The following is a 121,896-nucleotide window of genomic DNA, read 5'->3' on the forward strand; positions in this document are numbered from 1 at the left end:
AGCAGTAAGAGAAACAAATTAAGCCACATAATTGAACTTGTATAAGGATGGGTCCCCTTGAAATCAGTTCATTAGCTGATACTTGTGTGAAAAACCCAGAACCTTCTCACTGAAAGCACCACTGTGCAGCCTGCAGTGGCACAGTTGGAAAAACCTCTGTAGTAAATGATATCAGGTCTTGAAATTAATAGATGTTAATGCAATGTTCTACAGTTATTGTGCTTTCTTTAACTTTATTTGATATTGTGAAATGTATTTTATTTTTGTGGTAAGTAGGAAGATAGGCATAATTGGATTTTTTTTTCTATAAAAAATAAATAAATAAAATTGTATCCACTGCACTGGTTGCACTGCTGACAAGCCCCAGTAGATGGCAGCAAACACATTTCTAAGTTTCAACTTCGAGCTTCAAATAACTGGGGACATTCGGGGGAAAATGAATGTAATATTTCAACTTGAGAGTTAAAGTGAATCCTCCAAATATTCATGATAAAGTTCTTGCAACATTTCTCTTGCCAGAAGTCTTCTGATAAGGATGATCCCCGGATGATTCTCTATCGACGTTATCCAAGCAAAGTGGGTAGAACCAGGGTAGATCCAGAACCCGGAGCTGAAGGGATGACATACATCATCCTTAGGGATATATTTTACTATTTGGGAGCTTTTTTTCCTGGAGCTTTTTCTCCTGAGCCCCAGTCTTAACCTTACAGAATACAATAAATGGCTTCAGCAACAAGGAAAAACCCTGCTTCTTCTCCACGTGTCCTCAGTCCTTTTGATGATGAAGTACAATTTTCTAGATTACATCCTCAGCGAATCCTTCAGTGAACCTGAAGCCACAATCACATTAGTAGCAAAACAAATATGCCGTATCCTCCGTGAATGACGATCAGCTTGTCACACTTTTGTTTAGAAGATAAAACACAATTTTAAACAGCCTGTTAACCCACATATGCATCACTAGATCCTCAATGCATCACTAGATCCAGACCAGTTTTCCCAGCAGCCCAGCAGCAGGATGCAGCATCCACCATCTTGACCCGAACAGTTTTTGATCTTTTATTCTAAACTTTCTAGTGAAGCAAGTAGAATTTGTTCTCTTTGGAAAAAAATAATAATAATTAAATAAAACTTAGCAATGGGTTTCCACCAGGCTGTGCGTTCAGTCCACAACAAAACATCCCGTTTTGGATCTTATTAACTAGCTGCAAAACAGAAATTGAAATTTCTATAACTTATTTAACAGATTTTTCATTGTGCCCTTGACGTTTCTGTTCAGCAGTTAAATCAGTGTTTTGTCAACTATCTATTTTGAGCAGCAAAAGTAGGATTACGTCCCTGATAGAGTCGATGGAAAAAAGTAGATCAGTAGTCTTGGCTGACTTCTCTGTTCTCTTCCTCTCTGAGGAGAGCCTTTACTGTCATAGTCAGTCTACATGACTGACCTTTTCTGTCTGCACACAGACAGCTGCATAACAACTTATTAAATGCCAGCAATTACACAATATACTGGACTGATGGTGATTAGGGATAAACCAGGGAATGAGAGCCAGTGTCTGTTTAAAGAGATAAACAAATGTCTACTTTCTCCCTCTATGTGGATTGAGTTAGCAACGTTTCATACTTTCAATAATTAGAGATTGAGAAATTATTTAATTGACAAAGCGAGTTTGGTTGATAGCAGCATCCGCAGTTAAGTAACTTTTATTCTTCTAATTATCTGACTGTGTTATTTGGGCTTGTTTACAGACTACCTCTTGACAGATTAAACCTTGGTTGCTCAACACAATGACAGTGTTGGCAGACAGACCTATTCTATTTATTCTGTCTACTGAGAGTGAGGTGAAACTAAACTCTGCCATCTGTCCAAAGTGCCAAATATACTTGTGTGTATTTCTGGATCTACCCTGACCTTTTCATGGCTTCTTCACCCAAAGTGTCTCAGAATACCTCTCATTAAAAGTAATAAGTTGTTTTCCTTTATCAGGATCAGATAGTGGCTGATGTTTAAGAGCGATTGGCATCACTAATTTTAAAACGGTTAAGTTTGAGACATTCACATGGGAATTTTTAGATGTGATCTGTTGATTAGTTTTTTTTTTTTGTTTTATTGTTTTTAGATGTACTTTTATTAAACCCGCTGCAGCTTTTCTAGAACCATTCAAATATTATTTTCTTCAGCTTATTTACCACTTAATATGAAAACTCTGATGTGGGTTGTGGAACAACGTGTGCCAAGTTTTCAGGTACCACTCAGAAATCAAACTGAACTAAAATTGATAACTGATAATATATTTTTTCCTAAAAACCTTCAAACATGTTCCTGTTTGTTCCAGTGGAATTACCAAAATTATTTCTATTGCGTAAATACCATAATGCATCGTCGATAAATGTTGAATTAATATCATTTTATCTGTATTTTAGAGCATATATTGGGTATCGTATTCTGTTGTACGCCATTGGCAAACATAATTCAGCTGTTTGTAAAAGACCAAACAAGAATCCTGTGTTTTTATTCTAACCCACGGAAGCAATTAATTAAAAGCTTGTGTTTAAATACAACTAATTTGCCAGCCAGTGTTACGCATGTGCCTGTTCTACTGTGTTTCCAGTCAGTTACATAATGGCCTAATTGTTTTTATCGTAAGTCTTGGACATAGAAGCCAGATTACGACAAGGATTTCAACCCAAAGAGATTACCTCTAGATTTAAGCACCTTATTTAGTTCCAAGCAATGAAAATCAGCCATAAGCTTGTCTGTTGGGCACGTATATAAAGGCAGCCACCAGCCCGAGACCCGATCTGCTGCAGAGTGAACACATCCACACCCAGAACTTTGATTTTTAATCTCGACTGCTACTCTTAACCCAAACAGGTAAGACGCTGGATTTGGATTTTAACATTAGTTGCCTCTTTACTAGTTAAATTGTTGCCTTTGAGCTGCATCTGTGCCTTCTGCACTCTAGCGAGAAACTGTGGGAAAGTTGCAGACCAAAGACAGTCCTCACTGAATGTTGAACCTTATTTGATATTAGAACAGAGAGTTCAGACTGGATTTAAATGTTGCATTAGAGGTTTTGTGTATTTTGTTTAAAATTACTCCAAATGGTAAAAAAAAAAAAAAAAAAGTAATTTTTTTCATAAACACATGTTTCATTACAGAATGGGATCGTTTAAGCTGGCCCTGCTGCTGGTCTTTGTGTCCTGCGTTGAACGCAGTTTGTCTGCCTCCTGCATTGTAGATAGTTTCTCAGTCAAAGAAGACTTTGATCCAAAGAGAGTGAGTACAAAAAACAAAACCTGCATTGAGACGTGAATGTCAGGAGAAAAGAAAAAAAAAAAGATTAAATATTTCTGACTTCCCTTTTATGACAGTATGCTGGGAAGTGGTATGCACTGCAGAAGAAAGACCCAGAGGGGCTGTTCCTGCAGGACAACATCTCCGCCGAGTACACCATTGACGATGATGGCTCCATGACTGCCTCTTCCAGGGGACGGGTCACCCTGTTTGGGTAAGGAACCGAGTATTCATAAGAGGTTCTGCATCAGATACTGCTCTTTAACATGTTTTTCCCCTTCTTTAAGAACAGATGATGACCTGACCAGTGCAGGAAAAGATGTTCTTTTTCTTAGCCAGGTTTTAAAAAAACGTGTTCAGGACAGAAAGATTTAGGAGCAAAAACGTGCTAAGCGTTAGTTATAAGCAGAGTTTTCACTCAATAATAAAGGATTAGGAAGAGATGTGATGAGAGGTTTTTTTTTTTTTTTTTGCATGTTTTGAAGATTTGTAGTAAATAGTTGTAAGCATTCAGAAAAGAGAAGCTAAAGAACTTTTCTTGCGTCATTGATCTGATTTTTGGTCTTGCAGCTTCTGGGTTGTCTGCGCCGACATGGCTGCTCAGTACTCTGTACCTGACCCTACCACCCCCGGCAAGATGTTCATGAACTACCAGGGCCTGGCCAGCTACCTCTCAAGCGGAGGTACGTTCAACGCCACTTCCCATCACGCATTTGTGTTTTTACACTTCATTCCTACAAACATCGTACTTTTCTGTCAAACTAGGCGACAACTACTGGGTGATCGACACCGACTATGACAACTACGCCATCACCTACGCCTGCCGCTCCCTGAAAGACGACGGCAGCTGCGAGGACGGCTACGCCCTGGTGTTCTCCAGGAACCCCCGGGGCCTGCCTCCAGCGATTCAGCGCGTCGTCCGTCAGAAACAGGAGGAAATCTGCATGGTGGGACAGTTCCAGCCCGTCCTGCAGTCTGGGGCCTGCTGAGCAGAATCAAAGAAACGGGGAAGGAGAAGCAAGTGCCAGTCAGATGCTGACTTTGTGGATAGAGAGCAAGCAGAGGGAAAATCCTGAGAGCATGTGTGCGTGTGTGTGTGTGTGTGTGTGTTTGTGTGTGTGTGGTTAATCTATGACAGTGATGGAGTTGGAAAATGCAAAGAGATTGACAGAAGAAGAATATTTCTCTTCTTCTGCCTTTTATGAAATTTTCTTCGATCTCATCCTCCTCCTCACATATCCATGTATTATTAGTATGATGATTAGTATTTTGGCCAGATTTCTCTTGAAACAGAGATTTAATCTCAACGAGACATTCCTGGTTAAATAAAGGCTACATACACACATACACACATACATACATACATACATGCAAAAGAAAAATGTTACTTTGCAGTAATGTTTGTGAGTGAATGTGACAAAAAAATAAAGATTTTTTTTTACACAAAAATGCTTCAAGATTTCATTTATTAATTAGAAATTTAAATGAATAAATAAAAAATAGTTTTAGAACAACTTTTGGATATGTCCAAATCTGTTTCATAGAACTTGACCTTTGGTTTTGGTTGTTATTCATAATTAACCACATACATTTTGCTGTCAGATGTAGATGTTTATTTTTGACAAGAAATGAGATGGGCATCTCCAAAAAGATAATAAAACAATGTAAAAGAAGAGTTATTATTGATAAAAAAAATAAAGGAAAATGTATTTTCATTTCACTGAAAAAAAGAATAAAAACAATATTGATTCCCTTCTCAATCATCAGAGGAAAAATGTTGGCAGTACAGCACTTTGGGTTTGATAAATGCTGACTAGTTTTTTTTTTTTTTCTGCATATTTTCATTAGAGTTCTAAATATTCATCTCCTGTGTTGAACTCCAAGTCCATTAAGATGAAAAAACTCTTTGCAATCCCCCTAATTTTTTGCTCCTTCCACATATCGATGTATCAAAACTGTTTTGGTCCCTGCAAAAAATTGGCATTGCCTTCAGTAAGAAGTAAGTAAAATATTACTTTAATCTGACATCGGATAAGAATATGAACAATGTTCGGGTTAAAAGTTCTTAGTGAGATTTAGTCTTGCATCAAATAATGTGCTTACATTTTTATTCCTTTTTCTGTTCACCTGGACACTGAAGCTCATCTTTGTTTACACAACGACACCCAAAAACTTTCATTTTAAACAAGATTCTCTCACAATACATTCTTTAAAATATGCTTTTCTTCTACAGCTTTTGATTTCTGAGACATTATAATCCAAAATTTGATGAGGAAGTAGACTACAATAAAAGAAGCTGTAGTGTTTTAAACCAGCATCGGTTGCTTTGCTTTAGGTTTTCTTTCATTCACAACCTGCCATTCCACATTTCACACACAGCCAGATTATGGCGCAGATAATCGGCGTGGTTCCTGAATTTACTTTCCACCTTGCTCACGTTGCAGCGAACTTCGTTTATCCACTCTGTACGTGTTGGGTCCACTTGTAAGAGGCTTTTTTGTTCATGTTTAGAGATTTTTTTTTTCTGTCCTGGCTCTGTGTGAAGCCAAAGCTTAACCATCAGGCTGGGAATAGTGTGGGGGTGGAGGGTAGGGATTTGGCTGGGAGTAGAGTTACTGTTACTCTGCGTCAAAGAGTAAAAATGTGGTGATTCAAATATCTGACAATTATCCCATATGAGTTTTATCCCTGTAAGTGTTGCATGGGCCCCAATCAACCCCAAGTAGACCTTATATTTCCTATAGACGGGTAACACACTGGATTTCACAAAGTGAGCTGGAAAGTGTTGCTGCACAGAAGGATGGCTAGGATGTACTGAACAAAAAAAGACAAATTTTTTGAAGCACTAACTCCCCAATTTACAGATTAATGCTGGTTCTGAAGATAGTCAAGACAAGCTGGTGAAGATCATCAGCTGTCCATGGCATGAAAAGCAAAAGTGCTTGGTTAGAAATCAAATCGACTTATTTTCTTGTTTCTTTAAAAGCCTTCACCTTTCATCCAAAGACTTCTCCAGCTTTGAAACACTGCTGAAAATTGGAAGAAGAACCCAAATGGGCCACTTGGAAAATTAAGGACACATGGCCCAGGTCTCCATTCAGTTCAACATCTCAATCATTGTGATTGACAATCCAAATATAACATGGATAATGCCAAATGAGTATTTTGTCACATGTTCAAAGGTATGAATTGCTGTAAAACCGCCTGGGAAGGCAAAGGAAAGCTTTAGTGTAAGTGTTAAAAAAGATTAAACATATAATGCTGAAATTCACTGACATCCTAGTGACCCAGTCTTTCACAGATGTTTGTAAAATCAATCTGTGGGCCTTTTGGTGTCAGATTTATGCTATTTAAAAAAAAATTACCCAAATTAGGCATGCTAAGAAATGTGCTAAATTTTAAAATATAAAATTCATGTTCACAGTTTTGTTTTAAGTGCTTCATCGCAATCACACAGGACCACAAACACAAACAACAGCAGCAATTAAAGTTTGAAAGCACGATAAGAAGCTGCACTTTGGTCATTCAAGTGTTTAATCCCTTATTAGTCCTAGGAAATGAAGCCAAACCCAACACAACATGCCTCGGGCAGTAATGGGCTTAATGGTGTTCAGAGGTTTAGGAGTATTTGGTCAAACTGTACAAACTCAGCATTTGGGTCATGGAGGGCTCTTCAGGGTTAAAGATCAAGCATATACAAGTATTTTTATTTTTATTAATTTCATTATAAAATCTGTATGGCTACATAGGATTGGTAAAATAAAGTCTATATTAATTAATGTTTCTAAAAAGAGATTTGTCACACTAAGTTCAGTCCACCAGAGGGCAGCGCAGTTATATCCAACAGCACTTTATCCCTATTTCTCTCAGTACAAGTGAAACAATCGTCTCTGTAACAATAAGGTTGTGCTTAATAATAAAAATATTTTACTATCCTAAACAACGCAATGAGTATTTTCAGTATCTTTTTTAAGGTTAATTAAAAACAATAGGATGCCTTAGTACTTTGGTCGCTGCGTTGTGTTCAAACAGCTGCTGTGTCAATAATTGAAGCAAAGCAAACAGGAGGATTCTCAGATAGACCACTGGATGTCGTCAAACTACTTTTGCTTTTTTTAAGACATTCAAGTGATGATCAACATTTAGTCTGTGCAAACAAAAAGAGAAAAGAAAGGAAACCTGATGAAAAAAGTAATGGAGGGATGATATTCATTCACCAAGAGGTCAGTAAGCCATAAAGAGATCAGTTGTAGTTTTCTAACCTTTCACTTAAGTATTTTGATTTTTACAATATCTTTTCAAATGTCTTCTGAACACAAAGTCTGCGCTTTGAGTCTGCTTGTTTTCAAAACATCGCCTTATCCAAAGATCACTGTCTCATCTCTGCTTTCATTGAGTCTCTATTTCTGTTTATGGCAAAAGGAGAAAAGAGACTAAAAAGACATTGACGTCACTTGAATTGATGTGTCTGGTAAAAGTTTTCTATATTTTATGGTGTGGGCTATTTATTCTGAAATGAACACATAATTAATTGTAGAGCAGTCCAACTAATTAGTAATCAGAAAGATGATTTGATTGAAAAAAAAAAAAACTTTTAGAGTTGATATTATTTATACATACAGTTCCAACCGGAAGTTTGCCAAAACGAAACACAAGCTTTACTTCACTGTCTGACATTAAATCAGACTAAATAATTCATGTTTAGGGTCAGTTAGAATTACTAACATAATTTCTTCAGCAATGCTAGATATATATTTTTAAATTTCTTTTTAACTATGTTTTTTTTTAAATCAAAGTCAGACATTTACTTATATATTACTATTCTTTTATATTAGATTAGATGACAATGATGCAAGGCTTAATTGTATCCTTTGCAAATTATCACATTAATCAGAGATAGACTTGCACTGGTACACAGGTACTTCTTTATTTCAAGTACAGTCAAAAACCACCAAAGATATGTAAATGTAAAGGTAAATCCATGCATCACATTTTCTAAAGTCAGCTTTACAACACAAGGAAATAAATATCTAATTCCACAGATTTTTCCAAGTATAACATAACATTTTTGTTAATCAACTCTCACTCAAAGATTTGACTAAAAATGAAAATACATGTTTAGATGCAGTTATCTATTGTTATTAAGATAACAAAAATCAAAGAATCTCAGATTAGCCAATGTATGGAAGCATTGCTCTAAAACAAAAGAACATATATAAGGCAATACTCCAAAAATGTCTCATTCAAAATACTTTTTTCTTGTAAAACTGAACATCGGTGCACTATTAAATGTAGGCTAACATGGTGATATTGTTTTCTGTCGTTCCTCTGTGTTTTTTTGCAAGCAATACCTTAACCTTTCAATAAACTCTCTTTTTCCTTTTTCCTATTTCTTTGTTTCTTCAATCTGCTCCACCTCGCTGGACTCATCCACCACTTTGCCATTGATCATCGTTTGAGTCACCACCTTCACAATCTTTCTGGTGCGAACATCTGGCTCCTCTGCACAGAAAGGAGATTATATTCGATCCAGTGAATTTTGCTTTGTTTTTGTTGTTGTTTTGTTTTTTTTAAAAGAAATTCACTAAAAAGATTTAAATGACAACTAAACAAAAAGAAAAACATTCCTGGCAGAGAGGAACAGAATTTCCAAGCTGAAATGAATGAGATGGAGGGAATGATGGTGTGAGCTTATGTCAGCTTCTGAGATATATTTCTAGTGGGACTTTTGATATGAAACTTACAACGGATGTTGGGAAAAGTAATAATTCACAGAACAAAATGTAAAACATAAAGAAAAAACACGTAAAAAGTCAAAAGAAGCCATTTAACAAGCTGATATCTATGATTACCTGTTGTCAAAGTGCAGAGCTTATCAGCTGGTTAAGTTTTGATTTATGGCTTATTAAAAAATTCCCCTTACATGATAAGATAAGCAAAAGTAAATAGTTCCTTCAAACTCTTTGCAAACCTTACGGCGAAACATACCGATGGCATACGCGTTATCAAACTTCTAAAAGTTGCAGTGATCACAGACATAATCGAGAATTGGACGTGTATTCAGGATTTGTAGCCACAATCAGTTTTTCATACCAGATTTTCTGATATGAATAATCACAATAGCTGTCTATAGCAAATAGCATATAGTTCAAGGTGGAGAAATGTACTGCGATAGGCGAAATGAGGGTCAATCACCCAACTTGCATTGAAAATCTATGGTAAGAACTGAAGATCACAGCTTTCCATAACCTTCTAGATTTGGAGACAGTTTGTTTGGAGGACTGGATCCAAATCCCACCTGAGTGACACATGGGGCAAATTTCCTGATACAGGAGATGTATCAGGCTTTTCCAAAAGGCTTTTCTAAAGCGTATTGAATGCTTTTACAATGTATTTCCCTTGTCATTCCACTTATGAAGAGAGTTTAATGTCAACTGTTTCATTAGACACATATGTGTTGCATATATTTATTGATACAACCTAAATGAGAATATTGACGATAAAAAAAAAGCAATATGACGCAAGGAGAACAGTATGCCGAACAATAAATCAAACATTTTGACTACTTAATATTACCTCTCTTAAGTATTCGTAATCCCTTCTAATCCTCTGTATTTCAGTAGCATTTTGACTATTCAGCTAACCCCCAAAGACACCTCTGTGTTTGCCCTGTGTTTTTGTTTTGCTTCTCAGTCAAATGATTTTTGAAGCAGCCTCCTATTTGCTAACCCATCAGCATGAGTAAGTCAAATTAAAACAGGGTTACAACAACGGGATAAATCCTGTCCCACCCACACTTGTTGCTTCAGGAGCTGAGCTGTTCTCAGTGTTTACTTGTTCGCAGTTTCATAGAACTGTAATTGTTCCTGGGCCTCTTGGGTGTGTTATCTGTTCTGCCCCAGGTACAATATCTATCTATCCATCCATCCATGTGGATGTCTTTGTTACTGAATCTTCCCAAGGGAGTTTCCTTTTTACTTCTCTCCATTCTCCACTTGTGATAAATTTGCTGAATCAGTTTTATGAGCTATCACCAGAAACTCGTTGTCTTAAGTCCACAAGCCAATGATTACTCTACTGCCTTTACTAGTTTAAATTTGCAACATATCAAACATAAAATCACTGTAAATATATACACTTTAGCCAAGATCCTCTCTTTAGCTAAGCTTTTGGACTCTTTATGTCAAACTCTTTTTCTTTTTGGTAACATTTGCCAGTAATTTGTGTCCATGCTGATCTGATCTCGAATTTCTTACCTCATTCTCTTCAAATTGATCTGATTTGGTCTGCAAGAAAATAAATCTAGCAAACATGCAAAAAAAAAAAAAAAGGAAGAAACCAAGGACTCACTTTTTGGTTGAACAATAACTTCTTTGACTCTGAGGGGGAGAAATAAAACTAGTTAGGATCATACAAAATAACGTAAAGAAGACATTTGTGGGTATTTATAGTTATTTTTGGTTATTTCCATTTGAAGAGAAAAACGTTCAACTATTTAAATCTTAAAGATAAAGCTTCCATGCATCTAACATCAACAAGCACTGATTTACACTGAAGAAAGCAAATTTACATGCTAAAATTCATACTTTAAAAATAATTCTTTAGGTTTTAAGGACTAACTCTTTTCGAAATATTTTCATTCCACCCACTCAGCAAACTGCAGTTTTTCAGTTTTCCTTATTTCATGCCTGAGTTTTTAGAAATGAAAAGGTGCCGTCTCATTTAGTACATTGTAAAATGGCAACCATGTGTAAAATCAGTCTCAATTTGACAATCAATAATTTGGAAATTATTTTCTAAATAAAAATGCTTGTTGACTTCAATGAATAATGACCACAAAAAAAGAGGCTGCTCAGTGCTATTTTGGTGAGATGCATTATAATCTGTTAAGCCATATTTCAAACAGGGATCAGAATGACATTAGGACTAATTAGAAAATAATATCAAATTTACTTGTAACTAATTGTGATTTTAGCTTTTAAAATGTTATTTATCTCCATAATTTATCAAAAATATTTAACTATGAGATTTAAAAAAGTAATGGGCATGAACTCTTGGAAGACACAGTTCATCCCCATGAACAACAATGGCAATACATGTGGAATACAAAACAGGGTTACAAATAGATAAGGAGCAATTTGACTCAAAGGCAGAATATGTTATTTGAAATAACATAGATTGGTGCCATTTGAGCAACAGGTCAATTTTGATAACAATATTTTTATCTGAAGGACGTGATAATAAATGAAGAAGTATAGATGTACTGTGAATCATCGCTACTTTACATTTAAATTACACCAAAGAATTCTGTTTTCTTGATCTGTCATGATGACGGCTGACCTTCCCATGTTATTAATGTAAACTCTATTTAAAGCCACACTGTTTTCAAATGTGCAGGTGGGGTGGGTTCTTGCATGAATGAGTGTTTGCTCTAAGGCTGAATGCACAGACAGTTAGTAAGGAGCGGTGTCGTGCCTTTACATAAAATGGCAAACATGGGAATATGTCTCCAAAGGAATCCCTGCAGCTTAAACATGGAGTCTGTACATCGTAAAATGATTTACTGGTCCACGCATCATTAAGGAACCTATACAACTTTAAGGTATTATTTCAGCACCGGCACCAGACAAAGCAAAACAAGAAATACCCAGCCTAAGACGTAATCCATGAGAAAACAATGTGTGCAACCATGCAACTCAACTGCAAGGTGGGTCACAGCTGAGCCAGAAAAGGAGACAACAAAATTAACATCTTTTCCTGCCTGAGTTTGTGACTTGATTAATTAGCAAAAGAAAAAAAAAAAACAATCTAAGCAATAATATAACTTTTCTCGAAGGCTGAATAGCTTTGCTAGTATCATTACTCACGTTTCCTCTCCCTCCAGCAGGCGCCTATAAGTGGCAATCTCCATTTCCAGGTTCTGCTTGATGCGGAGAAGCTGCTCGTAGTCGGTCTTGGTGCGCTGCATGTCCAGCCTGAGCTGGGACAGGTCGTCCTCCATCTGGCTCAGGGTGACCTGCAGCCGCTCCATCTCAGAGGAATACTTCTGACCCGTCTCAGCCAGGTTACCCTCCAGAGCTGCTATCTGGGGGGAGAAAAGCGAAAATAACAGATTGCACCCTGGGTGTCAGTTTAAACAGATTGTAGATTTAGCAAGCTCTTCAAATAGAATGTAAAAATGCAGAAATCATTTATATGATGTTGTTATTCTTCGAGCTTAGAAGGGTTCCTCTGACGCACAAAGGGAACACATGTAGGTAAAACTACAGTCATATTTTCCACATTTTCCCAAAGTCCACTTCTAAATGGTCTCATGAGTCCACCCAGGAAGGGAAATCTTCTAAGAATGGACCCAAGAAACCATTGACCCAGCAAGTTTGCACATCGAATCCAGGAGGATTTTGGTTGATTGCTGATTCTCTAATTCTGTTGTGTTAAACAATCTGTTGGTTCACATTGAGTTTCATCTGTTTCTGTACAGTTTGTGCTAAGTTTAAGACTATGTTCTCAGTTTAATTCTATGAATGACTTAAGTGGTGTTAGTCTTTGCATTAGCATCTGTTTCCAAAGTGTTTGAGAGCTACATTGTTTAGGTTTGTTTTTCTTTTGTTTCTTTTAGTGTCAGTTTATCTGCTGAGGGTTAGCATCTATACTATTAAATGTATCTAAACAAGAGGAAATTAAGTTTCAGGAATCTGTCTCACTACCGATGCACTTTCAATGCAAATAGTGCATGTGTCTCGGAATCAAGGTGTGGAATAAACAGAACCCTGCTGCGTCAGAAAAAGGTTATGTTTTTTTTTGTTTTTTTTTTATAATGTCATCCTCATTGACTCATTTTCAAATTTACAAATCAGCTAACTGCCTGATAATTAAATTTTAATGCTATGAGTGATACCAAGTACAAGTAGTCAGGCGAATGTCGTCTGAAATGATCAGAAAGTAGGCCAAGCCATCACTTTCTCTTTCAGACATGCTGAGGTGAGTCAACTTTGATCATCTCAGCATGCTTAGATAGATCGTTTTCATGCGGCTAAATGTTTTTCAAGCATTCTGGCTTAGCTGGGGATCAAATTATGTATGCTACAGTGTGTCAAAAGCGTGGGGTTGGAGTGTTTTTTTTTACTGGATTATACTGGCTGATTACAAATTTGACTCGCAATTTTAGCGATTTGTGGATCTCATTATTAAGTTTTACATTTTTACTGATGCTGATATTAAATAGTTTTTATATACTGAGGAATATTCAGAGATCTCAATGTGTTTTTTTTTAGTTTAATAAAGATAATTCATTCAAAGAACTGCCCTATCTAAAATTTAATGCAGTTTAACTTCACCAAATATCAAAAGTATTAATTAACTGAAACATAATGTTGTGGTAATGGAGTGTATTTAAAATACCACATACATAAAAAGCTTTAGTATCATTACCATGGTACAGTGTTTTGCAGTTGGATACTTTAGAGTGCCTGATGAAAGCTAAGGATCTCTCGTCGGCTCCAGTTGCATCAGAAGGTGTTTTGCTGTGGTAATTTAGCCACAAGAATGTCTCCTACACCTAAAATAGCTTCTCTGACAACAATCAGCAGATTCCTGTGAACTGATAACACTTTGATACCCAAAGCAAACAGGCCCACCTCAAAAACAATTAGCCGTCTCAGCGTTGTACGTAACCCCGTACCATTCAACAACTGAATCCCACATGCTGTTGCGTGTCTTATCAACGTGGGAGAACATGTTCACTGTCAACATGGGATTGCAAGGGGGAAAAAAAAAAAAAGTACAGTTCCCCGACTGTCGAGCGCTACAGCTTGGAAAGGTACGAAAGACGCAACAAAGAAAAAACTTGTCTGGTTGAGACTGAAGGTTAATTCCTTTAAAGATTTTCTTTGTAATTGCTCTCGCTCATGAAACCAGCCTCTCTTTCACGCTGTTAAATAACCCAGTGTGGTTTTGTTCAAGGTTAATACATATAACCGTCGTCTTAGAGTCCAGGCTGCGGTGTTTGCACTGCTTTATTTACATAAGTTGATGTTTGTACAGCTCCAGAAGAGGAGATTTGACTCCGATTATCATTTTCAACTTACTTGCTCCTTTTTTTTCTCTCTTTTATCTGCATCTCCTCAAGACTTCTGAGGAGATGCAGGCTGCTAACTAAACACTCCACGTCATGTTGGATTCTGTCTGACCTCTTCATTCCAGCAGCAGCAGCAGCAGCAGCAGCTCACCTGTTTGTGCAGACTGTCCAGCTCCACCTCCAGTGTCTGCAGGAAGCGCTGTCTCTCAGTCAGCTCTCCCTGGGCTCCTCTCAAGGCCTCGTTGCTCTCCTTCACCTCATTCTGCACCGTCTCCAGCTGCACAAGTGACGTGTTTTGATTGTGTGACTTTTGCCCTTTTTAAATCTATATATTGTGGATATAAACTGAAGAGTGCTTTGAATTTTCCCACACCTTCTTGCGGTACCACTGCTCTGCTTGCTCCTTGTTTTTTTTAACGATACCCTCATACTGGGAGCGCAGCTCGGACAGAATGGTACCAAGCTCCGGTCCGCGGGCAGAGTCCACCTCGACGTTCACTTCGTCCCTGGCGATGCGAGACCTCACCTGCTCCAGTTCCTTCAGGGGCATAAATATTAGCACACTTTGTGTTTGCACTGTCACACTGTGAGCATGTGTTTCAAACATGTTTAACATCTGTGCAAACATGTTTAGTAAAACTGAGAGCAGTTCCTGTGAAACAAAAACTCCAAGCTGCAGAGTAGATTTTCATTATTTAGATGTCCCTCATTAATACTTGATGGGACCGAGCTCATCTTACCACCGGCTTTTCTTCTGATCCTCTTTTATTCCTGCTCAGTGAATCCACTCCATCACATACATGTAGGCGTACCATGCCTCAAAAACGTATTCAACTCTTCACATTATGTGACGTTACAATCATAAAAGATGTTCTCTCAGGATTTTATGTGACAGAACAACAATAAATGGAGGATAATTGTAAAGTGCAAGTTTGATGATACCTGTTTGAAAAAAAAAAATCAGAATAGAATGGTGCATGTGTGCATTGAAGGGGTATAAATATTTTTAAGATATTGTGGGCTAAAAGGTTTTACAGCTGATGAAATTGTCCCTTAAACTGGTAAACAACTGCACACGGCATGAAATGCAATAATTTGTCATTATTAATTTAAAAATGGTCAAAATGTAGAAACAATGACTGTAATCCAAGTACACCCATCTGGTTTTAGCAAAATTAAGAAGCTAATTTGAAGCTGACGACTGTACAGTTAAAATGAATTCTAGTAAGTGTTGAAGGTTTGCCAGGACAAAAGTCAATCCTCTCTAAAAAAAAAATAACCTGGCGTTTAATCTCAGCTTTGCAAAGTGGAAACTTATTTAAATAGTTCTGAAACATTCTCCTAAGGTAAAATGGCACTAAAGGAAATATGTTCTGGCCAAAACGCACAAATCCATTGTTAGAGAAACCGAAAAGTGGCACAAACACCTTTCTGTGTCAAGCATGGAGTGAAAAATTTAGACTTGCTTTGTCGCGTATGTTACCCATATCCTACTGCATATTATATTATATTTAAACTTGAGGGAAAAGGAAGTGGAGAACGTTCAATTGAAAGTTCTTCACACTCTTTAAAAACAAAGTAAAATGAAGTAGAGATTACAAACAGGGTCTGGGTTGTAGATCAGTGTATCGTTTAGTGGGAGCAGGGTAAGCTTATCTTCTTTTGAGGCCACTTTGCATCAGCTGATTTCATCCAAAGTGCGTTTTTGGAGCAATCAGATCTGCTTGCCTTTTGTCCACAGTAACCAGAGTTCCACCTCAGTTTGGGCTCCACAGAAACTACTTAGACCACTAAATTGGGTCAGGCTTGTATCAAACAATGTGCTGCCTGTGGGTTCAGGTGCCACAATAAAAGAGATAGCAAGGGAAAAACAGGATGGCACAAATGTGGGGTAAATGCTGCCAAACAGGTGGCTGAAATAACTGCAGTTCACGTGAATCTGGAGAACAGGCGAAGACGTCTTATTTACCTCCTCGTGGTTTTTCTTGAGGAAATAAAGCTCCTCTTTGAGGCTGTCCAAGTCTCCTCTCAGAGAAGCAATGATCTGCTCGTGGTCGGTCTTAGCCTTCTTCAGGGCAACGCAGTCTCTCTCCACAGACTGACACATCACCAATTCGGTTTCCCATCTTCCAGAATTTGGGAAAGTGGACAAAAATGGTCAGCAGAACATCAATTTTGAATAATCAAAAAAGAAACCGCTACTGTTTGAAACAGAAGGATATTGCAAAAGCTGCACAAAGTCGGATAAATGATTCTCCTGACAACCAGAGATTGTGTCTAATATTCTGGAAATTAATATTACAGAACTGACAAAACTAATATCTATAACTTGCAGCTAGAGCTCTTGCATGTAGTTTCCTTGGTTATGTTGTGTGTTATTGTTGCAACAGAAACCTGAATTACCAGAAAGCTCTTTACACAGTGAGGTCAAGATCTTCAAATGGAAAAAAAACAAAGTGCATGAAATTGTATTTTTCATAGAAGCGCTTTGCTAATAACACTACAGGTTCCTCACATATTTTCTCTCTGTTGTCAGAGAACATCAGGTCGCTCAAGGTGACATAATTACATATTATTACAACATATCTGCAACAAATTGTGTGTTGAAGGATTGTGAGTCTCCTACTTTCTTTAGACATGCCCTGACCTAAGTAATCATTGCAAATATCTACCTTGGTGTCAGTTTTCTGCAGGTACCGAGATGTACACTATAAAAAAAATATATTTCCCCCATTTCTGCTTTTTACTTTCTTTGATATTTGAAATCCTCCAACAAAATTTAATATTAATGATAACCTAAGTAGAAACACAATTCAACCCATTTTTTAATCACAAATGAACTGTTAACCACATTTTTTGGTCAGTGTCATTAGTCGCATTCAGGGCTGATCATTGACAGACCGGTAGCATCAAGAAAGCACGTAAATATTACCATGATTGATCTCAAAATCAACACATCATGTCCTAAACTAAAGAAATTCAAAGATTACATGGGACAATTGTGAGTCTGTGTGAGAGTAGTTGTCCAGTTAAAATGAATCCAAAATGAATCCTGCTCATCCAGGAAGCCACAAACAAATACAGAAGAGGAACAGCTTCAGTATAGCAGACCTCACTCGTCTCAGTCAAGGTAAACATCTTCAGTCACACATGGTGTTACTATGAGATCAGAAACCTAACCAACGACTTCGGAGCGAGAAGTCAGTCTTTATACCGATCGAGATGTTTTGACCATAAACAAGCAATTCAAGTGTGGAAAACAAACAGCCATGTGAGGGACATATTTTCCACTTGTTCATTGCCAGTTATTGTAAATGCTTGATGATACTTTTTCACTAAGCACTAAGCACAAACTGGGTCTGTTTTAAGCTGATCACAGCATTTATCTTCCGCCTTTTATTAGGTTATCAAGATGTGATGCTGATATTTTCCAGACCAATTCTCCGTTGAGGATTGGAAATCTAAGAAAAAGGCTCTGATAGAATAAGACCTGGGTTCTATTTGACAATCTTTATCACATGAAAGGCAAACAATTTGCTTATCGTGATGTAATCTCTAACCACTCACTTGATTCTGAAGTCATCGGCGGCCAGCTTAGCGTTATCAATCTCTAACATGAGACGAGCATTTTCCAGGGTCTTCTTCCGCACCTGATTAATATTAACAGAGGTTAAACACAGCTCATCCAATCTCAGAGTGAAGGCTAAATCCCTTCATTCGTCTGGTTTCTGTTCATGTTTTACGACCTTGTAAAGACGCATGCACAGCAGGCTAGCTTAGTAACACTCAGCAGTCTGATTCAGTTGCACAGCTTACAGTAAAATAAAGCTGTTAAATGATGAAATTTAAAAAATATGTGACAGTGCACAGACTACTTAAAAACAAACATATTTTTTAAGGGTTTTATTTATTTAAGGGTGTTTCCACATGTTTACCAGTAGTGTCTACTGCTTATTCCTTTTGGTTTCAAGCACATCACAGCTGCTATCATGAATGTTTTGTTTCTATAAAACTATGCAATAAAATGAATCATTTTGACCCGTGTAGAATGACACATGTTGGTTAAAGGCGGCTGCAGATCCCTTCATGCCCACCTCTTGCTCAACTGCATGCGCCTGGGCCATCATTGAATCAAGGTCATGACCTTTGGGGATGCGCTCGATCATCAGCTGTTTGATCTTCATCTCCAGGTCGGCGTTGGAGCGCTCCAGTGAGCGCACCTTAAAGAAACAAAGAGAAAGGAAGTGTTTCGGGTTGTGCCGAGCTGGATCCTTTCCCATTTCCTGTGACCTGACAATGCGGCTCTCTTATTACACCTCATACCTTATCCAGGTAGTTGGCCAGGCGGCTGTTGAGGCTCTGCATGGCCTCCTTCTCGTTGGTGCTGTTGCCGTGCAGTCCGTTCAGCTGGAGGCTCATTGGTCCGTTGAGATCCTGGCTGATGGAGGCTGAACGGGTCAGCGGGCTGGCTGCAGCGAAAGAGACGGACGCCCTGGACCGTGCGCGGCCAGTGTCCATCAGAGAGCGACTGGAGAACGAGGGGCGGTTCATGGAGAAGCTTCTCACAGAGATGCTAGAGGCCATGATGGTCAGCTGTGAGAGCAGAGGAAATGAGGTCAAGCTCTAGTTGCACTGATAACATGTTTTCTATGTATTTGGATGTTCACTAAGTGGTAGGCAGGCGAACCCTGTGCAGTGCACGGTAAGCACTGTAAGAAAAAGTGGCTATCAGACGGCTAGATGCTTCTGATTCTGTTACATTAAGAGGATGTTTTGCCTTTTTAAATGGATTAAGACTGCATTGGTAAAAAAAAAGAAAATCTAAAAGGAATCAGGTTGAGGATTTGTTTCCGTCTCAGATGGCTTTAACAGGTTCACATTTAAAAAGTATAATCTTTACGAAAACAGACAAGTTTAAATGTCAGTCTGAAGGACCTTTTTAAGACATTTAAGTTGTTTAAAGCTACCCTTATGCTATATCCAGTTTCAGAAAAAGCCCTTAAGCAAATGGGCTGCACTGGCCGGCCTTTTTTTTTTTTTTTTTTAAATGGAAACACAAGTAGAGCCTAATAGTCAATTCAACTGATCGCCCACTGGAGATGATGAAAGAAGCTTTTCAGTAAGTGGATTTACAGGCGGCCAGTGGCCATTCAGACTAACCATCTGCATCGGAGAGACGTACGACTTCATGGTCAGAGCCACTTCAGCGTGCTGTTGTCAGCTGTGTGCAAATTCAGCTTCGACTCCAGCCATCATGAAATCAAAATGTAAATGAGCACAGCTCGGCTCTGAGTCAAAGGAGAGCCTCTCGGCACAAGCTGAGGACACTTTTGCAGCCTTTCACTGCGATAATAAGATTTGTGCTGAATTTAAAAGAAGAGAGAATCTAACTGGGGTTAATGTTTTGTTTTTTAATGCTTAATCCTCAGGTTTTATCTTCTCTTAAACAGGTGTTCACATTACTTCCTGTACACCAAGCATGACTAACAATTGTTTGGATGTGAAACAGTGTGCAAGGCAGCATATCTTCGTCCCCGTGTACGTGTGTGTGTGTGGGGGTGTGTGTGCGTGTGTGTGTGTGTGTGTGTGTGTGTGCGTGTGTGTGTGTGTGTGTAGGTGTGTGTGTGTGTGTGTGTGTGTGTGCGTGTGTGTGTGTGTGTATGTGTGTGTGTGTGTGTGTTGTGCAGGGCTTCGGTGGCTGATTACTGGTCAAGTGAACCTCTCTGTGTGTGTCTCTGTCACTTGATCCTCGCAACACCGTTCCCACAACACCACAAAGGACCCACAGCGGGAGACAGGCAGCCCTTGTTCAGATAAAAGATTGAACTCGGGGAAAATGATCTAGAAAATATTCAGAGGGAATTCCACCTGCACAAGGAGACACTTTGTTCTGCAGGAAATGAACTGTCATTTCAGTTTTTCGTATCAGCTCCCTAGCAGCTGACAAGTAGCTGGGATGATAGCTCTGAATGGAACTGAACAGGGGGAAAAAATCATAATTAATCTGCACAAAGAAGGTTTTTTACGATATTTTCCTTTGAATTCTACATAAAATGTGCTTTTAAACCATTTCTTTATTCACTACCAACATTAAAAACATACTTTTATATAATTGTTTTCTATAATATGACTTGATAAGCTACCACAACAACAGCAGAAGGTTTTCTTACCAGGTTTTTACTTCAGATGGAGTGAAGATGTGATCCAGAAGGATGCAGGAGGCTCTGTGTAGCTGCATCCCACCACAGGTGTGCCTATATGCAGGTGTGCAGGAAGTGGGAGGAGCTATTCTTTCAGGAGGTGTGTTGCTTATACTCCACCTGAATCATGGCTCTATGCTTTTTGAATAGAAAAATGTCTAAAATTACAGTTGCACTACAGCGCTGCACAATGGAGGATGTGGAAATAGTGTCAAGAATTTTACTACCTCTTAATATGCACAGATTATCTCCTCAAAAGGATGATGCAAAATGAACTAGGAAAATTAACAAAAGGATCAGCATCACAGTAGTTGTTAGCAGGTGAGCACTAATGTTGACTGTTTGGGGCTTTGTGCTAATTTGTACTAAGGTTCTGTTTGATATACATGAAACGAAATGTTTTCCGCATTTCCATTAATAGCAGAATCTTATCAAGTTTTAAAAAGGACATAATCCCAACCAGTTTCAACGGACACTCAAAACTATAGTCTGTGATGAACAAATGTTTATCACGATTGCTGTTAATTGCTCGGATTTATGGAAAATTTTCACTAGACATCAGATTATAAAAAAAAACGATGTGTTCTGAAATTGCTTTAAACTCTTCCTTTTCTAACTTCCAGCAGCTGATGTGCAAACATCGCTGTGCAGAAATCTAGAGTTTGATTTCTCTTTCCTCTTCCACAGCGCTAACATTTTCATCAGCTGCTGTTTTTAAGTTGTAGCTGAGTTATGATGTCGTGTCCTTCAACCACCACAAAGACTTGCTTTCAGGACTCCCATCCCCCCCGCCCCATCCACCTTCTGCCTCTTGTTAATGCAAGTTGGCTATATCTGCATTTAGCTTTCAGGTTTCTAAACTTTAAAGAGAGTGATGGGTAAATGCAAACTTGCTGGCGCCAAAACAGTAAATCATTAACCAATCATTAGGCACACGCCACTTACTGTAAGTGACGTAAGTGCTATATAGCAGGTGGTGGAGAAACAGAGGAGGTTGGTTTCTTGCCTGATTGGATAGAATGTTAACCATCTATTTAGGTCTATGTTACTATCCATATGCATTGATCTGTTTTGAATTAAACAGTATCACTGTTTAGAAGTGTCATTTTGATGAGCTGCAATTTTGTAATTTTGCAACGTAGCAAACCTCACAGGAGAAAAATACACTTTAGTGTCCATCGACTTTGAATTCTTGCCATAGATTGGAACAGCAGATATGTTTTCTCTGAAGAAACATTTCCTGTGCTTGGCTCAAACATGTTTTCCGTAATTTGACCTGTTTTTCTGCCTGCTGGTGATTAAATATTTAACCTGCTCCTACGGCGCAGACAACCTGCTTTTGTGCTGCTTTGGTTATATAGTCACAACTATATTTGAACTGCAAAAATGTAGGCATCGTTTTAAAAGTGTTGATGTATAAATTTGATATATTCCAATGAAATACCAATCAATCTCTTTAGATCAGGAGGAAGTTTTAGATGTTTGCTGTAGCCTCATCACTTTAGTTGTGCGTGCGTGCGTGCGTGCGTGCGTGCGTGCGTGCGTGCGTGTGTGTGTTTTTCAATCTTTCGTAAGGCACGTTCCTGCTCCTGTCCAATCAAGTGATACTCTCATCGCACCTCTGGTGAACTTTGTCCATGCGAAGTCCCTCGAAAACACAGAAGAACTTGTGACATTAAAAATGTGCGAGTAAAGCTTTTAATTCTCACATGCAGTCATATTCAAATTGCAGTGAGAGGAGTCGTGCAAAAATAATGCAAATGTCCTTTTTGCATTATCACACATCCTGCCTTGAATACCTGCAAACTCCAGTTAACTGAGAGGTGAAGAGCTGATGTTGGTGTCCTTTTTTAACTTGTTCTATTTTAGTTCCGAATAATTTGGAGTGTTCAGAGGGCAAGCAGGTCTTTTTGTGCAGCGTTCGGTTGGAAAAACAAACATTTTAAATAGAGTGGCTGCAGTTCACTACACTTTTTCTCATTACAAGACATGGCACCATTTTATTTTGGCAATAATTTCATATTTGTGACAAATTGATGAAAATAAGGGAAAGAAAAGTTATTTGCACAAAGTCAAGAAACTCTTTTTGCAGCTTTAATTATATCTGAGAGACAACGTATTTCTTTTATTTATATTTATTTGTCTGACTATTTTAACTACTTTACATGCTGAAAAACAACTTGATCATCATGAACAACTTATAACATTTAAGATGAGTAAAAGACCTTTACAATACTTTTTTGAACTGGGTGAACAATGTGCATCATCATGACTGAAATCTAATCCATTTCCCTCTTTTAATTTTCAGCCTATATGGCACAGATTCTTCTCCTTTTAAATAACCTCTTGAGCAAAAAATATATAAAATAATGCCAGGACATGAAATTGTGCAAAACATTAAATATTAACTACTGTGATGCAGTAATACCAGGAGACACAGTTTTCTGTCTCGCTTCCTGACGTTAAACCAGACAAAACATTTTCCAGTTTTGTCAGCAAAGGCAGCAACTCAAAGAAAATCAGGTAGAAGAAATGTGGACAAAACTGTGATTCATCACACAAATACCAAACGTCTGAAAGTACCATGTTCATCCATTCATATTGAGCTATAAAGACCGTAGGAATTTCAAGCAATTTGGAGGAGAAAATATTCTGAGTCATAATGAAGAACATTTCCTGCTGTGAAATGTGTGTATCAATCCCAGAACAAATAAAAAAAAAGACTTTGTGTAGGTGCTGCCTGGTAAGAATGTCGTTATGGACAGTGACAAAAAGCCTATATCAACGTGGGCCGAAAGACTACTCAGTGGCAAAATAAGTACCATAAAAGCCATGTTAAAGTTTCTGAAGACACATCCCAAGTTCAGATTGATCTAAAATTAAATTGCTTGGTCAGTGTGATCTAGTTTGAGCTCCTTGCCAACTGTGAAATACAGAGGTGGCATCATGATGCTTTTGGGGAGATTTGTTGCAGGAGGAAATGATTCACTTCACAAAACAGTGGATCATTTCCTCATAAGGAAACAATGTTATGAGGAAATACATTGAAGCGACATGTTAAAACATCAGCCAGGAAGTTTAACCACCCAGATATGCAGCCAAATTCGTTGCAAAGTGATTCATGCAAGAAATGTCTTAGAGTGACCACCACAAATGTTTCTTCTCCTCATCTCAGTGACATAGATTAATTGTTTGCAGAACTGAAAAGGTGTGTGTGAGGGTAAGATGGCCTACAAGCCTGACTGTTAAGCTTGAGAAAGCTGCATACCAACAATGATTCACCTAAGTCAGACAATTTAAACATTAAATACTGAGAATATGTAACATCTGGCTTAGAATAAAGTGATAAAAACAATCTCTCATTATGCTTAGCATTTAGCAAATAGGAAAAAAAATATATATAATAGCTAAATCTAACTGACACATAACTGAAAAGATTTAGTTATTACGCTGAAACAAAAATACAAGAGCAAATGAATTTTTATACAGTGCCTGTAAACTTCTGGCTTTAATCTAAGTAAAGAATCTAAGCACCTCAAATTAAAAATATTTGCCTCAAAGCAACAACTTTGACCTGAGGACTTGACTTCAAAATCATCTTTTCGCGTCAGTTTCAGATGTAGTGTTACTATTGTCATCTGCCTCCACCAAGTGGTAAGAAGTTGTAAATACAAGCAAAAATAAATCCAAATTGAGCACCTTAAATCCACTAGGGGGCAGCAACAAGCTACATCATCTTCCATCACTCACTTTATCGCTTTTCTACCAAATAAGAATAAAATGTTATTTCAAAAGGGTTTCCATGTAACTCAAGAGAATTTAAAAATATATAAACTCATTGTTCTCTAAACTTGTTTGTTACTTATGTATTTTTAAGTTTGTTTTGTTTGTTTGTTTTTATGGCCTGAGCTGCACGGTGGAGTAACTTTAATGACTTCCCTGGGAGGTCACTGCAGTGGTCGTTGTTATTGGTGCAAACAAACAGCATGATCCACAATATGATAAGACATGGAGAAAAAAAAAACACAGAGCAAATTATTAGAGTATGGAAATGTAAATATGGGTTTCGATGTGTGATATATACATGTATGATGAAGCAGGAAGGGGTGCAGAAATATTGCAAGACATTTATAGTAGCACAAGGAGGAAAAAGCAAGTACGTATAATACACGCCTCTGAAGCAGGACAATATAAGTAATAACAATGATTGTTAAAAAAAATAATAATCTGTATGATGTGTCCAAATGAATATTGACTGAATGCATAAGACTGTAAACTTCAATGTGATTGAGAAGCAACGTGTGCTGACCACAGATAGTAGGCATGAGATCCTCATCCCAACATGAGATCAGTCATATCAGACGTTTAATTAATCCGCCCTAACTCTCACTGTCACTTTCTGCCTCCTTCAGTCAGTGCAGAGCAGAGTTTGGTCATTAAATAAATAAACAGGTGATTAGACTGGCAGGATGTCAGGATGCTACTCATGACCCCACTTGACCCCTTGTGACCCCTGTCACATGTGATCATGTGACCACAGAGGGCTAGACCCTGTAGCACTCCAGGAACGGTGATGCTGTGGGTCTGCCAATGTCCAGGTGAGGTTCTCACAAAAACTGATACAAAACATTTACTCATTCTTTTATAATACCTAAATGTTTCAGACAAAAATAACCCAAATAAAAACAAAATGTAATTTTTGGGAGGATTTACTTAGCAGAAAAAAAACAACAACATCCAAACCAACCAGGCCTCGACTAAGATTTTTATCCAATCTCTTTTTTGTTGTAGTTTCACTAGCCACACCCAGGCCTGATTTGGGTGAAACCCAAATAACAAAAAAAAAATCAAAATCTATTAATTCAACTCTGTCTGACAACAAGATGTGAGTCACACAATTTCAAAAGTAGGTTTTACTTGCATTAGCTAAAATTAATGTTTTGATTAAACAATGAGAAATATGCTAGGATCCACTGGAGTTTCAATACAAAAACCTCTCCTGGCTGAAAAGAATGAAAAAGGTCCAAAGTGTCCCAAAACATACAATGTGAACTGACAACACTTGATAGAAAAATACAACTTGTAGTTGAAAATATTATATTTCATTGCAATCTAATTTAGATTGAACAATACCTGAGTACTACATATTTATCTAGTTCTCTTTTATTATTTGTACCCAACACCAAGCAACCCAATGCAGAAGTTATCTTTTGATGGATCAGTGTGGTATTCGGCTATTTTACTAAGTTTGTGACATGTTTTTATTCAGATCATTGCAGTTTGAGTACATTCTGGCATCTAAAGAACCACTTCAGTTTTAAACACTAATTTAAGAGGATTTAGGGGTCAACAAAGTGCAGGAAAGGGTGATTTCATTTTCTAATGACTCTCGCATTGAATGATTTCCAACACAGATAATTTTTCAGGTAAAATAAGAATTCAAAAGTAAGCTTACAAAACAACTTAAACAAAGATAAGAATCCAAAAATATATGAATGTTGAGTCAGTTCATTCATTTTAGCAGCTTATGCCTCATTTGGTGTCTCTGTAACTGCAATATCACTTTTATTTACACATTTTGGATGGAGATGTTGAGGAGTTTTTCAGAGGCTCGAGATGCCATTAATCAGGTAGATCTCAATGAACAGTGAGCATTTAGCTTTCATCTTACGATCTCATTTCACTGTCACAGGACAGAATTGGCCTTCACAATCAGTTTGCCAAAACATCTGTTGTTCCGATCCTTCCAACAGAGAAAGTCAAAATGTTACACATCCTCAGATTTGCCCTCTGCAACCAAAAAGACCTGAACTGAACTCTCTAGCATCTTGTTGGACAGAAAGGTTTTGCAGGACAAACATTCAGTTTTTCTTGCAGTCTAACTGAATATAACTAAGTTTAAACTACAAGCTGGACCCGACAAACTTAGATTCATGATGTCAAACTCACCAGATTCAAGGTTTGGTGTAAATAGATGGAGTCTGGGTAGTTTATTTATTTATTTTTTTTTTTGGTACTATTTAAGTTCTGAGAAGACTTTGTCTGCATTGATAAGTGGATCCCTTATAGCAGGTCCCACTACTGAAAAGGCTCAGTTTTCAGTATTTTTTATGTTCTTATGAGGGGCATTCAAGAGTCTGTCTCCAGCAGTCAACGGGCGAGAGGCGGAGCTCACCCTGGACATGTCGCCAGTCCGTCTCAAGGCATTTTGAAGCGTAATTTTTAGAAAATATGAATTTTACAGGAGTAAAAAATGTTGTGTTTTTGTTATTCACTCCTTGATTCGGTCTCTTAGCAGTTCAAAAAAGCAGAAGTAAATCTTTACATCTGATTAATTCATTAATTTTGTGGTTGCTGCAACAGAGATAAGAACAAAACCCAGTTTGAGCTTTACACTGCCACTACATGCAAAGCTACTCAATTTTGTGCTGTATGGGAAAAACAAAGAGAACCCAAACCTGTAAGTGACAGATGTGATTCTTTTATTTAATGTTGTAATACTAATGGTGAGCTACAGTTTAAAACAGAATAGTCACTAATTCAATTAAAGGCCTCTGGAGTCTAAAAATGTTTTTTTTTTATACTCATTCAGTTTGGACTGAGAAGAGAAAACAGGAAGCTTCTCATTTGATTTCTTAAATAGAAACACACTTCAGAAATTGACCTCACTTTTAATTAATTAAACACAAAGTTGTAGGCTTTCTACTTTCACACGAGTCCCAAAAATAAGCGGGTATGATAAACTAAAAGAACAATATTCCGAATTCTGTGCAGCAATAAAAACAAAGGCTGTTTCCTTTGGCACAGATTTGTTCTGCTTCTGCCTTGTTTCTCACCGTTCCCCATCAAAGCCTTAAATCTAAAGCAACCCTATATGGAAGTGCATTTGTTATTCCACCAATTTGAAGCACCGCTTCCCCTTACATGTAATTTAGCCCCCAAGTTGCTGTTTGATGAGTTGGACTTCAGTCCACCAGCCGCACTGCGATAAGGAGATAAGTATCTGCGGTGGAGAAATTACACACAGATAACAACATATGTGAGCAACTCTGGAGGTCAGCACCTGCACATGCTTTTTCCTCCTGCTCTTTCGCTTCAGTATCTGTTGTTCTTTTTTTTTTTCTTTTTTTTTTCCTTCTTCTTCGTTTGGGTTTTCCTCCCCCCCTGACTAAGTGCAGGTTGCTTTTGTGTGACGGAAACATGTCAGACCACTCAGTGTGTACTTTTAGATTACTATCGGCGAGGTTGGTAATATTTTAGATACAGATCTATATGCATAGCTGGTGACTGTATAAAAGTTGAAAGGAGAATAAAGCCTGCTTGTGTGCGTGTGTGTGTGTGTGTGTGTGTGTGCGCGCGCGTGTGTGGGTGTGTGTGTGTGTGTGTTAACCCTTATTTAAGAGAGGAAACTTGACTAAGAGTTATTCTGCACATGACCTATAAGAGCAACAAAAGGACACACAGGGCAGGGCTTGTAAAAGCTGCAAAACAACATCGTGCATTTTTGGCTTGTGAGCAACTGTGCAAGTTATACAAAATAAACTTATTACTTTTTCCAATGTCTGCACCTCTTACGCAACGAAAGTTAGTTTTTATTTTCAGCTCTCACTTTCCTTGCCTTGAATGTTCTCTCACGGTTGATCTTCACTATTTTTGACACTGTCTGATGATTTATACAGTGTTGGCTACAAAAACAAGCTTAGTTAAAACAAGACTGTTTTTTTAATGTAATAAGTTAGTACACGTCATCCATTATTAGGTAATTTGCGGTTCTTTCATGCCATCAGATTAGGTTCTACACACCAGCAATAAAAACCTTGAAAAAGTGCCTGTTTCTGTTAATTTCCTTTTATGAGTGATGGGATTAGAACATAAAATTTCCTTCCAAACTGGAAGCACTTTTTAGTTATTTCGCGATGACAGCTTATTGTTTTTCTGCTTATGTTATTTTTCTCCAGGGATAGGAGCTGGACAAAGGTGATGTGTGATGACAGTGGCGGAGCAGGTTTGGAAATACAGCCAAGAATAAATGCAGTCATATCACAGGATTCGCAGCCACAGCAAGAGAAGCAAATTTGTTCGTCTTTGACATCTAATTTCATTAAACACGTTGCATGATTATAATGCGTAATGGAGTTGGATATTGTTGTGGAGAGATTTTTAACAGTTTTAAATGCTTTTCTTATTAGAGGCGCCTGGGGTTTCATCACAAACATTAAAAAAAATCGACATTTTTCTGTTCACAGTAACAACTCAAAAAAAAAAAAAAATAAGAATAATGCAACAGAGACCAGAAGGAGACAGATAAATCACAGAAGCACTGAGGCAGGTGTACTTTCTATGGGAAAGAAAGAAAGAGTGAACATATTTAATGGCAGCACCAATAACTCCATGCAGGAAAGAGAGAGCTTAAAATGGAATCAGGCAGCGAAGTGTACTAATTTAACTTATGGTTAAATGCAGCAATGGTTTGTCTCTGTCATGAAAAGGTGCAAGGTCAACAAAGAATCTCCTTGGCAAAAATTCTGTCTATGGAAAGGACAGACAACGAGAGCACACAAAGTGTCGAATCGAGCCAATAGCTCAGTGGCTCCATTCAGGAAAGAGACGCAGTTAAACACAAAATCAGTGAGCAAGAACTATTTTCTATCAACAAGATCATATGGCCAGCAGTTTTATCCGCTATGGAAAAACAAGCACAATTTCTCTGTTGTTAGTTTTATCTGGGATAAAAACACGGAAACACTCAGCTGGTTCATTTGATGAAACAGAACAACAAAAACATCACAGAAGATTCATTTCAACAAAACTTCCATTAATGGTGGAGAAAATGAACGCAGAAGTACAGAAGGTATTCCCTCTGTAGCCAGGTAAATCTCCCGTTTACATCAACAATAAAATGTACTGCTCTTACTTTATCTTCCGATGTGTTTCATTAAAATCAAACAGCAAAGAATGCAAGAGGTAACAAGAAAAAAGAAACATCTTATCGGTATTTGCTGTGAGACAATCCATTTAAGATGGATTTTCTCCAGCAGCTTACCTGTCTAATTAAAATAAAAATGTGTTTGAACGTGAAATTGGATTTCCCAAGAGTTAGTCTGAGCTTGATTTGCTTCGTGTCGCTAACTGTCAAGGCGGTTACTTTGGAGTCTAATCAAGGGTTGGGATAAACTACTGAGAGTTTCACTATGCTTTCTAAAATGAGCTGCAATGAAAATAGCTTTGAACAGAGGCTGAGTAAGAGGGCTTTGGTGCTTTAATTTACTCCTTGAATGAAGCATTTAGAAACTTTAAGAAAGCATATCAACCCATGAAAAAGGGGCATTATATGTTACTATTGCGAGCACTTCTATAAAAATTTAAAGCCCCAAATCTTCCCTAATTGGCCAGCTAATTGGAAAAAATAACTCTTTATTCTTTCACTGAGGCATGTCAAACCTGCTATCTGTTCAGTTTTACACAAACACATTACAAACTATGATTTATGTAAGTGCAAGAAGAAAAGTTTAAAATAAAAACAAAGAAGGCATTTCAAGCTGCTCGTAAGCAACGTTGTGCTGAATTTCTGCCTGTGGTGTTGACTAAACATGGCCGAAATCCCTCCAAAGATTACTGAGTTTGTATCTCAGTAAACACCCGAGGCCGTCTGGATATTACACTTATTACACAGATGTAGAGGTCAGTGAGCATTTTTCTAGTTTATTTGAAACAAATTGAAGCGTTACTATGCTGTATGCTGTAGTGTGCAGCAGTAAAGGGAAATGTTTACAACTTTTCCTGCCATTCTGAGCCCATCTAGAGTCGGTGATCACAGATTGGTGGTGGGCTTGGTCTAATAGTTTTGTCACCATGCATCTAATGCTGAACACTAATTCCTGCTCGTTATGTTTTGTGATTTCAGCTCATACTTAACTTTAAAATATGAAAGATTCTATTGTTTCAACTATTTGTTCTTGAAGCACTGATGGCTAACGCACAAGGCTCTGACTCCAACACTGACCTTAGGGCAACAGTGGCATCTTTTCTGTCTGTGATCCGTCGCTCGTCTGATCGTAACATGTTTGTTTTTGTTTCGAGGGAAACGGCTCAGAATCCAGCGTTGCTCAGCTTTCCTTCATTTGGTCCAATTTGCTGCTGGCAGCGCTCTTGTTTTTCCGTTGTCAAGAGAGAGAGAAGTCCCTTTCATATTCATATGAAACGCTCTGAAGTCTGCAGAGAATGCATGTGTATTCCCTTAGAAATTATTTAGAGAAAAATATGTATGCTCCAGAGAGACGTTGATGGCAAAATATTAAGTCAAAACAATCAAAGCAAAGTGGAAATTTGATGAAGAAACGAGCTCAGTCCTAACAAACACCTAAAAGAGAATAATTAAACAAAGGCGGTGCAGAAAAACTCACTTCATTAATACCCCTGTATGTCGAATAATAAATCATCTTGCACACAATTAATTGTCTAAATATTTGTTATTTTCCCGTGTGGGGATGGAAGCAGAAAAACTGGACCTGGATAACATCAAGGAGGGTAAAGAACATTAATCACAGTTAATAAGGTAAACTAAAAGCAGAAATTAATATCTGAGTTAGATCTCAATGACTGTTGTATTTCGCCACAGTTTTTTTTTTTTTTTTTGCGACACAACGCATTAGCAATTAGCACACACGCCTTAAGCCCAATTAAAATAAGTGCTAGTTCATTTTTAAACGGTTTGTCCCACTACATATTACTGTCAAATCTGACAGCGGGACAGGAAAGGGGTATTTCTTCCGAAGCTGACAGAGCGACATGATATATTTCACTGATTCTCGCCTGAAGTAAGTTGTTGATCAATATGCCCAGCGGGTGCGATGAATATGCACGAGGCGTCCGCCGCCGCGGCCCGGTAATTGCTGGTCGTCAGGGGTGGCAGGCGCGGTAATTTGCATCTCGGGGATCCTGCAATCAGTGTCCTATTCATTACCGCGCCAGCCGCTTCATCTGCTGGCCACTCAAAGCTGCCAATCTCCTCTCAGCAGCCAAAGCATTTGAAAAAAAGGAAGAAGAAGAAGAAGAAGGGGGGTAGGGGAGGGAGGGAAGCAGAATAGAAAAGTTTCAATTATAAGCCAAGGCTGCGTGTAGTGGTGTAACAAGTCTTAAACCCTATATTTATGCTGCTTTATGCAGGTGATTGACTGTTATTGCATTGTGAAAGAGAACTGGAGGAAGAGCTCGACGCAACGACCATAATCTCTTGTATTTTATATCACCTTTATCTCTGGGTGACGGTCTGCATTCACAGCGGGAGAGGGCAGCGGCCAAGACTTCTCTGCCTGTCTCAAGTAGGCCTTCCATCAAAGTAGAGGGGGGGGATGAGTTACATGAAAGGAAGCTTGTAATAAGTGAACACTGAGCCTTAAGGCCATTGTCTCATGACAAAACACATAATGGGGACACTTTGGGCCTCCATTCGGGAATATCTATCATTTTCTCTGCAACAAAAGGAAGTGATTGCAATATTTCTGCATCCGATGCATTAATAAAACAGAGTTGGCTGATGTAAAGCAATACTGAAGCATTGTTTTTCTTCTTAAAGCCATAATTTCATAAATAAATATGATACCTCTCGTGTATGGACTCTCATTTTTTTTCTATATATTGTGTCTTACCTTGCATTGTTCTGAAAAAAAGTGTTCTTAACAGTTCAACTTTTTCTCAATTACAAACCTGAATGTGTTTTATCACATTTGGATGGACAAACAAAAATTAGTACATATAGTAGTTGTAAAGCAGAAGGAAAATAACACATGAATGATAAAACAGCTTATTGTTCAGATCTGTGTTTGATAGCTATGGCTGCATGCTTACTGTCATTTGACTCTATTTAAAGTTGTTTTTTTTTCCCCAACATTGCCCTTTATCTAACTCCATCCATCCTCCAGGCATCTCTGACTATCTTTCCTGTGAGTGGTAAAGACGAGCATCCCCACATCTAATGCTGCCACCACCAGGGTCATGTGCAGACTCAGCTCTGCACAAAAAGCTTCAGCTTCAGTCCTCAAGGGCCGTGTCCAACACAGCTGATTCAAATGATCCAACTTTCTCCTCGGCATGCCGAGCATCCGCAGAGTTCTGCTGATCCAACCATCATTTTATTTAGGTGTGTTAGCTATAAATCTCTGCAGCTCCCCCAGAGTCATCATGGAGCTTTTTCCCCCTGTGAACCCTGTCAGGTAAGGTAGACAAGTCATCAGACTTATTCATGCTGCAATTACTCTGGGTTTTATCTATTAGTATCAGAGTAAAGGGGAGTAAATGCAAATCTGTCACAAATGTCAGATTTTTATTTGCAAGACCATCTATATTATTCCTTTAACGCCACAATCATGACTTTGTACAAGTAGGGGGACAAGACTAAATGCAAAAAAAAAGAGGACATATAAGTACTTTTGTAAGGATATTTATTTGTTCTACACTGTAAAAAAAAAAGAAAAAAAAGTCCTTAATTTACCGTAACATGCTGGCAGCTGTGTTTACCGTATATGGTAAAATACTGGCAACCACAGCTGCAGGTATTTTACGGTAAATTATAGACGTTTTTTTTTTTCCAGTGTACTATTAAGAGGAGGATGCATGACATTAGTCACTTCAAGCTGATGTCAAACAGGGGTGTGTGTGTGTGTTTCTTAGAGCACTTTCAGCAGGAAGGGAGTTTCTCACAGGAGGCACAAGGGCTTTGCTAGACAAGTGAGAGCGAAAACTTTTAATGTGTGTGTCGTTGTGAATCCTCTGCCTATTGTTTTTTCAGTGACACCACTGCTGCTTCCTGCATCATAATTCTAAATACACACATAGTTATAAGCTAGCAGCAGCGCCACCACTCTTATTGTACATTAAAATCTACTTCCACAGAAACACAGCTGACCAACATATGAAATAATAGGACGCACTGATACATTTGCTTGCAAACATTGCAAACACAACTCTGTACACAGCTGCTCTGCCAGGCCATTGTCTTGCAGAGGAAGCCAGTGAGTCTAAGAGGTAGATCCTTGTCTTAATTTGAGGATGAACACATGATGAAGAGGGTTGTTTGGAGCACACACCAGGATGGAATGATGAAGGTGAAGAAGGAAGAGGAAAGGAACAAATTGTTACTAGAAAAAACAGGTCAAGTTTTGAACTAAAGTGACTTGACACATTATTGATGTAAGTGCAGCTTAATGCCAAATTTTAGTCCATCCTTTCCTCCTGCAGCTTTGCCAGACAAATTACAGCCGTTTGACTCCTCAAGGGAAATGTTTTAGGCTTAATAAAGAGCAACAAACTCTCCATGTTCAGATGCTCGCAGATAGTTTCTCAGTTAAAATGTTTTATTTAATCATTTAAGTGAAACTCACAGGTGAAGGAGAACACAACAGAAATGTAGCTTGTGTCTATCACATCTATTATCATCAGCTTGGCAGGTTTTTTTTAAGTAAAACAAAAACAATAATAATAATAATTAATTGTGGCTAAATGAATTTGTCAGAGTGTCAGATTTTTGGAGAAAATGGGGGAGCAAGAACCTCAGATTGCTCCGCCATTTTAAAAAACATAGAAGTTGCTCCACTTCCTCCATTCCTTATGATATCACTAAAAGTTAATTGCCAAGGAAGTTTCTTGGTGCCATGTTGGAACTTATTCTTTTACAGATGTGAAGCAGTATGTGTACGTATACACCTGAGGCCGTGGAGGTGAAGGGAACGCCTGGAGAATTTTCTTCTTTTTTTTTTTTTTTAATCAAGGAAAGTTGATAAATTTTTAAGTAGGGATTATTACTTTGAATTCTCAATGACGGAATGGGGTTTGTATAGCGACATATGGGTGACGTTAGGACATGTGAGTCTGCCTTTGGTAACCAAAGACAATGAGCCGTAAGGACCTCTCGATCTAAAGGTATCCATCTGGGTCTTTGCTTAAATTACATTTGAAATCTTGTATCAATCAAATATCAAATGGGTTCGATCTGTTTATTTAGAGATAGCATTAAGAAGAAACTCCTTGAGCGTCAATATATATTTAACAGAGCTCAGTAATTTGTCCTAATGTATGTAAAAAGGCACGCAGATGATGCGTGTCAGGGTCTGATGACTTTATAATAGTGTCTGCCTACCGGATTGAGCTGCCTGGCAATGAGCCACTTAACTGATTAAAGCCACCACATCAATCTATGTGTGTATAAACATGGGAGTGATTGATACATTACTTATGTTGCCATAAAGAGTTAACAGCTACCATATTGATGTGAGCAGCATGAAACAAAGGATTTGTCCGATTTAAGGATGTCATATTTTTGTAAGAAGTGTTACTGCGTTATTAGGAAGGGAAACAACACTCCTTTTATCTCAGCTGAAGCGCAATTTATCTTGTGACCACAACATCTGCATACAAAGTCTTCCTGTGTAAGCAACAAACTACTGCGCAGCTTCTGATTTTTGTTTTTTCACTCATTAAACTGTTTATTTTTAAGGGCAAATATGCTTTGCTTCTAAAAATGATTCACGTGGAAAAAGGGGGGGAAAAAGCAAAATAATAGCGATCCAACATCACCAATCAGATTATTCACGGGTTTTGATAGAAACTATATTTCAATATGGCAAGTAATTTACTTGTAGATGTAGTAAAGTAGTAGAAAACCAACAGAACCAGAACAGTCATCATACGCAGGTACCACACAGGCTGTACTTATTTAAGGACAAAGGCAGCAAACGTACATGCAGGCTTTAGTGCATTCTTTCTAAAATCTGATTAAAATGGGTTATTCGGGATGTGAGAAGAAATTTTCTCAAAAGTGGAAACCAAAATTTGTCTATCTGCGTGTTTAAACAGGTGGTTAGCAGCCCAGGCGGACCTCAGGGGCCTGTACTCTCACCATTTCTTTTTACTCTACGCCCCCTCAGAGAGCCGAGACAAGTATTTTAGAAACAGTCAAGAAGAGTACAGAGTGACTACAAAAAATGTTTTAAGTATTGAAATTGATCATACTTAATATAAAAATATAATCAAGCAGCATTCTCAATAGTTACATTTATTGGTCCATCAGTCTTTTTTATCCTACCTCAATAATTGTGTTTGATCCAGTTTAAGGAAACTCCATCGTTGTATCTGTGAAACAAACAATGCAGCTTCAACCTGTGAGAACTGAGACAGCCTTTGTGAGGGTGATCTTGCACGAGACACTCGTAGGTTTTTCTGAAACCAATGTTGTACACCTTTGTTGTAGTTTATCGCTAAAACCACAAATGCAGGCAATTCCTCTTTTCTGCTTTCACTAAACCGACATAATTGATTTGACATGTCTGTGTCAAATTATCGCGTAGCACCTCTCCCATTTCTGCTTCGATGCATATCTCTGCAGTGCTTGTTCAACTGGACTCCACACGCGCGGCGACTCCCTGTCTCCAAATGATTGGAATAACACCATTACTCCTGCCATCACCACGTCAAAACTTTCCTCAGTGTCAGTCTGTCTCACGCAGTGCCGATGACCAGACCCACAGCTGTCAAAATTGTGCAAATAAAAGAAAATAATAAATTTTGCCATGAAAAGACTCTCCGGGATGCATAAAGGGGAAGGGAGGAGCCTCCGCAAAGGAAGGTGAATTCCAGGCAAGTCAAACACTGGGAATTTTCGCCGGGGAGCCTCCTTTCCCAGTTTAAAACAACAAATCTTTTTTGTTATTGCTCTTAAGAGGTGTGAGCGGTATGCCAACGCCGATGCGCCTCTCTGGGCTTGAATGGTAAGAAAGTCTCGGTGCGGCTCTGCGCAACCACGGCAAGCTGAACGCCCTTGCTCATGCAGACACCTTGACACGCACCTGCCAGCTCCGCCAATGCAGCCTCTGCACATGTGCGCGAGACGCAGAGGGAGCAGCCGAGAATGCTCTGCAGCTCTGTGGGTGGCAGAGGAGAGGGATCACTGGATCTGACAGGAGCTATTTGACTAATCCAAAACAACAGCTGTAAGGTAGGGGTGAGGAGGAGACAGGGGGCAGGAGAGGGTGGAGGTGTAGGTGGAAATGGAGGTGGGCTGTCAGTTGAGGGGGGGAGGGGGGGTTTGGGGAAAGGGGAAGCGCAATATTAAAATTAATTCCTCATGTAAGCCCTGGGGTGGAAGAAAACCTAAACTGCGAAAAAGAAAAAAAAAAGGAAAAAAAAAAAGGTAAAAGTTGGACATCACAAAATAAGCATGTAGGGTGAGTTCATGTGAAATCTGCTCCATAAATGACACGTCTGAACCCCACAATACCTTGGGGTTGCATCCATTAACCTCTCTACAGGGGGCTGGACCAGCACACACACACTATGACCCAGGTGAGAATGATTACACACACACACACACACACACACGCACACACACACACACACACACACACACACACACACACACACACACACACACACACACCATCCTCATGTATGCACTGGCCTTCATTACACATCTGGTTGAATTTTGTGGGAGGAAGCTACAATTGGGTGGTCCTCGCGCCTCTAACATGTCTGCCTGTTAACAGGCCGGGCCGCTTCCCTGTGCCATCTTTATATCTTTACTTTTCAACATTTCAGCCCGGCGCAGTCCAATGAACTTCACCGCTCAAGGTTGGATTAGCAGAAGATACTCAGAAGTGTAGAGGGTTTTTTTTTTTGTGCACTTTTTTTTTTTTTTACTGTCAAACACAACTCCGACTAGAAGTAAAAACTGATATACGTTAAAAATGCCATAAACATAAAAAAATTAACAAAACCTGCAACCACGAGTCACTGAAAATGAAGGTCTACATGGTTAAAGGAAAGCACGTAGATACTGATGTTTTTGTAAAGACAGCCCTGTTAATTACCAACAAAGGAAGCTAAATTCAAATTAACATGCCAACTCCAGAATTTTCCATTTGGAAAGCCTTTCTGTGCCCAAGTGTTTTCATCGTTTCCTCGTGATGCCCTTTATTTTAAAATGCACCAGTCCCTCCAGCAGCATATCACCACTCTATCTCACTGTACTTTGGGATGTGTTCTGAAAACAATGAGAAAAAAGCAGGTTTGATTTATCGGCGTGACAGTTTGCTCACCTGGCTGCCGAAATGTTACTGATTTTAGACAAAATCGTAAACGGCAGCAATAGAGCAGCAAACACCATTCTGTTCCCTACCTCCGGTAAATGTGTATGGAGTTATTTTTAATAGATAAACTGCACGTTGTGTGTAAAATGAATGCTTACTTACCTGGCAGATACTAGACATCAGGCAAAGAGCAGAGCGCAGTTTGACGTAGAAAAGGACACATAAAATTCCTACCTAAAATATTCTGAACTTGACTCCACATATAAGTGCATACAAAGTTAGGTGATTTGTGATGATCAATCTTATGAGAAATACATACATTTTAACGTCATCCCTGAGGATGTGTGGAAACATGCAGTGTGTTTTTTCTGTGCTGGTTTGATTTCTGTGGCATTTTTCCTTCTGGTTGAAAGTCATCCATTAGTTTGTCTCCAAATCTACTGGATTTAAGCAACTGGCATTGCCAAAAAGGGAGCAGAGGAGTCAGTAATGAATCATGTTTCAGTTAAACATTATGTTTAACTGCAACTTACATTTCTGCCTGCACTGTAGAGAGCTCTGTGACACGGAAGCATTACACTTCATTGTCAACAATTTCTACTCAGTTTCTCTTGCCACTTGTTGTTTATTAGATGTCATGCCGCTTTTCATAAGAGCAAAGACATTTGTTGTTTAGTTCCAACAGAAATCCTGAATCCCAGTTCCTGAGCAAGAATGTGGTTTTGGGAAAAGAAACGTTGGTTATAGTCTTAAAGATGGTGAGTTATGCCGTGGTTATCGTCAATCAGACCAAAGCTAGTAATTTACTGTTTTCTCAGTTTTCTGATACATGAACAGGAAACACAAATATACAATGAAAGAGACACTACAACGAAGCCATAGACCAGTTTTAATTGTAAACACTATTTTTGGAATTAAAACAATGTATTGACATAACTATAATAGATATAATGCTAAAAACTCCCACACACTCAACGATTTACATTACCTGTGGAGGAAAGGACATGAATCGCTCTTTAAAGTCACTTTTGAAACTTTAAACATGCCTTCATGTCTGATTGGGTCTAAGCTCTTTTGTAACCTTTACTGATGCGCTCTGTGTGTGTGTGTGTGTGTGTGTGTGCGTGTGTGTGTAGGTGTGTGTGTGTGCACGCGACTCATGACTTTATTGTGGACATAAGTAGCAACAGATGCTGCTGTGACCTCAGAGACTTCCTGGAAACACAAATTTGTCAAAATGAAGCAGCAGAAAGAGAGAATAGCAATTCAGGTAAGTGCAACATGTAGGGGGCAGACGTACGCTCACGCACACACACACACACACACACACTCACACACACGCATAAAGGACACACTCATCCCTCGCACTAACTGAACAAATTAGGACAGCGGTCTGCAGCTTTGACAACATTTCTGCCCTCAGTCCAGCAAAATAAAACCCGTGCAGAGCCTTTGAAAGAGACAACTTTAATTTTTGGTACATATCTAATACAGGAAATTTGTGGCCATTTTTAAAATACCAGTAAATACTTCTTTTTTTCTTTATGATTTTAAAGAGAGAAAAACACAAACCTTTTGCAAGAAGAGAAAGGGCACATTTTCTTGAGGTGTTTGTGCAAAATGATGTTGAAAAAGTTCTCATTTTCAAACTAATAAAAAGAAAGGCTGATCTAAAATTATTGCTCAGAGCCCTAGTCATTTAAAAAAAACTGAAAAACTGTGCAAATTGGTATCTACATTTAAAACATTATTTGCTTTTCTTTTTTTTATGATCTTTTGCCAAAATTATTGCGACTGGTCCGAAGAGAAACATGTAGGACCCCTTTTGGAAGCCCCTGAACAATATTTAAGCTTGCATAATATTGCACATATTGATACAAAATAAAAATAAATATTTCCTGAACAACTTTGGATTTACTGTTAGAATTCACATAGAATGAGTCCAAAGTGCAAAATATTTGACTTTCTCAATGAAACAGATTAAGCAACTTCAGTGTGTTGCCACAAAAATCTAGAAACAGCAAAAACAAATTTTGCACAAAATGAACTCGGCTGTAGCCAGACCAAAAATCCTCACAGCTGGTCTTTCCTCTTGAATCATTGAAATCATAGGCTACAGCAAATTATTTTCGTTTTTGATAAAGAGCAATTTCCTCCTGACGTAATCCCAGAACATTTAAAATACCAGCTTGTAGGAAAGGTCCTGCTCTGACTGTGGCTTGGCATATTCTCCGTCTATTTTAGCGATAAGTGCGCATGATTTGAAGTGTGATTTACCGACCCAGTACCTCACAGAGAATTATGCTGCCCTCTCATCCATCTTTACTCGCTTTTTTTTTTTTTTTTTCCTTCGACACCGGAAACAATCACACTATCTTGGTGACGAACAAGCAGCCTGAGCGCATGATATCACCTCTTTTAGGAAAACAAGAAGGAAACGCGTGCCAGTTGCTCTCACATGCGATCAATTATTTGACGCTGAACTCAGGCGGGGGGGAGAATTTTCAGCCATTAGCCCTTTAGTGCAGGGATCACACTGAGGGTAATAGTGACTAAACACTGAACAAACACATTTGGCTAATAGGTCATTCAAACCTGAAGTGGGCCTGTTGATTGGCTGCAAAGTTGCTGTAAGTACACGCATTAGCAGCACTTTCAGTCTGAAGAGCTCAAATGCTTTGAAAAATATATTTTATTCTGAGATAGAACAGGTAAGAAGGATATTTAGCCGAAAGTATCAATGATTTAGTGTAATAATTCCCAGGATAACGTGCAAATCTCTCGCCTTTCTTGGAAAAGGGGTAAGAAAGGTCTTCAGATTAACGAGTATTTTACTGTCGTACAATAATCTAAGAAAATCTGAATCAATATAAATAATTTAAATACATCTATTCTGTGAAAATGAATAAATTGTGAATGACTTAAAAATATGTTAGTTTTTTTGCCACCATTTAACTTGTTTTATTTTTAATATATTGATGTTTAACTTTGTAAATATAATGTGATAAATGGCATTTTGATAAGCAACTCTTCTAAAACAGGTGATTTAAAAAGTCAGGAAATTAGGTCAAAGAAGCCATGTCTATCTTGGCACCCTGCTGCAAGAAAGTGAGGTGAACTGATTGTTATGCATGTGAGAGATTATGCTTCTGCAATAAATGCTAAAAGCCACAAAAGAAATTTTGGTATTTTTAATGTGTGTTAATATACACACCCACACAGCTTGAGGCAACGCAAGGGAACAGTGAAAAACAACTACTTCCGTAATTACCAAGGACTGAAAGTTCACCCTCTAATTCCAGAACCTTTAACCTCAAAGAGCAATCGAGCCACTCACCAGAAAACCATGACCTCAAGTTCACTGCGGCTCTACGGCAACGGTTGTTCTCATTTTTGATACATTTGCAGTGTAATTCACAATTAGGAGGTTTGGAGTTATTGACAGCAGCAGCTTCGCTATGCGACTCGGCTTGTTTGTTTTCACTGTAGAAATACATTAACAGAGCGGGAACCAAAATGGACGCTTCCTCACTCTTCCCATTGCTCGGCGTGTTTTGGACCCCGCCCTCTGTCCTCTCCGTCTTCTGTTTATCCTTCTGGTGGTGCAGACCGGGCCCCAGAGCCCAGAGGCCAGTCATGTTCTCAGGGAAACAGCAACTCTCCACAGAGCTGATATCAAAATAGTTTAAAATGTGAATTGTCTGATAGTTCCCAGTGTGTGCAGAGGGAGCCAAACACTTCCAGCTTCCCCCTGCCAGTAGAATGTAAACATAGACGGGCAGAAAGAGAGAGAGAGAGAGAGAGAGAGAGAGAGAGAGAGAGAGAGAGAGAGAGTTTGTGAACCTGTTGGGTTCTGGAAACACAAAACAGCCTTGCCCGGTCTGCTTGCCTCAATTGGTTTGTGCCAAGGTTCCCAAATTTTGTTTCTTTTTTCCTGTTGCTGTTGTTTTTTGCACAATAATCCGAGAGAGTTCGAGGGGAAAAACTGTCAAGGTTACAGTAGTGAGACTTTAGCAGTCTGTTATTTCCACATTTAAAAGCTGAACAGAGCGGTGAATCTAAAGTTTCACATTCCGCATTGAGACATCATTAAATAATAGTTTTACAGTCAAGTTGCCTTAAGGGGTATCAGATGCTTTTTATTAAAGCCAATAAACTTTCCTTCATTTCCGTTGGGTGGCCTTCAGTGTATATTTTAATGGAAGAAAAATATGTGACAGTCCCTATGAGGGTCATGTCCATGATGCATTATAAGCACATTTGTAGGCCATTAAAATGTGTTTAAGTATTCTTAGAAAGTCTTCACAAATGTTCCTAATGGTACTTTATGGAATGAAAAGAACGGGAAAATTTTGTTTTGGAAGTATAAATTATAAATATGAGAATATAGCCAATCCGCATCCCTGAGCATTTCATTATAAGTTCAACATACAGCTCAGTGTGAGCTCCAGTATAAATATTATAAATTGGTTGCACATGGAAAAATCTCAAAACTTTGCGACAAAATTAATGAAAATTTCAGCAACATACACAATCGTGGACCTGGGCTCACGAAAGAAGTATTGAAAATTAATAATAGTAATAATAATAATGTTGATTGCATTGGTCCTAAATATCAATAATGTTATACAGAGTAGCATAATCTAGCTCTATAGTCATGCAGAAAAAATAATTTTATATATATATATATATATATATATATATATATATATATATATATATATATATATATATATATATATATATATACATATAGACATATTATCTGCTTCATACCTTTATGTCATATTTGCATTGTGTTAAGTTCAGCAAATAGTTACTTTATTAAGGGTTATGAAAAGCATTGGAGTATGTTATAGATACAGCCCCCTGTAAAACATCTGAAAGGTTTTTGTTATTAGCTATACTTTACCAAAGAAACAATTCTTTACTACAGTTTTCCAACAGAGATCTTTAGATATTTTGCTTGTCATCCTCACTATTTTGTTGGCAACTCAAACTTGTATTCAGTCGTTGGAAACTACTTAGTTTTTGCTCTGAGCGTAGATGTGGGACATCGAGGTGAGCAACCATGTTCTGTTGGCCTTTCTTTACTAATGAAGAGTAGCGCAGCTCTGCCTTCCTGGCATGTTGTTCTGTTTCCTATTTTGCAGAATAAGTGAGCGATTGTCCCTTCAAAGTTTGACTCTGGGGAAGCAGAAAATTAAAGAATGCATTTCAAAAAATATTCATATGCAATACCTCACATTTCAATTAGTTAGTAGCTTTTTCCCCCTTTATGAAAGAGTTAAAAGGTTTGAATTTTGAAAACGTTTTTAATATGCTTGTACAAAGAATTTCTTCACATATCATTACCAGACATGCCAAAAATTGTGGCGCCTGATTGCAAACACAAATGTTAATAGTTTTTCATTAAAATTCAGCCGGACATCTGTCTCTCTACCATCAAAGCTTCACGTAGCTTTGTAAAAACCGAACGATCAAGCACACATGAAATGTCTGCGGCTTTGTTCGGGTAATATCTGTATCGGTACTTGCCAAAAGTTAATTGCAGGAATCTAGAGATTTCTCCTAACATTTGCATGGCCACTCGGAGCATATTAAAGTTATTAGAAATGATTACTTCCTATAGGTCACGAAGGGTCAACTGAAAACCTTAAGAAACAGACTGAAAATATAAGAAAACGCCTCAGTTTCCGTTTGAGCAGGAAAACCACGGGAGGAAAATGAAATGAAGTCAGCTGAGTAAAATCTCATTGTCATTTTTTCAAACCTTTGATGATAATAGCGCTGGACTTTTAATCTTTAACCTCTATTAAATGTGGAAAGTTAAATTCTGCTCTTAACCTATTAGCTTAAATGTGCCTGGAAGAATATATTTCTCACCTTCTCCCAATCTAAAATAAAGATAATTTTAAAGTATAGCAGGCTACGACTGCTTCATCTCTGCTAACTTCTTCAGACCTCACACACACAATAGTTCTTTATTAGTGTTTTCATTATCCTTCCAAAATCTTGCAAGGTACTTAGAAATGCATAAAATCTTGTGTGCAAGGTGCCATTAATAATATGTATTTGTATAAGATTAATTGCAAATAAAAGAAAACACTGAAAATAAAAGAAGAAAGTTTTCCACGAGTGTGTTTTCATATGAAGCATTTGTGGGCTCTGCCTGAATGCGCACTGGAACTTTCCAACCTTTCTTTTCCTTCTTATTTATTTTTTTGTCTCTGTTGTTTTCTCAGGATTGCAATGCATCACTTGACATTACCCAAGCAGGTTTGAGCAGCAGCGCATCAGCTGAAAGCAATTTTGTCCAGAGCGCAGCTGCCAGGCGGATAAGACTTTCCTTCTTTCGTTTACTTTGAAATGCTCCTTTTTTTCTTCAACATCCAAAATACACAAGGCAGCCAAATTGCTGACATGTGTGCGCGAGGGGCAGCGAGACTTCTGCATTCTTTCATGCCCCACTATGCAAAACTCCACATTGTTTATTTAAAGAACACTGAACACTTTAGCACTATTAAGAAACATGTCATATGGTAAACTAAAGGTTTCCTCTCAGGAAAAATCCCTGTCAGTTTATTTTTCTGTAGTATAAAGTTATTTTAGTTTTGACTCACAAACTGACTACATTCACAATTAAGAATCAGCGTAGTAACCAGGTGTAGCAAAAGACGCCAACAGCCTGTAGGTACACCTGAAAATGCTGTGTGCTCATTATGGTGGCAAAAACAAATTCTAACACATATGACCATATTTACTTAAAGAACAAAAAATAGCTACATAGCAATTGCAAAGAGAAAGTATTTGCCTCTTTATCCCAGCTTATGTTTTTTTGTCACAATTTAATATTTTGGATTGTCAAACAAGTTGGAACAGCAGACTAAGAAAGCAACAATTAATTTTAAAAAAGAGCTGTTTTAAGTAATATAATTATTTACCTAACAATGGAATCGTCTTTCCAAAGCAACCTGACTCTCTGCGAAAACAGAAATTGTCTCAAATTAGGTGCAACAATGAGTCTTTTCCATCGCTGCTCACCTGTCTGCAGAGTTATCTTCTATCAGCTGTGTCGGAGGGTTTTTGAGCAGAACTGAGCCACTGCATATCAATTAGATTTAAGTCAGGACTTTTACTAGGCCAGGACTTTTACTCTCAATTTTTTAATTTCTGATTTGAATCTTTGATCTGCTGCATAATGCAAACACATTTGAGCCTAAGGTTGAAAAACTTAAAAGATATTCACTTTTGGGGATGTTTTGATGAAAATGAGATTTCATGGTTCTGCCAATAAGGTCCACTTTCGTCTTGTCAGTCCACACAATATTTTTCCTATTATCTTGGGGGTCGTCAAGATCATTTTAGGGGTACTGCTAACTGGACATTTGCCTTTGTTTCGTCTGCAGCGTCTTCTGACTTAGAACTCTCAGTTGTCTTAATATTGAATTATGAACACAATCTTAACAAAGGTAACAGAGTCCAGCAACACTTTAGATGTTGTGCTGGAGTTCTTCTTTGATCTCCTGCTCATCGATTAATATCAAATATTGGTTGGTTCACCGTTGTGAGTGTTGGCTCTCACTGCAGTTTGCTGGAGCACGAATCCTTAAATATGTAACTCTTCCAAACTGATAGAGCTTCTTTACATCAAGGCAAGAAGTGTTGCTTTTGAGATGTTTTAGCCTACTTCATGTTGTCAGACAGGTTCCATTCACATAATGTCTTGGTTTTACAAGTCTGGCATCTAACAAGCAGGAATCAGACACCTTCGTACGGGGGTAGGGGTGGGTTTGATAGCTTTATTTTTCCTTAACAAATGAAAAACAATTATTTGAAAAATGCTTTTTATATGTACTCAGCTTTCCTGTGTGTGATAACCTGATAATGATCTTACAAAAAAGAACAAAATCAGAAATGTGTAAGCGGAAAGATTTTTCAGTGAAACCATAGGGAATTGCAGAAAGTTAAGGATAAGTGATTTTAACACAAAAACAGTATTAGCTAGCAAGCATTAGCTAGGACACTATATCAGGATGGATATAACATGGAGCTATATGGCTTGACTTAAATTGAGTACAATGAAATTTGTCTTTCCATTTTCTATTTAAGAAACTGCAAACATTTAACGTCTGGCAAAGTCATATTTTTAATTCATATAATTTTAAAGACGACAAGTGAGCACTGGGCTTTGACACACTGTGACACAAGTGGAAAACGGAGCGCAGGACAGCAGGACGCGAGGCCCGACAGAGTCTATAATAGGAAAAACCTGACATCTGAACTCGGGACGATTGTCAGAAGTTGTATTATGTGGCATTGCATACTAGGTGGTGTATGGGAGGCGGCCAGAGAGGGAGGAAAAGTATTGTGAGTGATAGCCCACCAGGGCATCAGAGCAGACTCGGCGCTGGAAGCAGTTAATTTACCTTGACATGCGTAGGAAACCCAAAACTTTCTGAGCTCCGTGTCACATAGGAACCACCCAGAGGAGACCTGCCACAGCCGTGCAGCCCCAGCCGCTGCGCGTCCTTTCTAACTAGCTCTGTTTAGATGAACACACAGTGGAAGAATGCTGCAGTATACCTAGCAGAAACCACAAGCACAACAGGATAAGGGGCAATGTGAACTTCCCAGGGAATTCCATGGGAATAAGACAGCCAGCGGGGTTATAAGTGCTGTACGTCAGCTGATGTGTATCTCTGTGTGTCTGAGTGCACACAACATTATCCCTGTCTCGTCACTTTGATGCTGTGATACTGTCAGAAAGCAGTCACTAATAAGAGCTGACGAGGGGGAAGTTCCTCCAAAATGGTTTTGACTTATGGGTGGGATTCTAAGTTTTACAGTGGTCATTGGAATCATTCATCTGTTCAAAATGTATTAAACTGCATATGCATGGGGGAAAAAAATAGAAAAAATCTGCGAATTAAATACATCTGGAGAGAAAAAGGTTATGGTTATTGGCAAGGTTGGACTTCACAGGCAGCAAAAGACATGGTTTGACCTCCTAAATAAAGTGATGAAACATTTATATCTATAAATTCCTGTTTTCCTCTTAAGAATATAATTTATATTAATTCTTCATAAACTTGTCATGTCTTGTTATATTTGGGACTCAAATTTAGTTTTTTATCTTTCTTTATTTTGGGATTTGCTAATACTTGCTTACCAAACTGTGTTCATATGGCTTATGTTTCTCTCATGGCAGCATAACAACATTACATTACTTGTATGTTTATTTTTCTTTCAACAAAAAAAGTATGTCTTATTGCTCCCTATGCTAATTAGTTAGATTTACAGCTCTCTGCACTCCCCCTGTTGTTGCCTGTGTTCCTTCCATGATTTATTGTTTTGGATTTTCCTCAGTCTATTTTTTTGAATGTTTTTTCCTAATTTTTAGAAAAAAGAAAAAAAGTTTATTTTTCACCTGCCTACAAAACTCTGGAGTACGTAAACTGTAACCTTTCAGAACCTTTTGTTAATTTCTTACAGTTTTACAAATTAACACTGACTATCCCAGATGACTTGCGCTTCTAAAATAAATGTGAGCTGAGGTCAGGACATTGTGGTAAGAGTTTACCAGGTGGGAGAGCTGGGAATTTCTGAACGGTGTTTTCCCTTTCCCTCAAGGCCAAGATGAACAACATTCAGACTGAACATTGAGTGCCATAAAATGCCAAAAGAAACAATTATCTATTTAGTCAAGATCAAGATTTCTGCATGTTGAATATTTCTCTCTTGCAACAATGCTTTTTGGCAATAAATTGTATTCTATTGGGAAAGCCTGTTTATTTTTTCTTTGTTTCGTACCACATTTGCATGGAAAAGGCATTTTGGGGTTGAGCAGCAAAGTTGAAAATGTGGGTTGCGGCCATGTAAGACTTGCGAAATCATCTCTGCCAATGCCAAACAACTTATTCTGCTACTGACTTCTGTTTGGTCTCGCTTGTTGATCAGAGGATTGATGTTTTAAGAAATAGGATATATTGGCAATATACCACACAGAACAAGCCTGGAGCCTCCTCTTTACGCCGGTCACCAGCATTAGTCACCCACTGCTGTAGGACGGCATTTGTCACGAGTTAGCCAATTAGATTGTGTTGGTCAGTCTGGCAAAAGCAGAACGTAAAGTGATCCAACACGTGTTCAGTAGGGTTGAGGTCAGGAATGAAGCCAGACTGTTGCATCCTCTCGTCTCTGTGAGTGAAAGTATCGATATTTCTTGAGGATGGAAACTCATCCCTAGGATTGGAGAGAGGAGATGACAGAATCAGGGAGACTGCCCCACAGCATCATGCTACTTCCACCAAGTACTCTCAAACTAATCTCTGCTACATCACCCACAAATTAATTTTCTTTACAAATATGGTATAATTTAAATGTAAGTTAACTGGATTTCTACTGTAAAAGACATACTGCCAAAAATCCTTAATGCAACAAAAAATAATTGCCCTTATTTTATTGTGTTCGGTTTGATACATTATGACATCATTTCATCTGTGCTCATTCCTGTCCTCTAGTCTCTGTTCAATAAAAAAAGAGTAATTCTATGAGGCAGGAAACATTAAAGTTGCATAGCTGCTTTGAATTATTAGAACAAAGATTTGGTATTTAGCCATTGTGCTTCTAGATTGGTATCTCGTGTATTAACCAACAGATCTACGTATCTAATTCAGCCGTTGAAAGGCCTAGCCGCATTATAAAACACAGTCTGAGAAAATAAAAAAAACATAAAAAGTTAAGTCTTTACAACGCATTTAAAATTATGAGCATGTGCCAAAGAGACTGCATTTAATCACTGTACATATCAAGCAACGTGGATACTGCTTGGTGGGAAAGTGAAAGAAAGTCCCTCATACTAAAGTGAACGTAAATAAATCAAAGGTTGTTTTATTGTTGTTGTTTTTTTCAGAGAAACTTGTTGCATTTGCTTCAAGTTATTCTGTGTGTGTTCAAATATTATCTTAAAGATTTTTACCCCCCAACGCGTATCGCCTAGTCTAGTGCCTTACAATGACACATGACTCCTCTCTGGTGTTAACTCTGCTAACTCACAAAGAGTTCCTGTGCTTTCCAACAGTAGAATATCCATAAACAATCCTCTACATGTGCCACAGACAAAACACACTTCAGATTGTTTTCCGTTTATTTTTGTTTGTGTGGTTCAGCAGAGGGAGGTTCCATCCCACTGCCTGTCTACGGTATGGTTTACGAGTGAGATCTGCACAAATGCAAAGAAATAATGAGAGAAAACGTTGAGATTCTTAACATACTTTCTTCAAAACTTATGGTTTACACACATTTTCTTATTATTTGACACAATTGCCTTTTAAACTGTAGGACTTGTGTAACTGAGTCAGGTGGATCGTACTGTTTTAGCTCAAATGTTCTATGGGACTGATATCAATGCGTTGTGATGGTCTCTCCAAAACAGTCTTTTTTTTCTTTTTTTTTTTTTATTGCTGCTGCTTGTTTCTTATGGTCCTCGAGCCATTTTGTGACTGATTTGGCAGTATTATTGGTGCCAGCCTCTATTTTACCTATCTTTTTGTCTTTTTATGTAGCGTACACACATTTTCTTTCAACTAAAAATGATGGAAAAAAAAAAAAAGACATTTTGTTGAATGCACTGAATGCAATTCCCAACCAAAACTGTCACATCGGTTATGGGAAGCGTCTTGACTTTTTTTGTCTAATGCAAGTCAACAGAAAGTTTACTTTAGGAGTATTTTGGTCTCCACATGGAGAACAGGAAGGGACAATTAGCATATAAACAATCAATAACACAAAGGAAAAAATGAGTCAAGGATGGATATGGATATACACTTAGTCGTGATTTAATCTGTTTGGCTGAGAACAGGAAGAGCAAGACAGGGGAGGGTTTTTTTTTTTGGAAAGAGAGAGGAGAGGGAGAAAAAAGTATAGGATGTTGGCATGCGAGGAGAGGCAGTCTGCGGTAGACTTGTAAATAGCCGGAGGGACAGAGGGATGGAGGAATAGAGCTATCAGCGGAGAAGTGATGAAGGTCTGGGATCTGGCCAAGATAAACACACACCAGCCCAAAAGGAGCAGCGGCAATACACACACTCACACACATTTCAGAACTTTACAACACATAGAAATGCAACATATAAGGCTGCAAGCACTTTATATCCATCATACACCTACTTGTACTCAGGCACACATACACACCTGCAGAAAAATAAACAGTGCTCTATATGGATCACCAACCACAGCTTCTTGAGTGTTAAGCTGTGTGACAACAGGCCGGGTTGTCATTTTGACATCTCTTTTCATCACATGCTACATTAGTCCATTTGCTCAGATACCACAGAATAAACATGTAGAGAAAAGAAATGGTTGGAGTTTTATTTTTAAACACGTGAAATAAACAAAGTTGAGTCCTCTGAAAATCCCTCTTGGCAGGGTCATTTCAAAAGTTTCTAATTATCGTAAATTCTCAACTTTGGAAAAGCGGTGTCTTGCAGATTTAATCGTGGATGCAAGAAAGATCCCTGCCACCGCTTTTAATGTGTCTGCTCATCTTTTGTTTTTTTTTTTTGTCTTTTCCCCACTGCTTTTGTGCAACTCGGTATGACTGAGCCGGGATGTTACGGTGTGCGTGTGACCAAGCTTCATTGGTGAGCCATGAAGCGAAGGCTCTCCTGCTCTGTCTTGCCTTCAGCCGACGCACACCTCGACTGAGACCTTAAAAGTTGCTAAATGTTATCTTAAGAGTGGCATTCAGAGGCAAAAACTGCAGCGTGAAAGAGCGGCCGTGAAGCGTGCCGAGCTGGAATGCAAAACACAAGCCATGGTCATCACTCTGTCACCATCCTGATTTGGAGGACCAGTGCAAGTCAAGCTCAGTTTCGGCTAAAACCGTGTTGCATGTCATTGTCAAAAGCAGATACCTGAAAAAATAAAACAATTAAAAAAAGAAGAAGTCAAGATTACCTAAAGCAGCTGTGAGGACTACATAAAAAGCAGTTCAAATTATTTTCATTGACATGTCAAAGGCTGCTTCTTAAAACAACGGAGCTTAGGCTACATACAGGCTTTGTGGTTTTGATGACTTAGTATTTGAACTGTTCCTTGTCTGGACTACAACAATTATGCAAGCAACTGCAATTAGATGCAAGAATTGGGCCTGCAAGTTTGAGTTTGTGAAGGATTTTCTCTAATCCACACAGGGTCATACATGTTTACACACACACTCAAATATATGCAGTCGTATGGAACAATGTGGACACCTTGCAACGTCCTGTGTGTTTTCTGACGTACTTTACAGACATTAAGTTTCAGTTTTAACAATAGGCCAAGCTGAAGATTAAAGACACATCAATAAGCAATACAACTAAAGACCTTTATTATGCTTGTACAAAGTTTTTCCTGTAAAATATAACTAAAAGAAATGCATTTTTGTTTTAGTAAGGAATGGATTAGGACACCCTCACATTTTTTTCAAGCTTAAAATGGTTAAAGTTAGACTTTGGTATACTTCATTAGGTGGACATTAGAATATTGTTTCTCTGCATTTTTTTTTTAACTGTAGACTGTAGCAGCACATGAATCTGATGAGGAATTAAAAGAAACTTGAAATCAATCACAGTCTACAGGGGGGAGGACGTTCAAAACAACTGCACTCATGCCTAGTACAGCTGCTCATCCTGAAAACAAACCGCAAGATGCTAAAAGAAGTCTCGGCAGGCGCTTGCAACTCTTGATATGAAGGTGGATTCCTGTACAATCAGAAAGAGACTGTTCAAGTGTGACTTCCACGGAAACAGTTTCTGTCCAAGAAAATCATAAAGTCCAGTCTGAATTTTGCTGAAGAAAAAAAAAAACAGACAAAGTCCAGGACTTCTGGAATAATGTTGTTTGGACATTTGAGTCTAAAAGGAAAATGATTGGACAACAGAGGCAATTACATGTTTGGTGTAAATAAAATACAGCATTGCAGGGGCAAAAACTCACATCAGCAGAGTTCAAATTTGCAGGGCTTTTTTTTTAAAAAAAAAAAAAAAAAGCTTTATCACAGCAGAACCGGGCTAACTCTAACCATTACCATAAGTTCCACTCTGAATCAGAGAGAAATGTGAAATTATTTGTGAAGAAATTAAAGCTGAACAGTAACTGGAGCCTGCAGCATGATAATGATCTATCAAAACATATCAGTGAATCCGCCAAGGATTCGCTGGGAATTAAAAAAAAAAAAAAAGGAAAGTCACGGGTCAAGTCGAAGCCCGGATCTTCATCTCATTGATTTGCTGTGGAGTGATTTAAAATGGCCTGAACATGAAATAAACCCCTCAAACATCTCATGGTTACAAGAGGAGCAGGGAATGCTTTCCCCCAGACCGACGTCGTCTGGTAGATGGAGCTTTTCTACGCTCCTGTTTCCTGTAGAAGTTTAATCTTTTGAAGCTCTCAGATTAGTAATCCCCTTAAGTGCTGGTTGGGGATGCAGTGGTGGTACTCGTGACCTGGTGGGCCATGTGCTTTATGCGCCAGCCTGCATAGTAGTTCAAAGCCAACCTGTGCAACATGAGGAGGGGCGGGGGTGGGGGGGACGATGGGGCACATGAAAGTAACACTCAGCAGTGTGTAGTGTCTAAAGATCAGAGCCCAGTAGGAAGGAGGGAGAGCCAACATAAACAAATCAAAAGCACCTACATTTCAGAGTTTGTCTAGTGAAATATACCCACATGTTGTTGGCTCTTAGAGGTCCTGATGCAACAGATGTGGACATTTCAATGTAGTGTTTCAGACAAATAAGCCAGCTGAAGATGTATGATGTGAAGATGGTTTTTCTAGAAATGATCTGAACAAATTTACATTCTCAACATCATTGGAGAAAAGAAAAACTGTTCTGGGGTTCTGGTTAACAGATGAACCCTTCAAACATTCATTCTGCAAGACAACAGAGATATCGACACATGAGCAAGCCGGGCTGCTTCAGCGTTTTGACGCATCAATCTCCGAGGCGGGTTGTAGCTTTAAAAAAAAAAAAAAAAAAACGTTGTATTGTATTTCTTTCCTGTGCCAGAGCGCCCTTCCTGTGGCAGTGCTGTGTCAAACACTGATGACCTCCCGCTTCCTGCAAGTCGCATGGAGACGGGCCTGCCACGAGCCCCGGGCCTCACCGCCGGCCCCTGAACAACCTCTGAGCCCCTACTCTTTATCTATCATCCCTCCGTTTGAAATCGTTCCTGACTTTGACTCTCGGCTTTCTCCTTTCAGTTTAGTAGTTTTACTACTTTCTATCATTCTTCACCTGTATATTCTCCTCTTTTTTGCTTTCCTCCCCTATTTTTCATTTATTTTTTTTCTGTTTGCCACTTCTTGCCAGTAACACCCCCTTCTCCTTACCGCTTCCCTCTGTCCACACCTCTGTTCCCCTCTGCATCCCTTCTCTCTTTGTCTGTCTGTCCAGGTCAGAAGAGGGTCTGTCAGACATTTCCTGTGCAAGCTGCAGATCTAGACCACACCTTGCGAGGGGATTTCTGAAACTGCTGTCACCAACACCTCGTTTGTAAACTTGATGAAATACTACTTGCATTGAAGAAAAAAAAAACAAAAACAGTACATACTCGCATAGGGGCCACTGGAAAATTATGTTGACTTTTCTCTGCTGAACATTCAATGTTTCCATGATAAAGAGAAAGTCGTGATATAAGAATGTGGTTATTTCACCTTAGCTGTGGATCAATGCAGCTCCTCCATAGTTATTATGGGTTACTGCTGAAAAACTGCATTTAAATTGATATTACACAAATCTAGACTACTAAGTGGGTGAGCTGAAGGTAGTAAGTTAAAATCGAGGGGAATCAAAGTAAAGGGAGACAAATGACTATCCATCCATTATGTGTTGTCTACCTCCATCAGTCATCAGACAAGAGGAGGGGTACACCTGCACACCCTCCAAATATGTCATTGTTTTGTAAAACTGAGTTTTCATTTTGACATTGAAAGGGTTTTTCTGAAAATGTTTCCGTCAACAAAGCCACATTTTGTTGATCCCGACTGATTTGTGAAAGCAACAAAAGGGTAAACCATCCAAAGGGGTGAATACTTTTTAATAGACACTGTGTGTTCCTTTGCTTGAACTCGGTCTCTGTCATACGTGAGCGCCTGTGTGTGAGAGTTGGCACGGCCCCACATGTTCCACAGGCCAGCGCGTCTTTGACTTGGCCTCGCTTCTCCTTAGATCCAAGGTCACCGAAGTGTGTTTGTGCACACGTGCCGTCGGCAATAACATACCTTTGCTGTGAATCTGTGCGCGCTGCCCCTCTGGTCTTCTTCCAGTCCAGGTCAGAGGCAGGAAGAGCGCCGAGAGAAAGGGAGGAAGCAGAAGCCTCTTTCTCGCTGGCTGCAGGTACTGACCCTGAGCTTTGACCTTTAACTTCAGCTTGAATCTTTCTGGCAAAACACAGCTCTACAATTACAGCTCTAAATACCTGATGTTGCTACGGTTACAGAAAGTTTAATATGGGTCATGTGAGTAATAAGGAGCAAGAAAGACGCAAAAAAACTCCAGAAATATAATTTAAATCTTTATTATCTGACAACAATGACAACTTGTTGTTTTTGTTCACTCATTACATTTACAGAAATGTTTAAGAAAGCTGCATGAACTGATTAATTTTGTTTTCCCAATCATCTGTTTTTCTTTCCTTCATCAAACTGTTTGACAAAGACGGTGCGTTGCTGCTTTTAAAAAGGCTGTACAGACATGAGCCCTGTCCAAATCCAACCACACCCACAGAAAAAGGTGCTAAAAGCTCAGACCTGAGCGATTTAAACCACCTGATATCATCATTACATGGATGCTCATAGCTAGCCTCACTGTTTTTGGACAGAAACCATGACTTTGGAGGGTGATAGATTGTTTTGTTTTTTTTCTCCTGGTGCCGTTTCACCAGGTCCAGAAGAATAACCTGCTGCCATGTTTGGCAGGCTCCAGTTTGCCTTCGATGGTCGGGTTGGGCTCAGGACGCGGTCTAGAGTGGTAGGGGTTCTCTGGGAGAGGCCGCGAGGTCGACACTTTGGTTACCTGTCAGAAAGCAAATGAAAACATAAATATATATTCAAAGGTTTATTAGATGTTCATTGCAGAAGCAATCATGTCTTTACAGGTGAGTATGTTACCATTATCACAGCATATCAAGGTTTTAAAATGGTTGTGATTCTGCTTAAAAAAAATAAGCATTATAGTGTGAAGGCAGAAGATTCTGAATTCGGTCCCCTGATTAAAAACATTTAATTGGGGTTTTTAATAGTTTATACAAACTTAGATACATACTGCTTTAATTAGACCATGTTAAGAGTTTACAGTTTCCTCCCCATGACTGTCCTGCTGAATAGAACTCACCAAGATGATCTGTTTCCAAATCAAACTGATCTGGAAACAAATCAGTAGTAAACTAGTTTATGGAAACTAGTAAAATACTTCAAGTTTACTTGTAAACTAGCCGATTCAACAAGTGAACTAAGCTGAAACGCCTCTGAAGTGAAGAATAGGAACTCAACTATGACTAAATCTTATTCTTTCAAAAAACTATTTTTAGTTTGCAGGTTTTAAAAAAAAAAAAAAGATTAGATTCCTAATCTTTTTAGTAAAGATCATAAATATGTCTGATGATCTGATTCGTTTGAGTGCAGGAGAAAACATATTTTTGATATTTCAATTTTAACAAAGGGGCTAGCCGTTGCTCTAATACCTACACTGTCCAGCCACTTATAGTTTAACATTCAAAGTGGTCATAGAGTAACATAGCACTGACCCTTTCCACCTGCTACCTGCAGTCCACTGGCTGAAGAGAAAAGTTCAAGATTTTTCTATCGCTTATAAGAAAAAGTGATTTGATTGTTTAAAAACATCAACAAGCAGCTTTGTACCGTTTACTAAAAGGCCTGGTGTGAGCTGACTGCCAGTTACAGAGTCCAAATAATTAACCAGGACAGTCCGTTTATACTCAGTAACACTCTGTGCTACTCTATGAGGAGGAAAATGACTAAACAGATTTAACATATTGCAAAATGTACATAACAGAACAACATGTAGATGGTGTTTATGATATTTATCATAAACCTCTATGTCAAAATTAGAGTAAAAATTAATGTCAGACAACATTTCTGTTCATTTAAAGCAACTGGATCATACAATGTATTTTTGCAATGCCATCAGATTTTGAAACTGCGTGAATTTTACTCAAAGTTCAGATGATGAACATTTTGTGTTGGGGTGTGTATAATCAGCACAAACAGAGAACCACAGTACATTCCTCGTCTGCCTCACCTTAGATAGTTCTCCCAGGTCAGGTCTCACCCAGCCCAACTTATCAAGGACACAGCTGTCAAACGCTTGCTGCTGTTTGCGGCAGTGACGCAGTTCTGCCAGGTTGGTGTAATCCAAGCAGGTCCAGTACTCCGTGAAGGACTCGGCACAGTTTCCCTTGATTTGTCTGAGATGTATACAGACATGCAATTAGATTTCAATCTGCTGCTAAGTATGGCTCGCAACGGTCAGCAAGGAAAAAAGTTTTTTTGTTGTTTTCTGGTTTTCAGAAATGACATTTGTTACCTACAGAAACATCAAAGCAACAGACAAGTGACTTATTGCTGTAAAACTGAAGACATTTTTCATTCAAAACTAGAAAAATAAATTGTTCACAAACGTCCAAGTAGGTCAGACCAATTTTATTGTTGTAGTTATTGTCAAAATGTCAGTATTTTTTCAGTCTTGGAAAATGCTGACTCCTATATGAGATGAAAAATAATAAGCACATGAAAAACAGCACATATGTTCTAACATTACAGCCTTATCGAATACCTTTTACACAATGGAAACCAACTGTTGACATCAAAATGTGTCTTGGAAAACAAGAAGTAAATGTTCAACCAAAATTTTGAAGTTTTTTTAAATTCACTTTTATAAAAAATATTTTGTATAAATCATTATCAAGGTGTAAAATGTCTTATCGTTATATGTACAGAAATTTGGAACTACTTTGACAATTAAAGACCTCTACTGTGTAAAAAACTTTAAACTTTGCCCTTCTCAACACGTCAATCTGCCACATAATAAAAAAAAAAACCACCATATATACTGTCTGAGGTTGAATTTCTGAAATATTTCATAAAATATGAACCTTACATCATCAATCCTCCCTCCATTCAGCCTTAAAATCTCACCAGCTTTTTCTCCTACTGTCGTTCAGCACTAGTTTTTGTTACAAGCCTCTACAGCCCATAATAAATTGCAAAGCCTAATTGCAGAACAAGACACAAAACCTGAAACTTTTTAAAGCTTCAGCCTACATAACAGCTTTGAAGTCCATAAAAACAACTATCTAGGACCAACATTTGCAACTTCAGACCACATTTTCTTCCCACATGTCCATCACTGAGTAAGAAACATACAAACTCTGACCACAAACCTCTTATGACCAGAGTTTCATATGGACTCCTAAAGTCTGCACTGTGTTGGCTCCAGCGTTCAGCCACATCTTTAATCACTCTCTGAGCACGGGACCTAGGATCCGTTTTGCAGATGACAGCAGGCATGCAATTTTTAAATCGGAAAATGGTAATTATTCTTCACAATCAACAGAGTGCTGAATTCTCTCAAATACCAGAAGAATATTTCTTCTTAAAAAGGCAAAGAAAATTGTTACACACTTATTTTTCACCCTTAAATATGAACCATGAACTCAAGAAACCAGTTAGTCAACCAATCTTTCTAAATGTCATCTTGCACAGAAGCTAAGATTTTGGGTAAATGCGCCAGGCACTGTTTCCATTCTTATGGATTAGGCATCACAAACATAAAATGCAGAATAACTAAAGTTACCTGAAGAAGTTAAGTGCACATTCATTGACCTTCCTCCCTTCTTGCATACACTTTCTTGGGTCCTTCTCCTCCCAGCGACAGAGCATAAACTCCTTATTGGGTTTGTCACACTGGGAGCCATAATGGTGTGCAGCAGCCTTCAGAACTGCAGATGAGACGTTTACCTAAAGCAAAATAGAATGACAAAACATTTTGTCATTCTGGGGGTTCAGAAAAAAACGACCAATAAAAAAGGTCAAAATAATTCCTTTTTTTAGCCTCTTCATGCAGCCTAAAATTTTTGCTCCTAAATGAGAGATGAATAAACAAAGGTGTGTCGATTAAAGCCAGATCTAGAATTTAGGGAATGTGCCATTTTAATCGTTTCATCCTTAAAATACTAATCAATTACATTCTTGATCAAGGAGAAAAGTTAATTTTAAGAAAAAGACAATGCAAAAAAAAATATATGTGATCCATGTTTTAAGAAAATCTGTTTCCCACAATCCCCTCAAACGTTTTTCCCCCCAGACGTTTAACTAACAAAGCAGTGGATTAAGCTGTCGGCTATTTGATCCTGGATATTTTTCTTCTTCACTAAAATACTTACTGGATTAGTTGACATGTAAAACACACAGCAAATAAAACACCACCACTGCTTGTGTGGTGGTGTTTTAAAGCATTCAGTAAATGCTTTAACGGGAAATGTAAAGCTAATATGTTTAAGATGTTTTCGAGTATGTTTTTCCCTTGATCTCAGTTACTTCCTGAAAACATGAACGATTAAATTAAGATATGCAATGTATAGGTTTTATTTGCTTTATTAGAATTTAAAGTGATACTGTTTCTAGTCTTTTTTTGATACCCCACCTTCCCCCTTTAATTTTCTAAATTATAAAACTATACTGACAAATGTTTTAGGGTGCAAATCACATCATAGCGTTGTCACATTGTGCACTGGTCTGTTTGCCCTAAACTTTTGTGAGGAGGAAAAGGAGACTTCTTCATTAAGTCTCTTCATACATGCTTTTGTGTCTGTTCAAATGCTCTTACATTCGATTACAAGAGTGTGTTAAGAGAAAAGTTCCATTTTCACTTTATTATACACCAGCCTTTGCAGCTAAGATATTTATAGAAATAACTATAAAACTTCACAAATCCTACTGCAATCAAAGAATATTTGTCATGTGTCATATGCATTTTTCTGAAGGTGGTACACAGCTTTGTCTGTATCTGCAAATGCATAAATAAACTTCCATTCTTAGCAAAGGCTTGAGTGAACTGCAAAAATACAGACAAAATAAAGACAAGACAGGCATATGCTGAAACAATGAAGTAAAAAACTTGCTAGCAATTGTTATATAATTCTGCACAAGATCTGCCATATTAATAAAAGTAACAGATTTGCTGCATAAATAGTGGTTTTATAGATGGGAATACGACAAAGATCGTCAAGTGTTCCGTAAATTAAACAACTATTGAAATACAGAAAGCTTCCAGTTTATCTCAGTGTTGACAATGACCTGAACAGCGATGACCTGTCTTTCAAGGACAGATTTTTTTTTTCCAAAACGAAGCCACCTGAATTGCAAATACAGTTAAACGAAGGATGTAAAGTAGTTGCTATGAAGTCATTGTTATCTAATAAGAAGCAGAATGCGAAATATGACTTGTTTGTCGTGCCGCAAACCAACGTTATCATCCTCTTAGCGTAGTTCCTTCAGAAGGACATACATACATTTGTTTTGTTTTGTTTTTATGGCTGGTGGACGTGCACACAGTTATTTCATTTATGAATAATTCATCTAGCAATTCTTGTAACTGACTTTCACCAATATGACAACTTCAATGGGACAGTTTTAGCAGCTAGCCGGTTAGCTTGCTAGTTAGCTACCATGCCTTCTCCTAGTAACAGCAACCACTGCTTACCTCATCCACTTTCAGCTCCTGCAGAGTCGGTACTTCCAGTGATGTCGGCATGGCCAACTGCTGGTTTTCTAATTCAGGAAATCAAACACGGCAGGAAAAACCATTCAACGTCCTCCTCGCCTGTTTCAGGGACGAGAACGACAAGGCCGCAGAGAGGAAGGTCAGCTTACGTCGTCGTCATCATTCTGATGACGCAGTCACGTACGAGCTATGTGAAAATCTAAAATCATTTAAAGAAATTATTTGAAATAACTTATTTACGAAAAATTAAAAACAAGTAATCTTTTCGCTTGGCATTTGTTTTATTTTTAATCTTTTAAGCAGTTGGCTAAGCAAAGCGTAACCCTTACCACGTTGCCATGGTAACATTGCACAAACATTACCCTATCTTAATCTCCTTTCTTTGTGGTTGTGTTGGAGTACATGCGAAAATTACCGCTAGTAACCTTTCTTTCTGACATTTTTATTGTTCTAAATTAAAGTTGTTGTTTTTTCCACTTAGTCCTTTTCTATATTTTGGTGTTTCCAGAAAACACAAAACAGTTTAAGCAATGGAGCTGATTGGAAACAGATACAAAGGAAATATAAAAAATGGAAGGTAAGTATATTAAAAACAGAAGAAAAAAGCTAAATTGTATTAATATTGGGGCATAGCAAGTTATCAGTCGAGAAGAAGTTGATAATGAATTTGTTAATCTTTTTATTTTTTTAACCATAGGATGGAAGGTTATGGAGAATATACCTTTCCCACGGATACTAAGTATGTGGGAGACATAAAAGATGGGAAGTTTCATGGCAAAGGCGTGCTATACTTTATAAATGGAAGTAAATATAAAGCCACCTGGGAGGAAGGCATAGCTGTAGACGTGAGTTTCTTTGTGTGTGTTTCTTGCTTTAATTTTGGATTGCATCCATCCACATACATGACTGTGTTTCACATTGGTTATACTTAATGCTACATCTGTTCCCTTTTAGCAATCACTCACCATTATTGTTGGGGTAATTATGTTGCTCCCATTATTTCCAAGTATCATGCTTTGTTCTTCCCTGCTCTGATATGATCTTTCATGAGCTTTGCAAGTAAAACGATCATTCCATTTTTTATTTATTTATTTATTTTTTTTTATCATTGCTGTAGTTGTACTCCATTTTAAATGTTGGCAGCTCTGAACCATGGTAAATCTTGGCTCATGCTACCTTCCACCTGCATTCAGTGCCAGCCTGAGAACCTAGCTCTTTTCAAAGAGTCTTCAGATTAGCTGATGCAGTACTAAGGAGATTTACATTCACAAGAGTCTTGTTTTTTCTTTATGTGTAATCTCTTTTAGTATTTTAATTCAATATTGAAATATTAGCCATTTCCTCTATTTAAAATTATAAAAAGTATTAGTCGATACAGTGTTTCCAAAGCATGAACTATTGTGGCTTCATACTCTTGATCTTTTACGCATCCTATCATGTTATATCCCTGTGCGTTGAAGCTCACAGCTTAGTTGGGAAAAGCTGTTGACAGGACACATATTAATTATTCACAACAACAATTTTCCTCAACCGATATAGGAGGCGTAGCAAACATGGATAGAGATGTGCTCTGATCAGTTGAAACTTAGCATTAATTTTCTTTAGTTGTTTTTTTTTTTTTTTGCAAAACTGAAAGTGCCCTAAAATATTTGTAGCTGTAATTGCATCACAGTTTGATTGTTTAAAGCATCTTCTCAGGGTTGCTGAACAAATTCTGCACAACACCCTTTCCAGATTTGGTTTTGGCAAAAACTAATAATAATTTTCACTTCCTTGGTGTTGCTCTATCACACAAAAAAAAAATCAATTAAGATACAGTTAAGTTTGTGTTTAATACTTTTGCAATTATTATTCTGCATACATTGTTGGTTTTGCACACAAAAAAAGTTTAAGATATCCATCTCAGAGAGGCCTGTCTCAATCTAAAGACAATAGGGGGAAATATAAATTCTTTTGTGGCGCTTTAAGCGCTGGAGACTGTCATTTGAAAACCTCAGCATCTACTTATCTCTTCAGAAACCATGTCTGAGGTATGCAGGATAACCCCCTAGACCTCATGTGCAACTGTTTGTGCAGGAACTATTTTCTGTCAAAGAAGTATTCACATGGGAAATTTTCAACAACACTCTGAGCATTATCTTGACTGGTGTAGGTTTGTTTCTGCCTTTCATCTTTTAAAATGTCATCATTTACTTCTTGTTTGTTTTCAACTGTAAAATAAAGCATACAGTTATGCCAAAAATCAGCACATTTGATCAAAAGAGGATTAAGTAGCAACACTGAAACTATTTATGAGGGACAAAATTCTGATTTGTGTTTTCTATATTTTCTTTCCTAAGGGGACATTTGTCTTCCCTGATGGTCTGGAGTACAAGGACAAGGACTGGGCCTACTGTGATGGTTATGACAGGCGTTTCTACACCGAAATATGCTATGGATTCATACCACCAGGTTGGAGTTTATGTATTTGCTCTGATTCCTTTTTTTTTCTCTGTTCGGTTTCCTTACAAACACACATCGATTAGTTTAAAAACAACAAAATAATTCACATAGTAGCAAAGTGAAAGAAAAAAATAGTAAAGTGACAGGAAGATAATTGGCAGGTTTAAAGGCTTGGATCAAAATTAGCAAAGAAATCCAACAAATTACAAAACAAATAGAGAAGATAGGCGATAAAAATGTATTCAAATGCTACTTTTGATTTTAAAGAGTGGTAGACTACATATAAAAAAGCTGAAATATTTTCATTTAGATTTTTAAAACCACACACAGTACATCATTTGGATCATATAAGTATGAGATTAGATTGAAATTTTGGCTCTTGAGGTGAATTGTTTTCCAATTTATGGGAATGGGTGTGCCACATTTTTATTTATTTTTTTGTTTCATTAAGTCCAGATGCTTTAATTGCTCTTGCAAGGCCAGGAATGGGAAGTGCCAAATACCACTTAATATGATCTTGCTGGAAAATAATGAATACTTTAGCTGAAAACTGTGAAAACTAGACATTAGAGTTGCACAACAAGACAACATGATTTTTTCCAGCTCCTTTCTATTTTTTTTCCTTCATAGCTATGTCCCAACAACTTTTTGTGAGCTTTAGCATCTCAGCCACAAAAATATCTGTTCTGGGCATATTACTGGCATGCACTCTAGAATTTATTATGATGTTGCAATAACAAAACTGTTTCGATGTACTTTGTAACTTTACACGTACATGCCTCAAAAACCATACATGTGCAATATATAGTTTCTGTTTGCAAGATATAGCTGTCTAAGAATCCAAATATTCATTGTCAGACTCTGATTTTTTTGGAATATTTTAACTATACTTGTTATTTCAGATGAGGAAAAACTCAAAATCATTGGCGTTTGACCATTGAAAAAACATTATTTGCAATTTTTGGGGCCATCTACTTGCGATCTTTGATGGAGTGACCCTCCTATTATTTGTAGGATATTCCAACATCTGTTTTTGTAATTACCAATAACTGCTTTAAAAGTTGGGGACTTTTCCATCGCTTACATGGAAAAGGAATCAGGTGGAACACATTAGAAAAAACTGAGTAATCAACCAGGAGTCACCTTGGTGTTGCGCAATAGCATCAAATATTATTTTGCCCTTCAAGTTGACATTATGATTATGGAAAAAGAAAAGGAAAAACAAATCTTTAATGCTTACCAAACTTTCTGTTGACACAGGAGAAACTCAGCTGACTAATATACACCCACCACCAGTTATCCCTGATGGCTGCTACGATTGTACAGATGGTTTCTATGACCCAAAAATCAGAGTCATCACTTCCTACTCTGGCGAATTCCTCAGAAATGCAGGTAAAACAAACATGTGGTTCGTGAAAATAAAATATGTTATTTCACCACTTTTGTAGCCTTCTCAAAGACAATCCTCACGAACTGATGTCTTCACTGTTACAATGCAGTCACATATTTTGTGAACTGCATGTTGTGAACAAAAAGAGCCTATAGTTGTTGTGTAACTGCACTTTTACTTTAAAGTAAACTGAGCTCGTGTCTTTCAGTTTATGCATTTTTCTTCCACTAACCTTTTGCCAAATTGGCTCGGGCTGAGTGAGGAACATCCAAGCATGCAGGGCCATGGTGCCAAAGTAAATTAGAAAGATGAAAGTCAAGAGCAAACACAAATTTCCATTTCAAATTATGTACACAGACTTTTTTTTGTTCGGTGAATCATCTTTCACTGATATATAAAGATGTTGAATCTTTTTACTAAGTGACCTCGTAAAGAAATACCATTGCAACAGTAACAGTGTTACTGTTCATTCAAGCCCTATGTTTTAACTTGAACATGTTTCAGTTTGTGTAAAACAAAGAATCCTTCTAAAGGAGGATCAATGTGGCTTTGCAGGACTCTTTAGAGCATATAGTCTTTTATTCATTTTCCAGTTGTCTCGAAAAAAATGTTGAGTGGAGCGGTTGGTGAGACTGCTGTCTTGAAACAAAAAGGTCTTGGGTTCAAATTTTAGTCTGTGATCTTTCTGCATGGAGTTTGCATGTTCCCTCTGTGCTTGCGTGGGTTCACTGTGCGCTTCCAGCTTCCTTGGTCTACAAACATCTGTGTTAGGTTAATTAATCTGCCTTCGTTGTCCTCGGTAGTGAGTGGGCGTGTTTATGCATATTTCTATGTTACGCTGTGATGGACTGGCGACAAGGCGAAGGTGAACCCTAAATATCCACCACCGTCCACGATCCTGCAAAGGAAAAGTAGATGTAGATGACGGAAAAAGTAATGTCTCTTTTCTAAATTGTATTTATATGCGAAGGACGCAATTGGAATTTAAAGTCAATTCAGTTAATTCAATCCTAAAAAGTGGAATAAATAAAAGACTTCAGATGTTCGATTATTTTATTTTTTCAACATAATTTTATATATTTCACATAGAATTTTAAAAAAATTGCATTCAAATGAAAATATTGTACTTCTGAATAGTGGTGGTAGAGGAGCAGATGTTGCCCGAAAGACCTGAGGGTATAAACCAAGATGAAAGCTTGGAGAGAGAGGTCCAGCTGTGTAGTTCTGGTTCTAAAAGGAACAACCAATAGGATTAGATAAAGAATATTGAATAAGAGGTGGCAACACAGACAATATTGCCTGAGAAGTAGATTTTATGCCTAACTAAAGGTGCAGTTGTTTCATAAATGTGGTTTGAGAAGAACATTTTCTCTTTGCCTATATTCTAAAAGTTTCCTTGGTCTAGGAACGTTTTGATCACAATGAACCTATGGAGTGAAGCTAAATGAGACCCTGTATTATCTGATTTGAAATTTCTGAGTAATGACATCTGACAGGTATCCTTTTACAGGCTTTTTTCTTTTTTTTTTTGTCCAAAAGGAAACATTGGATGCACATTTCACGACTGAATCAATGCCCAGAATTTAAAGTAAAAGCAGTCTTTCAGGTGCCCAGAGAGATATTCTCTAATTCTGTCATCCTCCGTTCATCAAGTCTCCCAGACTTGATGTGACACATTGCAGAAAATGATACCGTTGCTCACCTCAGGACCTTACAGGAGATGCTGAGGAATTGTCTGGGGATACTAATCATTTCAGCACTTTGATCCAGAAAGCAACAAACTTACTTGGCACAGGAGGGAAACATGAAGGAAAAGCAAAACCACAGCCATGAGGAGCATTTGAGAAAAGGCATGGAAGGAAAAGCACTGGTCCCCAAACCTGGTCCTCAGGGTCCACAGCACCACTTGTTCTGGGCCGTTGTCTGCTGTCCAATACCTCTGCAATGAAGCACGTATGTCAGAATAGGGAGACATTTAAAACCTGCCTGGCAGTGAGCTCTCAGAGGATCATAACTCACTTTGGTAGATAATGAAAGGATCTTGGAGAAAAATGACTAGAAATGACTAAATGCAAAAACTGATCAGGATAATCACACAGGAAAATCAGAACTAAAGAACAAATTGAATACAGTCTATAACACCAAATATGACAAATAAAACTAAAGTTCCACATATGTCAATATAATAGTTGTCATGTACACACATTCCTCCACCTGAACTTTGGACCTCTGCAGTTTTTCCAGAGTACGATGAGCCTCCTGGCTGCTTCTCTGTTAAATAGTTTCCTTCCCTGACGTGCCAGTGTTAGTAGACAGCCATGCCTTGGTTGGTCAACATTCGTACCATACTTTTGGAAGTTGGACGCTGTATGAGATATTGAAAGCTTAGAACATAGTTTTCTAACCTAAGCCTACTTAAAGGTTTTTCAAAAGCTTATTCTTGCCCTGAAGCCTCTAAGAACAACCATATTTACGCTGACATTACATCAGAAAATCAGCAATTGGTTGTACCAGATTTAATTTAGGGGCATCTTATTAAGGGGACTAATTCTGCCAGATTTTTATTCAGCAATAATGTGAAATTTCTTCTTTTTTTTCACTTCACAATTATGTTTGTGTTTGTCTATCACATAATATCCCATTTAAACGACATTGAAGTTTGTGATTCAAATGGGGCACAATGTGAAAAAGTACAGTGAGCATGAATGCTTGCATTGCCTTTTGAGGCTTTTATGTCTCCTAACTGGATCTTTGTTGAACAGCACCAAGTATTTAAAGACTCAGATTGTTATATCTCATTTTCAAGTATGGCAAAGATTAACCAAAATGTCAGAGTTCTCATCTCTATCGGATTGATCCTGCATTTGAGATTTACCAGCTGTTTGCCCAGAATAACAAAAATAGGTATTCAGATAGAAATCCTGAAAGAAATGTACAAGTAACTCGCCTAAATGTTTTCTTTTTTTTTTATGCAGGGTTTGTATTCAGATGAGCTATTTGCAATGTAAAACAGAAGTTCCACCAGCGCTCAGATCTTATTTTATTACATGTAAAGGCAGAAGATAAAATCTAGATCAATATCAGATGCTTAAGATTGCAAAAATGTGCTTTTTATATTTCTTCCTGCTGCAAGTTCTTTACTATTTTAACTCTGGCAGTGACGAACAGAAAAATGAGATAATGGGGGAAAGGGCAACAGAGAGAGAGTATGGGGAAAAAAATGTGTACCAAAGACTGAAGGCATGAGGAACAGAGCACCTTTGAACAATACTCACTCTTGATTTAAATAGATATAGAGGAAAAACAGGAACTGTGGAATAGATGTCTGCCTGTTTTCGGCCGTGGTCGTGTTCGTGCCCTCCGAGGGATGTGCTCTATATGTGGCGGCTGATGACAAATACTATTTATGCCTATGAATTCTCTCCCTTTTGTCTTGATATACAACTCTTGAAAGGAATGCTTCTGTATCCTGTAAGGATTTATTTTTCAACCCTGGGAGGTGAAGGCATATTTGTCAGGGTGGGTGTGAAGACTGAATTTATTGCCCAGCGGCTTCCGCCCAGGATGAGGACTGCAAAGACGATGGGACACAGGGAAGACCCGCCCTCCCAGTGGGGGTGCTTACTGTGGCAAGAAAGAGGAAGGAGATCCCCATGCAGCTGTGGATGTGAGGCGGTGGAAAACTCTGCCAGTGAAGACAAACATAAAAAAAAAATGTTGCATAGATGAAGCTTCTTTTTACCTGCATTCTGCTCTGTTAGCTTGGACAGATGTAACTGGGAAGCATGAGCCATGTTTGATTTACTGACCTCCTTGGTTACTGTTAACATGGATAAACAAGCCATGCTGGAAAGGTGCCAAGCTGCAAAACAATAGGATCTGTGGCTAATATCTCCCAAGTGGTTACAGATTCTTTTGGAGGACCTCAGAAGCAATTTTTGCATAGCATCTTGCAGGACAAGAATGCGAAAATCTACAGGAAACTGCAGTAGTGAGTGGACATAAATGGTTCGCTGGGCTTAAGAAGTAAGTTCAAACATATATCTCAGTCTTGTGTGTCCTTATTTTCAGCAGAGCGTCTTGGTGAACCTAAAGATGTGTCTTTCCAATACTGTATGCATTTCTATTCTTAAAATAAGATTTAGACACCAAATGAAAAATGTGTTCATTGGTTTTGAAAACAGAAGAAGAAAAAAATGGCACAGACATGCAAGTAGCCAAAACATCCATTCAACGTCGTCGCCGAGTGTGGATTGGGGATGGGGGGGGGCAGCATAACGAGGGAAACACGTACAGCCCAGCGGGAAGCATGGCAGCGTAATGAATTCCTGCCGTAAAGGCAGGGAGGAGGAGAGCAACAGCCACAATGATTCAAAATAGCATTAGTACTTGTAAGAGTTGAGAGTCAGGACAGACGAGGAGATGCATGTATGAGCCACAGCAGCAAAAAGATCTGCTGACTAAAGAGTCCTGCATGGTCGGACCAACAGGCCGAAATCGGTTTTCATTGCCACAGAAATCGTCATTTTGGTTTCAGCCCCCTTAAGTCAAATTTCCTTAACCTGATTGGCCTCAATGTTAACAATTTAGCCATTTTTATAAAAAAAAAAACAAAAAAAAAAACATGCATCCACAAATACACAGACAATAAAAATCTGGAATACAACCCACACAGTGGACAAAATGAATATTTCAAATAAATTAAAAATGTCAGTTTTACTTAGTTTCAAGGAGACTTCTTGGGACATTTAATTGTGTTTGAATTTGTTGCTGCTGATTAGAACTGTCGCTTAACTTTGGAGGTGTAATATGAGAGATTTGCGTAATTAAAAAGAAGGAGAAAAGATGCAAAGGTCACATCTGCACAATCAAACCTCCAGCATCATCTGATTGAACACGGTGAGTTATTTTCAAAACAAATCCCCTCCCGCTTAGTTTTTACTGTATGCCCGCTTAAGCAGAATGGCCCGTGTGTTGCCATATGATTTGGTCTCACTTTCCTGTTGCTGGAATGACTGCTTCCATCTGAAACTGTGGACAGAAAACATTCCACTGCCAAGGAAAACACGTCCAGTGACCGAACCGTGGCCTGCTCCCTTTGTCCCCGTCCAGTCGAGGTGTTTTACAGACAGATAAAATCAGCCTGGGCTCTGGGGAGTGGAACTGAAAATTCTTTGGAAATTCTCCCTTTTCAAACATCTTTCAGACTTTCACCCTAAAACTAGAATTATAGCTTAATCCCCTGATCTTTGACTGATGAATTAATGTATTTTTTTTTTAAGTTTTAATCTGATATGAAAGCCACAAGCTGATTTGCTGACAGTTTCTGGGAGACGCTTGACTTATGTGAGCGCATTTGAAGGTTTGTTTTGGCGTTTTCATATTGTGTGATTTCACTGTAGTGCCTCTACAAACTGTGCATGCAGGATAATAGCACATAATGATCTTAAACTGAGCCTCTGGTAACTGTCACAGGAGCAGTCGAAACTTCTCCTATTTCTGCCTCGGTTTCACTTTAACGTCCCGCAGAACCCCATTATGTCTTATGCAAATCACCACAAATGAAGAAAACAGATTTTTTAATTGAGCCAGGGTGGGTGTAACTCTTTGTGTACATGTGCAAGTGTTAAATCGCAGCGATCAGGCTGGAAGGAAACACTTTTCCCTCAGAGTGTGTTTTGAGGGTTAAGATAAACAGACTCTAACAAGGTGCCATTATCGCTTCCACACTCACTGCTGTGTGCCTTGTATGAAGCTCATCCATGTTTGTTGTCAGTCCAGATCGTTATGCACAACAAAAACTGCTGAATGGGAGTAAAATAAGAGAGTAAATCCTTATGACAAATACACCTGAAGTGTATTTTATTTTTAAGGTCTGGATTAATATGAACAACTATTTATATCTCCACACTTTCCACATTTGTTTTAATCTTCTTTCAGTCTTTATATCATTTTATCTATTCATCCATTTATTCATCCATCTGTTTCCTCTTCCATTCTTCCTTCCTTTGGTCCATCAATTTTTTCATTCTTCTATCGGTTTTTCAAAAGTAAATACTGACTTCGAGGAAAAAATCAACTGTAACGTCTTCTAAACCTTTATAGAGATGCATCAATGGAATGTTTCCTCTCTATTTTTGATTTGTGGGTTTTTTTGTGGGGGTTTTTGTGGTTCTGATCTACCCAATTTCCATGTTGACCCAGTATGATTTACTTGCCTAATGATTGTTATATAGTGCATAAAAGTTCAAGCTGTTGGCTGACACTTGAGCTGAAAAAGGAGGGAGTTCTCAGTTTTGATATACTAAATCGATTGAGGGGGTAAAAATAAGATCATTTACTATGCACAAATCTCCAATCAGAGCCAATTAAAATAAAAATTGACTGATTCCAATTATTGGCTAAGCATTTGGTACATAATGTTTAGTATTTAAAAATTGGGACATAAAAAAATTGGATGTAAAAAATGTACAAGAGCCCTGAAAATAAAAGGTGTGATATTAGCTAGCTAAATCCTGTCTATTTTTAAGTTCGTGGACTGGAAATGTTATGCTTCAATACAGTGCATGCAAAGCCTAAAATATACCAGCCACCTGTGCCTTCATTTAACTTAAGCTGCCAATTACATGTGACTTAAATCCTCAGATAAACGCTGCTATACAATCTGAAGAGGGCAGAATTACAGCAAATATAAAAATGTCTCAATCTAATCATCATTAAGCCGCGGGCTGTGACTAATTGAGGTCAGTCTCATGGAAACACGGATATTGCCTTCAGTAATTACCTGTCCCATTTTCAACTACGTCACAAAGACGGCGCAAATGTTTGCTGTGGCAGCTGTCGCGTGGCCGATAGAGGGTCCAATTGCCCTCGCGATCGGCGCAGGTAGAAAGGAGAGCCGGGCTGTTATGCCCTTGAAGTGGCTGCTAGCGTCCACGCCCACCACTGCCAATTACACACAATCAGCGCGCGAGCCGCAGACCAGCACCTCTGCATCTACAATAGGGGCCCCGCGCGCTTCGTGGACCCTCGGGGTGAGGCCCGCGAGCGGCTCAAGTGCGTGCAGCTGCGCGCGCTCCAGAAAAAGCTCACTTCCCCTGCAATTAGCTTCTCGTTTCAGCGTCTAACAAGGAGAAACTGGTTTATTATCGGCTCCTCTGGCGGTCGTTTGGTTTATAAAAAAAAAAAGAAGAAAAAAAGATTGGCGTCCATTTTTGGTGGGTTATTATTTGTTGGTGTCTGAAGTGGCACTAAGAAGTTATTTTCCTCTAATTGTTAGGCTTATCTTGCTTTGACAAATTTATCCAAGATTTGAATGGCACTTCAGTTCTGCAGTCTAGCGTATAAAACGACCTGCAGTTTAAATATGCAAGCTACTGATTGTTACACTTAAAATAAGCTCAATAAAATGAGCTCAGCCTCTTCGTACTGTGCACCCTTTATACCGGAATAAGAAGACGGTTCATTTTTGTTGTTGTGTTTTGTTTATTGCGATTGTTGATTGTCTTCAAAAACCAGGAGACGTCTGGAATTTGCTTTCAGAAAAAAAATAAAATAAAATGAGTGGAAAAATGTTTTAGATTTTTTTCCTTCTTTCATTTTCTGAAATACAAAGATCTGGTAATGCTTAATCAATGCAGGGGATTTTCACATTGATTTATGTGAAATTGGTGAAACATATTTAATTTGCCTCATCACAATATGATTTGAATATTTTGTCATGCATAACTGGGTTTTTGATCCAATAAGCGAACACACATTCACTTAAAAAAAATCAAACACTCCCAAAAAAAATTCTTAAAGGCCATTTCACTACATGTTTGGGATGAACTAAACCAGTGTTCTTTTCTTCAATGCTAAGGAAAGTATGAGTGCTTTCCTTGTTTGTTTTTTATTTAATTTTTGCAAAGAAAATTACCACACAGTAAAGTTTACAAACAGTGTTTAATTTGGTCTAGAATATCCCATTGCTTATTTGGAATGCCCAACAGTTACAGATTTTGAACTAGAACTTATGTAAATTAGTCCAGACGCCCCAAAAGTTGTGTAATTACCCTGTAACACACTCAAAAAGCCAATTCCAGCATTGTTTTTGTTTTGTGGAGCTCAAAGATGATAAGATAGTATTTAAGCAAGTCCATCATTGTTTTTTGTACTCAAATATCCAGAATGCTGTAAAGCAGCTGAAAAAATAGATTTGGTCCTAAAAACGGCTATTATGAAAAATATTTTATTGCTCTGGGAGCAACAAGTAATAGCTTTTGTTTCTGATATTAACAAGAATTTATTTCCATCTAACCCTTTCCACAGATGACAATGAGCATGAGTGGATAGTGAGCACATGTCGCAGGGCTTGGGATGTGCCTTTAACTGATATTCCTCTACAAACCTCTCGCAACCAGAGCTGAGGAGAACAGCAAGATTGTCTTGAAAGTGTTTTAAATTGTGCTACTTCACATAAACTGAGCTGTGGGGGTTTTCCCTCTTTCTTCATTGTACTCAAGACATAGCTGAATAAAGGAAAAGAACTGTAATCAAAGTTGTTTTTTCTTTGAGATGTTTTTTTTAATCCACCTGCAGGATTGTGTGTTTCAGTACTAATGCATCGTTATGCTTATGAAATCAATTCACTTAAAAGTTAAACACTTTAGTTTTTGCAGCAACTGAAATTCATTATTTGTTCCTATTGAGCAAACTCTTCAAGTCAAGCACTAAAGCCAAAATTTATTTTCTAAAAATTTTGTTCCATACTTTTATTCTCTAAAAATGCAGTTAGAAGTTAGAATAAAATGGTTATAGACTTTAATTAAGACAATTATAAACTTCAGATAAGCAGGCAGCACTTATTTACATAATCTTTGCAGACAATATGTAGGACCTCTCAGTCACTTAGCTATCTTTTAATTATAATTTAAAAGATACTTTTCTAATGCAGTTTTGGATACAGTTTTCCTGCTTTCTGCCCATCCCACATTAACAGGAACAAAAACAACAAGGTGTCCAGTAATAATGTGAGACAGACATCATCCTTCACCCAAAGAGCGAAACATGCACACAGCAATCAGCACACGAATACTCAGACGTTGATCCAATAAACAATTAGGCTTTGTTATCTAAATAGTTGCTTTAATTTCACTCAAGACTAATTTAACTATCATGCTGATTTTCCCGTGCCGCTCCTCTGGTTTGATGTTTTTAGGATGATAATCTATGCATTGTCACAAATAAACTTTAAAAAAAAAAAAACACACACACCCAAACCAAATGATCACATTCTGATTTATTGCATTTTATTACACAAAACATTTATGATGCACAGTCTCTCAAATAAACCCTTTGTTTTATTTATTTTTCTCTTTTTTTTCTTGTTAATATTTCTTGACTTAAAACGATGTCAGAAAGTGGGAAAAAGTGCTTTTTACAGGGATTTTTATCACGTCAATAAATACAAGGTCTTTGAGGTGTCGTTGGATTCTGTCTCAACACAACGGCCATGGCACTAAGATACAAACGCACACTCACTCACTCTCCCCGCCCCAAAAACACACAGAAACACATGCACACTTCTCACTATGTACAAACCCACTTGGTTTAATTGGGTCGATATTGTACCAAAGTTCTCAGTTTTCCTTATGGTGTAAAAAAACACACACACACACACACACACACACACACACACACACCCACACACCCACACACACACACACACACAGAGAGGCAAATCAAGCAACCTTCTAAATATAAATTACTGAAAATACAAACATGCGACTTTCTTCAGGAATGGTTTGAGTAGATGTTAAAATGAGATTTTCTCTTTATTAGAAGCATTGTAAAAGAATTAGGACAGATGCCAAAGCCTTTATTCAATAAAAAAAAGACTCATCCAATATTTTAAGAGAGAAATGTGTGAGTGTAATCTGGAGGGGCGTTTTATAAATACTTACCATTTTAAATCATCAAACGTCTTTAGTTTTGAATTTACTAATGAGGAAGCTTTATTTTTAATGAATAAGGCACATATTGTTTTGTTTGTATTTTGTATACCAAAATTTTAATTGTAAAGCTGTTAAGCTAAAATGTATTTGAAAACTTGAATTTTTTTTGTTTGTTTTTTTATTACAATATCATTAAGTAAATAGTTATTTCAAATGCAAACAGTATATCGTTTACATTTAACTTTCCTTCATGGTTGCTTTGAGAAAAAAAAAAAAAAAAAAGAAAGGGAGGAGTCTTACCTCTAATGTGTGAGCCCTTCCCAACGGGCCACAGTGACATTTTAATTTAATCTTCAACAATCTGACAACCTTCGAGAAGCTGCAGTCCTGCTTCTTTTATCAGTTACATCCATTTAAAATTCCCCCAAGTTTGAAGGTGGGTGAAGAGAGCGGAAGATGCTGTACATGAGAATCAGGGTGGGTCCGTCAGTGGGTGTGAAACACAGATTGAGAGTTCCTGCTGATAAATGCTGGAAGGTGATTGATTTGACACGCTGGTCACAGGCTGAATGTTCCCGTCCACTGAAAAGAAGAGAAGACGACGGCAGATCTGTCCCTTTCTCCTTCCGTCCATGATTGGGAGATTAGTCTTTTCTCCACGACTCTTGCACAATCTTCAAGTGAGGTCAGGCGGCTTCACTGACGGCAGATCCGGAGTAAAGATCCAGAGGTCAGGGGTCACGTGGAGAGCTAGCGGCTGAGGGGGAGCTGGGGCAGCGACATGGCCTGGTGAGGGAGGCTCTGAGAGGTCAGGACGGAAAACGGATGACCTGAAAAACATGTATTTAAAAAAAAAAAAAAAAAGACACATAAATGAATATCTTGTCTTTGATGAAGCTTCAAAAACATCGTAGAGATGAGAAGAAAAAAAAAAGTAAACTCACTATCGATATACCCGTGAAGAGCTACCATGCGCGCACGCTCAGGACTGCCGAACGGGGAGTAATGCAGCTCATCGGGCAGCGACGAGGGTATCCTGGACTGAGGATGACCCTGCGGAGCACCGCTGTGCTGGGGCGTGTGCTTTTTATGTCTCGCTCTGCAGTTTTGAAACCACACCTATGAAGACAGAAAACATCATGTAGCTACGCTTTTTCCCCTTCACCGCTTTATGCTGATGTAACATAAAGTCTAAAAAACAAAAAAACAAAAAGCACCTTAATTATTCTATTCATCTGCTTTGATCAAGACAAAGAATCATTTGAGTTTGCATGCAGATGAGTAGACTGTGAATATGTGTGACCTTTCTGACCTGTATAACTCTTCTGCTCAGGCCCGTCATGTCTGCCAGTTTCTGTAGCGTTTGGGCGTCTGGATTGTTGTCCTGAGCAAACTGCGCCTGCATGATCTTCGTACGTTGACAACATATTAATAGAGATGAACCATAGGAGTTGCTAAAAAAAAAATTGCAGTTTCTAAGACACTCATTGAAGGGAGAGTCTCACCTGTAGCTGCTCTGCAGTGAACGACGTTCGTGCTCTTTTGGCGGGTTTAGGCTGACTGTCCTGTTCCGTCGGTACTGCACCCTCTAACGTAATACCGTTACCTGAAAAACACACCGAATGATCAGACATAGATCCAGTGCATATTTGCAGCTAAGCGGTATCACACGTTTTGTTTAGTGTCAGCATCTTCTGCATCACGTCCAACAGATCCATATTTTACATTTTTAAAACGTTGAGTTGCAGCATGCTTTCAAAATATTGGCTATCCCAGATTTCAAACTTTCAGATGACTTACAGAAAATTGGCAAAAGTTTTGATAAGCATTAAGAAGATTCATAGCATATCAACACTGTCAGAAAAACATTTTTAACCCCCAAAAAACATATTGTCTATTAAAACTCATATTTTGCATTTAACTGCAAAATATTTTGCAGGATTTTATGAGTAATGGTCCTAAAATAGTTTCAAAATAATTTCAAACAGCTGTCAGTGATTAAATAGGCAAAACAAAGGACATTTTTATAGTGTGTGCTTTCATTTGTCATGTTAAGTGCATTTATGTTTTCTTCTCATTTTAGTGCTGGAACTTATGTGAAAGATAAACTCAAAGAAGTGCATCGTTTGTTTGTTTTTTTTAACACAAAATTTAATCTGAAAAGTGTGTTGTGCATTTCCACTCAGCCCTCCCAAGTCAGTAATTGTAAAACTCCTCTTTCCAATTACAACAGCAGGTATTTTGGGGTGTATCGCTACACCAGCTTCACAATCCGAGAACTGAAACCTTTGCCCTTTCTTCTTTGCAAAACAGCTTAAACTCGGTCAGATTAGATTAAGAGCTTCTGTGAACATTCATTTTTAAGTCCTCCTCCACATTCTCAACTGAATTTGAGTGTAGATTAATACATGACTATGCTTTCACCCGATACATAATAATGCAGCTGCGGCGGCTGTATTTTCTGGGTGGTTGTCCTCCTAAAAAAAATGGACTTCAACCATAGTGCAAAGTTTTACAGCATATTACATCTTTTCTTACAGAATTACACTGTATTTAGCTTTATCTAAATACTAACAAGAAACTCTGACCAGCTCCCTGGGTCTCTGCTGAAGAAAATGATCTCCACACCCACAGTGGTTTTGCATGTAGCTCAAAAGAGTTTGACTGACGGCAACGAGTGCTAGCTGTGTGTCCTACTGCAGAGGGCATCTTTTTGCCTGCCTGTTAACACTTCTTGCCGTTGGCTAGGTTTGTGGACCAAGTTGTCCTAAATAATAGTGTGAGCCACAAGAAACTATATGCTTGCAGCATACAGAAAATGCATAATGGCACAGGGAAAACATCTTTGCCCCTCACCACTCTCAGCCGCCCGCTTCAGGTTCTCCACCATGGTGTCGTAGTGGATCCGACACAAAACCTTCTCCTCCACCAAGCCGAACTCCTCTCCCGTAGACAGCTGCCTCTTACACGAGTAGCACGCAAAGCAGGCCAAGTGGTATGCGTTCCCCCTCGCACGACGCACCCAGTCGCTGGCATATATCTGCCGCCCACAGCGGGCACACTTAGTACCAAACCTACTGTGAAGGAGAGAAAAGGAGAACAGCATGGGGCGGAGGAGGAGAAGGAAACACAGAGAGAGAAATGAGGGCAGTGTTCACTCGAAAACAAATCCTAAAAATGAAATGTGCACAATTCCATCCTTTTCTTTCAGAACACTTTTTTTTTTTTTTTTTTACCAAGATGAAGTATGCGTGTGTATGTGTCTGCGTGCATGCGTGTGTGTGTTTAAACTTGTGGCATTTTCCGAAGCCTTTGAGGGAAGAAACCTTGGAGGAGGATGAAGCTTTTAGAAAATAAAATCCTGCAAGCTGAGCCTTGAATACAAACAAACCAACACCTGCAATTTCCTGGTTGATCCATGAAGGCCCTGACACACACAGACACCCGCACACCCCCCTTCCCCCCCAATGCACGCACACACACAAGTAAACACACATCCTAAATTAGACGGAGGAGCAGGGGGTTGCACACCCTGGAGAAGGAGGAAGGACAATGACATCATTTCAGGTCACAACACTGTAACTGATAGTAAGAGTGAGCTCCTCTGTGTGTTAGTTACTGTTGCGGGTGGGCGGTTTGGGGAGTTGATGAGCATGGGGGAAACAGTGGGTGAGAAATGAATATCCGAGGAGGCACTGCAAGAGAAAGGGGATAGCTGTATTTGAGGAAGTGGACGTTAAGTTGTTTGATCAACAAATTCTGCGGGGGAAAAAGAAAACTTTCATCCTACAAAAAAAAAAAAGAAAAGAATAGCTGCATTTCAGAGGCTGTGAATATGACAGATGAGAAAAATATAACATGTTTGTAGATATAAGCTGCTAAGGTACTCTAAATGTATTTAATTTTGTGCTGCACAATGAACCAAATCACAGCCACCATCACAAAATAAATATGTGCAACATCACAGCCTGTCCACACCCTTGGTGCCTACAGCTGTTAAATGTAGCTATGCTAATGCTAATCAAGAGTGGAGGTGAATTTGTGATGATAGAGGAAACGGAGAACTGTTAGCAAAACGTGGGTTAACGAGAACTGATATGTGAATAAAAACAACAACAAAAAAGCCAACTGCATTTTTCATACAGCACTAATTGAAAACAAATATATCTTGAGGTATTTTGCAAGACAATCTGATTTCAAGTCTAACTGTATAGAACTGTCTTTGGTCAAAATTCAGTTTAAATTGGTCTAGTTCATTCTAGTCAAAACAGCCATAAAACTAGATTCAAATCAGATTGCAGTTCGAATACAATGCAGTCAAATTTAGTTGACTGTACTGTATGGTGATTAGTTTAAAAGTTTTAACGGGGCCCTCAATTTAATTGAGTCATTAACAACAAATCCTGAGAATGGGAAGGAAGCACTCCCTTTGTAATGGGGAGAAACCAGTAAATTCTGGGCATCTGCCCTTGACCAGCTGGATGTTAAGAGTAAAATAAGCAGAGAGAGAGAGAGATAAATAAACAAGGGAGCACATCTAATACGGAAAAAGGAAAGCAAAAAGAGTACACAAAATCCACGGGAAAAATACTTTGATTATTGCCGATTTTCTGACTCCATTAAGCACAGAAGTACTGAGTCAGGCGTTCTTTCTATGGGAAGGAGAAACAAGGAGAGTAGAAGAAAGGAAACAGTAGCATTAGCTCCAACATTAGCCCTAACCAGGAAATACTCATCTAAACACAAAAACACAAGTCGAGGTGTACTGGCTGTATTTGTACAAAAAAAATAAACTTCAAACAGTACAACACTTTTCACTGTTATTTTCCAGGTAAAACATAATATCCAATGATGATGTCCTTCTCTGTTTTTCACTAATTGAGTTTTTGGCCACATGCATTAATAAACACAGTTGCTAAATCTAATTTTAAACAATCACACAGGAATAGACAAGACACCTAATGCAAATAAAGAAAATTGCCGTAAAATATCACGTTTGTCAGATGCTTTAAAATGTCCCAAAAAAAAAGTAATGCTTTACACATGAATAGAGCATGGGATTGAGTTGTGTTCTGAAGTGTGCATTATGGACTTTAATGAATGTTAAATGCTTCAAGTTCAAGATGGTTGGGGTTAGGTTAAGAGCTATTGTTGAGGTCAGCAGCTGGCAATTCTGGTGAAGGAGGCAGCCTGAAATAAAAAAAATAAAATAAAAATAAAAAAAAAGAGCTGCATAAACAGCAACCTTTAACAGGAGTGTACAGCCAGATTTATGGTGATTAATGCTTGCTGTGGAGATATCCTTTTAGATATCAGAAGACGCCATGAATAAAGCTCAGAGGAAAGCTGTATTTCAAAAATACTTTAGAGAAATATAGGCAAGGGAGCAGGATAATGGACATCCATCGGGAAGGCGAAGGACCGAGGCAAACAGTCGTAGTGCAGAGGGAAGTGGCAATGTGAGGAACGTAAGCGAGAGAGCAGGAGGACAAGGGTGCGTTGCCAAGTGAGTGGGTTTGGCAGCGTTTCAGTGCACTCAAGTCCACTCTGTCTGGGATAAAAGCGTACTACAGCCTCGACATCACAAGGTTGCAGCTCCTCTTCTGCATAAGAGCGAGAGGTTTCATTTTCATGCACGTGGTGTCATGGAGGGCAAGTCGTTGACTGTGTCTTACTCGCTATCTTAACTGCACTCCCTTCTGGATTTTATCATAAATCAGCAAGTAATAATAGAGCCAATAAATTGTGACTAGCCACAGCATGGGCTGTGCTTACGAGCCAATAAGGTCGTGCCAGAAACAAATTGACCCCGTGGCTCGCCGTGCACATCGTTACAGAGGATTCCAGCCCGTTTGTACAGTAAAGAAGGAAAACATTGTGAAACGTTGTGACTAATCCAGCATGACAGCTTGTCAGTTTCATGCTAAGAGACAGAACCCAGGAAAGCTGTAAACCATCCCCATGTTTGAGCCTCCTACTCCTCTATCTCGATCAGTTTCCTCCTTCTACTCTGTTCTTCATTTAAAAAAAAGAAAAAGAAAAAAAACATATTTATGTTGGAACACTGTCATTTCTGGCCACCTCTACAACATCCCACACCACTAAAATCATTTTCATTACCGGCCTCTTGTTTGACTAATTTTCATATTATTTCTTTTTTATAGTAATCTTCTTGCTGCTGAAAGCGCTTTCAGGAGCTACTGATTCTTGCATTATTCCTTATGAGCTTTGAGAAACTCACTTCGCCATTATTAGATTTGTACAAACTCTGATCATGCCTGACTGTGTGGCTTTATGGTTCGTCTCAGGTTTGCAGCAGAGGAATCAAATAAGAGAAAAGAAGATGATTTTTGGATTTGTTTTTTTTTTTCCTTTATTCAAAAGTCTTTCTGCTCAATCTGAGAATACAATCATTGCATTTAACTAAATAGAACAAATGCAGACAGATTTTTTTTATTTGCTTTAAAAAAAAAAAATCAAACCACTCTCTGTGCCCACTGTTTTCCTTTTTTTTTTTTTTTTTTTGCTACCATGGAGACCTAATCAGTTAAATAGAAGTGGGTAGGGTGATGAATAATTGCTATTCCAAAAATAACAAAGAGTGCACATGCATAAAGAGGTGCACGGCATTTAGATGTGAAACACACACTCATAGTTGCAGCCCTGACGTCCCAGGGAGCCCCTGATTAGTGCAGCAGAGCAACTTCCCGTGTTGCCTGCAGCTCACGACGCTCATGGACGAGGTTTCCGTGGAGCGAGGGGAAGGCGAGGAAGAGAAAGAGGCTGATAAAGAAGCATTTTATATATATTATATATATCTGTAAGAGTTTGTGTGAGATAAACTCCCGAGGTCTGACATTGGTTTGAGAGGCACAGCGGGGGCTTTATCCCCTTCAAACCCCCCTGCAACTCCATCCCTGCACACACATACACAGAGGGAAACCCACTCTGATTTCCTGCTATTACGCCCCATTAAAGGAGCTGTCAGTCCAAAGCCAGATGAGAGGCTGACACAGATGAGGAAACATCTCCAGAGGTCTGAAAGCAGCCCAGAGGATCGGGACTCCAGCGGTGTTTAGCTCACTTTTAAATCTGATGGCCTAAGCCCAGACTGCAGTTTGTGTTTACAGAACGGGGCGAGGCGCAGCAGGCCCCGCAGCAGAACCAGACTGCTTACTGCTACGCTTTTACACGATTTTATATTCTCAGGCCAACTTAAAGAAACGGCAAATCAACTTCTAAGAATTCAACTAGGAAATGTTGATATGTTACAAGAAAATTGTTACAAAATTAGAGGATTCACTCTTCTACTTGATAGCGATTGACCTGCAAAACACACAAATCCTCACTATTACGTTTTGATTTATTTCTGAGTTAAAACTGCTAAATTGTACTTTTAATTTGCCAATTGGAAGTGTTGCCCTATTTTAATCAGCTAAGATGTTAGTATTTAACCAAAACCATAAATATACACCATTGGCAAAACTTCTCCACTATTCTTAATTGAACTTTTTTACATTTATTTAGGTGTCATAAATAAGAGCTCTATTTGTAGCTAAGTAACTCGACTGAAGGCCTCTTAATACTGGCACTGCCCATAACCATGTAATTATTTCACCAAAAATCCTGCTGCTCTGTGGGGACAAAAATGGTCGGATGATTCAGTTTATAATTCACCCTGTAAAATAGCACCGTATCTTGTATCTCAAAAGGTAAATATGTACAACTTTACATAAAAAAGTCAGTCGTCGTGCTTTGACGGCATTACTAAGCCGACACACGTTCAAAATTAAACCCTGAAATATAACAATATTTCCAATGACAATAAAAGCTAGATTATGTTCTTTTTTTGGGAAATATGATTCGAATTTAGTTTAAACTCTACAGTGTGCCTTTGTGTGTCATAGTTTAATTTTAAAAAGCAAAGGATAGAGCATTTAAACAGGCCACTGGTTCAGCAACACAACATAGCAAGGCAAACATGAAACTCCAGTTTGTTTTTAAAAAATTGCAAAATGACTGACAGCTCGTACGTGAGCACAGATCTCCGTGTGAAATCATATTATTTGTACATAATATGCATTTCAAATAATGCGCGTTAAAGTGTGCAGCTTCATGTCTCTTTGCATCTGAATTTCAGTTTGGATAAGAGTCACATTCATGTCAGGAACATGCTGGACCAGACTCTTGGGGCGGTCTAATTGCTGGTCTGGAGGCCTGTGGGTCTGGGGTTGGAGGACAGCTAATTGCGGGTGATTATAAACCTCAGAGCACTGGCCTGGCCTGGTGTCAGGTTCTGATCAGACAAACACCCAAGTTCACGCGCTGCTCCATGCACTCTCTTCCTCTGCTCTGTTTAACACACACACACACACACACACACACACACACACACACACACACTGCAGTGTTAAGCATAAATAGGCGTTGTGTGTCTGACCCCAACCCAGCTACTGAACATAATATTACTATGCTGCTGGCGTGAACTCATTTCAACCTCACACACCACACAAACTCTCACACATATGCATGCATAGAGAGCAATATCTTGTGTTCACCCTTTGGGTTTCATAATAGAAAATAATTACTGGTAAGAAGTGTAGATCCAAGAATGAAGCCATTAAATATTGCAAGCAATCCGATAATTTCGGGCAAAATTATCCAAATGATTTAAAACTTTGTCTCGTTTTGTCTTTTTATTGTTTTTTTTTTTAATCAAGCAAAAACTTCACAGCAAAATTATATTAATCTTTCTACATGAGCAGAGATTTTTTTATTACCATCAGAGCAATAAAATCTTGTTGCTCAAGATTGCTGAGCAGATTTTTGTGCATTTCTACATTTGATATTTATACTTATTGATGCTGAGCTTCAGCTCTTTGAGGTTGGAAGGCCTCCCTTCCATCTCCCTAATGTCTGACTGACCCACTCCAAAACATCATCACTTCCAGTCAGAAAAAAGAAGAAATTCTGAAGAAAAAAAAATATTTATACCTCCATTTAACAGAATTATAGATATATTTATAAATACATAAATTTGACCGGTTGGTCTTGGTGCCTTAAGAGTGAGTTTGCGATTTGCAACGTAATTGGACTTGGGTAAATTTTGGGGTCCGGACTAACAGCAGCTAAATTCTGACTGCTCTGTGTGCTGCATTGTGTGAATCATGCGAAAATCTCGTTTGCAGTCAGGAAACAGCAACGCTTCCAAGCTGATAATAGTGGAAAAATAAGATTAAATAAACTCAAGGAGCTTTAATGAACGCCTTTTTAAAAGCAGTCGAATCAAAAACGTGAAATTGTCCTGCTAATAAATATGAAGATTTAAACTCTCACAACAAACATGTTTTATGCTTGAGAAGCAGAGAGCGGTGCTTTCCTTTCTGCGGCTCTTAGAAACGTTGTGTGTCAGACAGCCATAACAACAACGCGGATCTTTCAACTCTTCCCTGTGAGCACTGACTTTTATTTTGATACACAGTTTCAGCTTTTGAAAGAGCCTTTCAAAATTACATGAAGCAGCCCGCATCTACCTCCAAGGATATACAGGATGCAGGGTGCGTGTGCATGCTCGTATGTTTGCGTGTGTGTAGGAGAGAAAAAGAGAGAGAGAGATGGAAAAACTATAGAGCAGACGTGGTGTTTTGAAAACGGGACCATAAACTTACCCCTACCTGAAATAATCCATTTTGCAGAAGATCTCCTTGTTCTTGATGTAGCAGCTGCTGTGCTGACGCAGTGACGTTCTGCACACCGAGCACTCCAGGCAGCGCACGTGCCAAATCAGGTTGTTCACCTGCGAAAAGACACCAGCCGTGTCAAATCCACGATCAAACCCCCGCCACCCCCCGCCCAAAGGAAAAAAAAAAAAGAAAGAAAAAAAAGAAGAAAACAAGAACAGTGAGTTAGCTTGTCAGTGCTGAGATAACCCTGCTGCCACATGCTGCAGAGTTCCGTCTAATCAGCACTAATATGAACACAAAGGCTGATCTCGACTCAGTTAACGAGATTATCGCCAGTTTCCCCCCGAGAGAGATCAGGCCTATCACTTATGATTTACATGTCGGAAAATGTAAAAAAAAAAAAAAAAAAAAAAAAAAAAAAACAAGAAGAAGAAAAAGAAGAAGAAAAATTGTCAAAAAATTGTTTCGATTTGTCTCGGTTTTGATGTTGCTGTTTTTTGTAAGTCAGTCCAGCTTTATGTTTTCACATACTGTGAATTATTATGACAATTATTGTATTGTATTTTTTATCTATTAAAAATGATATGTAGCATTACTACTACTACTGCTACAAATAATAATAATAATAATAATAATAATAATAATAATAATAATAATAATAATAATAATAATAATTAATAATAATTTTGGTGATGATAATAATAACCATTTTTACAGTTTGTGAAAAACGTGGCTTTTGTTTGGTTTGTTAGCCGCAACCTTAGAGAGCAGCATGATATTTTAACAATTATGAGTTTTCTTTACCACTAAATTGTCAGTGTGTATATTAAATTATGTAGGGTTGAATTACCAAAGAAAATTTCACAAGAAGAAGTTGACATAATAATGTATAATTTCTGTTATATTTCAAAATATAAAAATAAATATTTTAAACGCTGTATTTAATTAGAAACACGGTAAATATAGTCTTTTTCTATTTAGATACTTCGTTTACTGAAGAAAATATTTTTAGCATAAATAATTCTTATATGCATTTATTACTTTCAAAATATTATTGAAATAATTTCAATGATTAAATAGTTGGTCAAATTTAAACAACAACTTGGAAGAACGAGGGGAAACTATTTTATTATTGCTGTTTTTAGGTTAATATTTAAGCAATAAAAATGTCTATTACAGCATGTATATATTTTTTGTTTAAACTGTCAGAAAAGTTTGAATGTGTAATTATTGTTGTTGTGGGACAACAGACCTCACAAAACCAGTTTCCGAACATTTCACGCTGGAGATAACATCAGCCGCATCTGTTAACATTCACGATCCGTTCAAATAATAATGATAACCTTTTTAAATTTGCTGTATAAATACTTTAGATTTTTTTTCTCTCTCTCTCTCTTTGCCGTTCCGCAGTTTGGGTGCCATCGTCCAACACAATAGGCGCATTAAGATGTTGAGACTTTCTTTTCACTCCAGCACACCAGAACAAACACACAAGCGCGTCTGTTACATTCCCAGTAAGACCACAGTAAACACGCACACTTTGCTTCTGTTTGTACTTTGCAGACTGGCTGTTGTCTGTCGATTTTCATACAAGATGTCCTTTTTTTTTTAATGAGGCGGGAATTAAAATAGAGTAGGTCTCCGGCTCACCTTCAGCAAGTATCTGTCCAGGATCTCCAGCCCGCAGCTGGCGCACACGTTCTTCCCGGTGGACGGCACGGAGCTGGCGGTGGAGGTCGGCGAGCACACGGAGGGGGTGGACGGAGTGCTGGGAGGAGAGCGGATGTCTTCCCGCTCCATATTGGAGCGCTGGGACTCCCCGTCCGAGTGAGACTGAAAACAGAGGCAATCATTATAATAAAAATAAAATTTTAAAAATTAAAAAAAAAAAATCCTGTTCGGATCATGTCGCCATTTTTATTGCGCGATTTCCCACTTCTAAACAGATGCACTGATGTCAAACGATAGAGAGGCGCTCACCATCGGTGTGTGTTTGGAGTCCACAGTGCTGCGCGGGGATCCCGGTGTGCTCTGATGCTCGACGCAGATCACCTACAAGAAAGCCTTCAGTGAGTTCCCGGTCTTCATCAGTTTCCACATCTCATCTTCAGTTGAGAAAAAAAAAATCCCCGGGAGACATTTGCGGAACCCTCTGCAGGGCTGCTCCTTTATAAAGCAGTCCCGACAATAAGCCGCGCTTAAAACCGCTAACGGGGCCCCCGCAACAAAAGGCACATTTTAATGAAGCTATTTCAATTTGGATTGATTTTTTTCCCCCATGCCCTTAACCCATGCCTCTGAGAATAATAGTATTTTCTGCGCAATCCAGGACAGCAAGAGTGGAGGAGGGGAGGAGGGGGGGACAACTACCTGTAATTACAAATAGCTGCGGATAAGAGGGACCCGGAGTGTCAATTTCATCTGTCAATCAGCAGAAGGCAACGGGTCACCCAAAGAATTGCAAATTTGATTTTTAATGGCTGTAATTAAAATCTAATTCTCTTCAGGGCGAAACTGGCTGCGCTCGACACAGACGGAGGAGAGAGAGGGAGAGAGGTTCGCGGACCGCAAATCACGCTATTCATAACAGAGAGGGCGCGTGCCTCCTCACGGCGGCTGGCGCGTGCGGCTGATCTCAGTACACAAGCCGTGATTCCTGTGACATCACAGAGAGGCAAAAAGAAAAAAGACGCACAAAGCCGGAGGCTGCGGGATGCAAAGAAACGGCGCGGTCTGGCCGGAGGTGACATGCAATGAAGGAGCGTTTTTTTGTTGTTGTTTGTTTGTTTGTTTTTTTACGCACAGAGTTTGCGCAAAACCCAGGCGCAAAATGGTGCTATACGCACCCCCTGATAACAGTTTCCCAAAGTGTCAGTACCTGCTTTGTTGGAACTCCTTCAGACAGAATCTTATTTCCCTCTGAGAGAGGGGACAAAACTTCATTTTTCCAGTACATGAACTCCCCCACCGCCCCCCGTCCTGCAGTCTCAAGTCTTCAGCGTCTCCAAACTCTGCGCCTCGAACCAGGGGAAGAAACAGCGCGTCAGTCGGCGTCAAGGTTTGCAATATCCGTTGGATATCTGGTGCACCGTTTCTGTTTTTGACACTAAGTTTTTCTCCGCTGAACCCCTGCAGCGCGTTCAGATCTAGGCAACCAGGCAGAAGCTTTGCAGATGCGATGACTCCCGTGTCCGACTTCTTCTCCCTCCTTCTTTCTCTCTCTCTCTCTCTCTCTGTGTCTCCCTCTCTTTCTCTCCACTTTTGAGTAGAAGCCCGTCTACAGGAAGTGAATCAAACGGAGGGTTTGGCAGCTTTTTTACTCCGAGTCTTCAGGAGAGGCCGGCTGGGCTGCGGCGACCAGAGCGCCAGGAGAACAGAACCAAAGTGTCTCTGCAGAGCTGCAGGGAAAGTTTGCGCGGCTCTGCGGGCCTGCCTTATAGTTAAAGAAGGGGGAGGGAGAGGAAAGAGTTTCAGAAGGGTGGACACAGTTTGCAACAGCTGTGACACAAACTTACTCAAGTTATGCATCTGCGTGTTCTCTGAGCGAATAAAAATAATAGCAAACTTAATGTGCTGAACTTATAAATACATTTTTACTATTTGTGGATTTAGCAAATCTAAAAAGTGATCATATACATTTTAACTGTTAAATCGTTTTTTTTTTTTATCATATTCATGTAAATAAAAATTACAGTTCCTTCTCAACATTTTAACCAGCCATTCATCATGTCTGATTGGCTAAAAAAAAAATAAAACTAACTAAAAATATCAAAAAACAAATTTCCGGCATAAATTTGTGTGCAAACATTTCATCTTGAAATAGCAAATTTAGTTCAGATGCTTTCAACTACAATGGACCCCTTTTCCGTTTCCTGTGTAGGCCTTACTTTATTAATATTAATTTTTAAAAAAACCCATAAAAAATAACGAGTTATCTATCGAAATTTAATCGAATCATTGATTTTATACAATCCCCAAGAAGTGTCTGTAAATTATGTCTTGGATCATCACCTATATAAACAAAATATATCCGTTTTTATGCAGCTCAACTTTCCGCGTTTTCTTGAAGAATTGTGAAAACGACAATCAATCACCAAATGCATCTGAATCCAACAGTAGCTTCCCATATAATACATAAATAAATTAATCAAGAGTCTGGTTGACGTAAATATGATTTTGAATCTTGAAGCGCCATTGGCCAGCTGTCATCTGTCCCTACAAGAATACCGGGGATTTTCTGGTGCATTTTAGCTGGTTAAAATACGAGGTTTACTGTCAGAGAACCAGCTTACTCTCTAACGCTACGTTTTTAAGATAAAAGCAAAAAGGAAAAAAATAAAAAGGAAAAAAATGAAATATGATTTTATCTTCGACATTAAAACAATATTAATGTTCACTGAAATCACCTAAACGTAAAGACGGAAGCACACATTCACAAAATACTCCAACGCTGAAACAGCCAATAAGCCAAGTTTTTCACCCAAAGATAGTTGACAGAAATTATTGCAAGTCCCACTTTCTTAATTTTCCTAATGCAAAAATAAAGTTGTGAGTTGTAAGGGTTCATGCAGCCACTACAAAAAGAAAAAAAACACCTCAAGTAATTCAGTTTGGAAAAACAAGGATAGATGTTTATAATAGTAGGGCATGGTAATTACTGCTAGTCATTTATGTAGCCTAAAAAGAAGCATTAACCCAATATGGCAAACCTAAACTGTAAACAAATCTTTTAGGAAGCTGAATATATTATCTCTTCAGTCTTGTTTCAAACCAACTTCTTTATTTTTTTTGTATCCTTCTCAATTCTATTAATGAAAACGTGATATAGCATCTTGGGTATTGAAACCCATTTTTTTTTAAAGCCTCATAAGACGGTTTTAGTCCCCAATGTCCATGTTCAAACAAATCTTACATCCTGCTTCTATTTTGCTTATTGCTTCATGAAAACATGTTCTAAACTTCTCTAGCATAAGGACAGGAGCCTGCGCGAAGGTAGATGGTTGAGATGCATCAGAGGGCTTTGGGCACCCCACTTCCTTTGACTTCTAATCCAACTTGTTGAGCCAACGGATGTAGCAGACGGGAAGTCATTGAGAGAATATGTCCCACCTCCTAACCCAAAAAATGACAATCCAACACTTCTGGGCTGGGCTTTCTTCAGTGGTTACAGTTGCGGAGACTCCTGGTCTCCAAAATGCAAAGAGCAAACAAAAACAAAGACCCACGAGGAGCTTGTACTGTTTTTTTTTTTTTTTACTTCAGTCTACCTGAACAAATGAAAGATTGTGAAAAAAAAAAAATAGAACACCAACACAAATCCAATACGTTTTAATAATTAAATAACATGAAGTGAAAACAAGGAAACGTGTTAAACCAAAGACTAGATGTGTGTAGAAGACGTGAGCTGCGTCAGAAATGCGCACGAGTGACAGAGCAGTTTAATAGATGAGGCAGTCAGATCGCTGGCACAGCAGTAAAAACAAACACATCATCCACAGTCCTGGTGCTGTTCATCTGCTGCCGCTTCAAAATCTTCTCAAATTTACGAGTCTGTGAGAGCGATGGTGGTGAGGAGGGGGGAGGGGGATTAGGAGCAGAATATGGAGGAGGAGAGGAGGAGGGGGCTTCAGAGCAGGCAGGAGGATGGGTCATCTCCTAAACTTGCGGAAGGGCCTGCTCTGGTTACTGTGGTGCGATTTAGAGTAGGGCTCCCAGCGCTTCCTCTCAGGCGGTTTGTTGTAAACATAGGCCGACGGGCCCGAGTAGCTATCATCTGGATTCTCCTCCATCATCTGGAGCTTGGCCTCAATGGCACGTATCTTAGCGCTCGTGCTGGAGAGGGAGGAGGAAAAAAAAAGAAAAAAGTCAGAGAGAAGATGTTGGCAGAGAGGTTGAGAGGAGACGCAGAACTGAGGGAGGAGAAGGAGGAAAAAAATGGAGGCAATATCAGTTTTACTGACAGGTGGGGCGGATTGCAAAAGAACTGAGATCAACAACCGTGCTGCGCAGAAAGCTTGCATGTAAATGTGAGAGAGTATGGAGGAGGGAAAGAGACAGGACTGCAGAAAAAAATCGTGTGGCTTGTGTGAAAGAGAGTAGACGACGGATGGGTAAGGGTAGGAGAAGTGTCCTAAAAGGAGAACAAAGGGGGAGGGGAGTGACACCAGAAACCAGACCAAGTTTGAGAAACACCATAAAACTATGAAAAAAATGCAGTTCTTAAATTTTCGTACATGGTTTAGTGAGGTATTGAAATGAAATACATACAATTTATGAAAAGACTAAAAGCTTCCCGTTTCAGGGTCACTATTTGTTTCTATTTGCTAAACACCAGAAACATTTAACTATCTTAGAATATTTCTTCATGACTTTGTTCACGTTCAGAAGATTTTTTTTATTTCTGTTTTGACTATTTAGGAAATACTAAGTTGTGATGTCATGGCTTTCTAAGCATTCAAGTTAAGCAGCAGCACATATGTTGATGTCTTTAAGGCAACACCTCAAACTCAATGCCTTGTGTAACATGGTACAAAAAAAAAAAAAAAAAAAGAAATCTGGCAAGATTTTAGGAAGTGAAAAGTGAACCTTCACAAGGCTGATTCATCTTTAGATACAATTTCCTGAACCCTGAAGGTGGCACACTCATCTGTTCAAACAATTATATCCAAGTAATAACACCATGAGGATGCACAGCCATTATTACTGCTCAGGAAAAAACACTAGATCTGTGCCTCAGATGTTTTTGGTGCAAAATGTGAATATCAACCGAAGACTAAAGTGAAAAGACCTTGTGAAGACGCTTCCTGAATCTGTTAAAAACATCTCATTATCCACAGTAAAAAAAAACAAAAAAAAAACAAGTAACCAAAAAAACACATGTACCATATTGTACTGTAAGGCCATTCAGCAAGGAAGAAGCCATAACTTCAAAAGCACCATTAAAAAAAAACAGATTACAGTTCTGCAAACAACAAAGGCTCTAATTTTATTAATTTTATAGGACATGACAAGTGGTCTGATCATTGTTGCATTTGGAGGAAAAGCAGAGAAGAGCTTGCTTGAGAACATCCTCCCAACTGTGAAGGGAAAAGTCTGGAGCAGTTTTTTTTTTTTTTTTCAAACCAAATTGTCTTTTTCCATCTGATCCAGACTTGCAAAATGAAACAGGATACCAACCTGAGGTTGCTTGTTGTAATAGAGCCTGCCTCTGTTGAACCGCTGCATGACGGTTCCAGGCTTGCAGGCATCGTCTTCTCATTGCGAAAACCTTCAAACCTCTGTGAAGAATAAGTGGCGAGAAAAAAGAAAAAAAAGACGGCAAGGGACAAACAGATGGGGGAAAAAAAAAAACAAGAAGCAAGAAACAGACATGAGGACAGTCACAAATTTTGGATAATAAAACACAAAGCTCTCAGCATAAGATTAAATATTTTCTGTTGAGTAAGCAGAAGAGGAAGAAAGATTTCTATTAGTAGCAATCAGGGCAAAGTAAACACGACAGCAGTCATCCGGAAATTGAACACTGACGGACTCGGTTCCACATGTACGTTTCGACGAAAAAAAAATTCAGAACTTTTTCCTCGTCCAGTCAAGCAAATATTAACCAATCGGTGCGCTGCGTCCAGCTCAGTCACACCCTAAGAGATGAGTGAGGACAATGTCGGACCATCTGATGAGCAACAACAAACATCTGCACTCATTCCTCTCAAAACCACCTTCCAAATCACCATGAAACCTGCAGAGAGAGAGAGAAAAAAAAACACAAACAAAACAAAGGATGATGATCACATGACAGGTTATTTCTGTTGCTTCCTGTAAGAGTCTCCGTTAATAAACACATACTTTTATAGACCTTGTTCTCAAGCTACGGTGGTGGAATTAAAACAGCTGTTATTGCATACTATAGAGTGACATAAGCGATGCATAGAGTGCGAAACAATGACGTTTCCCCAAGCCAAAAACCCTTCCCTTCCACCTATTCCTCCAGGCCGGAATGCCAGGAGATCTGCACAGAGCCAACGAGGCTGGAATAATCTGTAAACAATCCAGGAGAGCTCAGAAAAAAAAAAAAAAAGAAAAAAAAAGTTTCAGGTGGGTCAGTTTAATCTCTGCATTGCAGGGTCCTTTTAACGGTTACTCTATATTATGACTCAGACATGGGTTTTTTAAAAAGGCTTTAGTGTTGAAAGAACACTATGTATAGATAAGTATTTATATATTCACCTAATATTTCAGAATTTAAAATAATAGTTAGAAATTCCAATGAAATCAAGCCTTGATTTAGGATATTTTCACATGAAGCTGAACACTCTGGTCTGCTGTTTGGTATAATACATTTAGAATTTCCTATATGCCAAACCTGATAGAATAATGCAATTTTACTAAATGAATGCATTACATGTAATCCAATGTGTATATGCAGAAGAAACCCAAACATATGTTGCATTTTACTGCAAACATTTACTTAAACTTCACAAAATTACTACACAATAACTCCGTATACAGATAAAATGTAATTATTTTTTAAGGTAAAATAAATTAGATTTTGACTTCTGTTTGATTAAAATTATTTTAAAAATTGTAAAGGTGTTTGTTAAACCTCAGGACATTTACTTGGATCTTTGTATTTCAGGCTGGTTTATAAGTATTTTCAATACATGCAGCCAATGAGTCACTTATTTGACATCTTTTGGCAGCTCCAGGGCTTAAACTCTAAGAAGAAGAAGAAGAAATGCCCTAGAATCATCTCCACCAAAGGAGAGTCCGAGCGACTCTGAGCTCTTGACTGGTTTCAGATTTGGTCAAACACTATCATTAGGGTTAGAAGTGAAGGAGGCCATCTTGAATCAAGCCGAAACCATCATCTGAGATGCGATAAGGAAACAGAATCTGCTAAATTCTTCCAGGGGGAAACAACTGTCAAATCAACTTGAAGTGCTTCACACAGAACATGGCTTAGAGTTAGCAAGAGTACGGTTCCCACACAATCTTTTCCAGACTCTGCTTCTGGTTTAGGATATTTACATAGGATATATATACATAACAAAGCTTGGCATAGAAATTATGGCATATATTTCTGCAGGGTGGATGGATGGATGCACTAATAAAAAAAAACAAATGTTTTTCAGAATCAGAATGAAATTTAATTGCCAGGTGTATCTGCATTTGGCATTGGTGTCACCTGCTCTGAGCATACAGACATTAAATATGAATACATAAAGATTAGAAGACCGTATGTACAGATATATATTTATATGTTCACCTAATATTTTTTCTTAAAAATAGAGCAAATATACTTGTCTTGTTTTACAGCTGCCTAGCTACATGGTGCTCACCAGAGTTTGCTAGATTTTGTAAATAGTGCTCTGTAGCGCTGACCTAAAGATAAAAGTTTGTGTCCAGTATGTGGGGGATCTGCAGCGATTGTAGCTAACCTCATAAAAGGTCTGGGAAATGTAGACAATTTGACTGCAAGAGTGTAAACAATTACACAAAAATGTTAACCCTCACATAGTATTTGTAATAAAGCATGTAACGATCCTGCTGCATTATATGGAGAAAGTTCAGCAAAACAACATAGAGGAGGGTCCTGACAGCTCAAACTCAATTTCAAATTATAGTTAAAAATACAGCGATACATTAATTCTTGATATCTGTGAGAATGTCAATGCACATAGCTTTCATTTCTAATCCAATAAGAAAATTCAGTCCAGCTCCAGATTTATTTAACAGCCTGTTGTCAAAGAGGTTGCAGCATTGACCTTCACCTCCCTCTGTCATGTCTATGTGCGTATGTGTGTGAAGGGCGGGATTCGTCTCTGTGCAGGATATCCCTTCACCCTTCGTCAGTCAGCTGCCTATTGTTAGACAGCCCTAGGTTTGTGCAGGGCTCTTGCTGCTCTCTGTAAACTGCATATAAAAGATTATAGAATGGAAACTACTAAATAAATGTTTGTTTTTTTTAAATCTTATATTTTAATTTACCTCAACAATATCATTGATTTTATGCCACACAAACAGCACAGGTTAAAGGTTTAACCTTTAACCTTTAATAAACTGTTACAATTCAGCGTGACACTTACCCTCACCTGAGCGTGCGCCCATCGCACAACCAGCTTCTTGGACAAAGCTAGTTTTCCATTTAAACACTGGATCGCCCTCTCTGCCTCCTGTAGGCAACACAAAGAAGAGGAAAGAGGAATAGGAAAGAGGGAACAGCAGACTGTTCAAAACGATCACTGAAATCAGTGCGCAATTACATCCACACCATTAAATCATTAGATCAATGATGATAGATGGCAAAGAGACAATCTGCTTACAAAGGGCCGAAGGTAAATTATGCGTAGCACGTTCTAGCTTCGTCTCATCAAACGTGCGAGCGGCTTTTATGTAAAATTATATTCCTGAAGTTCTTTATCTGACCGTGTCTACAAGCGAGTGAGTACGAGTGTGTAAGATAAACAGCCACTTCCTCTGTATAATCCTGTTGGGAGGGCTTCATATCCCACTGATAGACACTAGCTGTGAAACGAGATGCTTATCATGATCCCCAGGCACACTCCAAAACAAATACGGCCCGACAAAACCTGTGAAGTTGACCGCAGTCTTTTTAAATCCTTTTATTTTATTTCTTTTTTCCTTAGAAACACGGTCCACTTCAATGAAAACAAACGGTGAGTTCCTGTCTTCTCGTGAAGTTTATTGAACAATTTCACTTTTAATTTTACACCAAATGAATGGCCCTTCTCTGATAAAATATACAGACTCCATCTGTGAGAGTCTATATGAAAAGACTTTTCTGCTTTTGCTCCCCTCTGAATGTGAGCACAAACATTAAAATGGGTGACTACGAAAAACAGGTTTTAATACACCTTACCTCCACAAACCCAAATTACCTGTGCAGAATATTTTCAACAAATCGTATAAAAACGAAAAAAAAAAAAAAAAAAAAAAAAGGACCCATGTCTGCTTTGTTTACCTCTCTGGTGCTGAAATTGACAAAGCAGTAGCCACGCGGCTGCCCCTCCAAAGGCCCGGACTTATGAAACAGGAAGTCAAACTGTTTAACTTTGCCAAACTTCTCCAAAAGCTTCACCAGGTGATACCTGTCAGGAGAATGAGAAAAAAAAAGGCAAACAAAACAAGGGTAGTCAAAAAATATATACATTAAGCCATGAAACAAGTTTAAACACCTGTTTGCACATACTGAATTAATTAGAATTTTTTGGAAAAACAACCAAATAAAGCTCAAAACACAGCAAAACATTTTAAATGGCCAGAACAATTTTACAAAATGCATTCCCCAGGATTATTAACCAACAATGTTTTTAAACTTCATCTAAAAGTATTAAACCTTTATGAAGAATCAGAAACTAAACCTGCTAGATATAATCACCTTCCTAAAATAATGGCCAAATTGATTTAGAAAAAGAAAAAAATCACTTTTGGTGAAAAAATGACTTGGGACATTATTTAAGAAAAGTGACAACAACTTTTTATTATATGTTATTATGTGATTACAAATAAAGAAAAAAAAAAGAACAAGAAAACAGGCTCCAAATCATTCAATCGTTTTGCCACCGGTTGTGTGAATGTGTCAGGCCGGGCTAATGAGAATGACAGCTTTCTCTCCTTGACACCTTTTTAGCAGCAGGCCAGCTGGTGTGGCCAGCCACTAACAGTAAATCTCTTGTTGAGACAATGCTGAGGATACAGTAGCAGGACAATGAGGGAATAAAACAGAGGAAGTCTCAAATCCCCCCTGAGCCCTGGAGTTCGGCACAAACAACCTCCAATGACGACGTAGAAGCTGCAGGGCACCGCTGGACCGAGGATGACGACAGATGTGTGGTCATTGAAGAGATATGCAGCGTGTGCGAGTGCATGTGTGTGTGTGTGTGTGTGTGTGTGTGTGTTATGACCATTAGCAGTCATGGGAATAAATTGTTTCTCCAACAGCACAGAAGAGTTTCAAGTTCACGGTCACTCAAAGAACTCATTTATTTATTTATTCTGGAAGCAGCCAGAAGATAGTGAGTTGGCACTAAAGCAACCAAGTTACGCTTGTTAGGATTATAACAATTATTTCTATTTACTAAAAACCAGGAAGTGCATACATACTGGAAAATCATGCAAAAACAACATAATGTCCAATAAACCCACATTTACTCCACTCCTCCTTTTCTCATGTGTTATTACAATCCTTCCAGCTCTTCTTGTGATCTTCAGCATCTTAAGTACTGTGAGACTGAGTCTGCAGTCAGACTCAATCTAACAGCTCGAATGTATTACTGGTAAGCAAAGAGTGAAATCTTGACACCCTCAGAAAATACTGCATTCCACAACAATCACAATAATTCACACAACAAAATTGTGATTAAAATGTATTTGGGATTTATTATGCCGTTCCAGTTCAGCGTATGCATACGTTCATTGTAGAGGAATCGCTATGGTGCCAAATTATGATCGAGGCTTTGATTATTCTTTTATAAAACAATTTCAAACCTAACATTCATGTTTTACTTTCCTAATGTTCCTTGATTAAAGGTTACAGAGGAGCATAAAGACCTCAGATTTCAGAAGACATGAAGGCACTTTGAATGGTTAAAGCCCTGCTGTTGCTGATCCTTTCTGAACTTAAGCGCTGCTTATCCCCATTTTGAATTAAGAATAATTTAATGTTACTGATCAGATGGAAAGAGCCTGTAAGCTGAAGAAGAACCCAGTTTCTGAACACTATTCTGCAAACTGCAAACCTGTTTGCAAACTATCAAATCACTGGTCCAAGCAACATCTTTAAGGACAAATCATACAAGCACTTGGTCCATGCAGAGTCCTAATGATGAAACAACTAAAACTACCTGCTGGGAAAATGATCATAGTTGTTGCTATGAACAACTCGGTGAATATTTTCCACATTAATCACATTATGACTACTATGAAAAGCACTGAATCTAGGAAAAAATGCACACTTTAGCTGTGAGAAAAGGTTAAAGCAATGCTAACACATATTGCCATTTTCTTAATATCAAACCTCACTGGAAGATCGTAAAGACACACTACTACTACTGGCTCCCTTACAACACTGTCTCTGCTCCTCACTGTACTAAGGTCGTCTTTAGTCGTATCTCACCTTGTACGGCTTGTATGTTCCACCAAAACAATAGAAAAAGTTTTGATCTGTTTACATTTTCCTCTGTAATTAATCTGATGGACTCACCCAACCGTTAATGACTGCAAAATTCTTGAACAAAACGAAGCAGTGCCATTTAATGATCTTTTATAAATGCCTTACAAAACACAAAAAATAAACTCACGTTGAAAATAAATCAACAAAAACCGTCACTGAAGACCTTCCTGTGTTTTTGTTGGCGTTTCTGAGTGTAACTGTTCAGGCCCGAGAGTGACCCCCAGGTGCTTTGTGTAACTGTTCAGAGGGGCTTAAAGCTGCAGTCTTTTATTGTTTAGGCAGTTGTTATTTTTAAGTCCGTAAGTGGCTTCGCGTTAGTGTGTGTGTGTGAGAAACCACAAAAATGACTGTGTGACGTGACCGTGCAAGCGTGCGCTGTGTGTGTTGGAAATGGACTCGGCGCTGGATGCTGAGGTTGAATCTGGGGGATGGGGGGGGGGGCAGGGTGGTTGAGCAACAGGTTGCACTAATGTCTTCCACCTCTCTCTCTATATGAGTCCCTGGTGGGCCGCAGGCAACAGAGAAGTTCTGATTTTCCCAGACAACACCCTAAAGGTCTCCCACCTGGAGGTGGCTCATCATGCATTGCATAAACGTACAAAAAAAAAATCAGAGCTAAAAATGGGTCTGATTTCTAACCTTGTTCTAATGCAACAATTAGGTTTGATGTTGACCAACAAGACCTTCCTTCGATTTGACACATTTTAAGACAGCCGTTTCCAGCAACCAAAAAGCAGCAATTTAATTTGCAATTCATCAAATGTTGCATAATCATTCTATTTAGCCATATCCTACTTTATATGTTTATTTTTAGAACAGATTAAGCTCCAAGAACATTTTTTGGGATGCTATAGTGAGCTGAACTACAATGGGTTACGCCTCCTGGGGGCTATAAACCCCACCAGAGGAAGAGGGGGAGGGAGGTGGGAAAGAGGGGAGGAAAAGGGAGGGAAAGGTGGGCAAAGGGAGAGTAAAGTTCAGAGAGGGGATGTTGACAGCAAGGTGAAAGGTGTGGGAGAAGGAAGATGAAGCTGAGGAAAAGAGGAGATTAGAAACCAGGTGAGACAGATACAAGAGGAAGGAAGGAAGAGAAGGTCACAGAAGTCGAGTCTAGAGAAAGATAACAGGCTTTAAGTGGGATAAGTGCAAGTTAGGAGGAAAAATAGGCTTTAAGTTTAGGATCTCTGCAGTTTCTTCAGCCTATGGTGGAGAAATTAGTCATTGCTGGTGGTTATCGTTCAAGTTCGCTAATAAAAACACATGACAAACGCCAGGCCCACGACACTGCATGTAACACGAGGTCCAGAGAGGGAACAAAGAGGAAGACTGTGATGGATTACCGCAGAGCAGGCAAAAGCACAAAAACACAAATGTGTGTTGAAAGTTTCAGTAACACCTGCTTTGCCTCAGGCCTCCAATTGTGAGCAAGAAAAAGTGGAGTGTTTGTCTCTTTACGCACAGCTACATAGGAAACACAACGGATTGAGTTGATGTGCTGCTTTCTTACGGTGGCCGACAGGTGCAAATGCGCAGCAACAGAGAAAACATGCAAACAAAAAAAGAGACGCAAACAAATGAAATGCAGCAAACAAAAAAAGAGACGCAAACAAAAAAACTACAACCACAAACGAAATGCAGCAAAGAAAAGAAAAGATGCAAACAAAAAGTACTGAAAACGGAAGTGCTCCAGACCACTAGAGGGAGTCACACAGAAACAGCTGTGTCCAAATTTAGGGTCTGCATCCTTTAAAACGGGTGTTCAGAAAAGCAGCAATGGCGGCAAAATTATTTGTGCTGTGTTACACTTAAAATTACACAAAATTATTTTTTTATAAAGTTTTTAGGCGAGAATGTAGATGTATAGATCAGAAATATCTGCTCAGTTCAACAGTAAATCACTTAATTACAATATTGCTCCGACGTTTTCGGAGATGTCTGCTCCCGCTGCATTATCAGCCAGCTCCCCTCGCCAGCTGTCAGCTGGCCGGGCGCTCCAGGTTCGGTACACCGAGAGAGAACGCCTGTCTCCCGGCAAATCGTTTTAAAAACTCCCAATAGTTTTCCCCTATGAGTGGAGGTGAAACACAGATATTAAGTCTGGTAATAGCTGTAAATATTTTTGGTTCACTTAAGTTATTTATTTATTTATTCAATATCCCGCAGTGCTGAAGCATCTTCTGCTGTTTTGGTCGAGCAAAGCAGGAGGGACTTTTGTTTGCGTCTCTTTTTTTGTTTGCTTCATTTGCTTTTTGTTTGCGTCATTTCTTCTTGTTTGCTGGATTTCATTTATTTGCGTCTCTTTTTTTGTTTGCATGTTTTCTCTGTTGCTGCGCATTTGCACCTGTCGGCCACTGTACTTTCTTCATCGTCGCATCCTTTATTATCCGATACTTTGCTCAGAACAACCACAGCAGAAAATAACTTTTAACAAATATTCCTCTAACTTGAACATCTTCGGTGATGCTAAAAAGCAAACTTTGATGCATTTATTAGAAGTGTCGGTTATAAACAAGTAATTTATATGTGTAAAGAGTAAGAAATAGCCATCTGTTTTTATCCACGTATCCACAGAGGGCCGCATGTGGCTGGAGAACTATCTGCAGCAGTTATTGGGTGAGATGCAGGAAACAATACCCATCCAGAAAAACATTCGAAAAGTGTGGCATATGTATGTATTCAGCCCCATTAGTCAATACTTTGTAGAATCTGCAAATATGGTTGGGCTGCACTTTATCAGCTATCATTTCCTTTCATGTTATAATTATACAACTCTTTTTGTGTATCACAAAAATTCTCATCAAATAAACCAAAGTGTGTTTATGTGACAAAGTGCAAAAAGATTACAAAATTAAGGTGGCTTGAATTTGTTAAATATTTATGCAAACAAATACAAAGTAAAAAAAAATGACATCCTAAAAATATAAGTCACTTACTCTACAATACGAGTTAAGTACGTCTCCGCGCAGATTTAACGTTTTTACACAGTCTTGAAGAAAACATTGTTGGTTAGTTAATTAGCCGAAATAAACAACAAACTAATCTTATTCACTGAAATGTGTCAAAGCAGCGTGGCGTGTTCAGCTCCTGGTCTCCCCTCTGCACTGAGTTGGTTTCGCAGGACAAGCAGAGAGAGTCCTGCATGTTTTATCCTGGAGTTAATTAATCTTCCCAATCAGTAACAGGGGCCACGTGCATTTCTCTTGTTTTCCCTCCCTACACTGAACCACTGGACTATTTAAAGAGAAGGAGAAGCAGAGCAGAGCACGGTAAAGGGAAGGAAACGCCTGTCTAGACGCCCACCAGGACCTGGGCCCGTACATTCCCCAGCAGCACCCCCACTGCCCCACAACAGGCTCTGCAACGCACCCCTCAACCTAAAAATGTTTTCTGAATATTTTTATTAATCAGACTATCTGCGGCAGGAGAAGATGCACGCAAGCAAGTGAGACAAAGTGAGTTAATGATGTTCAGACTCTTGTATGTGTTGAAGCCTGCCCCCCTACAAGCTGCCACTCAAACCTCTGGTGTGGATTTTAACACCCTCACACACAGATACAAACACACACACACCTTTGGGTTGACACAGAGAGAGTAAACAGGGCAGGTGAGTGAGGAATGATGGCTGCTCCTTAGCAGAGCAGGTCTCCGCGCCTCACTGCATCTCCTTCACACACTCAGGCTCGTCTGCTCTGTCTCAGCCCATGACACACACCCACACACGCACACACACAAACCAGCTCACACACACAACATACACAGTTAATTAATCATACATGTAACCACAATATGTTGCCTCCTATGTGGCATAGCCATACATGTTAAAACTAAACCCTTAGGTTCATACAGTAAACTCTATTATGGCATCACTTTTTAAAAACTGCATGAAGCATATTTATTACACCACCTTGTAATAAAACTTTATTCTGCATTTTAACACCTTTTTGTCAGGGATTTATTTCTATAAAGATGAGTAAAGCTGACACCTTTAGTGCTATATACTAATTGATGGGTAAAAGAAGCAGGCTGAGAGCTTTTCTGCACATACATAAAAGAAATGTCCAGCTGAAACTGGAGTGGATTTACTTACTCTGTGATTTTGGGATCAATGTTGCCAATCCACAGGCGGTTTCCATCATGAGACGCACTCTCTGCAATAATGGAGGCATTTTCCACAGTCTCTGCTGCAGACGACATGTGTACCCTGTGGAAATTAGATTAAAACAATGTCACCAAACACTTTTAATAACGTTTTGAGCTCACATATACACATGGCTTTACAATATGGAGAAGAGAATGTACAGGGCCTCCTACGTGCAGGGTTTTTGGTCTGGATTTAGTTTTTCACAAACTTGTATAGTTGGTTTAATTTCAGTTTCATTAATAATGCTATTGTGGAATCTACTGTGTGAGATTTTACTTTTAAACTCTAGGATCTGGTAAAACCTAGATGATATATCAAATTAATGGGAATGTACTTTCTTCTAATCATAATAGCAGAAATAAGATTTAAGTTTTCTTTATTGAAAGTTTAAAACTGTAAACTTTCAATAAAGAAGTTTCTTGTTCAAAATTAGAAAACTGTGTAAAAAACAAACAAACAAACAATGCTTTAATTTGATAAGTATCCACAATTTCAATTAGCGATGTATGATATTAAGAAATATGAATATTGCAATATTATCGTTGAATAATAATACCTGCCAAGGGAAGCTCATGGGAAAACTGCAAAAATATAATTTAACCGCTGAGAATTTACATCAGCTTTATAAAGCGCTGAATGATCATCGGCAAATATTGATTTGATAACCAAACTAAATGAAAGAAGACAAAAAAGAAAACCATAAAGAACTTGCATCTTTATTGATGTGCTTGAACTATACAAATGAAAAAATGAATGTGTGAACAAACCAAAACTGTTATAAGTATGGAGTTTTTTGATGATGAACAGTGACTTTTACAATATGGAAAGATCAAAATTTGATCCTGTTAATAAAATGTACTGAAATCTCCAACTGTTTTCCAAGCAAAAAACACACCAAAAACAATGCATTCATTCTTTCCATTTTTGTGAATTTAGTAATAGTCAGATAAAGATTAAGGATTTATTTTTTGATTTATAACTGGAACCATCTTAAAGCTCCTTATTTTTCTGTTGGGTTAAAAACGTTTTCAGTGTTTGTTTAACTTAATTGCAGAATTAAAGCAAATTGAACTCAGATGAATGTGTATGTCATCATGATAAAAACTGAAGTTGGTAGGTTAAGCTGCAAACAAAAAGACAACTCAAATATTAAACAATAAACTAACAGAACTACTAGATTTTAAATTATCTAGCCCCATTGTATTTTTTATTATTATTATTTTAATTTTTATTTATTTATTTTTGTGTTTTGCTTGTTGTGTTCTCTATTTATTTTTGCTGTTTGTTTGGCTAAATTGTGGAGAACTTTAATCAACTTTTACTATTTTTAATGTGCTGCGGAAATAAACGTGACTTTGACCATTTTTATTTTTATTTACACAGGCATGAACTGGTTAAAACAATTGGCAATCTTCACCTAATAACGAACGTAATACTTCCCCTGTTCTGTTATTTGTTGCAAAACAGATGCGTATCGACTAATATCTATCTAGAAAGCAAATGGAGAAGCAATGTTTAATTTCATATTTTAAAACTATAAAAGTAAGTGTATATTTTCTTTCATATTGATTTACTGCTGCTGAACTGAGTTGTACCTTTTAAAACATTTGTTGCCACGTAAAAACTCATTTCCTTTTAGAGAACGCAATATTCACAACAAATAAGTAATTTTGCTTTTAACATGATCTTAACTAACTCAGCAAGAATGAACTATTTATTACCAGTAGTTAATAATTACACATAAAATAAAGCATAATACTAAACGTGCTACGTTTTACTAAGAATAACTTTATCTGAGAGTAAAAGCCACGTTTCAAAAGAGAAGTGGGACGTAGCTTCTAGCTGCTCTGACATTACCTTTGTTTGTTCCTCTTCAACAACAAGTCCTACGATTTAATGTTCACTCTAATCCCACTTTTGGGATGATCCAGTGGCGTCAAAACGTCACTGCAATCATCTCAGACCTCAATTGTCCACCTAAATAACTGACTGAGTTTGTAAGCTCCGAGAGAAAACACATCCGCTCTTATCCAGGCTGACAACAAAGGCGCGGGGTGATGGCGTAGATTTTTTAGCTGCCAGACAAGTCCGTGGAGGCAGTTGGTTTAGTAACTGGTATCTTCCGTATGCCCTATGTGCTCGATAACGTCCAACATTATCAATGTGTAACTCCGCCCGCTCGGTGCGACCCATAGAATGTCTCGAGCACACTTATCTGCGATAGCGCCTCTTGTTGATGACGAACTTGTCAACTGTGGCGCTTCTCTCTTTAGCTAACATGCTTCTCCTGTAAAGACTGGTCCAGAATAGGTAAGTAAGGACGACTTTTGTATAATTTAAAGCTGTGTTGCCTTTTTGCCGCAGTTAACACTACATATTTGTTGAAGAACTTAGTCACGTTGCTATATTTATGTTGATATATTTATTCTCATTACCCCGACCTTCACATTGCTTTAGTTGAAAATTCGTAAAAAATACAACATGTCTGTATGAAGAATATTATTTAATGGCTCTACATTTTCCGGTGTGTTTATTACTCAAGTCTAAAAAGCTTACGACCTGGTTGCATTTTCAGGACTAATAATTAATTGTAAAAGCAGTGTGTTGTAAAGAAACCTTGCCATCCACTGGTTTACCACAAGGATCTTGTGCACATATATTGAAGTAGAACCACTCTAGCAGAGGGATTGGAGGGTCATAATTGGTCTGCTGCATGGGGAGTTTTATTAAGCACTTGGCCAGGTGGTTTTAAGACTTATTTGCATCTGATGCATCTGATATGTTTAAAAACTCAATACATAAGAGTGGATTCATCCCCAAGTCCAAAACATGAGTTGGGTTAACTGGTTATTACAAAATTGCGACATTAGGTCTGTGTGTGCGTGTGTGTACATGGTTGCTTGTCCTGTGATGGACTGGAGATAGATGGGCACCAGCCAGCCTGTTTGTATCAATCTAAATAAACGACAACCAATTCTGTACATGTCTGCAACTGTTTTTTTTTTTTTAGTTTATTTTGACTGGAAATATCGATGCTTTTATTCATTGTACATTTTTAACTTTCCATTCTTTTTGTTTTTTTGCCTACAGGCTTTCAGTGTTGTAGTATCAATGGAGCCTGGATCACTGATTTTGTAAATATTGTCCTCTTATAAAAAAGCGTATCAATAAAAGAAGCTAAACATTGGCAAATCAGATTAAAAGGAGCTGAATACAAAGTATATTTTTAATATTTAAAAATACAGATTAGACTTTGTAAAATCCAACAGTGTTCTTAATTTTAAGTTATTTCTAAATGTAAAGAAAAAAAAGTCAAAATTCTGATTAGTTTTGTTATTTGAAAAAAAAAAACTGCTTATATTTTGGACTTCCCGGGGGGAGGGGGGGGGGCGGAGGAATAACAGGGTGTCCCTTTTATTAAAACTCTCCTCTGGTACTTTTTTGACTTCTTTTCTCCCCTCCCTCTGGAAAATTTGTTTTAGGAGGTAGAATGATGCAGAACATTATCAGATACTCTTCAGTGTTCCTTTCTAAAGCAAACAGTGAGGGCATGTGGGCTGACCAGCTGGCTCCCTGCTGCTGGATGAAGGAACAGGGGTGTGGCTGCAGCTGGTTGTGAAACCTGCAGGATACCAGACTACAGTGTCCCATTGAACACCTGGGCTTCACTTTGTTCGCTTGACTTATTTTGTAAAGAGATCTGTCACCTTCCCACATCTCCATCCGTCAGCTCTGCCACTGTGTGGCGAATCATGTCGGCTTGTCAGGAAGTCCCCCTCCCCCCAATTTTCAGCTGCCTGTTGCAGATTTATTTCAGGAGTGGTGGTCCAAAGTTTAGACTAAATAGAAAGTTTCTTGAATTGACAGCAAAGACTAGAGACTGAGGAAACATCGGGAATGTATCTGGGATTTTGTAGTAATAATAAAAAAAAATACTTTTGCTATGATTTTTATAATTTTATGACGTGAAAGCACACATATATTTCACAACAATGAAACACTTTTGAAGAACTATTCACATTTTAATCTGCATACTAGGCTTCAATTGAAAAAGAGCAGAATTATTATACATAACGTGATTAACTTTGTAATATTTGACTTTCAATGATTTACTGTTATGTTTTTTTTATTATTATTATTTTGTTTGGAAGAATATGTTGGTGAAATATACTGCAGTAGCAACTGAGTAAAGTTCTCTTTGGCTGAACTACTTCAGTGCAGAACTGATGGTATTTTCCTCTTCAGAGATAAAAGCTGTGAATTCTCCCCAGACAAAATAAGATGCCAGTCAGGGACCAACGTACTGCAAGCCCTGTACATTCACTGACTTTGAAAGACAGGCTTTGCTCTGTGCTTGTGTCTGTGTGGGCTTAAATATTGCAGAGATGGTCTTTGTTTGCATGTGCAGAAAGACATCAGTGGCAGAGGTCACAAGAGGCAAGCTGCAAGGTGGGCTATGATTCATCTATAGAAGAGCAGAGCATGGAGTCACATTGTTATGTTTCTGTTCAGGAATGCCCAAAATGCAGGCTGAATGTAGGGGTCGTTACGTCTCCATGGTTTTGTCAGTGTAAACAAGAAGGAGTTGCAGACTTGGATATATACTGAAGCTGCTGTTCGTGCTGCTGTTTGCAAGATTATCTACAGTATGGTTTTCCCATTCTTCTCATTGAGAACATGTAATTAACTATGCTTTAGGTTTTTTGATCATTTCAGACATTCAAAAGACTTTATATTGTGTAGTTGTTGTTTTGTTTTTTTTTTGCTCTTCTTTGCTTTGTGTAAACCGGCTTATTTTCCCTTTTATAGATGAGCAAATATATAGTTATAGAACTAGAGATGCACCAATCAGCTGACCAATAATCAGAAATTAAATTTGCTTTGATGAGCTCTGATCCATGATATTTTTTGTTATTTTATAGACTAAAAAACAGGAACTTTCTTCATTTTCAGTCTATAAAAGCATCAACCAAAAGGTGATGCATCCAAGTGTATTTAAAATGTTGCCTAACTTTCAAATATAAAAATCTGTTAAGTAGACTTCATCATCATGATAATTAAAATCATCATAATTATTAAATGTTCACTGACCTTTTCAGCAAAAATATGTGACTAACTTTATTTCTAAAACATTTTTTATTCTGTTAATTCTCATTTTTATTTATCGTGATTCTGTTATGTTGCAACCAAATTCCTCCTGCCAACATTTACAGATGATGAACATTTAGTTTCATATAACCACCTTTGAACCATATGAACTTGTAGAAATTGTAAGGAAATATGTAACGTGTTTCAGTTTTGTTTTGGTGTTTCAGTAGATGGTAATGAGATGTTTATTACCGCACAAAAAAACGGAGTTCCTCAGTGCACAACAATCAGCATAATTCTCCAACTGTTTATCTGTTTGGGTGGATTATGTTTTAGTGTTCTAGTTAAGGTTTTCTTTTTTTAACTACCATAGAATAAGTTACGCACATAGCCGGAGTCATATTTTGCTGCGTATGAAGGTTTTGTCCACATCACCTGTTGCTAGGTAAGATTTTTATCAGTAGAATTTTAATCTTAGTCAGTTTCTTGCCTTACTTGAAGTAATTCAAAACAGACCCCTATTTATACTAATACTCTCCATAGCTGTGCTTAATGTTGCATCAAGTTATATATTTCTAGATTAGAGGAGGCGCCCTTCATGCTGTTGGAAGCTGGAAGAAGATGTTGGCCTACCTCCTGCTGGCTAACATGGGCTATTACCTCATTTTAATAAATATGTTCATTGCGGCCATCAAATGGTTTAAAATTATACATGACTTTTAAAATCTGTGCGTCACATTTATGTCTTTTTATCAAAACCCTTCATTTTTGGCTTGTTTACAGTCATGGCTTTGAATCACCTGAATCTGCTGCGACCCTTTCTGTGTCGGTCCCTGGCACGGCCTGCCAGGTCTCCACTCACAGTCACATCATGGGTCGGTTTCAGACCACCGATTTGTCCTGGTGCCTCCCTCCACCCTGCTCCTGCATGCATCAGGCTCTATGCCACCAAGAAAGCAAAAGGTCAGTGAAGAGAGTCTTGACACTGAAGCTCAGATTTGTGTAACATCTTCTTTTCCTTTGGCTCAGATGAAAGTTTGTTGATTGGATGTTATTTGTCTTTATATTTGAGTCTCATTTTCTCCTTTTTCTTCCTCGAAGCCAAGGCAAAGGGCCAGTCAGCTAAGGTGAATATTAATTCATCTTTGGTGGAAGACATCATCAGTCTGGATGAAGTGAAGGAGGACATGACCGCAGTCCTCAGTGCACTCAAAGATGAGTTCACACGTAACCTCAGCATCCGAACCTCGCCAGGTAGTCGGCTTGTGTCCCTTGGGCCTCCTCACGTGTCCCCTGTTTGCTTCACTCTCATTTCTTCTCCAGGTGCAAGAGAAAACGGCTTATAATGAGATAAAGATAATGAGATAAATTAAATCTATAGCAATCAGCATAGCATTAAGAGCAATGACAGACTAAGTGACTCTATTCTAATCTATTCTGCTTTTGCGTAACGTTGTGGATTCATCAAACCTTATTGTTCGTTTTTTGCTTTCAGTTAGAAGTCTGTCTTATGTTTCCATCTTCCTCACAAAGTCCCACAGGGCTTAATATGAGGAGATCCATGTGTGACATGAGTTTGACCTGGCTTTGGCCTTTGTTTCCCAAACTACATCCGGGCCGTGACCCTTTGTTTCTGGGTTCTAACAAATTGGGGGGAGTGGAGTGTGTAACAGAAGCTGCCATAGAAGGATACTGCAACAGAATCTGTCTTTAAAACTGAAAATTACTTCCTTCTTGGTTGTGTTTTCCATCAGGGATTCCAAACCAAGCCAAAGAAACTTTCACAATGTTTTGCACAGAGACCAAACAATAAGCTGTATATTAAACAAAGGCCTAAATGACAATTTGATTGTATCAAATCCTGATATTACGCACATATCTGTTTTTCCCCATGTATGTAATGACTTCAAATAATAAAAGCTTAGCATAAACTTGGATAAAGCACATTTTAATGTCGTGTTACTATGACATTTTTAAGTCTTTAGAATGAGGTCAACAGTGTAGCGCATAGCATTAAGACAGGAAATGAAAACATCATGCTAGTAGAAACTAAGAAGAAGAAAACAAAACTTGCTGTTGAAACTTTGCAGGCAGATTTTCTTTTAACATCATTTGGGAAGAAGTTTTGTCCGGTTTACAGATGTTTGCAAAGAGTCTACTAATAAAAAAAAAGTGTCAGCAATTCAGACCTCAACTGTTTACAGCAGGGTGATTTATAAAAAGTTTTGGATAGTTAAAGGTAAAGATGATTTGCTTGAAATGATTGGTTTCAAGTTACTTTTATTTATAACTGTATATGTACATGTTGGATAATGTAGCCTGTGGAGCTACAGTATAAATTGAGCCTTGATTTGTATGATCGGTCTCCAAGCTTTGCCTTATTCATTTTTCTCCCCTGATTTATCACTTAGTCGTTTAGAGTGAATCTCCTGTGTTGAGATCTTCTTTTCATTTATTACAGTAGATTATTTACGAGGACCTTTATACGAACTGCACAGTAAAATAACCTTGACTAGAAATGCGACAGTATCAACACATTTACAAAAGACATTTAAATAAGTTGTTTAACTTGATCTAATTTATTCCATTTAAGACAGAGAAGTGTAAAAAGTAATAAACAAATACATTTATTATGAGTTTGATCTATGGAGTCAAACAAAAGATTTTAAATAAACCCCTGATGAATTTAGTTGTAGTTGTCATGTAAACTTGCTTCTTGTAAAGAATATTATGGAGTAACCCTGGGAGTAGAACATCCATATGTATATGAAGCTGCTTAAGAAACACCAATACACTTCTAAGAAATATTTCACCTCTACCAATTAGCTTTTCCAGTTCCTCTCTTTACTGTCTCTGTTTTTTTTTTATTCATCTATTTTAGATTAATCCCTTTGCTTTGTCACCCTTCCTGTCCTCTCCCTCCACCGGTCTGTCTGTCACTGCTCTTCTCTGATTGTCCGTCCCTCCCTCCTCTGTCCAGCTGCACAATAATCCGGGGAGGCAACATGACTTGGACCTGACAGGAGAGATGAGATGGTGGAATTGAATGACGTCAGTTTTGTCTCATGCAACTGTATGTGGGTTTGTCATCTGGGTCTTATTAAAGCTACAAGTGGGAGACTCTGTGTGGATAGCATTGCATCTTTTGCTGCGTGTTGCTATGAATCCGCACTTGTATGTATGTGTTTGTGTGCGTCAGACGTACAACAGGAAATCCCACAGATAGATGCATAGAGCGTGGGGAGACCAGTGGCTTGTCCACCATACTGTGGTGATTAAGTATGGGGTTTTACCGCTTGGAAACTAAATTTGTTTTCATGTAAACAAAGAGTGTATAGGTCATTCGTTTGGGGACTAAATCCTAAGCGCATTGTTGTTGCAGGAGTCAGCAAGGCTGGAAACTGAGTAGCGAGGTTTTATATCTCTACAAATCGACATTTCCATCACCTCCAAAACTAGTTAATTCATTCATTCTTTTTCATTTTCTGATATTTGAAACACTGTTGTCCATGTCTGCTTTTATTCTGGATGGTATTAGCAAAGTTTTGTTTGGTTCCAAGTTTAAAAGCAAGATAGTCAAGCTGAGTTGTCTCTTATGTAAAGCCAAAGCTTTCTTTCATTACTTTGTAATGTCTGAATAATTCATAGATCATATTTGAGCAGCTAGATAAACATGCATCTAAAAGTAAAAAAGAAAATGCATCTCAGTATTGAAGGAAAACATTGAAAGATCTTCAGAAAGCCTGCAATCTATTAATGGAAACCATTTTATAAGATCATTTTAAAAAGGGCTGCTTGGGAGCAAAGTATGACGAGATGACATTTGCTTCAGACTGCAGTTCAAGCTAAGACCTGTTTTTACATGTTTAAAAATAATGCTTTAATTAAAGCATGCACAAATATTAAAAGTTTTCTACACATGTGCTCGCATGAAAAAAAAACTGTAAACATCAACGTAACATTTCAAGGCCTTTTAAATGCATTTTTAAATACCTTTTATGGTGCAGCCAAATACAAAACATGTAGATTATCTCAATTGTGTGGGAGGTGTTTAAAAGAAAAAGGCAAAGGTGACAAACTTTTCAGGTGGCTTGAGATTGAAGACTACAAGTCACATGAAAACATGCTAGGCTAATGTTAGCCTAGCAATATAGGATCTGTTCTACATGGAAAACAGTCAGCTGAAAGAAAATGTTTTCTTTTTTAAGACTTGAGTTGTATGCTTAAAATCAGATGGTTAGAAACATGAGAGTCCGGCATTAACTCATGTTGGAACAAAATATCTGTCAACGATATACTAGTAAAACTTATTAATTGCAGTATGCTTCACTTCAAGGCTACTGAATTAAATGAGGGTACATGGAATTTAATTTATTAGAGTAACTGTAAATGCCCGTACTTAGATGACTGAATGGTATTCAAGATAAAACACCCTTTTTTTTTCTCAACTGGAAGATAGAAATCGGCTTTTGTTTTAGCCCACTCTGATCAATTAAAATCTGTTTCATGCCAATTAATTCTCTAAGAGAGCACAGGTAAGATACTGATTGCTCATGTTGTCTTATCAGAAACCCACTTAAAAAAAAATAATACTATCTTCAAGCACTTGTAAATATGTAGGTAGTCAACATTTCAACAGAGTAAATTCAGGTAAAAAAAAAAACGTTAGTGCTTTTTTTACTTTAAACATCTTGGTTAAACTGACATTTAAAGTCAAACTAAGATGTTATATAATTGTGTTGCTCATTCAATATACATTTGATCACATCTATTATTTTTAATACTCCTCATTCATATTGACTCTCTGATTAGTGCGTCTCTGTTTCTGTCCTTGAAATCAAAAGATAAATTGATCCTATAGAGAAAATTACACCACTGGCTCACCTCCCCGTCACCCCACTTCTCCACACACAGCACCAGCACACCCCCCTGGGGGAAAAGAAGGGAGGAGATGATGTAAGGCAGAGGTGGAGGAGAAGGAAACAACTGCGTCTGAGGTTAGCCAGATGGAGGAGGGGGAAGGATGGATGGAGCAAGGAAGCAAAGGGAAAAAAAAGGGATGAGAAGTGGGTGGAGCAGAAGTCAGCTTGTGTTGGCAAAACTTTTGTTTCTGTCGCCGGAGACTGTTAAGGGGAGACAAAAGATTGCAGAAATTTTTAACAGCTTGACAGTGGGCTTAATTTTTACATGTGTTATTTGTGGCTTCTGCTGTGGATTCCTTTGTCTTTCTGTTTGTTAGACTGAACAACCGGATGATTGATTCTGTTTTCATTAATTCCAATTCTACATAAACGCAGTCACATCACGCCAGAACATGTCACCACATTGATTAGAGGCCCAATAACAACAGGAGAACTTGATCTCGGTATATAATGCAAAACATACGAGTTTAAATACTTCACAAATTTGATAAGTCGTCTTATTTTTTTCACTGCCTAAAACAATGTCAAAAGAGAGTCCTTTGTGTGAAAATTCTGCCAAATATTGAAGAAATGCAGTTGCCACGGCGTAAGGGCGCGTATCGTGTTCGTCGCTGCAACCTGTGCGACATGGAGGCAGATAAATAAAGAAATGAAACACCTCCCCTGGTCTGTATTTATTTAGGGGCTCTGGATCACATTGTGGTGACGACTCAAGATGGGAAGTTTCCTCTGAACCAGCTGGGTCAGATCTCCATGAAGTCCCCTCAAGTCATTATGGTCAACATGAGCAGCTTCCCTGAAGTAAGACGATCACACACACACATACACACGTCAATGCAGTTTCTTCCTACCTGTATCTGTTTGTCTCATTCCGGACAAGCGCTGAATAAATAAGCTTTGTAAAAATAAGCCAAAGCAGAGACAGATAGATGGTCTTCAGTGAAGGAAAAGTGAGCCAGACCAGAACTGGAACCCCACATCACTCTGTGTGTAAATGAAACCTGACCAGCCTCTCTCTGGGCCCCGAGTCTCAGATGCTAATTGATTGATCACTCAAGGACCCCTTTGTTCTGAAGGTGAAAGATAGCAAAGAAGGGTATGTGTGCACTGTAGTGTACTTATGTCTGCGTGTGAGTCGTCCCAGATAGGAAATGACCTCATTTTACCCCTGGGTTAGGAAGAAATGGATTATTTTTCTTTTTTTCCCCCCTTTTAAATCGCTCAATTTCTTTGTAGATTTTGTTTGAGGGGTCAGAGGTATCCAGACTCTTTGATGCTAGAATTTGCATTTGACCCAACATTATTAAATCATGCATGTAAGAGTTGGATTTCATAATGTTTTTTTTTATGTCTGCTCAGCTTCCTGATCAAGTTCTGTTTTATTTTGAAGTATAATTTTACAACATGATGCAAAAGAAAATACTTGGCAGAAATGTCGAGATGCTTTATTGCTAAAGTCATGTTGCTTTCATCACATAATTAAGGGGTAGAGTAGGAGATTCCTAATGGTAAAGCATTTCTGGTAATGTCTCTGCATTGCATTTTTTGTAAAAAGCCTTGAACTAAATTCAACTTTTGATGCAGTGGTATAAAATATAGCATATAAAAAAGCATATCAGTACATTTACTCAGTGGGGCAAAAATATCACCTTATGATTTAATAACTTTAATGACGTCTACGGATATTTACTTAGTAATCAATGACTTCCTGTTTTCCTAGGCCCTAGGGAAACACCAAGGCCACTTTCTGTTATCTGCGGTTCAAAATGAGAAAAATAAGAGAGCATACCAATTAAATAAGGCAAGAGTCAAGATATGGTGACAAGACAAAAACAAGCATTAGTATCCTGAAGCCACCATTAAACTTTTTACACAGGCTAGTTAATTCTTCAGATCTGATACCAAGGGAAAAGGCTTATTTCCAGTCCTACCATCACAAATGTAAACATGCAAATGTAATCTATGCCGAGGAGGTCATCAGGACTTAATTTTTTATTTGCTTTGCAATAAAAAAGTGAGGTTCCAGTGTGAAAATGTAAAAAAAAAAAGCATCTATTAAGCAGACGAGATAAACGTGGGTGATTTCTAAAAGGGCAGGATATCGAGTAATAACAGTTCTTCACCTTGTCTAAGGTTATCCGGTCATCTGTGAGCTGTGACTTACCTGGCTTTGTTTCCAGGTGGATCGGCATCATATAAACATCAAACTTTTTTTTTATCAAAACTTCAATCTTACAATACAGCTCTAAAGCCGAGTCAGGTTAAATATTTCTCCAGTGAGTGTTTTTTTTTTTTCCATTTCTTATTAACCACAGACCACACATGCTCAGACAGACACACCCTGTTTCTCTCGCATGCCACCCTGTCAGGACCAGTATTACCCATGTCCTGTACAGAGGTGAGTCTTCAGTCCCAAGACCTAATAGGCTTATAATGACACTTATCCATTACATGCCACTGCAGAGTCTCTGCCATTGTTTTTATTCATTCATTAAGAACATTCTGGAAAGTGGACAGTGCAGCCAACATATGTAAATGTGGGAGCAGCTTACTGTGTGTGTGGGCATGTATGCCATGTCTAGGGATCCCAATATTGTCACTTTTAAAGGTACACACAGCCTCTCGATCACATTCCTCTCTGCTCGCCTGGTTTCTTTGAACTGGGCTGGGAGCGTTTGATGCAAAACTTCACTGTAATTTCTCTTCCTCTCTAACACATTAACCAGAACCTGCCCAGCACTTTTTTTTTTTCAGAGGAATTGAACTCTCGCTCATCCGAGAGAGGAAACCGTGATGAATTCGATGCTGAGAACAATCAAACATAGGTATGGGATAAATCTATCACCCTGCTCTCAGAAAGCAACTGGAGGCTTTCCGGATGACTTTAACAAAGGAAAAAAAAACTCATGAATTTTTTTTAATACTCACAAATAAATTCCTTTAATCTCGCTGCCATTTCTTTGCGCCCAGTGGGAAAAGTCCAGAAGGAGCCGTCAAAGAAAAGAGAGGTGAGGTGGACAGGAGGAAATTGAATGGCTTAAATTTCTTTGTATCAGACTTTTGCATACTTTCAAAAGGTCAGTTAAGGGAATTATTATGCAGCTGAAAAATTACCTTCCTTCCTCTTGTGCATATATAGCATTACTGTAGCTCTCTAGTGTAGTTCAGTAATCTAGAGAGTGAAGGATTGTGTTGGATATTGGTGATACTTTATATTCTCCTGTTGGTGTATGTCAAGCTTAGATTTTTTGGTACCAGTTTAAAAAAAAAGCATAATGGTAGATATGGTTTTAGTGAGGTTGGGGGTTTCTGTAACAATAATTTGTTGTAGTGCAAAAAAAGATTACTGGTATAAAAAACTTTTTCATATGTTTTCCTTACTATATATTAAATATATAACTGATTAGATTATCAACATGAATTCCAAAAATGATAAAGCCATGAAAAGTGGCTTCTGCTTTTTCAGTTTTTGTCACACTTCAAGATGCGACAAATCCTCTGCGGCCACAATAACAAACAAACATCTGCATTAATAGTAAATTAGTCTTTTTTTTATCACTTTGGAAGAATTTTGGCAAACTTGTCTTGGCAAAACTGTTGAACCTGAGTTCATCGTCTCTAGGTACACTCAGAACTGATTACTGCCTCACCTGTTCTAAATCAAGACATGATTTAGAACAGGAGGACCTGACTTTGTCAGTCAGGTCCTCGCTTAAATAGGGCCTGACTGACAAAGTGAAAAACACCAAAACATCCTCAAGAGCTAGACATCATGCTGAGATAAAAAAAAAAAAATCAGAAACAAATGAGAAAGAAAATGAGATTTATCAGTCTGGACAGCCATTTTTTAAATTCCACGTGAGCCAAAGTGTGATCCATTATCAACAAAACATGACGAAGACATGGAACAGCGGTGAAGCTTCCCAAGATCAGCCAACTGACCGAAATCGCTGCAAGAACAACTCATTCCAGACTGCACAGAAGACCCCACAACAAGGTCAGAGGTCATGCCTCCACCATTTTTTTGCCAACAAGATTTACCACAAAAAAAAGGCCTTCACGGCACAGCTCCAAGACAAAACCACTGCTGAACAAAGAGAACGGTAAGGCTCATCTCAGTTTTTTCGGAACACGTCTTGATGACCCGCAAGACTTGTAGGAAGACATTCTGTGGACTGATGAGACAAAAGTCGAACTCTTTGGCTTGTGTGTGTCACGTTACATGTGGTAAAAGTAACACCGCATTTCAGAAAAAGAACGTGCTTCCAACATTAAAATATGGCGGTGGTAGTGTGATAATTTGGGGCTGTTTTTGCTGCTGCAGCAAAAACAGCCCCAGTCCATTTATCACAGACTTGCTGTGATAAATGGAAGCATGAATTCTGCTGTCAACCAAGACGACCAGAAGGAAAATATCCACCCACCTGTTCAGGACGTCAAGCTGAAACAAACTTTGGTTCTGCAGCAGTGATCCAAGACACACCAGCAAGTCCACCTCTGATTGAAAAAAAAAAAAAAAATTAAAACAAAATGAAGACTTTGGAGTGGCCGATCCTAAATCCTATTGAGATGCTGTGGAACGATCTTAAAAAGGCCGTCCCCCTCCGATGTGGCTGAATTACAACAATTCTGCAAAGATAAGTGGATCAAAATTCCTCCACAGCTGGAAAAGACGCAGTGATAGTTGTCACAAACACTTGATTGCAGTTGTTGCTGCTGCTAAGGGTGGCACAACCAATTATTATGTTTAGGGGGCAATCAGTTTTTCACAAAGGGCCGTGTAGGTTTGCTTTTTTTTCCCTCTCCCTTAACAATAAACACCTTCATTTAAAAACTGCTTTTTGTGTTTACTTGTGTTGTCTTTGACTAATATTTAATTGGTTTGTTCTGAGACACTGAAGTGTGACAATCAAAGAAATTGGAAATAAGGAAGGCAAACATTTTCCACACCACTGTAGATGTCTGTTGGAAATCTACAGTGGATTTAGCCGAAGTCCATCATTTCAATGCAGCTGTAGCTCCCAAGAGAGAACGGGGGATGTTAATGCTGCAAGAGAGGTCAACCTTGACTATTTTAAGTAATGGAAAATGGTTTAACTGTGCAACTACTTGCAACCTTGAAGCACAATTAATACCTACATACTTAATGTTTCTACTTTATAGTGGAATAACTGGGCTAATTTTAGAATCAATTGGGCTATTTGTTTCTTCCAGTTAATGGGGTTTATATTATCAAGGATAGTAAATGTTGCTAAAGTTTTGTTGCATGAGAAATAAGGTTTTTTTCTGCATCTATTCAGACAATTAAGGCAAATATTGAGATATTTAATTAAATCAGTTGGTTGGAAAAGCAACCAGATAAAACTATAAACAAAGATATACACATTTCTGTAAACTGAATTAAAAGTCATTCATTGGAAAAGGTTTTATCATAACATGACCTTCTTTCTGTTGCATTGCAATGTCATTACATGTTATATAACAATTATATATTTAGCCACTCAGGTGGAATTTTACTGTTTTTTTATGTGCATACCTGATCAAGAGCTTAGAAATCAGGGCTTTAATTTGTTGGAAGGGTGTTGGGATGATGGAAAAGAGGAGGAAGAATGTTGAGAAAAGTACGGGTCAATTGCAGTCAATATCACAGCTACAATATTCAAGAGCTATGTTGCAATCGGATGCTTTCCCGATATCAATAAGCAGTAATTATAACCCATAAAAACCTGTGTAACATCTGTTTGAGAATCTGAAACATTTATGGTATTTATGTTTTTTAAATATGGCTCAACTAATCCTCTTTACTTCCATCTTTCTGAACAATATTTATTGAATTCAAATGAGCTGAAACACATGCTAGTGTTCATGTATCAAACGCGAGTGCAGGCAGACTCTCCTGTGAGGTTGTCAAAGGTCAACTCTGTGCCCCTGCAACCTCTCAGTCCCGTCCCATGAGACCCGGCGCTGACAGTGGCCCAAGGCACTTCCACGCTACACGGGATTCCCCTGGCACACACACTTACACACACACACACTCACACACACTACCCTAATGATTGCCAGCTGGAACGCAGTCACTACCTGTAGCCGTGGCTCTGCTTTTCCTTTCACACCGGTGCTGAAGTTGTATTTCTGTGTGTGTGTGCGTGTGCGTGTGTGTGTGTGTGTATGTGTGTGTGTGTGTGTGTGTTTCTGCCTCCCGCCCCAGGCTACAGCGGCGGCCACCCGCGCCCTGAGAGAGAGCAGCATGAACTTAAACCCAGAGGCGGACGGGACGATCATCAAGGTGCCCGTTCCCAAGTGAGTCCCCCTTCTGACACACAAATACGCCAGAGGCCAGAAAGCCTTTCCTCCGCTTTGCCACTTTTCCTTCTTTTCCATCTTCTGCTCACTTTTGTTTTTCCTCTGTCATTTTTCTGTTTCTTTTTCCCCCTTCCTCTCTCGTTTTTAACACAAACTTCTGCCTGTTCTTCCCATGAAACATCACCCAGCATGCAAGTATCGCAGCCAAATCTCACACATAATCTCTCACGGTTTTTGTTTCACTTCATTAATAAATAAATCCACAACCTTTGCTGTAGCTGACAGGTTTATTGACTTTTCAGAAGGAGTTTTAGAGAGCCTCAGTGTGCTGGCATGATTGTCAGGTCACTCTCTCTATTTCTACTCTTGCTAAATATCTCTCACCCTTTCTATTTTTTTCCCCTGCCAAATCAAACAACCTCACACAAAACAATCCGTCACTCACTCAACAAGCCGCTCTCTGTGTGTAAAGACTACGGTTTCTGCATATACACAGTGTGCATGTGAGTCCGCGTGCCTCCCGTGTTTATGTGCGTGTGTGGTGGCGTGCACGTGGAGCAGCAGGTGTTAGTCTGGCAGAGGAGGGACACAAGAGTCGGTCTGCTTTTCCCCCTGCAATCAGTCTCGGCACGCTCCGAGCCTCCATTTGCATTTCCAAAGAAAGGCGCTTCTTGATTGGCCCTGGAATCGGTAATTAGGCCGCATTGTTTGCAGTAAATAGACGCGGCACTCGGATTGTTTGCAAATTGTCCCCGCAGCAAAAACAAGACGAAAAAGCCAATTATGGGCAAGAAAAGCAGAGTGTAACGGGAAGCAGGACTTTTCTGACTGACAAATGCAAAGTAGATGCAAACTTGTTGGGAGGATCTTTTTTTTTTTTTCTTTTCTCCAACTCAGCTTTATGTCCTCGAAGTGATTGTAGTTCAAAGCTGTGAGTTAGAACTACAAGGTTTATGTTTAAGGCTAACAAGCACTAAGTATATCCATTTGCTTGAGTGAGGATATCATTTTGTGCATTTACATTCACAATCTTTTTTTAAGCTCAGCCATGCTACAATCAGGTAAAGTTGTAACTGTGTAGGACGCAAAGAACGGCCAAAGTATTTTTTACGACGACCCTTCACTAGTTTTCAGTTTTATTTTGGACTTTACACTTATTTTGCATTTAGCGATTTCACTTTTTTTTTTTTTTTTTTTTGAGATGTTTCAGAAATAAAATTTTCCTAACCTCAAGTGATTGGCCTGGATTGTCAGTAAAATATTAGGCAATGTAGCAAATATCATGTTTTAAATCTGCTCTTCAGCTACTTTATTAGACATTCGTCACAAAGATAAAGTAATTTTTTTTTATCTGAATGTTTCATATCAACTAAATATAAGACATAAAATATCTAAACTTAGTTGTGACATAACTTTGAGATTGTGTGTGGAATTCTTTCTCCAGTTAAAGACATTACTTTTTTTTAATTGACACCATATTTGATTTTGATTTTGGCCTGACTGGTTGGTAGCAGCACAACAAAAAGTTTGGTTGCACAAACCTATACAAACATAGCACAAACGTTTGATGCCAGTTTTGTTTAATTTGAAGAAGGTGGGTGGGGGAGGGGCAACTTCACTCAGGTTAGCACAATACAAAACAAACGGTTTCAAATCTCAGAGTAATACGAACAGCTCAGTGATCAGTAAAATCACCTACATTTTGGATTTTGTGTCCATGAATAATTTCTAACTCTGTGATATGTGTGCAGAGGAAGTCATACTGAACAGTGCAATGAAACTGTACATAAAACCCTCACACCTGCATTTTCTCAGGATGCTGATTAATTGACAGTCCTAACGACGTACGCTCATCCACAACAAATCTGAAACTGATGGTGGAGCTGCAGAAACCTCTTATTTACATTTTTTTTATTGAGCTGTGAATTTGCTGTGATTAGGCAACCCTTGAACTGTTTCAGAGATCGACTTAATCCAGCGTGAATCCTCGTCATCAACCTATTTTTCTTTCGTCAATGTTTTTTTTTTTCCCCTCCTTTTAACGGCAGAGTGACACGGGAGCACAGGGAAAACCTTGCCAAGTTGGCCAAACAATTCAGCAACAAGGCTAAAGACTCTCTGAGGAGAGTGCGCTCCAATTCTGTCAGCCAGGTGAAAAAGGCAAAAGAGGGTCACTCTGAAGACACAATACGACTCGTAGAAAAACAGGTACAACCCCTACAGGGCACTTCACAGCTAAGAGAGTAAAAAGAAAAAAAAATCACTTTTAACTCCCTATATATTCTTTTTTTCTTTTTTTATAGATTCAACAGATGGCAGACAACATTGCTGCGGAAATCGACAAACAACTTGCAGTCAAGACCAAAGAGCTTTTAGGATAACTGTAAGAAAAGAAAACCATTAAGTCTCCAGTTACATATTTCAGCATCGATAAGACGAACGTGAACCTGTTGGTAACAGAGACTGGATCATGTTGGCTTCTGAATCATCCACAGACGCACGGTTTGGTCTGCTGAATCTTTTCTTCTTGACCACACTGTTGGGTACCCATCATTGCCGTGCGATATTTGCGTCCAGCTGCGTAAAGGCGTAAATAGAAACAGGCACGGAAACGGCAACGACGACGACCGACTGCCTGTCACCTCCCTCCTCTTCCTTGTTACTCTCCCCATCTTCAAACAAACATCCAACAGGGGACGAATGGCCTTTTAATGGGATTTGTGGGCCTCCTCCTAATCAAACTCCTCGCCACAGGGGCTGTCTGTTTATACAAAGCAAGCGCACCCATCCGAATGTAAACTGGCTGCGGGTTTTCCTTGGTGGCAAGAGTAAGACGCAGTTTGTTCTCGAAACTTAGGCAGATGCCATTAGCGTGTTGCCAAACATTTGTTTCGCATTGATTCTCAGTCTGGTATAAATGTACATCAGGAGGGAGGGAAAAAGAGCCTTTAATTTCTGTCCATGTCTAGGATTGATAACATGGCTACTCTATTTTAAACACAATAAAGTCAGGAAAGACACATTATTGATGGACCCCATTAAAGAAACACTGCTTTGAAGCATGTGCGTCATCTTGTTCTCTCTTGTTTTCTTTTCATTTGCTTTACTTTTTGGTTTAAAGCCGGCCCCTTGCTCCATTAGTTGGAGTGATAATGGACTTTTCCTGTGCAGGGACCTTCTGGGGGCCCCGGCTGCTGGCACCGTGGTCGTCCATTAGGAAAAAGAGGCTTTTAATGTTCTACACTTGGCCTCCTTTGTCTTTAAATAGCTTCACTTTTCAGACTTGCAGCTGAGAATAGCTGGTTTGCAGGAGCTGCTGAAACCAAGTCAGTAACAGGAATAGTTGGAGCGAAGGAAGAAAAGCACACGCACATCGTGTCCGGCTCTGCTTTCATCTGCCCTCTGTTTATACCAGCTGGAGGCTTTCTGTGCCATTATGTGGCTGGTGTCATCATCTTTATCATGATTTCTTTTGCTCCTTCCGCTACTGGTCACAGGCAGCCCGCAAGTCAGACAGGCTTTATTTTTAGTCTGCCCACACTTGATCTCACAGCCACACAGTCATTTGATGACTGCAGCCACTCTGCAGCTGCTAATTACATTTTTATTACAATGCATTCTCACTTCTCCAAATTGGATTTAGGAATAGGTGGCGTCGCCGGTGTCACTGGGGGTCTGACTGTGCGTGGTTTTAATGTCCAGAGTCCTCTGTCTGTGTCTGCTATTTTAATGGTCCAAACAGTCCGGAGTCACTGGATAAACAAGAGTTTAGCAGAGGAGTGGACAGGCTGGGACAGAGGAGGGCGGGGTGGAAATGTCAGGTTTTTGTGGTGATTCTTGGTCCATATGTCAGCAATTTGAGGGCATTGTGTACCTTGGCCTAAAACAGAGGCTTCATGATCGATGGAGGGGAGAAAAATCTCCCAAAGTCCCTGGCGCACAACACAGGCAAAGCACAAGGAAATTGCTTTCAGCTGATAGCTTCATTTCGGCTGACATTTATCAACTGAATTACCCCTGTTCCTTTTTGAATGTTTACTACTACCAGCAGCGCTGCCTTTTTTTTTTTTGACGTACACGTCTGCGACCGTCCGGCGTTAGCGTGTGAGACCGCGCTTGTTTGCCAACAAGAGAGCGGTGGAGATTTTGTCTCTGTGGAAGTTTGGCTGTATCCTTTGGCGACGCCTCAAAAAAATATACAAGGCCAAATTAGTTTGGTAAACGTTTGATTTGATAGGGCAGGCCTTTATTCACAGCCGGCACAAAGCGCAAACATGCTGTTTGTAAGAGTTGTTTTCGTTCTTTTTGCAAGAAGGGTCAAAGTTTGCATCCTAAATATTGGAAAGGTCACATTCAGTAGCACTTCCGGTAAAAATACATTGATATTTAACAAATTTACCAGTGGCACAATTACTGGTTCTTCTTCTGTTAATAGAAGAACCAGTAATTGATCCTTCATGGACGACACTCCTCACGTTTCACAATGTTGTTGCCTACATGCTTGGTATGACATGGAAAAGGTTCGTCTTACTGTTTGGTTAAAACAAAAAGCATTTATTTTGAATCACCATATCTTTGAGATCCATTAATGATAAATTGTCTATTTTCCTGGCAGAAACCATCAGCCTTTTAAAGTCTGATTGTGTGCTGGAGAGTTAATTATTTCATGCACTCTTAAAATCTCACATTGCTTTTGGAAGAAAAGAGTCCCACGGCATCACAGATCCTCCACTATACTTAAGAGTAGAAATGAAGGTTTTTCTCCCTAAAAATCTGTCAGTTGTTTCACTTCACATTCGTATGGAGTTGGTGGTTGTTTCAAAGATTCATTTTTACCTTAGTAATCCAGAGATATCACTCTTCACTGCAGTTGAGAGTTGTTTTTTTTTTTGTTTTGTTTTCTCAACTTCCCTTTTCTCTCCGCTGATTTAATGTAGTGAAATTAAAGTCTGGATTTTACTACAAGTTTCCCTGTGTTGTTTTGCCAAAAGAGGGTTGTACAGCAGGGAAACCAATGATTGTGCCACTGTTGAGTCTGTTAAAAAGCAATTATTTCCTTATGTGGTATTTCTTTTCCTACTCAATAAATGTACTGAAATTAAAGGTCACATTGTTCCTCGTTCGTCTGTTTGAGAATGTGTTGCTGCAATACAGGACGGATTTATGTTGAGGCTTTTTACGCATCTTTACTTGGACTGCTTTTAAATGTGGTCAGCGATGTATCTAGTGGTTAAAGAGCACTTTCCCATAAAGACCCAGGCAAGCAATGCCGCTTCTTTTCTTTTTAAATCAAGTATTAATACATTTTGACAGACTCACCTGAGTCTATAGCATCAGAGAACTCCTCTACTAAACATTTTCAT

The 121,896-nt window shown here is 38.5% G+C and overlaps 7 protein-coding genes across 12 annotated transcripts; 3 read left to right on the top strand and 4 right to left on the bottom strand.

Annotated features, from left to right (window-relative positions):
* The first annotated feature begins 2,575 nt into the window (after positions 1-2,575).
* Positions 2,576-4,747, top strand: rbp4l (retinol binding protein 4, like). Of its 2 annotated transcripts, XM_014983311.2 has the most exons (5): positions 2,577-2,875; positions 3,163-3,280; positions 3,376-3,512; positions 3,869-3,981; positions 4,064-4,747. In XM_014983311.2, the coding sequence occupies exons 2-5, from the start codon at positions 3,164-3,166 to the stop codon at positions 4,285-4,287; spliced, it is 591 nt and encodes a 196-aa protein (XP_014838797.1). In that variant the 5' UTR covers positions 2,577-2,875; position 3,163; the 3' UTR covers positions 4,288-4,747. The 2 variants fall into 2 exon arrangements, with proteins under 2 accessions (XP_087867119.1, XP_014838797.1); XM_088010993.1 differs by having other exon boundaries at positions 2,576-3,280.
* Positions 4,748-8,200: 3,453 nt separating this feature from the next.
* Positions 8,201-20,634, bottom strand: LOC106915608 (keratin, type I cytoskeletal 18). The gene is made up of 10 exons (XM_014983310.2): positions 20,546-20,634; positions 18,699-18,968; positions 18,470-18,595; positions 17,943-18,025; positions 16,345-16,501; positions 14,749-14,913; positions 14,527-14,652; positions 12,166-12,383; positions 10,649-10,677; positions 8,201-8,800 (listed from the first exon to the last, which is right to left on the bottom strand). The coding sequence occupies exons 2-10, from the start codon at positions 18,957-18,959 to the stop codon at positions 8,685-8,687; spliced, it is 1,281 nt and encodes a 426-aa protein (XP_014838796.1). The 5' UTR covers positions 18,960-18,968; positions 20,546-20,634; the 3' UTR covers positions 8,201-8,684.
* Positions 20,635-54,199: 33,565 nt separating this feature from the next.
* Positions 54,200-59,598, bottom strand: ndufa8 (NADH:ubiquinone oxidoreductase subunit A8). The gene is made up of 4 exons (XM_014983305.2): positions 59,420-59,598; positions 57,512-57,675; positions 55,958-56,123; positions 54,200-54,712 (listed from the first exon to the last, which is right to left on the bottom strand). The coding sequence occupies exons 1-4, from the start codon at positions 59,468-59,470 to the stop codon at positions 54,575-54,577; spliced, it is 519 nt and encodes a 172-aa protein (XP_014838791.1). The 5' UTR covers positions 59,471-59,598; the 3' UTR covers positions 54,200-54,574.
* Positions 59,599-59,687: 89 nt separating this feature from the next.
* morn5 (MORN repeat containing 5) lies at positions 59,688-71,811 on the top strand. The gene is given in 5 exon segments (XM_088010997.1): positions 59,688-60,285; positions 61,780-61,891; positions 63,143-63,274; positions 71,583-71,655; positions 71,657-71,811. Coding segments are annotated over 5 exon segments (522 nt in total). The 5' UTR covers positions 59,688-60,138; the 3' UTR covers positions 71,715-71,811.
* Positions 71,812-72,537: 726 nt separating this feature from the next.
* lhx6a (LIM homeobox 6a) lies at positions 72,538-86,302 on the bottom strand. Of its 2 annotated transcripts, none has more exons than XM_014983303.2 (9): positions 85,769-86,302; positions 84,871-84,942; positions 84,541-84,723; positions 82,882-83,003; positions 76,064-76,281; positions 74,713-74,813; positions 74,520-74,615; positions 74,152-74,326; positions 72,538-74,037 (listed from the first exon to the last, which is right to left on the bottom strand). In XM_014983303.2, the coding sequence occupies exons 1-9, from the start codon at positions 85,844-85,846 to the stop codon at positions 73,958-73,960; spliced, it is 1,125 nt and encodes a 374-aa protein (XP_014838789.1). In that variant the 5' UTR covers positions 85,847-86,302; the 3' UTR covers positions 72,538-73,957. The 2 variants fall into 2 exon arrangements, with proteins under 2 accessions (XP_014838789.1, XP_014838788.1); XM_014983302.2 differs by having other exon boundaries at positions 76,064-76,284; positions 85,769-86,301.
* Positions 86,303-88,202: 1,900 nt separating this feature from the next.
* rbm18 (RNA binding motif protein 18) lies at positions 88,203-102,315 on the bottom strand. 2 transcript variants are annotated; one of them, XM_014983300.2, is made up of 6 exons: positions 102,078-102,315; positions 100,167-100,280; positions 93,869-93,995; positions 92,973-93,059; positions 90,067-90,167; positions 88,203-88,722 (listed from the first exon to the last, which is right to left on the bottom strand). In XM_014983300.2, exons 2-6 carry the CDS (start codon positions 100,271-100,273, stop codon positions 88,539-88,541), a joined length of 606 nt encoding a protein of 201 aa, XP_014838786.1. In that variant the 5' UTR covers positions 100,274-100,280; positions 102,078-102,315; the 3' UTR covers positions 88,203-88,538. The 2 variants fall into 2 exon arrangements, with proteins under 2 accessions (XP_014838786.1, XP_014838787.1); XM_014983301.2 differs by having other exon boundaries at positions 92,979-93,059; positions 102,078-102,302.
* Positions 102,316-102,399: 84 nt separating this feature from the next.
* Positions 102,400-121,641, top strand: mrrf (mitochondrial ribosome recycling factor). 3 transcript variants are annotated; one of them, XM_014983299.2, is made up of 8 exons: positions 102,400-102,530; positions 106,092-106,271; positions 106,410-106,562; positions 110,913-111,031; positions 116,439-116,530; positions 118,582-118,741; positions 118,837-118,916; positions 119,029-121,641. In XM_014983299.2, the coding sequence occupies exons 2-7, from the start codon at positions 106,094-106,096 to the stop codon at positions 118,912-118,914; spliced, it is 780 nt and encodes a 259-aa protein (XP_014838785.2). In that variant the 5' UTR covers positions 102,400-102,530; positions 106,092-106,093; the 3' UTR covers positions 118,915-118,916; positions 119,029-121,641. The 3 variants fall into 3 exon arrangements, with proteins under 3 accessions (XP_014838785.2, XP_014838784.2, XP_087867122.1); XM_014983298.2 differs by having other exon boundaries at positions 118,837-121,641; XM_088010996.1 differs by lacking the exon at positions 102,400-102,530 and adding an exon at positions 104,605-104,866 and having other exon boundaries at positions 118,837-121,641.
* Positions 121,642-121,896: the final 255 nt, after the last annotated feature.

Source organism: Poecilia mexicana, unplaced genomic scaffold (genome assembly GCF_051168715.1).
Source record: "Poecilia mexicana isolate PSO_F unplaced genomic scaffold, ASM5116871v1 scaffold_12, whole genome shotgun sequence".
NCBI classification, from domain to species: Eukaryota; Metazoa; Chordata; class Actinopteri; order Cyprinodontiformes; family Poeciliidae; genus Poecilia; species Poecilia mexicana.

What these genes read in the sequence shown, in the direction of transcription:
- rbm18 (XM_014983300.2), bottom strand. Translation starts at nt 100,273, where the DNA reads ATGTCGTCTGCAGCAGAGACTGTGGAAAATGCCTCCATTATTGCAGAG. An exon ending in GGGCGCACGCTCAGGTGAGG is followed by an intron (nt 90,168 to 92,972) that starts GTAAGTGTCACG and finishes TATTCTTCACAG; the next exon opens with AGGTTTGAAGGTTTTCGCAA. An exon ending in ATTACAACAAGCAACCTCAG is followed by an intron (nt 88,723 to 90,066) that starts GTTGGTATCCTG and finishes CTCCCTCTCCAG; the next exon opens with CACGAGCGCTAAGATACGTG.
- ndufa8 (XM_014983305.2), bottom strand. Translation starts at nt 59,470, where the DNA reads ATGCCGACATCACTGGAAGTACCGACTCTGCAGGAGCTGAAAGTGGAT. An exon ending in AGGAGCTGAAAGTGGATGAG is followed by an intron (nt 57,676 to 59,419) that starts GTAAGCAGTGGT and finishes ATTTTGCTTTAG; the next exon opens with GTAAACGTCTCATCTGCAGT. An exon ending in TGTGCACTTAACTTCTTCAG is followed by an intron (nt 56,124 to 57,511) that starts GTAACTTTAGTT and finishes TATACATCTCAG; the next exon opens with ACAAATCAAGGGAAACTGTG.
- LOC106915608 (XM_014983310.2), bottom strand. Translation starts at nt 18,959, where the DNA reads ATGGCCTCTAGCATCTCTGTGAGAAGCTTCTCCATGAACCGCCCCTCG. An exon ending in CGCATGCAGTTGAGCAAGAG is followed by an intron (nt 18,026 to 18,469) that starts GTGGGCATGAAG and finishes AATATTAATCAG; the next exon opens with GTGCGGAAGAAGACCCTGGA. An exon ending in TGGACAGTCTGCACAAACAG is followed by an intron (nt 12,384 to 14,526) that starts GTGAGCTGCTGC and finishes TTCTCCCCCCAG; the next exon opens with ATAGCAGCTCTGGAGGGTAA.
- rbp4l (XM_088010993.1), top strand. Translation starts at nt 3,149, where the DNA reads ATGTTTCATTACAGAATGGGATCGTTTAAGCTGGCCCTGCTGCTGGTC. An exon ending in AAGACTTTGATCCAAAGAGA is followed by an intron (nt 3,281 to 3,375) that starts GTGAGTACAAAA and finishes CTTTTATGACAG; the next exon opens with TATGCTGGGAAGTGGTATGC. An exon ending in GGACGGGTCACCCTGTTTGG is followed by an intron (nt 3,513 to 3,868) that starts GTAAGGAACCGA and finishes TTGGTCTTGCAG; the next exon opens with CTTCTGGGTTGTCTGCGCCG.
- lhx6a (XM_014983302.2), bottom strand. Translation starts at nt 85,846, where the DNA reads ATGTACTGGAAAAATGAAGTTTTGTCCCCTCTCTCAGAGGGAAATAAG. An exon ending in TGCAAAATGGATTATTTCAG is followed by an intron (nt 76,285 to 82,881) that starts GTAGGGGTAAGT and finishes TCTCCTTCACAG; the next exon opens with TAGGTTTGGTACTAAGTGTG. An exon ending in TGAGCAGAAGAGTTATACAG is followed by an intron (nt 74,327 to 74,519) that starts GTCAGAAAGGTC and finishes CTGTCTTCATAG; the next exon opens with GTGTGGTTTCAAAACTGCAG.
- mrrf (XM_014983298.2), top strand. Translation starts at nt 106,094, where the DNA reads ATGGCTTTGAATCACCTGAATCTGCTGCGACCCTTTCTGTGTCGGTCC. An exon ending in CAGCATCCGAACCTCGCCAG is followed by an intron (nt 106,563 to 110,912) that starts GTAGTCGGCTTG and finishes GTATTTATTTAG; the next exon opens with GGGCTCTGGATCACATTGTG. An exon ending in TACGACTCGTAGAAAAACAG is followed by an intron (nt 118,742 to 118,836) that starts GTACAACCCCTA and finishes CTTTTTTTATAG; the next exon opens with ATTCAACAGATGGCAGACAA.